At 48.6% G+C, this 128486-nt stretch overlaps 10 protein-coding genes and 1 long non-coding RNA gene across 19 annotated transcripts in view; 4 read left to right on the forward strand and 7 right to left on the reverse strand.

The window, feature by feature from the left end:
* Window positions 1-2234: 2234 nt before the first annotated feature.
* On the forward strand, window positions 2235-28638 carry itga10 (integrin, alpha 10). Of its 2 annotated transcripts, XM_023806190.2 has the most exons (31): window positions 2235-2693; window positions 2975-3130; window positions 6126-6237; window positions 7096-7205; window positions 7645-7733; window positions 9436-9550; window positions 9642-9769; window positions 13400-13548; window positions 15927-16077; window positions 17530-17695; window positions 17998-18071; window positions 18314-18458; window positions 18836-18984; window positions 19487-19630; window positions 19755-19958; window positions 20229-20359; window positions 20451-20617; window positions 21436-21578; window positions 22006-22116; window positions 22225-22310; window positions 22403-22544; window positions 22890-22982; window positions 23074-23150; window positions 24680-24769; window positions 24870-24954; window positions 25062-25175; window positions 25408-25515; window positions 25907-26020; window positions 26170-26265; window positions 26472-26585; window positions 27247-28638. In XM_023806190.2, the coding sequence occupies exons 2-31, from the start codon at window positions 3079-3081 to the stop codon at window positions 27301-27303; spliced, it is 3516 nt and encodes a 1171-aa protein (XP_023661958.1). In that variant the 5' UTR covers window positions 2235-2693; window positions 2975-3078; the 3' UTR covers window positions 27304-28638. The 2 variants fall into 2 exon arrangements, with proteins under 2 accessions (XP_023661958.1, XP_023661957.1); XM_023806189.2 differs by having other exon boundaries at window positions 2235-3130.
* polr3c (polymerase (RNA) III (DNA directed) polypeptide C) lies at window positions 27783-34877 on the reverse strand. 2 transcript variants are annotated; one of them, XM_023806191.1, is made up of 15 exons: window positions 34739-34877; window positions 33927-34073; window positions 33480-33744; window positions 33181-33381; window positions 32933-33021; window positions 32741-32845; window positions 32501-32593; window positions 31728-31808; window positions 31568-31619; window positions 31346-31406; window positions 30012-30162; window positions 29816-29917; window positions 29662-29711; window positions 29391-29540; window positions 27783-28137 (listed from the first exon to the last, which is right to left on the reverse strand). In XM_023806191.1, the coding sequence occupies exons 2-15, from the start codon at window positions 34071-34073 to the stop codon at window positions 28056-28058; spliced, it is 1629 nt and encodes a 542-aa protein (XP_023661959.1). In that variant the 5' UTR covers window positions 34739-34877; the 3' UTR covers window positions 27783-28055. The 2 variants fall into 2 exon arrangements, with proteins under 2 accessions (XP_023661959.1, XP_072572779.1); XM_072716678.1 differs by having other exon boundaries at window positions 32933-33017; window positions 33177-33381.
* On the forward strand, window positions 34810-39692 carry rnf115a (ring finger protein 115a). Its single transcript, XM_023806193.2, has 9 exons — window positions 34810-35033; window positions 36047-36105; window positions 36249-36306; window positions 36476-36720; window positions 37415-37483; window positions 37557-37629; window positions 37760-37853; window positions 38461-38576; window positions 38677-39692. The coding sequence occupies exons 1-9, from the start codon at window positions 34956-34958 to the stop codon at window positions 38794-38796; spliced, it is 912 nt and encodes a 303-aa protein (XP_023661961.1). The 5' UTR covers window positions 34810-34955; the 3' UTR covers window positions 38797-39692.
* Window positions 39693-40009: 317 nt separating this feature from the next.
* On the reverse strand, window positions 40010-46741 carry gba1 (glucosylceramidase beta 1). Its single transcript, XM_023806192.2, has 11 exons — window positions 46542-46741; window positions 46293-46351; window positions 45887-46078; window positions 45491-45637; window positions 43588-43721; window positions 43024-43196; window positions 42680-42917; window positions 42348-42572; window positions 41708-41871; window positions 40893-41009; window positions 40010-40809 (listed from the first exon to the last, which is right to left on the reverse strand). The coding sequence occupies exons 2-11, from the start codon at window positions 46348-46350 to the stop codon at window positions 40704-40706; spliced, it is 1554 nt and encodes a 517-aa protein (XP_023661960.1). The 5' UTR covers window position 46351; window positions 46542-46741; the 3' UTR covers window positions 40010-40703.
* Window positions 46742-48617: 1876 nt separating this feature from the next.
* dap3 (death associated protein 3) lies at window positions 48618-52343 on the reverse strand. The gene is made up of 13 exons (XM_072716679.1): window positions 52155-52343; window positions 51791-51832; window positions 51330-51452; window positions 51144-51245; window positions 50938-51046; window positions 50611-50703; window positions 50364-50494; window positions 50199-50279; window positions 49877-50038; window positions 49726-49785; window positions 49504-49593; window positions 48874-48991; window positions 48618-48797 (listed from the first exon to the last, which is right to left on the reverse strand). Exons 2-13 carry the CDS (start codon window positions 51827-51829, stop codon window positions 48712-48714), a joined length of 1194 nt encoding a protein of 397 aa, XP_072572780.1. The 5' UTR covers window positions 51830-51832; window positions 52155-52343; the 3' UTR covers window positions 48618-48711.
* A 5474-nt stretch (window positions 52344-57817) lies between these two features.
* Window positions 57818-84453, forward strand: LOC111840856 (histone-lysine N-methyltransferase ASH1L). Of its 3 annotated transcripts, XM_023806153.2 has the most exons (27): window positions 57819-58042; window positions 58900-59087; window positions 62849-63625; window positions 67066-71431; window positions 73450-74170; window positions 74307-74492; window positions 74587-74681; window positions 74793-74866; window positions 74982-75027; window positions 75298-75406; window positions 75573-75779; window positions 75936-76082; window positions 76253-76361; window positions 76462-76623; window positions 76769-76839; window positions 76936-77087; window positions 77186-77338; window positions 77611-77665; window positions 78575-78707; window positions 78803-79057; window positions 79274-79360; window positions 79466-79556; window positions 79653-79791; window positions 80348-80520; window positions 80762-80928; window positions 81418-81880; window positions 82017-84453. In XM_023806153.2, exons 3-27 carry the CDS (start codon window positions 63077-63079, stop codon window positions 82106-82108), a joined length of 8802 nt encoding a protein of 2933 aa, XP_023661921.2. In that variant the 5' UTR covers window positions 57819-58042; window positions 58900-59087; window positions 62849-63076; the 3' UTR covers window positions 82109-84453. The 3 variants fall into 3 exon arrangements, with proteins under 3 accessions (XP_072572781.1, XP_023661921.2, XP_023661920.2); XM_023806152.2 differs by having other exon boundaries at window positions 57819-59087; XM_072716680.1 differs by lacking the exon at window positions 79274-79360 and having other exon boundaries at window positions 57818-59087.
* Window positions 84454-85014: 561 nt separating this feature from the next.
* rusc1 (RUN and SH3 domain containing 1) lies at window positions 85015-97167 on the reverse strand. 3 transcript variants are annotated; one of them, XM_023806280.2, is made up of 11 exons: window positions 97037-97167; window positions 92829-95968; window positions 90320-91150; window positions 89544-89660; window positions 89319-89395; window positions 88641-88815; window positions 88427-88532; window positions 88255-88301; window positions 87310-88090; window positions 87038-87184; window positions 85015-86857 (listed from the first exon to the last, which is right to left on the reverse strand). In XM_023806280.2, exons 2-11 carry the CDS (start codon window positions 95845-95847, stop codon window positions 86692-86694), a joined length of 5466 nt encoding a protein of 1821 aa, XP_023662048.2. In that variant the 5' UTR covers window positions 95848-95968; window positions 97037-97167; the 3' UTR covers window positions 85015-86691. The 3 variants fall into 3 exon arrangements, with proteins under 3 accessions (XP_023662048.2, XP_023662046.2, XP_023662049.2); XM_023806278.2 differs by having other exon boundaries at window positions 87038-87217; XM_023806281.2 differs by lacking the exon at window positions 90320-91150 and having other exon boundaries at window positions 87038-87217.
* Window positions 97168-97755: 588 nt separating this feature from the next.
* On the reverse strand, window positions 97756-102237 carry fdps (farnesyl diphosphate synthase (farnesyl pyrophosphate synthetase, dimethylallyltranstransferase, geranyltranstransferase)). Its single transcript, XM_023806165.1, has 10 exons — window positions 102099-102237; window positions 101109-101264; window positions 100684-100824; window positions 100417-100497; window positions 100028-100150; window positions 99356-99444; window positions 99114-99186; window positions 98951-99028; window positions 98726-98860; window positions 97756-98320 (listed from the first exon to the last, which is right to left on the reverse strand). Exons 1-10 carry the CDS (start codon window positions 102099-102101, stop codon window positions 98120-98122), a joined length of 1080 nt encoding a protein of 359 aa, XP_023661933.1. The 5' UTR covers window positions 102102-102237; the 3' UTR covers window positions 97756-98119.
* A 3315-nt stretch (window positions 102238-105552) lies between these two features.
* fam189b (family with sequence similarity 189 member B) lies at window positions 105553-114783 on the reverse strand. Its single transcript, XM_023806154.2, has 14 exons — window positions 114042-114783; window positions 113619-113675; window positions 113317-113424; window positions 112735-112848; window positions 112546-112653; window positions 112203-112363; window positions 111355-111454; window positions 110707-110779; window positions 110143-110437; window positions 109712-110037; window positions 109552-109620; window positions 108490-108659; window positions 108257-108400; window positions 105553-107940 (listed from the first exon to the last, which is right to left on the reverse strand). Exons 1-14 carry the CDS (start codon window positions 114267-114269, stop codon window positions 107704-107706), a joined length of 2190 nt encoding a protein of 729 aa, XP_023661922.1. The 5' UTR covers window positions 114270-114783; the 3' UTR covers window positions 105553-107703.
* A 384-nt stretch (window positions 114784-115167) lies between these two features.
* On the forward strand, window positions 115168-120581 carry LOC111840858 (uncharacterized). The gene is made up of 4 exons (XR_002837531.2): window positions 115168-115299; window positions 116977-117274; window positions 119092-119229; window positions 119552-120581. It is a non-coding gene; the product is annotated as an uncharacterized lncRNA (long non-coding RNA).
* A 5139-nt stretch (window positions 120582-125720) lies between these two features.
* Window positions 125721-128486, reverse strand: part of rab13 (RAB13, member RAS oncogene family) — a 6185-nt gene continuing 3419 nt past the window's right edge. For all 3 annotated transcript variants that reach the window (XM_023806292.2, XM_023806291.1, XM_023806293.2), the window contains exons 5-8: window positions 128027-128116; window positions 127067-127132; window positions 126834-126884; window positions 125721-126600 (exon numbers count right to left, since the gene is read on the reverse strand). In XM_023806292.2, the coding sequence (XP_023662060.1) occupies window positions 126526-126600; window positions 126834-126884; window positions 127067-127132; window positions 128027-128116 (282 nt within the window). In that variant the 3' untranslated portion in view covers window positions 125721-126525. The remainder of the gene's footprint in view (window positions 126601-126833; window positions 126885-127066; window positions 127133-128026; window positions 128117-128486) is intronic.

The following is a 128486-nucleotide window of genomic DNA, read 5'->3' on the forward strand; positions in this document are numbered from 1 at the left end:
GAAAGTTTTTAGATATACACTCAAAAAATAAAAATGAGACCATGATATGCAACGTCAAGTTCACCAGTCGGTTCTCCCTTTTACACACGCTCAGTGGCTATGAAAGATAAACAGCTAGCCGGAATGAAATCTTCCAAATATGACAAACTACAAGATGCCACTGCCTGAGTGCGTTTGTTGAAATGAACTAGAACACCACTAGCTATTGCAGGATAGCGAGTTAATCACAAGTTCTAGAGCACAGCACTGCAGTTTGCTAATCACTCTATTTTCCTTTCCTATACTGACATTTAGTTAGTAATATAGCCTATTAGCAATATAGCCCAGGACCAAGATTTGAGTCTCTGCCTAGGCATAATGTCCCCATAACGTGCTAAATATCTGTTTTTTTTCCCTTATGGGGACCGGTTTCCTGGTCCCCATAAGGGAAAACTCTATTTTATAAAAATTGGTGACTGCTATGAAAAAACTAAAAATGCAAAAACTCTTGTATTTTGTTAGGTTACTTATGGTTATGGTTAAGGCAGGGTAGGGGTTAAGGTTGTCATAGTTAGCATTAGCATTTTTCCCATTGAAATGAATGAGCGGTCCCCATTAGGATATGTTTACCCTACATGTGTGTGGGTGTGTGTTTGTGTGTGTGCGTGTTTGTGTGTGTGTGGTCATGCATATATTACATTGTGGAGACCGAAAGTCCCCAAAATTTGACAAAAACCTGTTACTTTCACCTTTTATGAAGATATTTGAATGCAATCAAAAAAACTGAGAATACCTGAAGTGGTTAAGGTTAGGGCTAGATAGGGGGTAAAGTTGTTATATGTGGGTTAGATGGATGGATGGATGGATGGATGGATGGGTGGATGAATGCAGGGGAGTTTCTAGCTATTGGAAAAAATTGGGGGCTAAGTCAAGTTTACCTGGGGCTTGATTTTTGTATATATATTTTTTGATGGAAAATTTGTATCAGGACTAAAATATTCAGGACTATAGTCCCAGGTGATCAGACCTAACGTCACCCATGGATGGATGGATAGATGGATGGATGGAAAATCATATACAATAAAACCATCTGGGGAGATAATATAAATAATGACAATATGGTTCAAAATGACTAAAAGGTGCCATATGTCACTGTGCAGTACTGGCAATAGGATGGCATAAGGGCAGCAGTAGTATCAAGAGCAGGTAGAGGGAGAGCTGCTGCTTAGAGATTAGACATGCATGGCGGGTTTGTGTCCTTTTAGCTGGCTGCTGTCCAAGCCGCTGAACAACTGAATCACGGTGGGAATAAAGGAATGTATTCACACCCAGGGCAGAGGAGTCTGTGGCTTTGCATCTCTATAGATCCATATGAGGAGATGAACTTCATCATTCAGCATGGATAGCAGCTTGCTGTAAACACTATAGGGCTTGGGTCTCCTCAGGAAGATCAGTTTACTATTCTTCTTCCTGTAGAGTCCGTCTGTGTGGTGGTTCTGGTCCAGTCTGTCATTGGTTTGAGTGTGAGCTCCAATCTACTTATGGCACAAAACCACCATCACAGTCTCCACCTGGATAATGGCAGATGTCAGTGGTTCCCTGGTTTGCCAATTATTGCCTGACTAATTTTAAAGATTTTTGTATCTTTGCTGTTTTACAGAGCCCACAAAGTCCTGAAAACGGTAACTGTTTATCTTGCGTGCACAAGACATTTATCTGGCGATATTTATCTTGTTCACGCAAGATCATGTCTTCGATGGGCTCCATAGTTTTTATATACTTTTAGGGTTTTTTATATTTTAGTACATATTTCATTAACTTGTTTTTATTTTTCCTCCTTCTACCTTGTTTCTTACACGGTCTGAAGTAGCGGAAATTTCATAATTCACTGTTGGCACTCAAGTACCTTCCTTCATAGGACAAATGTAAATCTTCAATCTTGAATCTTGGGTCTTGCTGAAATTAATCACCATTGGTCATCTACCCATTTTCCTTCTGTCACTGGTGTAGTTACTCTCATTTTACTACAAGAGTGTAGAAAAAGAGTGTAGAGTTAGGAGTTGTGTCCTCCTATACAGTGGTAGATGGGGAAAGAGGGTGTAACTATGAAAGAGAACAAAAATTGAAAATGCTAGAATAAAAAAGAAAACAGAAAAAGAGAAGGAGCAAGAGGGAGGAAGAAAGAGAGTGAGAGAGAGAACGAATGTGGTTTGGGATTTAAATGTGAACCAGGCCCTTCCGAGAGGAGAGGGAGAGAGAACTTAAGCGACGCGGGACTCTTAGCTGCTAGAGAATAAAAGCGGGCTTTCATTTGCTGATGTGTATCTTGGAGTGAATTTTGCCTTCCAGGGGAAAACACCGCAAAAGTACAACGAAAGAAATGGATAAATGAAAAAGAAGAACTTCTTGTAAATCGGTCAATTCAAATCAAAAACAACAATTTAAAAAAAAAAACGCGAATGATTTTATCGATGGTGAAATGAGAATATATACAATCTGGACATTGTGGATCTGCGTAACTACCCCAGTCACTGAACAGTAGCCTATTAGTGAAATCAAATAGCGATGTCACAACTGGATGCGTAGCGCTTAACTAGGCGACTTAACAGCCGAAACAGGTGTTGGATTTGCCTTAGTGTTTGGGATGAATGCACACCTGGAATTTAATAAGAAATATTTTAAAATTACAGTAGTCTAGGAATGGATTAAATGAGGTAAGAAGGCATAAACTTGTTTAAATATAAAGCCTGAATACAGATCAGATTACATTATAAAAAATAATCTAATACGGTTAAACGAAATAATCGAACATTTTGAAATTACGTTATGCATTAGGCTATATAAAGAGTTAGCATGAATTACGTTCAGGCTGCAGTGAGAAATCAATTGTTTTTATACAATTAGGAAAACGTATAGTTAAAAAGCCCGGTTCAGCACTACATTTGTTTACAATAACTGCATTTTCTTTTTATTATGTGACCTTGCAACAACTAAGTTAAGTAGTTCGTGTATAGCAATAATGGAATGCCAGTGGAGCTGCAATTAAAGGGAGCCCGAGGTAATTAACGGGACTGGTCAGGATCTATACACGTGCAGAAAATGGAGCCAAGCCGACTCTTCTTCCTCTTGAAGTCCGTAATACTTCTGAAAGGTAAGCGGCGCTGCAATGGATCTTTCATTAATTAAGATAATGTCGTTAATTAGTTCCTTACATGGACGGGAGACTTAATTTGTATTAAGTGATACGACGCTATGATGTCAAACAACCTAACTGTTTTTCCGTATATATGCGTAGCCTATAAAACATAAAAGCAGTATCTGCAGTCCCCATTGAACTGTACAGCTGTTTCCTTAATTTACTTTGTAAGACGATCGAGTCGTGTCATTTTTTGGACCTTTCTGCGCTGGTCTTTCCTACAGAACTTCCTCTCTAAAGGGACACAAGCCACAATTTTAATTTTCAGGGATTAAAAGAATTTTTCTGTATTTTTATCTTACATTTCCATCCTAACGTCTATATTTAATTTGGCCTTTCCCGTTGGTTCCTCAGTAGAGGTATTTTAATGTTATGATTTCTTAGCTTATTGTTGGGTTGTGCGTGTGTTATTTTTGACCATATTCGGAGCAGTATAATTGACTTGTTCTGAGGAACTAGTAAACAGGTCTCTCTATTTTTGAAAAGTGGTTTTGGCTTCGTGTTGTTATTACTGCAACGATGAAGTCCATTTGAAATTCCCAGCATAACTGGTCACGCCGTCAGGCTGTACCCGCTGGGTGTGTACTAACCTGCTATCCTCTGACTATCCGCCGTTCAGCCACGGTTATTCAACAAGTTATTTTGCGCACAGAGGCCCTTACCGCGCACCCCGCCCTATTCTTCAGTCCCTGTGTGGCAGCCTCCTACAAGGCCGTCAGTATGTTTGCTTCGGAGCATATTTTTGTGTTATATGTACACACACGATTATCTCAAGCGTCGGGGACGTAGGTGTAAGAACATGGTGTGGCTATTTTTGCTGCCATTTCTTTGTATACATTTGTACAAAACACCTAGGCCTACTTAACAAATTAAATATATATATATATATATATATATATATATATATATATATATATATATATATATATATATATATATATAGTTTTTATTTTGTTGGGCTGAGATTATTTATTGCCTGCATCTTCGCGTCAGAGACTACAGTGTGTTTGTGTCAGTGGCTACAGTGTGTTTATAGCTGCAGTGTGTATGTGTCAGTGGCTGCAGTGTGTCTGTGTCAATAGCTTAGTTTGTTTGTGTCAGTGATTGCAGTGTGTTTGTGGCTGCAGTGTGTATGTGTCAGTGGCTACAGTGTGTACGTGTCTGGCTGCAGTGTGTTTGTGTCAGTGGCATATAGTGTGTACAGTATGTGTCAGTGGCTACAGTGTATTTGTGTCAGAGGCTGCAGTGTGTTTGTGTCAATGGCTTAGTTTGTTTGTGTCAGTGATTGCAGTGTGTTTGTAGCTGCAGTGTGTATGTGTCAGTGGCTACAGTGTGTACGTGTCAGTGGTTACTGTGTGTTTTTGACATTAATAGCTTTCACAGACCCTTTGCAGCCCTGAGCTGCGCTCCCGAGGTTCTCTTACGCTATACTGAAATGTATAACACAGGTGTGCGTGGGGGGATTGGGAATATTTCTTGCTTTCATTCTCTTCTTTCGCTCTATCCACCCCCCCCATCCCCTGGGAGGTCCAAAAAAAGGAAGCATCCAGTACATGACAGGCAAAACAAGAAAAGGGGAAGTCTTGCAATTTCATTTGGAGCGCAGGCCTCTGATTGGACTGCACACGCTAAGTGAAGCGAGCGCCCAGCTCCATCCCATAGTCGATGAAGAGGAAGATTAAGATTTGTTATGATCGTCTGTTTCTTCGGAGCTCCACTGACGCTGTGTTTGGCCAATCGCATCGCTCACACTTGACTAGTCTTGTCCTAAACACAGAGCCTGAGTTTAGACTCAGTTAAGTTCTCACCCTTAGGTGCTGGCCTCAGTCGTGATAATAATTGGAAAAAGAAAATAGCTTGACACTCCAGTGTTGGGTGGGGCTAGGTCGGGGTGGGCTTGGGGGGGGGGGGGATGGGGCAGAACAATCACCTGCGAATTTAATAGAGGGGCAGGTCAAGCTGTAAAGCATGACACAGAAACACGTGTAGAAGAGGAAACATGAACAAATGCAGCATCTGGTGAAGACATGAAGAGCATGCCTGTGGAGAGGCTGCGGGCAGGGCGAGGCGGACAGACACAGCCGGAGAAACAGGCGCGTCTTACTGCCTGTGCTGCTCTGCAGTCCCCGCTCTCCACCTGACTCTGTTAAACAACTCCGCTGACGTTCAGAGGTGAACAGAATCTCACTTCGGACAATGTGGTCTATTGGCGTAATCGCCCCCGTGAAATGCGATGACCTGGGGAGACAGAGAGGAGCCCAGGAAAACAGATGTGACACTGGATGAGAATTTAAAGAATATTTCCGTTATATACCTCTTATTTTCACTGCTGAATCTGTCATTTCAGAGATCGGATTAAATACTATCCTTTCCGTGTTCTGTAAATGGCCGGTCTGTGTAACTCATACAGGGAGTCTCTGTGCTCATACGGGGCCCCTCCCTCGCATCGCTCCCTGTTTATTCTCCCCTCCTTCTCTCACACACCCCCTTTTCCCCTTCCCATTACCCCACTCCCTCCCCCCAACGTTCGCTTTGTAGTTCTTTGTTTTTTTTACCTGTCTGTGTCCCATTTTGAATGTGTAAAAAAAGAGGCAAGGCCTAGCAATTAGCTGTAAGCAGGGCTGGACTGGGATTAAAAATGGGCCCTGGACTTCAGTGTCCCTCACAATAAATTGTGCCGTGTGTGTAAGGGGGGGTTGGTCCCCATGGTAACTTTTGTAGAGTGATACATTTTCCTGACCGGGGGAAAATTTTGCTGGCCCACATAACCATCGGCCCACTGGGACAATGCCCAGTATACTGGGCAGCCAGTCTAGCTCTGCCTGTAACTGTGCATGCGCAGGTCTGTGTCCTCCGTGCACCGACATAGCTGCAGTTGCAGCAGCGTGTGTCTGCTTGCGGCTTGTGACCGGAGCACTTCGCTCCACTGTCCTCCTGTTCCCGCTGGCAGGCCTGTGCCACTGCTTCAACGTGGATGTGAAGAGGCCCAGGATCTTCAGCGGGCCCGACGGCGCCCTCTTCGGCTCCTCCGTGATGCAGCATGAGGCCGACGGTGAAAAGCTGTGAGCTGGCCACGGTGTCAGACAACACAATGTGATCAAATGGGATGTGACCGGTGACTTGTGTACAAATGGCAGACATTACGGGCAAAGAGAATCCAAATAATAATAAAAAAAGAGGCAGTTAAAAAAAATCACCATAAACACAAATTTTAAAATGGATGAGAAGGACAATAATATAAACCAGGGGTTCTCAATGTTCGGATGCGGACCGAGCTGCAAGCTGATCCGGACACAGCCGGTGCACCTTATGAATCAATATGGTTACTGTCAAATGGCTTAATGTGATTTGAGGTACAAAAATACAGTGTAGAACCACCAAACTTTGCACACACTAGCTGGTCATAAAAGTCATTGTCAATTTGTTCAAAGTTACTGTCAGTTTGTTTTCTTATTGAAAAGCGTTCTGGGCCTCTGACTGTACAAAAATTTTAAAACTGAGAATTCCTGATATAAATAATACTGTTGGCACAAGCAGTACCCTTGCATATAGAGTGCAGGTAAATACTTTTTCTCCTTTACCTCCCACCTATGTCGCTTTTAATAATAGTTTTTCCCTGAAACTCCGCTTTCAATTTTACAGTTTACCAGTGTTTTTCCCATCAGTTTATATAACAGGGGTCCCCAAATAATTTCCCTGAGGTTCAAATTCCATGAGCGACACCATGCCAAGCCAAGGTCTGCTTCTGATTCAGGGGGGGGGGGGAGTGGTGGTCTCCGATGGTATAATTTGCTGAGTTGGATGGGGGGATCGATCACTCGGTCTGGATTTCTGGATTAAATTGTATGCTGGACAAATATGCAGATAATAGTGATATATGGTAGGCCTGTTTTCTGAATGGTCTGTTCCTGTGTTGGAAGGATGTTGGTTGGAGCTCCATGGGATGGGCCATCCAATCACAGGAAAGGGGACATCTACAAATGCATTGTGGGGAATGAGAGGAATTCAAACTGCACAAAACTCAACCTAGGTGAGTGTATCTGAAGGAGCAGCAATTAATTGGAGACTCATCCAAGATATCCCTAGCTCTGTGCTCTATGCCAAAGTTTTCCAATCCGGTCCTCATGGGCCCACAAACAGTCCATGTTTTTGCTCACTCCCACCTCCCAGTAAGTAAAAATACGCACTGGCAGGGAGCAAAAACATGGACCGTCTGGGGGTCCCCAAGGGGGGAACACTGCTCCATGCTGTTTGGGATAGGCTGCAGGCTCCATGTGACTCTGTACTGGATAAGCACTAGAGGGATTGCCTTCTAAACATAACAGAATTGGAACTGAAGCCATCTACAAGGAGAATATTGTTTTGTGTGTGTTTGTATACACTCACTGTAAGGTCTTGTTTGATGAAGTGTAATGGGATCAGATGGGGAGACCTAAGCAAGCCACTGTCTGTGTGTCTCATCTGTCCAGGGGAGGCAGCGCTGCAGAACGTCTCTCGGCACCTGAAGAATGCACACCTGGGCATGACGCTGAGCCCAGACACTCCGGACGGCTTCCTGGTGAGGACACATCCATGCTGATCCCATGCCTGCTCCCGTGGAACCCTGTGATGTGTTTAGTCCGTTTAGCCTGATTTTCTTAGTAGTATCCTCTTCATCATTCTCTCCTCTTCATCATGGTCTCCTCTTCATCATGGGCTCCTCTTCATCACGGTCTCCTCATCATCATGGTGACCTCATCATCACGGTCTCCTTTTCATTGTAGTATCCCCTTCCTAATGGTAGCCTCTTAGCTGTGGTGTCCTCTTCACCATGGTACCCTCTTCATCACAGTCTCCTCTTCCTCATGGTAGCCTTTTAATTGTGGTATCCTCTTCATCGTGAGGTTATTATCATCGTGGTATCCTATTCATCAAGGTAACCTCTTCATTGTATCATCCTCTTCCTCATGATGGCTGCTTATCCTGCTGGTAACAAAATACCAGTGACAGAGAGTGGAAATGTGGCTACAGTGTGCAGCATGTGCTACACTGCGGGTTTGTAGATTATTAAAGGTAGATGTCAGGGCCGGAAATTCTGCAGGCCTGAGGAGGATCATTGATGTTTGTGCTTCAGTCATCTTTTGGTGTGCGGTCCAGAAACTCCCCAGATTAAGGGCCACCTTCCTCCCCACCGCATTTCCTCTGGTCGGACACCCTGTTTACTGCGGTGTGACCCAAGGCCTGAGTCGGCTGGCCGTGTGGGAAGGGAGGCAGATAAGTCAGAGTGGATCAGCCAGCTAACAAACAAGGAACTGAAAAATAAGTGATGCACACGGGGTTGACGTGGCAGCGGAGAGAACTTATGTTGCGGACTCTGACTCAGTCTGTCGCAGAAGGAGTAATCGTGCATGTAGATTAAATCACCGTCCGGCTTTCATCCTTGACCAATCACACCTCTTCCTCCCTTGGGCTCTATCACCCCCTCTTCCTCGCCCTTCCCCATCCACGCCTGCCTTGGAGCCGGATCGCTCTGGTTTCTCGGGAAAGCACGCCCGCTCCGCGGTGGTTTAGCGGAATTGCTAGGTGGCCGCGCCAGCAGTGGTGACCTGTGCTCCGGGTGCGGAGTGACTCGCAGTTCACCACGGGGCCGGCCCGGCGTGCTTCCGTGTCGCTGGGAGTCACCCCTCCCTGAGTGTGTGCATGCCCCAGCGGTCGGGGCTATAAGGGGATCGGAATGCAGCGCTGGCCCTCGGTAATGACAGGCCTGGGAAGGCGGGGCCAGGTCTCCGAGCATCGGGCCCTCGCTGCCCGCCTGTGTGTCCATCACAGCGCTGCTTCGGGCTGCAGTAATGACAGGGCAGCCAGACATGGTGCGCTTTCACCTCCCCCACCTCCTTTCTGTGAATCTTTCCTTTTCCCCTTCATCTTGATGTGGGTTCCACTCTCATAACCCCCCCCCCCCCCCCACCATTCCACTGTTTGGTAGAAAAGTCAAATAAATAGTGGCTTTCAGAATGTAAATTTTTATGTGAGCCCCCTCTCTCGCTCTCCCATTGGTTTTGTGCGCCTTACATTTTATTGGTCTGACTTCTGGCTCTGCGAAAGCACTTATGAAAACTGCCAACATTTGTCAACAATTGTCTCACTCTTTCTGTTTTTCCGCCTCGCATTGGGTCTCCTGCGCACATATTCACTTCATCCAGATTTTTTAATTTGATTACCCACCTGCAGTTTTGCCACCTTGTGGCATCGGTGACCCTCTCTTCTCCCGGCCCTTGCAGGCATGCGCCCCCTTGTGGTCACAGGAGTGCGGGACGTCAGTATTCAGCACAGGAATCTGTGCCTCTGTCAGCGACAGCCTGAAGCCTCGGGAGACCATCGCGCCCACTGCCCAGAGTAAGGCGTAATGAGCCGGACACAGCGCCCCCTGGTGCCACAGCTCTGATCTGGAAAAGACTGTGTTTGTATCTGTGTGTGTTTGTATTAGGATGTTCAACCTTCATGGACATCGTGATCGTGCTGGATGGCTCCAACAGTATTTACCCCTGGTACGAGGTGCAGAACTTCCTCAGCAACATCCTCAGCAAGTTCCACATCAGTCCAGACCAGATGCAGGTTAGTGAGCGTGTCCCGTGTGTGTCCCGTGTGTGTCCTGTGTGTGTCCCGTGTGCGTCCCGTGTGTGTCCCGTGTGCGTCCTGCTATGGGCTGGTGTTCCATCTAGAGTGTGGCTTATTCTGTCCCCCACCCCCACAACCCTGACCATAAGAGGTGGAAAGGAGGATGGATTATCAAACACCCCTGTTTGACTTGTGTCTTTACATTTTTCCTATGTAAAGATTTCACTTAAATGTCATTTTGAACCTCAAAATAAAAATAAATGTTAAGAATGAGTGGTTGGCCTGTGAGGGACTGAACCAAACAAAGACGGCCTCACAGTGGGGAGTGCTACTGGTGTGGGTGGGGCTGGGGGGGGGCGCCTTCGCGTGTTTTGGTTTTGGTGTGGTGAGGAAGGGGAGGAAGGCAAGCGGGGAGGAAGCAAGGAGAAATCCAGTACTTTTGGACAGACCATAATAGTGCTAAAACAGCCTGTTTGAGCAGGAGCTCATGGCACTAAAGATGGTCGTTAACCCCCTCCTGCACAAACGGCCTGATCTCAGAGTCAGATTTCTGCTGCAGTCATGGGAACGAAGCGCTGTTTGCACTCGTTTCACATTTTATTTTAAATGTGTTTATATATTTTTTTATGTTTTTATTTCTTTGATCAAAGCCTTGTACCTTTGCCTTGAACGTGGAGATATGGCAGTGGCAGTATGGGAAACTTGAAAAATACTTGAGGGGCAACTTTTGCCACCACTGTCTAAAAAATAGGGGCATTTACAAAATTTTTGGGACACTTTTTAAATATGGTAATTAATGCATGAGGTTTGTTTTTAATGTGAAATGAGCCCAATTTAGTATGTATATAGTAATCACTAACTCATGCCAACACAAGTAAATAAAAATCAAACTTTTGCTGTTCCAAAGAGAAGTGCAATCATCTGTATGTATATAGAATCTGTATGTGAGTGAAAGCCAGAATCAGATCTATTTAGGCTTTTATTTAGCTCTTAATAGCCTTTGTATATATGTTTAATGCATTAGTTTATAGATGAAGTGAAAACTTCATCACAGTCTTTCAAATGAACTAGTTTACGGTCTTTTTTTAAACATCCTCTTTGGAAACTTGAAGGCCTATTAAAAATATTTGGGAAAATGAAAGGCAAAGTTTTACAGCTTTAAATGCAAACCGGTCCCTTCAACGAAATAAAACAAATATTGCAATTTACGATATTTTTAATATGTGAGGCATTCGGCAGTGTTGCTATCCTTTGCCACCATCAACTACCCCATGACACGCTTACTGAATGGTTTAAAATGTGATATTGGGCAATGCCTGCAATGTCAAGTTAAGGTCTTACCCTCCTCGAAGTTACGGGCTGAATTGATAACTGATGACTCACTGGCCATTTTATTAGGTACACTTGTTCAGCTATTTGTTGAAGCAAATATCTGATGAGTTAATTATATGTCAGCAGCACAGTGTATAAAATCATGCAGATACAGGTCAGGAGCTTGAGTTAATGTTCACATCAAACACCAGAATGGGGAAGAGAGGCTGTGACATGTGACATGGCTGTTGGTGCCAGACGGGCTAGTATAAGTATTTCAGAATAGTGATGAAGTCAAGACCACCTAAACTGAGACCAAGCCATTACCAAGACGAGAGTGTATCGAGACTGAGACAAGACCAAGACCAAGGCAGGGCTATACCAAGTCAAGATCAGAAAGAGAGTATTGTCTACATAACACACAACACACTATAAAATGTGGAGCATGGGCACTATCTTGGGGCTAGGCAGCATGGCCTATAATTTGTATCAGTATAATTTGAACTATGGATGTGTTTCCTTAAAATTTAAAACGTAAAATAAATCTTCTGTACAAAGGTAACATTTTTTTTCAAATAAGATGTACCTTATTGGTTGCATTTGAACTTTGAAGCAAGACAATCACGGTACTGTATTAACCCTTTGAACACTATATATTTTTGAGTGTTTTTTCTATCCCTTTGATTTTTGGCTTATTACATGGTATGTATCTGAGTTACCCACATGTGCTTTATGGTTTTGTTTTCAGGACATTCTGGGCTACACAGATATGTCATTATTTGATGTGATAAATTCTGACACAGTCTTGATACCATCCTTCTTATGAGGAAAAACTACTTGCACCTAATGAAATTCTCAATTTTTAATCTCATATTTCTTAATTCGAACTTTCTATGCCTTAGAATTGTGAAGAAATACATGGTTAGTGCCAGGCGGAAAGGAATATCTTAGATTTTGCATCAGTTTGGTAACTTGTGAAACATTTGAAAGAAAATGAAATAGAAAAGCACTGTTAAGTTTATGATTCACTGGATAAACACAGATATAACAGTACATGGATCACTGTGGAAGTGAACATGTGCTTTGTTTTCCATCTGATGTGAATAATATCAATGTTTTATGGATTATTAGGGGTGGTTTTTAATGGAATATGTTTAAAATATATGCCTCATTGCGCACAGGATTACTCTGGAATATTTTGGATGACCGGATCAGATAAATTCTCTTGATTTCAGTGACATGCGATTCATGTCTGTGCGTTATACCTATCCAAAGTTACAAGCCTGAGGTTAATGGGTGTTTTTGTCAGGTTCTAAGGGTTAACAAGTAGGTGAATATTAAGCCATTGTGATAAATATTGAGGTGTTTTGATGTGTCTTGACTGGTCTTGAAATAAACCCTCGAGTCCACTATGTCCAAGACTGAGACAAGACCAAGACTGTAAAAGACGTGATCTTGAGACTGGTCAAGTACTACAACACTATTTCAGAAACCGCAGATTTACTGGGATTTTCACACCCAATCATTTCCAGGGTTTACAGAAAATGGGTCAAAAAAGGAAACCCATTCAGTGAGAGGCGGTTCTCTGGGCTAAAATGCCTCGTTGATGGCAGAGGTCAGAGAAGAATGGCCAGACTGGTTCAACCTGAAAGAAAGGCAACAGAAAATCAAATAACTACTCGTTAAAACAAAAGGTATGCAGAAGAGCATTTCTGAACGCATGACCTGTCAAATCTTGAAGCAGATGGACTACAGCAGCAGAAGACCACACCGGGTGCTGCTTCTGTCAGCAAAGAACAGTAAACTGAGGCTACAGTGGGCGCAGGCTCACTGAAATTGGACAAAGGCAGATTGGAAAACACTGCCTGGTTACATAAATCTCAGCCCCGACTTTTAGATATAGGGTCAGAATTTGGCATAAATAACATGAAAGCTTGGGTCTATCCTGCCTTGTATCAACAATTCAAGGTGGTGATGGTGTGGAAGATGTTTGCTTGGCACACTTTGGGCCCCTTAGTACCAATTGAGCACCATTTAAATGCCACAGCCTACCTAGTATTGTTGCTGAGCATGTCCATCACTTTATGACCACAGTGTACCCAGCTTCTAATGGCTTCTACCAGCAGGAAAAACCATAAATATCATCTCAGACTGGTTCCTTCAACTTGAACTGTGCTCAAATGGCCTCCACAGTCACCAAATCTCAATCCAATACAGCACCTCACCAGAGTCGTATCATGTAGGTGCAGCTGACAAATCTGCAGCAACTGCGTAATGCTGTCATGTCAATATGGAGCCTAACCCTGCCCCCTGCAGGTGGGGGTGCTGCAGTATGGCGAAGTCACCACGCACGAGTGGTCGCTGAAGGACTACCAGACGACAGAGGAAGTGGTGGAGGCCGCCAAGAACATCAGCCGGCAGGAGGGCCGTGAGACGCGCACGGCGTTCGCCATCCACACCGGATGGTAAGCCCCGCCCCCGTGCATCACCACTGTACCAAGGGGGGGCACAGCTGGTTATGTTTCTAAGGTGCAGAGATCGGACTAGTGATAACCATGCCGTTAGTGCTTTCCTGTAATCTAATTACGGTTTTTATTGCACACACACACAGTATTTTTAGTACCATTTTTAGTATCTGAGATTGCTATCAGTCTGCCAAAATGATCGAAATTTAGATAAACGTGCCTGTATTGCTCTCTGGTATGTTTCAATGTTCCTGTTATTTTTACGCGGTTTGGCCGAAGTTCCTCACCCACCGCCTGCTCGCCCGCCCAGCCACTCGCGCTCGCCTCCTCACCCGCCGCCTAGCATCCCTCCTCGCGTTGCCCTCCGCTCCTGGAAGAATAACACTTTCAGCCCAAGAAGGAAGGAAAGCGGATTGTAAAAACACGTCCATCCGTCAGTCTTTGATGTCAGGAAGAGCTGCTTCAGCAGGGTTGCAGGTGTGGCCCTCCCAGGTCCAGCCTCGCACCCCGCAGCTGAGTCAACACTCTCGCCGGCAGTGGCACACGTGCCCCCAAATGCGCTCACGCTCTCTCAGGCGCTCATGAATGCTCTCTCCGGCTGACTGAATCTAATGATTCCTAACAACCACCCAACAAATATCCAAATGTATGAAGTGTGCGGAGTTGGCATGTTCTCCCCATGCTCGGGGTTCTTCCTCTAGTCCAAAGACACACAGTTAGTGCATGACTGCATGTGCCCTGCCCAGGGCATCCTCAGCCTTATGCGTGCCTTACACTGCCTGCCCTCCTTCTTGTGGTGCTGTACTGGATAATTGGTTGGAACATGGATGGATGGATGGACAGATAGATGAATGGAAGGATGCACTGGTGAATTGATGGACAGATGGATGAATGAATACACTGCATATATTGCATGGCCCACACAAGCTGAAGCAGGAGGGTCCTGAAGTGACTTACCATTGTGCCTTTAAACCCCCCCCCCAGCAACCATATAGACAGGCTATGAATAGATCCAGACCTCACAATTAACACTGCCCCCCCACCCCCTCTCTCCACAGTTCTGTCATCCTTCCTCTCTCCACGCCCCCTCCCTGAGGTGTTCTCTCATTACCCTTTACACCCAATTCACGCTCTATATTCTCCCTTTTCTTTACCCCCATCTCGTCTGCTCCATCTTTCTGCTGTCTAGCCCCTTTCCATGTTTTGCCCTATACTCCTCTTTCTTTTCTTCATGTCTCCCTTTGTCCTTAAATCCCCCCTCCATCCCTTTCTTTCTCTCTGCCCCCCCCCCCCCCCTTCCTGTGTAATTTGCAGGCGAGATGGGGGGAAGACGGTTGTTTTTAACTCGGGCTTTTCTGTGGCCAGCCACGCTGTTATATTTAGGCCCCGACTGGAGGCATGCCCGCAAATGACTGAGCCGCCCGCCTGGCCCTGCCCGCCTCTCAGACCGGCCTGTCTGCGCCGCTCAGAGTGGGGTGAGGCGCGGGTGTGTGTGTTTGTGTGTGTGTATGTGTGTGTGTGAAGGGAGATGAGGCTTGAGAGAGAGGCAGTGTATCCACACTTGTGTCTCACTGTCTGTCTGTCTCACTGACTGCTGTCCTCTAACTGAGGAGACTTCTCTGCCTGCCTACCTGCTTCCTACACATTGTCCGTTTCCCAGCCTCTGACCTGCACGGTCCCCTCTGACAGTCTGGGGGCACCCGCAGCTTCTGCACACTGGCTCTGTCCCGCCGTTCCCGGGCCTGTGTTTGTCTGCTAGTTTCCAAGGCTGCAGCAAAACCACGGTCCTGTTTTTACTGCCCAAGTGCGGTACCCTAACCGTAGTGATCTCAGATAACATATTAGTCATTCCTGCACACATGCTGAGTTCTGGTGAACAGCTATGTGGCCTGACGCTGAGGTTTGGTGCCTGGTTACCACCCGGCGACATGAGGAGAGACCACAGTGGTAAAAAGAAAGGGCCCCCCCGCCTTTGTTAGCTACATATAGGCGGCTCCTGCCTTTATCAGCTATATATAGTACAGAGAGCTGGAGGCTTTTCGTGGGAATGGGAAGAAAGGAAACGGGAGCTAGCTAGGCTCAGATGTTGGTGCAGCAGAGGTGCGACAGTGTCGGGCTTGAGTGTACGCCCGGCCCAGCCCAGAACAGCTGCAGTGTGTGGACGAGTGTGTAAATATGAGCGTTACCATGGCAAACTAACTGCTTGGTGTCATCTAATGAATGAAAAGGTGAGTTTGGGCAGCTGTGGAGGAAGGAGAAGGTGTAAGAGGAGCAGCCGGCCAGGGCTGATGGGGGGTGTCTGGGGGCAGGCCAGCCAGAGGGGAGCGGGGATTGACCCCCTTCCCCTCCTCTCTGATCTCTCCATCTCTCCCTTCCAGCACTGAGGCCTTCAGTCCAGAGCGAGGTGCCAGGGAGGGGGCCACCAAGGTCATGATCGTGGTGACAGACGGGGAGTCACATGACGGCGAGGAGCTTCCGGACGCCCTCGCCGAGTGTGAGAGCCGCAACATCACCCGCTACGCCATTGCTGTGAGTGTGCACGTACCCGGAGTATGCCCTTGCGAGCGTGCCCGTGCGAGCGTGCCCGTGCGAGCGTGGCCTTGCTCATCTCGCCCACATGTCCCCCGTCCCTTTCCCATGGTAGCTAACCCAGCAGCTGCTGCCATTTATAGCTGAGAACTGAACGAACTTCAAGCCACAGAAAATGCATTTTTCTCATAGCCAGAAACAAACGCGTGCTGGTTATGGCATAAACCTCATACTCAATTATCAACTTGCTCTCTGTCCCACTCACTTCCTCGCTCTCCCCTTATGCACCTCCAAAATCCAAACTCTCACTCACATGGGCCCTCCCCACCTGCTGATTCCCGTTTATCCTCCACGCTACACCTACACCTACACCTACGCCTGCCCCCCCCCCCACTCCAAATTAATCTCGTCCTCAAATCTGATCCCCCAACTGCACATGAACCCTGCACCTCCTACCACACCCCGCAAACCTTCCAAAAAACGCCCCTCGCTTCCCAAACCTCCGCCTCCACTGCCCCTCCAGTGGCCCCTGTCCTGTGTTTGGGCAACAGCCGGCAGGAAGTGGTGGTGGAGCTCATGGTGGAGAAAGCAGAACCTCACCAGAGCAGAGGCCCCGACCCAGAGTCAAGAGAGCAGAAGAAATGAAGGGAGGATGACTATGGTAGACTCAGAGGAAGAGACCCCCTGCATGGTACAGAAGGGCGGAAGCTGCCGGAGTCCGTTTCGGGGGTTTGGGTTTGGGGCGTGACTCACTTTTACATCAGACCTTGTCACTCGTGACTGTTGAGAACATTTTAATTAGTTTTCCATGTGGTTCCATGTCTCACGTTCATGCTGCCCTTTCCGTTCTAAAAGGCGCATTTTCCCATCGCTTTGTATGTTTTGGGGGTCCTCTTAATGAGGGAGGGCCTTAAATATGGCCGTACCAGGGGGCGAGATGCCGCCACGGCGCTTTAGCCTAATGCGGGCACATTTTTTTATTTATGCTGGCTCTGTTTTACGTGCATCACGGCCTCGCTCACTTTGAAAAGCCACAAACCCGGATGCCTCGAAAGGCACCTCAGTGAAATAGCTGGACGGTCGCAGGCTTGGCTTCTGATGTAGAGAGTACTTTGAGAGCTAGCTTACCACTCAGGTTTGCCACAAAACTCAGTTTCGCACACAAATGTTGAAGAACTTCTTTTACTTTTTATTCTGCCTTTAAAAATCTAGCCAGTCCTCTCCTCCACACATGGGATCTTTCTTCTGATTTAGCATTTCCGTGTTTTCAGTTACTAGCCCCCTCACTGTTTCTGTATTTTAATGTCAAAGCCAGCTGGGCAGAGCTGGGGTGATTCCCCCCCCACGTCACTGAAGCCGTTTAAGGCAGAGCTCCCCCCGATTAATGGATATGACAGCATCGGGCCTCTGGCTTCTGCCCCTCTGATCCTTCAGAGCAATCTGCCCCCTCAGGTCCTGGGACACTACATCCGCAGGCAGCAGGACCCCGAGACCTTCATCAATGAGATCAAGTACATCGCCAGCGACCCCGACGATAAGTATTTCTTCAACGTGACGGACGAGGCGGCCCTCAACGACATTGTGGATGCTCTTGGGAACCGGATCTTCAGCCTGGAAGGTGAGGGAACGGGGGGCGGGGGAGGGCAGGGTGAGGTGCCAGCTTGCTTTTGGAGGAAGAGAGGAAGGAAGTGGGGGGCATGAGAACAGTGCCATCTGTAGGGAGGTGAGAGGCGAAGGCAGCTGTCATCTTAATTTGGAAGGGAAAGGAGGTGGATGTGACCCAAAGCGGAGCTCAAGGCTGCATGACATCAGAAGTGTATTTTAGCTGTGTTAGTTCAGCCTGTCACTGAGGGATGAGGGGTGATGGCAACATTGTGTTTGGGTTCTCTTGTTTTTAACATCACATCTACTCCATCACAGGGACCCTTGGGTACAACGAGAGCTCCTTTAAGATGGAGATGTCCCAGATTGGATTTTCCACACACGTCCTGGATGTGAGTCTGGCCGGCCTCTCCCGGTGCTGTGCACGCCGTGCTCTCGCTCACGCCCCCGCCTGTCCGTCTGTCTCATTGCGTGTCGCTGTTTCACACGTCCCCTTTCGCTCCTCTCGTCCTTGGCACCGTCGCTGTCTCATCTGTTTTGTGGCTTTCGGAAATTCGATTCCGGACCCATCTTCAGCTCCTCTCCGGAATTTGGCTGACTCCTCGTTTGTGTCCGCCTCCCCGTCTGGCCGTAGGACGGTATCCTGTTCGGGATGGTGGGGGCCTACGACTGGGACGGAGGCGTGCTGAAAGAGGGCAGATGGGGACGAGTCATGCCCCCCCGGGAGGCCTTCGAGAAGGAGTTTCCCATGGAGCTGAAGAACCATGCCGCATATCTAGGTAGCTCCCCATACCTCCCACATCTGCACATCTGTATGGAGGAGCTGGACCTGCACCTTCTGGTTCACTGTGCTCGATTCGCTATTTCTGCTCCATATGTGTTCTCACTCCACGCACCATTACAATTACATTGCCGCTCTTTAATACCAGTCTATTCCAGTTAGTCTGCAGCCTTTCAGCTTGCCTGAGGGAGGCTTCATCTGTGACTCTTTGTGGTTGACACATACCTTGCGTGTACAGTGTAGTCTGTGGTACCAGGCTTCCCAGTCTGCAGGCTGGGATCCAGAGCCTCCTCCTCCACTGATGGGTCTGCTTGGAGACTGCATGGGTCACCTGAGGGTGAGCCATGGCTCATAGCCTGGTCCTGTGCACTGCAGGATACACCGTGTCTTCACTCACTCTGGCGAACGGAAGGAGGTTGTATGTTGCTGGAGCTCCACGGTTCAAACACAAGGGCAAAGTGATCTTGTTTGACCTGAGGCCCAACGGAGATGTGATTATCTCCCAGGCTCTTAACGGAGAGCAGGTTTGTGCCATGAAAATGCCCCGTTTCATCTCTCTCCTGTGTTATCTAATCCGCTCGTGGGAGTTTTACTTACACAAAATTTTTCTGGGGGCAGAAGGAAGAATGATTGGTTCAGAGAGATAATCAGATTGTAGAGGAGGTGGGACCAAGACATCTGATTTGGTTGCTGGTTGGTTCCACCTCCTCTAGTTGCTTGGACCCACCTCCTTTACAATCTGATTGGTTAATTCTATGAAACAGTCATTTTCCTTCTGCCCTCAGAATATTTTTGCGTTAGTAAAACTCCTATGAACATCTAAGCCTCTTTCATTCCCCTGGATAAATGGATTGAGAATGTGTTCCTCTCTTTACAGTGTGTTTCTGTGTCAATGGCATTCTACCTTCCTCCTCTATGGTATAGATCTATACCTCTCTCATTTTTACTGCTATCCTCGTGGCGTCTTACTCACTGGCTGCGGAGTCCTGTCCCCTCTGTAAGCTCCCTCTCTCCCCCGGACCCCAGATTGGCTCTTACTTTGGAAGTGAGGTATGCGGACTGGACGTGGACAAGGATGGATTCACTGATGTTCTGCTGGTGGCTGCCCCCATGTTTCTTGGGGCGGGGAACAAGGAGGCTGGGAGGGTTTACATATACAACCGGAACAGGGTAAGAGGGAGAGAGACACTTTTGGGTTTAGGGGGGAGAGGGGACTGGAACTGTTACTTTCATCTCATATGAGAGGGGTTCTGCTACCGCATCCACACACCTCTATTTCCTACCCATTCATTAGGTTTTGTTTACTGCCAATGGGACCCTCCAGTCTCAGCCCAAAGCCCAGGATGCCAGGTTTGGCTATGCCATGGCAGCGGCCCCTGACCTCAACCATGATGGTCTAACAGACTTGCTGGTGGGCGCACCGCTCGAGGATGGCCACCAGGGGGCACTGTATGTTTACCATGGCCAGGGGAAAACCATCAATCCTCAGTTCAAACAGGTACCTGCGTCTTTAAGGCCTGGTCGTACCGAATCACTGGAGTTTGCATGTTCTCTCCATTTTCAGGGGTTCTGTTCCTGTCTTTAAAGTGGTCATAGTGTATGAGGGAGTGTGTGTGTGTGTGTGTGTGTGTGTGCAGGATGGGTGACTCTCTTGAATGAGCAGCAGTGACACTCAGAGGATGCTGTTCCTCATCTCGGCCGCTTCTCTCTCTCCCACCCTTTCTCCACATCTCATCACCTGTGCCTGTGTCTCTGCCCCTCTCTGCAGCGTATCCCTGGCTCCGCCCTCTCCCCGGGCCTCCAGTACTTTGGGTCCAGCTTGAGTGCCCGGCTGGACCTGGACGGGGACAAGCTGCTGGACCTGGCTGTGGGGGCTCAGGGAAACGCCGTTCTGCTCAGGTACTGGATGTGTGAGGAGCTCCCCCCATTAAATCCTCAGAGTACCCCCCCCCCCGCTTTGTTCCCCTCTCACCATGTGCCCTCCCCCCAGCTCACGCAGCATCGTGCAGATCACCGTCGAGCTGACCTTCTGGCCGTACTCCATCAATGTGATCCACAAGAACTGCCAGAGGGGCAGCCGGGACTCCGCCTGCCTCAACGCCACCGCCTGCTTCCAGACCACCTCCCAGTCACCTGGCTCCCACGGGACACCGTTCGGTACGACTTTACAGCTGCTTATTCTCCCTGTGTGAGTCTCTCTGCTGCCCCCTGTCTGTGTGAGTCTCTGCTTCACCCTGTCTGTGTGAGTCTCTCTGCTGCCCCCTGTCTGTGTGAGTCTCTGCTTCACCCTGTCTGTGTGAGTCTCTCTGCTGCCCCCTGTCTGTGTGAGTCTCTGCTTCACCCTGTCTGTGTGAGTCTCTGCTACCAGGTGTCTGTGTGAGTCTCTCTGTTGCCCCCTGTCTGTGTGAGTCTCTGCTGCCCCCTGTCTGTGTGAGTCTCTGCTACCAGGTGTCTGTGTGAGTCTCTCTGCTGCCCCCTGTCTGTGTGAGTCTCTGCTTCACCCTGTCTGTGTGAGTCTCTGCTACCAGGTGTCTGTGTGAGTCTCTCTGCTGCCCCCTGTCTGTGTGAGTCTCTGCTACCAGGTGTCTGTGTGAGTCTCTCTGTTGCCCCCTGTCTGTGTGAGTCTCTGCTGCCCCCTGTCTGTGTGAGTCTCTGCTACCAGGTGTCTATGTGAGTCTCTCTGCTTCCCCCTGTCTGTGTGAGTCTCTGCTGCCCCCTGTCTGTGTGAGTCTCTGCTATCAGGTGTCTGTGTGAGTCTCTCTGCTGCCCCCTATCTGAGTGAATCTCTCTGCTGCCCTCTGTCTGTGTGAGTCTCTCTGCTTCCCCCTGTCTGTGTGAGTCTCTGCTGCCCCCTGTCTGTGTGAGTCTCCGCTACCCCCTACCGGTATGAGTCTCTCTGTCGCCCCCTGTCTGTTTGACACTCTGAGGTATAGTAGAAAAGCTAACCCCTGGTTCCACCTTGACCGCTTGTGCAGAGCTGGACGTGACTGCCCTGCTGGATGACAGGAAGCTGTCAGCACGCGCCCTTTTCGACAGCAGCTCGCAGCGGCAGATGGCCACGGGGGTGGAAGCCCGTGTTGGGGACTCAGTCTGTCTCACACTGCCCTTCCACGTCTTTGTGAGTGGGAGCACGTCTGGACAATGAACACGCGAGGGGTGTGTGTGCGTGCGCGTGTGCCCTGTGATCAGTGCAACACAGGATGGATTGATGGATGGATGGATGTGAAATAAAGATGTATAATGATGGATAGATTAATGAATGGATGTGATGAGATATGAGAATTTCCTTCTTCTCTCTCTCCCTCATTCTCTCTCTCCATCTCTCCCTACTTTTCTCCCTCTTTTTCTCTCCATCTTTCTCTCTCCTTCTCTCTCTTTCTCCTCTCTCCCTCTTTTTCTCTCCATCTTTCTCTCTCCTTCTCTCTCTTTCTCTCTCTCCTCTCTGTTTGTCTCACTCCCTCCTTTCCTCTCTCTCTCCCTCCTTCTCTTTCCCTCTCTCACTCTCTCGCTCACTGTCACCCTCTCGCTCTCCTTCCTACAAACAGGACACAGCTGACTACATCAGGCCCATCAGCTTTACGCTTCACTTCAAGATCAACGATTCAGAAATCGGCCCGGTCCTGGACGAAGGTTGGCCAACCACAGTCAAGAGCCTGGTGAGTGAGTCCCTCCGGCTGTCCCCCACGGCATCATTATGGAATTAGCATCTGGGCTTAAGTGAGTGTCTCTGTGTACCCCCCCCCCCAACCTCCACCTCCCCACAGATCCCGTTCTTCAAGGACTGCGGTGAGGATGATGTGTGTGTGACGGACCTGGTGCTGCAGGCACGCATGGACATCTCAGGGACAAGGTACAGGGCAGAGATGGTGCCCTACTCACCGCCATCTTACCCGGGGGGTGCAATCAGGGTGATGTCACAACTCTGTCTCCCCTGACCTCCAGGCAGGACCCACACGTGATCCGCAGCCCCCGTCGGCGCTTGGCGGTGGAGGTGACCCTGCAGAACCGTCTAGAAAACGCCTACAACTCCAGCCTGAGGCTACAGTACTCGGCCAACCTGCACTTCTCCACCCTCAGTGTCCGGGTAACGCTGAACAGCTCCTCCGCCTGTGCTGTCTGAAGCATGTGACAGATTTCCAAAACTCGCTTAGTCCATTCCTTGTTGTTTTTGGGATGAAACCTAAGCTGAGAATTAAAGTCAGGCTTCCTCACCACATGCTACAGTGTTCGGAACCAAAACTCACTCCGTTCTCATGTAATACAACAAAGAACTTTGATCTGCTTTTGTCACTAAATTACACATTGTCTTGTCAACTGGGATATGATCAGACCCTTCAGAAACTATTATTTGATTCGTCATCTTAACAGGTGACCCTTACTGAGGAACCCTAAGAGAGCCCAGGTGCCTCCTCCCTCTCTGTCTCCACAGGAAGACTCCCAGTTTAAGACTGAGTGCACGGCCCTCAGAACCGGCAGCCACTCCTGTAACATCAGCTATCCCGTCTTCCGCTCCCAGTCCAAGGTGTGTTGGCTGCTCTCCCGGTTCCTCAGCCTCAGCTGTGCCGCCGCGATCTCTCCCTCTGAGCTGACCACTGTGCTGTCTCTACGTGCAGGTCAGCTTCCTGCTGGAGTTCGAGTTCAGTTGCACATCTCTGCTCAACAAAGTGCAGATAAATCTCACCGCTGTAAGGTAACACCATATTTACACACTCAACACCACCGCTGTCAGGTAACACTGTGTTTACACATTTAACACAGCAGATGTCAGGTAACACCGTGTTTACACACTCTGCACCGTATCTGTCAGGTAACACCGTGTTTACACACTCCGCACCGTATCTGTCAGGTAACACCGTGTTTACACACTCCGCACCGCATCTGTCAGGTAACACCGTGTTTACACACTCCGCACCGTATCTGTCAGGTAACACCGTGTTTACACACTCCGCACCGTATCTGTCAGGTAACACCGTGTTTACACACTCCGCACCGCATCTGTCAGGTAACACCGTGTTTACACACTCCGCACCGTATCTGTCAGGTAACACCGTGTTTACACACTCCGCACCGTATCTGTCAGGTAACACCGTGTTTACACACTCCGCACCACATCTGTCAGGTAACACCGTGTTTACACACTCCGCACCGTATCTGTCAGGTAACACCGTGTTTACACACTCCGCACCGTATCTGTCAGGTAACACCGTGTTTACACACTCCGCACCACATCTGTCAGGTAACACCGTGTTTACACACTCCGCACCACATCTGTCAGGTAACACCGTGTTTACACACTCTGCACCGTATCTGTCAGGTAACACCGTGTTTACACACTCTGCACCGTATCTGTCAGGTAACACCATGTTTACACACTCTGCACCGTATCTGTCAGGTAACACCGTGTTTACACATTCTGCACCGCATCTGTCAGGTAACACCGTGTTTACACACTCCGCACCGCATCTGTCAGGTAACACCGTGTTTACACACTCCGCACCGTATCTGTCAGGTAACACCGTGTTTACACACTCCGCACCGCATCTGTCAGGTAACACCGTGTTTACACACTCCGCACCGCATCTGTCAGGTAACACCGTGTTTACACACTCTGCACCGTATCTGTCAGGTAACACCGTGTTTACACACTCTGCACCGTATCTGTCAGGTAACACCGTGTTTACACACTCCGCACCGCATCTGTCAGGTAACACCGTGTTTACACACTCTGCACCGTATCTGTCAGGTAACACCGTGTTTTCACACCTAGCATCACAGCAACTGCACTGCTAAAAGTAACTTTCAGTGCCCACATTTAACCATCACTATTGGTGATTCTAATTCACTTTTTCTCATTGTGTCTGAATGTATTGGTTGTGGTTTTAAAGTTTACGAGTGACTCCTACATGGACACTGCAAGGTTCGGTCAGGGTTAGGTTTAGAAATAGGGAACAGGGGTGCAGTGGGGTACGGAGTCAGGCTGACTTCACCCCCCCCCCCCCCCCCACCCACCCAGGCCATACACACCACCTGTTCTGTGTAACAGATGCATGTGACATACTGACACAGTTTAATGCTAAATGGCACACCTACATAAAGTGAGGGAACATACTTTGGTGAAATGCAGACTGCATGGTGCTCTATGCGTGCTTTGTGTGTGCTCCGCGCGTTGCTACTTGCGTGCTACATGCGTGCTCACTGCATGCTCCGTGCCTGTTACAGTGACAGCGTTGAGCGCAAGGCCACGCTACACGACAACAGCATCCAACTGCACAGCGTGGTGAAGTACGAGCCGGACCTCTTCCTCACCAGGTTAGTGGCTGTCACAACCACCCCGAAATCTTCACAGATTCTGCACATCCTATTCCGGTGCTGGGGCCTTTAAGATGCTGCCCCCCCTCCCCCTTTACAGCGACTCCAACCTGAACCGCTATGAGGTCCACCCGACCCGCACAGCCTCAGAAGGTTTGGGGCCCAGGTTCCACACCAACTTCAGGGTATGTCATCCTCTGGTCTGCCTGTGAGTCTCCTTGACCATTTTTATTAGTCACACACTGTGACTGGGCGGGGCTATAACTCACCGCTACCTGCTGTCTGCGTCCAGGTGCTGAACCTGGGTTGCTTCTCAGTCCCAAACCTGGAGCTGAAGCTGCGTCTGCCCTCCATCACATCCGGAGACCGTCTCTTCATGTCTGTGATCAACGCAAGCTCCCAAAACGTGAGGCACGCCGCCAGGGGCCATCTGTAGGGCCAGGGGCCTCACTCCATTGTCAGAGAGACAGGTTTACTCAATAGAACCCAGTAGAACTTTATACATTGTTACAACTGCATGGTGTAGTGATTTAGGCAATCTGTGTGTGAGATACGGATGATCGATAATTAGGGTTTAGAGCGAGCGGCCGGGACAAACCTGGATGTGGGGCTGAGACCGGCTGTTTGTGGCCCCCCAGGTGTTGGGGGTCAGCTGCACCATCCAGAGCGACTTGGCCCAGCTGAAGGAGAAGCAGCGAGATGTGCGTCCTTTACACCCCGAGGACATGCAGCAGTCAGAGCAGCTGGTGAGATGGATCCCCTTCACTACCTCATGATCTTCACAGGGGGCTGTCATGCACCTTTTCCTGTCGTGGGTCAATTCCGTATTGTGCCATTCCGTTTGCATCGCCAGCATGGTCCATTAAGCTCTGCTGAGAAAGGCAACTGCCTGACGTTTTTCCATGGATGGTTTGGAGATCTCGGTCCTTGCATAACAAGGTCACATCGCATTTCACCTGGATTAGCTACTGAAGTGGAAACAACTGAAGATCAGGAGTCAAATCAGAACATACTTACAGAGTGTCTGTAGCCAACATTTGTACATCTGACTTCCCCAGGGAATTGGGCTTATTTTTTCACCATCTCTTAGGCTGTGATTATATAAACAGAGAGCTTTTCCCGTGTTTCTTTCCTCAGAACTGCTCCAGGTCATGGTGTGTCATTGTGGTGTGCCAAATCCAGGAGCTCCTGCACGGACAAGCAGCCGTGATCCGGATAACCAGGATGGTGCATGATAGCTTCTTCAGAGAGGTGGGACAGACCGGGATGTACCAGACTGATGCTGTGTTCTGTGTATCTGTGTGTTTTCTTCACTTGTCAGTCAGCAGGAAACTGCTGTGATTCCAATGATGTTTCATTGCTTGACCTTAAACCTAGTGATCAATGACCTTGTCTGTCAGGCCAAGTTCAGAGCAGTTAAGATTGTGAGCACCTACAGCCTTGGGGTTCGGCAGTCCAGCTTCATCACGTTGGGAAACAGCGCCCTCGTGAGGGAGGTAAGAAAACTACGAAGGGCGTCAAAGAACAGGTACGAGTGAATCATTGTTACCATGTAGGAATGTACAATTGCAGGGTTAGTAACTTAGGTCACCAGGGTTAGCTGTGGGCTCCCATTGGTGTGGATCAAGGTGGGCACGGCCCTCTGCCTGGCCCCACCCCTTCGCTTGGCCCCGCCTCTGATTGCTTCCGCTCCCGAACGCAGACAGTGCTGGAGGTGTTAAAGGGCCGCTCCATCCCCATCTCTCTTTGGATCCTCATCGGCAGCATCATCGGGGGCCTCCTGCTGCTGGCCTTGATCATCTTCATCCTGTGGAAGGTGCTGCTGCTCACTATTATCCGGCTAACCCTCATCTTCACCCCCAACTCTCTCCTCACACTTTGGCATCTCTTCCTCACTCATGGGAGTTTAACTTAGACAAAAATGTTCTGAGGGTAGAACAAGAAATTATTGGTTCAGAGAGATAACCAATCAGACTGTTGAGGAGGTGGGTCCAACCAATTACAGGATGCAGGACCAACCAATCAGATGTGGGTCCATCTTCTCAAGTTGTTTGGAACCACCACTTCTACAATCTGATTGGATATATCTCTGAACCATTTTTCATTCTGCCCTCAGAACATTTTTGTTTTAGTAAAACTCCCACAAGCCTCTTCCTCCCCATAAACTCAAGCCCTTTGATCGTTTCCCTAAGAGTACAACAATCACATACTGTAGAGTGGAGGTCTATAATTTATTTTTTCTTACCTAAAGACAAAATTAAACTATATACGATATCCGCTAAACAGCAGATAGATTTGTCAGCCGGGGAGTTGTTCCATGGTGCCTTTCACACTGGGTGGTGACTAAGAAGCTCAGATGCACCATCATTATTGCCCATGATGGCTCCCAGGCTGGCCTCCGTGGGGGGCAAGTCACCAATGGCATGCCCCTTCTGTTTTTTGGTCCAACACTCTCCTCCTTGCCACCCCCCATCCAGCTGGGATTCTTCGCGAGGAAGCAGAGGGCCGAGGAGGATCCCCAAGCACACGACTGAGCCCGAGCCCAGGAGGGAGACTCCACGGTGGTGCAACAACCAAGGTCCAGCTCTAGGGCGGCGCCATGCGCTGTTTCATCCAGCCCAGTCAGGCTGCATTTGGATGGCTCCAGACTGAATTGTACAGTGTGTGTGTGTGTGTGTGTGTGTGTATATATATATATATATATATATATACACATAAAAACTGAAGAAGCGTGAAACATCATTGTGGATAACAGGGTCAAACAGAGCAAGCACATGATATTAATATCAAACTAGACCGACGTTTGGCGTTACTTTCTTGGTCTTTCTTGTGGTTGATTCAGATCCAGTATGAAATTATTGGAACGGTAAATATTATTCATACATTTTATTTTCAGATATCATGACTGTCAGACAGCAAAAAAAAACTGATGCACCTGAATGTAAACCAAATATGCACTAAATTATCCATAGTTATCCCTCAAGATGCAATAAAATAAACTGACAAACATACATACATAATGAAAGTATTTATTATCAAATCATAGAACTTAATACAATAATTCCCTTTGACATTACTACCATTCAAAAGGGCCAAAATGTAGATAGAGTCTTAATTACACTATAATGTCTGCTGAAGATAAGGACCATTAATAAAACTTATGGCTGAGGAAAGATTTACAGCAGCGTCTAGCGTGGCCTGGCGTCGACCGGAGACACGACCCAGGCTTCATGTAGTCGTCGGTGTAGCTGTGTGTGCAGAGCGCCTCCCTGCCGCTTCATCTCGCTCAGCGTGAAGCCATCGTGGAACTGATGTGAGACTCCAGCAGGAAGATGGTCTCATCCACCTGGTTCTCACTGGAATCCAGCCTGCGCACGCAGAGGGGAGCAAAGGAGTGAGGAGGAGAGAGTCTACTAAAGGCTGGTGACAGACGGTGATAATTATCACCCATTACCACTGACCTTGCTCCCTGTGGGGGGCCCGCTGCAGCGCCATTGTACCATATAAGATGGGCCGAATGGCCTCCTCTCGTTTGTAAATTTCTTATGTTCTTATATGTAACATCTACTTTCTTTCAGTTTCGGTTTCCTTTTGGTTTCTGTGTTTTTTTTTTTTACATTGTTTTATTGTTAATTTAATAATTTTTTTAAAAAGCTTTTGTCCTAGCTGAAGTTCACAGCGTCAGCAGCATGCTTTCCGAGTTTCTTACTCATGCCTTTCCTGATATTCTGATTTTGCTGACATTATTTAGAAGGAACAATGCATCACTTATCAAAACCTGCAGTGTTGTAAGTTTTAATATGCAAACGGTGGCACTGAAACAGTGTAAAAGCTGAAAAATGCCATTAAACTGAGCAATGTTTCTACAACTGAATTGTGTCTGAAAGTGGACCCCTCCCTCCCCACCATGCAGTCCTGAAATAACAGGGCTGGGGGCGTTGGGCTTGGTGACCGTCCAGCTGGATCGAGCTGCACACCACTGCCAGCAGTGTTGTATCAAAGAGAGAGACGGGGCCTGATTGCAGAGCCTCGCTCGCCCCCGTTCATTTGCACAGAAGCTGAACCTGCTTTGAGCTGCAGACTATTAATGTTTCTGAAGGAAGTGGGCTGCCCTCATTGCCGAAACCTTAATATAACTCAGGGCTCGATATCAGTCTGCTGTTGTTACGCCACTATGGTGCCACAGTCAGAGTGATGTCACTCGTCAGGGAGTGCCAGTTACTTAACTCTTCGACAGAAGTCAAACTAAAAATGTGACATTTATTGTGAGAAATATGCCTGTTGACAAGGAATTGCCAGAACACCTGTACTGTCAGAATGTGCCTGTATTGCACTTTCAGATGTGAGATTCGCTCTGTTCCGCAGTGCGGGATTGTGTCAGTACTGTACTTGTGCATGCCACGATGCCAGAATGTCTATACCATACATGTCGACACGACAATGTCGGGATGCATTTGTACTGTTTGTGTCAACACGACAATGCTGGTTTGCGTCTATACCTTACATGTTGATACGGCAACGCAGGGATATGTTTGTACCATTCATGTCGACACAGCAATGTTGGGATGCATCTGTACCCTACATGTTGACACGGCAATGCTGGGATGCATCAGTACTGTACTTGTTGACATGGTGACGGAGGGCCTCCAGTTGCTGCCTCTCAGGGGCAGTGATCATCTCCTCCACTTCTGTGAGCTGAGCCGCCTCCGCCCCGCTGGCTTGTAGGGAGGCCAGAATCGCCTCAATGCGCTGGGACTTCTCCAGCAGACGTCTGTCAATCACAACAGTCACATGCTCATCACCAAAAACGAGTGTAGCGAAAAAGCAAATCTGTCCCTACACGGAGCCCCTGGACTTCTGTTTGCTCAGAAGCTCACTTTGAGTTGACTCACTTGTTCTCCTTGGTTTCATTAAGACGCCTCACAATCAGGTTAGCCACTGTCTGCAGAAGGGGGTGAGAGAAAAAGAGAGTGTTGAGGGACCAGAACACCTGATGTTAAGTGGGTTCCCAGACAGCAGAGTCCTCCAGTCCTAGGACAGCCCTACCTTGTAACAATGCTGCAGCAACATCCGTGCAGTGGACAGCGGGTTGACTGTGTACAGATAGAAGGTGCGCGAAGGCGCGTGATCGGGGGTCTTCGGGATTTCCTGAATCAGAATGGAGGCACAGCTACAGTGACAAGCACGAGTGGCAGGGGGGGGTCAGCCAGGACAAAAGGGGGCACTCGCGCGTAGCCACTACCTGCAGCTGGACCAGGTTCTCTGACAGCAGCATGTAGAGCATCTCTTTGGCCTCCTTCGCGGGAATCATGGCAAAATCCTCCACCTGCTTCTGCTCAAGGTGGCGTTTTCGGAGCAACAAGCGAAAGATGCGGGCCGACCGCGAGCCAAACCTGCAAGATGGAAGCCATCGAAGACACAGAACAAGGGTATGTATTATTTTTCAGGTTTCCCCAGATTACTGAAAACAACCAGGAGGCATATGATCAATGTAAGTTTCACAACAGACTCTAACATTAACGTATCAGCATTAATACAAACTGCAATATGACTGAAGCATATCAGCAACTAGCTAACTGCACGATTAGCAACCAGCTAACTGCACGATTAGCAACCAGCTAACTGCACGATTAGCAACCAGCTAACTGCACGATTAGCAACCAGCGAACTACACGATTAGCTAACTGCGGAATGTAGCATCTTAATTTTGGGAAGGGTTAAAATACGCCTACAGGAAAAAATAACACGGTAACATCCCTGGAGATGAAAAAGCAGGCATGCTTTAAGAAATGGATAGTGGCAGGGAAAAAAAAAAAAAAAAAAACACTGAAACATTAAGAAAAGGGAAACTAATAAACTGCTATGAAAGCTGCAGGCCTATGGGCCAGTTCATTCTTCACTAAACAAGGGGACGTGACGTAAATATCTTCATCGGGTTGGCTGCGGACGACTGCAGTGGGTGCACATGTAGCCCAGATTTTTATGTCTAGCAGAAACCAAGCGCACCCACCACACGTGGAAGACAATTGATTGGGTATTCCCAATAGGTAGCTACGTGGTCTTTTACAGATGAGCACTCAACTACAAAAGAGTAGAGGAAGAATAATTGTTGTTGTAGTAGTCGATCTGGTGAGCAGCTGTATGAGGAAGGTCAGAGGGCCCCACATATCTAATTTTACATACTGTCTAGACATTACACCAAGGTATACTATACTTTATAAATCAGCACTATTGTGGCATTTTGAAGGCTTGGCAATAAAATTCACCGAGCAGGTTGGGGGGTTGGGATCCCAGCAAATTTTCTTGTAAGCATTTCAAAATACTGTGATGTGCCTTATTATGTTAATGCCGCCCAAGCCTTAACTAATAACTTTAAAACTTTATAGAAGTTTCACCTGTTTCACTACACTGCTTCTATCTGTGTTCGTTACCATACATCTGCCCTCTGCTGGTCTGGTGGAGTATCGCTGCTGTTTGCATGCACAGCCAAAGGTAGTATAAACACAAGCTGCAGCACAGATGACTGTCCACAGCCCAACAGCACACATGAAAAAGTGACGTATGAACTAGGATTACCTCTCCTGTACTACAGATTCCAGTGTAGCCCTTGCCAGGCTGGTCAGCACTTTGTGTACATCTGACTATCAGTTAAGATTCTACGTTTGAGATTTTTTATTAGTCACATACACAGTTATAGAAATATGACATGTGGTGAGATATATATAGATATATATACATATAGTTAAAGGCCACTGGTGCAGGCTGGGAGACACGGGCCTCCTCACGGTTAAAGGATACAGACGGCATACATGCCACCCCCACTGTCTCCTGTTTTGCTCACAAACTCCATCTGAAATGCATGGAGCCAGTCAGGGAGGGGGGCAGAACGAGACGTTTAGCAGGAAGTTCTGAAACACAACACTTCAGCCTCAGGAGCTGGCGGGGGGGGGTTCCTTACCGGGTCATCCACCAGAAGGGTGAGGTACTGCTCCAAAACTGGCCTGCTGATGCTGTAACTGGGAGGAAGAGCCCGGAAGATCTGAAACCATGGGGACGGGAGTAAGCGAACCAGCAGCAGCAACGGCATTAGGAAATGGGCCCTCTCTCCTTGGGAGGGGCTCAGATTTGGGTCAGCAGAGAAACCCTGATCCCGTCATTTAACGAACCTTCACTATATTTCCAGTAATTTTTTTCCGACAGTTTTGTTGTAATGTGTCTGTCCTGCGCTTCTTGACACAGTTTTGTCAGAATGCCTCTGTTCTGATCTTGTCGACACAGTTTTAACAGAATGTATCTGTACTGCATTTGTTGATACCAGAATGAATCTGTACTGTTCACAGCAGTGCAGTAGGGGCATGGATACCCTGGTAGATTAAGGGGGCCCAGTACTTTACAGGGCCCCTTGAATACGTAAAATCTGGCAGCGGAACCCAAGGTCACATGGTCTTAGGGGCCACATAATTGCTAGCTACACTTTACTTGTCCCCTCTGAGAGCAGTACTCCCTTCTTACAGGATCCCCAAAGCCAACAGGAAGATTTCATATCAGGGCTCAAAAGGGCAGGTCACGAATAAACTCTCCCCACAGTAAAATAAATAATATTATATAATATAATATAAAAAATAATTCAAAAAGCGACACATAAAGTCTGTTTTTTTTTCCATTTACTTGCTAGATCAGAGATGTGGGAAGCAGACACAAAGTCAGGGAGTCCAACACATCAAGACCAACCTCGTTCACGGACAAGGGCTGTGTGTAGGCAGCGGTGGGGGTCGTTGTCACCTCGCTCATCCTCAGCATGGTCCGAACGATCTCGCTGCTGGTCTGTGCGTATGCAGAAACACGGCTCAGCATGCCCCAGGGTGAACGGTGTCGTATAACAGCTTGTCTTACATCTGCTTTAGTTACAATCCAGTACTAGGACATCTCATTAATGGTGTCCTAGTCTAGGTAATGCATTCTGGTGCTGACCTGGTCCAGTTTGCTGGCAACTGCGCCGATGATGGCCTGGTCTCGAAAGTACTGGTGGAACCTCTCAAAGTTCACCTGCCAGTAGATCCCTTCGTCACCTGAGGTCTGACAAAAGCAGGATAGCTGTTAAGGTGAAAGGGATGGTTGCAGCAAGCCTCTGCGGCGTTCGCCACGCTGGGCGGGAAACGTCACCTTAGTGTTGGCATCATCCAGCCTGGCTCGCTTCCCCCTAGCTTGCTCTGCCTCATTATCCTCGTTGGACAACCGCCGTTTACCCCTACCTGAACGTAGGATGCAAACGAAGCAACAACACACAAAAAAAATAAACACACACACAACGCAAGGCTGGTATGGATCACGAGACGCTAGCAGGCAGCTGACAATGCAGCAGCACTTGGTAAAACACCACAGAGACACAGAGCCGCGTGGAGGTGACTTGCCTTTGAGGGTGATAGGGGGCAGGTTGAAGCGCTCTGTCTGACACTCCGACAGGGTGGGCACGGTCGCTGAGGCAGCTGGACCCCCGGAGGACGCCACCGGGAGAGGGCCCTCAGTCACGGAGGGGCAGCGCTGAAGTAAGTGGGTTTCTACCAGTCGGGAGAAAGCTGAGACTACCTCGCTGTACTCCATGCTAGATCCCTCTACGAAGAACAACAGAGGGATGACCATGTGCGGTCAGCCTCACCCTGCGCTTCACTGTATGCCCTCCTAACCCCCACCCCCCTGCCGACGGCCTCACCCTCCATGTTATGGGTCAGCCTGTCAGCCACCGTTTGCACGGCATGGCTCATGGTCATGTGACCCCGCTGCAGCACCTCCTCCACGATGAGCTCCCCCGTGTCCCCGTACAGCGTCTTGGCTGTGTAGATGTATCGCGGATAACGCAGCATGCGCAGGATGCGCTCGCAGCTGGCGCGGTACTCAACCACTCCCCTGGGGCCCTTCTGCGTGCCTTCAAAGGAGCACAGACTGTGTTGCAGCAGCACACACAGGGACTTCTTCACCTGGGCCAAAGAGGGGTGGGGGTGACAGTCTGATCAAACAGCAGCCTTTCACCTCCCAGAGACAGTGTGAATGCGAGAGTGTAAATGCGAGAAAAGTCACCCGTCAGACTCCAAGGAGGCTCATTTTCACATAAACAGCACAAACGATTACAGCAATAGCGAGTGACAATGTGCAGGAGTACCAAGTCGAGCGGGGTGCTGGTCTCGTGAGCGATGGCGCGTAGGCTTAGGGGTCCGATCCTCAGTAGATGCGTGCCCACCTTCTCCACCACCTCACCAAAGTGCTCCTGGAGCAAAAGTCCACACAGGCGCACCTCCTGCGCCGTCATCTGTTGGCACGTGTAATTTCCAACTTTCAGCGAGCTTTAGTACTGCACTGCATGCCACCGTACTTACTAACGACATTACGCATAAACGAAAAACTTCATAGCGGCTACACTTTAAATGTACATATTTCCAGGGTTACACGCGTTAGCCATGACCTCATGTCCTAACGATATAACATACTGAAAACACCACACGCTTCCAGGAACCACTGTCACCAGTTGTAAGGTAAGTTGTAAGCTCAGAGCGCTGCAATACAGAAGTGCAGCTGCTGGTTCATTTCTTATTTAATACAAAGTAATTTCTTGCTTTGCACCCAGCCACAGGTTCTCCCCTACTTCATGTACAACTTCTTACTCATTTAAAATGCATTCCATGTACCCAAGCTAACACATTATTACACGCAGCAATCACGGGACCACATTCATAATTAACATGTAACATGTACGCCTTATCTGTACATGTCACGTTTCTTACTAACTAGGCAGTTATCCGTACAAACACGTTTCCCCAGATCCGTTACCGCTTTTAATTACATTTTTCATCCCACAATCCTGATTAATGTGAACCCCGCACCCTTGACACTGTACTGGGGGGCCTAAGCTCCTTAAGCCAATTAGGATCATGCACGGTGGTGTTTTAAATATCCATAAATATATTCCGTACAAACCTTCGCCTTGCAGTCCCCCGAACCGTCTCACAGAACCTCTCCCCCGGCCGGGACTGTGCGCGAAGCGGCCACTTCCGGGCACCGACTGCCGAAAACAGCGCGCCGGCAGACGGACTGACTGATCCGAGGCGGCCGCGCTGCATGCAGGGCTGGCGACGGACCGCCTCCTTCCGACTGTAGGAGGACCGACGTCAGTGTTTGTGCCAGTCCGGGGAAGATGGCGGAGGCTGCGGCGGTTCCACAGCATCGCTTCTTCTGTCACTGCTGTAAAGGCGAGGTGAACCCCAAGCTGCCGGTCAGTAGCCCGCTCCGCGCCGCCCGCCGACGGCGCTTCTTCCCCGTCCGCTGTCGCCTCGATCCGCAGCCTACCTGCTTCGGGGACCGGGCGCTGGTCTCTACTTCCAGGCCCGATGGCTGAAGCGGTGCCCTTTTATCCAGCCGATTGCTCTCCGGTTGTGTTTTTACACACGGAGAAACAGCCGAGCGGGCGTCTGGCGCACATCACTCGCTTTATGCGGTTATTTCTTTACGGACGCGGCCTGCGGCTTTGCTCCCGACATCGCCGTCCGCTCCGCGTTTCTCGCTGTCGTGTCGATCTCGATCCCCGTCTTATTCGTGAACCCATCGGGACGTTTCCTCCACCGCTCCGGCGCAGCGTTATAAGCCTAGGCCGCCGCATCGGAGCCCGGGTGACCAAGGCGATCCCCGCTTCGGACTGCCGGGCCGCCGTGCTAACAAACTGCCGACGCGTATGCGACCGTTGACGGCCGAATTTCTTGCGTTTTGAGGGTCGAATTATCCCGTATTTCTGTCTGTCCTTCCCCTCCTAGTGATGTCGGTACTGCCGAACCGGTGCGATTCGGACCGTCCATGGCAAAGACTTTGTGTGGCCGCGCATGTGTGTGGTGTACATTACTGTAAAGTTATGTATATGTACACGTTACCTGAAATACAAGCTTTGGCAGCGGACTGTAGCTCAGTGTTTTAATGGGTAAGGCACCAGTGGGCTGGGGTACCGGGCCTCTCCCTGTCCGGAGGCACATTTCCAGGCTGACACTGATGTAACGCAATGCTGATAATTCATCGTGCCATACAGAAGTGCTGCATAAAGTCACCATGGCTTCTTTCCCCTTCTTCTCTGAGCTGACTCTTCCATCCGCCGTTTTACTGGTCTAGTGTCAGCTTGATGCATTGGAAGTGAGGAAAGGGTCACTCTTTCCCAGTCCCGCTTTCCATAATGACCAGCTCTTGGTCAGCCGCTTATAGTTGCGCCCTAGATAGGCATTTAACTGTGCCTCTTGCTTGCAGGAGTATATATGTCCCAGATGTGAGTCGGGCTTCATAGAGGAAGTGACCGAAGACTCCAGGTGATTTAAAAACAGTTGTTCCTTTTGTTTTGCTGTACAACACACAGCCATTATGCTCAGTGTGTATAGTGGGTGGTAAATACGGTGTTTGTGCCTTTGCAACTTGAAGAATGGTGATTGTATTTGCAATGCTTTTCTCCCAGTCTCCTGGAGGGCGGCGCTAACGGGATCACCGATGACACAGCTACACAGTTTGCAGAGGTAGCACTCTCTCCACCCCTGTTTCCTGCTCCGTTTTTGGAGGTGTCTGCTCTATGCTATGTAAAGTAACCAAAATAAACCGTAGACATCCTATGTGTAAAAGGCGTGGGAGATCATTTTTGAGAAGAGTGATGACCGGCCAGTTCTGCCCTCTTCCTTTCCCCCTCAGTTATGGCACCTGCTCTTCGTGGAGCGGCCATTCACGGTGGATTCCAGCTCCTCTGACTCTGATTCCCGGGGCCCCGGCATGATGGGAGGGGGCTCTCTTGGTGGCTCAGGGTTTGGGGGGCTTCTGGGGCCCCCGCTTGGAGGTGGCGATCACTGGGGGCCCGGCCGCCCCTCTCGCCTGCACAGTCAGCGGAGGTACCGGTCCCGGGGCAGCAGTCGACCAGACCGCTCGCCTGCCGTGGAAGGGTGAGTCGTCCTCCCTGTCCCTGCATCTTCTCCAGGCAGATGGGCATGTGTCCTGCTGTCTCGCTGAGCTGTGGCTCTCCCCAGTAGAGAACATGGCATATTTCAGTCATATCATTCAGTGTTTTAGCATCTGTAACGAATATAGTGTTACCAAAAAGAAAGTGAAAGCTGTAAATGGGAGGAAGACTTCCTGAAACAGGTTTTGTGGATTTTACTGACCCAGGACAGTGGCGTTCAGCTGATCTGTTTGTCCTGTCTAGCTCTTAGAGCACAGCACTGTCAGAGAATAGGGTGTTCGGCAGCTGTGTGTGATGTTTAAAGTGTAAACACTGTGTAGCCTTCCCTTGATATACGTCACTTTGTTCCTGAAGAACTGCCATAAACAGAAAAAAAGACATATACCAAAAACTAAAAATCCTTATTTTTTTTTCAAATATTAATGTAACAGTGAACATTTTTTAGTAAGTTCTTGTTTGAAAAAGATCATGTGGAGGATATCAGTCTTTAAATGAAAATCCTGGTAAGAAATTATCTTTTAGGGAGGAGAAAATATACAGACAGTTAAGGTAAATCGGAGGGTGGCTGCAGTGTGAATATTAGCTTACCCAGTGTCCTCTCAGTAACCGCGATTCCCTTAATATTCCTACTATAGTCTCACATGACTCCCTCTCTTTCTTTCTCTTTCTTTTATTAGAATAGTACAGCAGTTTCTGGCTGGACTCTTTGCTAACTCTGGAGCCCCAGGCACCACCCCTCTGTCATGGTAAGTCGTGCGCTGTCACTCGCTTGCCCTGTGTTGACAACTGATGGCCTTCCTCCTCTCCTCTTCCTCACAGGACGGGCATGCTGCACTCGAACCCGGGGGACTATGCGTGGGGGCAGGGCGGGCTGGATGCCGTCATCACACAGGTCAGCTGGGGCTTTGCATGTCACTGACCCTGGCTGGGGGGGGGGTCTCTCTGGCTGGTCCTATTGATGGACCATCCCCCCCACCACCACCGGGGGCTTACTGTCCTTGATCCTCTTTTCTTCTCTTAAGTTGCTGGGTCAGTTTGAGAACACCGGCCCCCCACCCGCAGAGAAAGAGAAGATCAGCTCCCTCCCCACAGTCGTCATCTCTCAGGAACAAGCAGGTTAGTCACCTTTCCGGCTCCTTCCATGGTTGTTCCATGCAGCTGGTCACACTTCCTCATGTGTTTTTTACATGCCGTGCAACCAGTCTCTACATGTCAGGGCTCAGTGTCTTTCTGTTTTGGCTTTGTGTTGCTCTGCCTTGGGGGTGGGGGCAGGGGGGTGTGGCTCAGGGACAGTGAACATGCACTGTGAGTTCCTCTGTTTCCTTTTCCAAGTCATGATAAGACTGTTCTCTCCCTTTAGTGAATGTGCCCTGACACCTAGTTGTGTGTGTGTGTGTCTGTCTGTCTGTGTCTGTCTGTGTCTGTGTGTGTGTGTGTGTGTGTGTGTGTGTGTGTCTCTGTGTGTGTCTCTGTGTGTGTGTGTGTGTGTGTGCGTGCGCGCATTGTCCTCCTGCTGAAACGTATCCTTGACTCCCCTCCCCAAATCTGTTAAATGTCTCCCATCCCAAAATAAAGTCCCTTCCCTTCTGTCCATTGCTGTGTCGCATGTCTATACTGTCACACGCATTTTGTTCTACACGTCTATAGCTTTGGACATTCTCTGCTGCCCCTCACTGGCCGCCCCTCACTGGCCGCCCCTCACTGGCCGCCCCTCTCTCCGCAGACTCCAACATGGAGTGCCCCGTCTGTAAGGAGGACTATGCCGCCGGTGAACCCGTGCGCCAGCTCCCCTGTAACCACTTCTTCCACAGCGACTGCATAGTTCCGTGGCTGGAGCTGGTAAGTGTGCTGTGCCCCTGCGGGGGGGTGGGTACAGATAGGGGGGGCTTTCTGAAGGGCACTGTGGATGGATGCGTGACCTCTGACCCCCCGCCCGCAGCACGACACGTGTCCGGTGTGCCGGAAGAGCCTGAACGGCGAGGACAGCAGCGCCCAGGCCTCCCCAGAGCCGTCGGCCCTCAGCAGCGACCCGCGCACACAAGAGAGATGGTCTTTCTGAGAGATGCTTCCCACCTCCTTTGGCCCCCCGCCCTCACACACGTGCAGGGAGCTGCTTTTTGTCATAATCTCCCCACCACAACGACAACTCCTAGACCTCTTTTTTTTTTTTTTTTTCCTTCTCCATCTGTCCTACCCTCTCTTTCCCTGTCCCCCTTTCTCTCATCCCTTCTCTCTCTGTCCTGTTTGCGGCACCTATGAGAGTTATTTTTTCCTGTCGCCCCCCCCCCCTTTTTTTTTTTTCTTTTTTTTTTTAAACTCTGGCCCACTGACAAAGTGATTGTCCCCGTGACGCCCCCTGCAGTCTACCACTGACCTTGTTGGGCTGTACTCCACCTGCTTATGTAGGGTGCTGTTGCTGTTCCAGCCCATGAGATCACCAATAGCAATAAAACTGCCCCCACATAACCAGGACTGGTTACTTGACCAGCATCCTCCCCCAACACAACACAAACACACACACAGTAAGTGCAACTCCCACAGAACCATGTTTTTCAAATCCGGTTGGGCTGCGCTCCTCTATCCTACCTCTTCGCCTCCTCTTTCCATCGTTACTCTGGTCTTACAAGAAGCACGTGTCTCCCCCCCCTCCCCATCTGTCTGCATTCCCCCGTCATTCTCTTGCCTATGTGTATATAGTACAACAACAAATCTCTAGACGTTTATTTCCCCTCGGTTGACGAATTTGTCTTTCGTTCTCATTTCTATCACTCTATTTTTTTAATGTAAATACTTTTAGTCCAACAAGTTCTGATTAAAAAAAAAAAAAAAAAAGATAAAGCATATTGATAATAAAAGATGGTGGATCTCTAAATATTGCAAAGTGCGTGAAAACTATACATATTAGACTGTGTATGAGAATGTATTAATATAAAAAATAAAAACATTAACATCCCACAGCAAGCAAGTTACTTAGGAGAAAGTGTACTTCCTGCTTAAGGCATTATCTTCTGATAAGTTTCACACAGATGTAATGGAGTAAGGGACTTCAGCAAACAGATACTGACTCAATTATACACAAAGGTGTCAGCGGAAGAGGAAATGTACACCCAATAGGAAGTGAGTATGACTGCTTCTCTGGATTGGATAGTAATGGTCAGCTGTTTGTGGGAGCGAATGCTTAAGGTCTGAGGCGATGCGATATGGACACTGATACCATTATGCGTGGTTTTTTTGCAATTGATATTTGGAAAGCTGGTCCTCACAAACCCACATTTTATAAGCAGTTATAGATTTATTTATTTAACACACTATTGTACGAAGTGTCATTCAAGTGAGGATCACAGAGCAGGGTCATCCCACGTCCCGGGTGCAACTTGGGTTAAGGCCCAACAGTGATATCAATCTGCCAGCCACAAGATTTGAACCAGTGACCTTCCCGATCCCTGGCACGCAGTCATCACCCATAGAGCCACTCACCATCCTTAATACCCATTTTTAGTTAGAAGGAATATCCATAAGCCTACAGCATAGTTACCATGAATGTTACGTTTGTAATGACGGCTTACATTAATGACATCCGCAAAACACTGGTATGTTAGCATGTTTTCAGCAGTGTGATTTTGGAAACTAGACATTCTCAGGAGGTAGAGATATAGTTTGTATCTGTAGCCAGAGCTAACCTTCTCCTCGCAGAGTACAACCTGCTCTAATCTTTCATTTATCTGAATCTGCAATAACTAAACATTTGAAATGTCATTCTGTACATTACCACATGTGGTACAGTGAAATTTGTACAAATTCATACTGTTAATGGAGAGTAATGAGTCAGGAACTCGTGCAAATCACTGAGTGTAGGCATGGTTCATATCAGATCAATCATCCAGGTGAGTGTTTCATCCTTTGATTGGGGGCTGCCAAGCCTCTTTGGGGCATGTCTGTCCGTGGGCTGGCTGGCTAGCAGGTGCGTCACCGTGTGACCCACACCAGGGTGAGCACGGACCGCGCCGGGGAGACAGCCGGGATGTAGCCGACGCTCGGGTCCCACACTTCAAACGGCACATCCTTGCTGGACCTGGAGCAGAGTGACAGCGGCTACTTAGACAAGGGGACGCTAAGAAAATGCAGAGGAAAGCCTGTCAGACGAGCAGGTCTCACCTGTTCAGAACCACCAGCACCGTGGACCCATCCAGTCTGATGAATGCACAGCTCTCCAAATCAGAGTGTGTGTTGAAGGACACGCCCACTCTCTGTGACTCTGCCCACAGGAATTTACTGGGGGGGGGGGGGGGCACACCATATTAGCCATATGCTGGGTCGTAAGCTATGGACAAACGTGCTGAAAGGCTATATACAAAAAATTGATGGTTATATGTAGTTTTTCTACACAAAATAATATGGCATTACGACAACAGAGACAGAGAGGAGATCAAAAAACAGTCATTCTTTGAATTGTAGTTAATGGTCCACTGCTGCCTTCCAGGGTTGGGGGTTCGAATCCCACCCTTGCTCTGTGTATGGAGTTTGTTCATCCTCCTTGTGTCAGAGAGGATTCCGCTCTCTGTTCACAGGTGTGCAGTTAGTGCAGTTGGTGTGCCCTGTGCTGATCCTGGTTGTGCCCTGTGCTGATCCTGGGTGTGCCCTGTGCTGATCCTGGTTGTGCCCTGTGCTGATCCTGGGTGTGCCCTGTGCTGATCCTGGGTGTGCCCTGTGCTGATCCTGGGTGTGCCCTGTGCTGATCCTGGTTGTGCCCTGTGCTGATCCTGGGTGTGCCCTGTGCTGATCCTGGGTGTGCCCTGTGCTGATCCTGGGTGTGCCCTGTGCTGATCCTGGGTGTGCCCTGTGCTGATCCTGGTTGTGCCCTCGCCCTGAACAGCTGCTGATCAGCTCTAGGTCCCCATGACCCTGACTGGCTAAAAGCAGATGGGAGAAGAATGGACAGATTACAGGCGGGTTCCATAGGGTCAGCTCACCTGAAGTGGACCAAGATATAAAAGGTAGGCTGTTTGTAGAAAACGTCGCTGGTCTTGTTCACGATGATGGGGCTGTCCACGAAGTTCTTCACCCAGTTGGGCCCTCCTTCCAAGTCTAGAACCAGGTTCCAGTCGGTCCAGCCTGTCACATAATGGTTCAGGTCCTGAATGGAAAGGAGAGGGAGAATAGGATTTTGATTTCAAAATAAAGAAGCGTTACATATAAAATTTAAAATAACCATGCTGTCATATTGCTGCATGCGTGGAATAGCATCCTTTCTGCACGCAGGATGAAAATTAGATACTAAGATTTCAGGCCGTACAGCTGAGTAGCTCCCATTTTCATAGTTATCCGTGTTAATTAGGATTTAATACCAAATGACACTGGGGAAATAGGCAGGGGTGTATATAGAGGTGGGGCCACTGGCCCGAGCTAAAAGCTGATTGGCCCCCTGCCATGTCATTCATCAAAGTTAAAATGTATCATTGGTCAATGATAAGGTCAGCCCCTCTGTGTGAATTTTGTCCCACTTATGCCCCTCACCTTAAAATATCCTAGAATTGCCCCTAGAAATAGGCTATGGAGGTGACCCTATGAAGGAGAGCGGTAATCCTGCGCCTTCCCGTGCACAGTTCTTACCTCAATGATGTCATGGGCGTACCTCTCCGCCCTGTCCCAGCAGCCCAGCTTCACACCGTGATGCCCGGGACTAAATCCTGCACAGGCTTCTGTGCCGAACAGGTAGTACCCTGGGAAGAGGTGGTGTGTGGTGGACAGGGAAATCTCTGCTGGGATGGCGGGGTCCCAGTACCAGTGAACCCCGATGCCATGGATGTAACGGGAGGCCTGGATGTCACTCAGCACCTGATGAAAAGTCACGGCCAATCGATCGCAAGGTTCCCTCGTTAAGCCAAGCCCAGCTTCTCCCCTGCCCCCCCCCCCCCCACTCAGCCCCTGGTCTCTCCTCTCACCACTTTGGCCCAGTGTGGTAACAGAGCCCTCTGGTCGTCGAGAATGAGGATGTTGATTTTGGCATGCTGAGATCGGGCGATGGCCGGCCCCAGGTCACGGGCCACCCAGTCTCGCTGCATCTCCGCGGTGAAGCCAAGAGCCTGGAAGCTGTAGTTGGTTATAAGGCCAGCTGTGGGCTCGTTCCCAGTGGTCACTGCCCAGAAGGTCAGGTTATGCTTCTTGTATTCGTCCAGGAATCTAACCAAGAAGATTGAGGTCGTCTCAGAACAAACAGCGTCCACCCAGGCCTGGTGCCCAAGGCATCATGCTGCTTCTGTACCTACCTCACATGTCTCCTGCATACCTGACATAGTAGTTAGCCCAGGTCTCGTGCTCCTTTCCCCCCGCCTCGCCCTTCAGGGTGCCCTTGCCGATGAGCGCGCCGTTGGTTTTCAGCCAGGCGGGGGAGCTCCATGCACTAGCCAGCAGAGACAGGGGTCTGGGGGACATGGCCTGGGCACGCTGCAGCAGAGGAATCTGAGGTGGTGGGAAATGGGGGCAGTGAATAAAACCCAGCAGAGGATCTGTTGGTGATCCAGATGGGTATGAAGAGTGTAGCAGAGACTACACAACTTACATACCTAAACTCAGCGTAACCACGGAAACCACACCAGCAGTTGGCCTTGGACTATAGCAGCATTTCCCAATACGGTCCTCGGGGACACACAGTCGGTCCATGTCGGTCCCCTCCCAGCCCCCTGCCAGACGGCCCACATTTTTGCTACAGGGAGCTGGGAGGGAGCAAAAACTTGGACCGACTGTGGGACTCTGAGGACTATAGAACAGAGGATTTCTCTCCCATTTTCATCCCAGTTCTGTGTCCTTCACTGGTCCCTCCCACCTATTTATCAATGAGGAGCAGGCCGACCTTCATCTTCAGGTCCTCGGGGGCCAGACTGAAGTTGAGCAGCTGGAAGTCTCCAGGTGTGTCAGCGTAGGTGTAGAGGCGACTGGAGAAGTCGCAGCTGGCCATGGGCACACGGACTACGCTGTACTCTGCACCTGGGCAGCGAGGAAGGATGGGCGTCATGCCACGGCAATGGCTCCTGGCAGAGGGGATGAAGTGACCCCAGACCACAGGGCAGGCTTCACCAATTCCGGTCCTGGAGGGCCAGTCTGTGACACAGTCTGCAGATTTCCCTGCTCAAACACACCTACTGTATCTGGGAATTAGCTGGTGAGCTGAATAAGGTCTATTTGAGCAGGGAAACCTGCAAACTCTTTGCAGACTGACTCTCCAGGACCAGAATTGTGGATCCCTGCCATAGGGACACATTTATTAGGTACAACTAGCTATTACCAAGCACGACCCACTTTTGCCTCCAGAACCTCTTTAATGGTAGATGAGTTGTGTTTCAAAGAATCCTGTTATAGTAACCTGTTTCTGGATATTTTTTTTGTTCTTCATTAAATTGTAAAATTGGGGTCTCCAACTAATTTTCCCCGACCTCCAAATTACACCAGCAGTGCAAAGTCAAGGTCCGTTGCATTGGAACTGGGGGGAGGGGCAGTGCAGATCCCCTTGTGATAAAATAAAATTATGGAATTTTCCAACCAGGAAATTTTCTGAGCAGTCCAGACCCCGATGTGCTTCCGCCAGTTGGTGACCACTGCCGAAGATGCTACAGTGTGCAATTCTGAGATGCTGTAACCAACAGCTCAGGCACCGGCAATAAAACTGAGTTTAAAAACTGCTTAGATCAGGCTTCTTAACAGCTGCTGTGCTTTGTCAAGCAGTAAATGATTCTCTTGACCTTATCTGTGTGATTGTTTATGTGTTCCATTGCAGTCACATGATTCACCACTGGGAGGTACAATAAATTGGTCTCTGAATATATTTAATATCCATTATAAAAATTATTATAGTTGTAATTTTCTCCTGGGGGGGGGGTGCTGCCTGGAGCCCTCAATCTATCAAGATGTCCAGCACACCTGCTACATGTGACGTCGCCTCTACCAATGACGTCCGTGCATCCAGCTCGCCTGCCTTCTGGTTGCCTGGCGACTGGAGGGAGCGTTGGCACCAGCTTGCCATCTCCCCCCTGCTCCCTGTTTGTGTCTCAAAATTTACTGTATTTGACTCTCCCTGCCGGCCCCTGGGGGATGGGCTCCCCCTTGAGTCTGGTTAGGGTTAGGGTTCCCTCTGCTGCCCCCTGGAGGATGGGCTCCCCCTTGGAGTCTGGTCCCTCCCAAGGTTTCGTCCTTCTAGGGAGTTTTTCATTGCCACTGTCGCCTATGGCTTACTCACTGGGGGCTTTGGGTGGGGATGCTGTAAAGCGCTTTGAGACGATGTAATGTTGTGATAATGCGCTATACAAAAATAAATTTGTTGTTGTTTGTTAATTATTCTAATTGTTTTGGAGGCCATCTAACTTCAATCAGCACCAATGTCCAGGACCCAGATACCCACCCAATAGCAGCTTTTATCAGGTGATGAGGAGATTAGACCCAGTGCTATTCCGTGAGACACGCTGCCTGAGAGGGGAGGCGAATATAGTGCCCCATAATACCGGGGCTAGATCCTCCCACACCTCTGATCAAGCACACCAAGGTGATGATTGCAAGCGAGGATTTCAGTCAAACACCTTCTCTGAAGGATGTTAGTCTGAAGATACAGTGTGCCGTTTACAGTATGCACCTCACTGTTCCGGTGGAGAGTGACCCATCACATACTAAACATCTTCCAGCCAGGTACCAAGCAAACCCAGGTCTACTAAACTTCTGAGGTCCAGAAAAAGTCCTGTCCTGTCTGTCAGCCATTCCCCAGTTACCCTCGGGAGAGAAGTACTGCTTCAGCAGGCTATCCTGGGCTCCAGGAGACAGGGAGAGGATGTTCATGGCTGCTGCATCCGTCATGGCCCCCCCGAAGCCTTTGATCTTTTGATACTTCTGGCTGCTGTCGATACTGAGTCTGAGAGCTGAGGGAGAAAGACAGAACGGAATTGGGGAAGTAATAATGTAAGGTGAAAGGAAAACGAGAAAGGAAACTGTCAAATAAGCAAGGTGAGCAAAACAGTTATCAGGAACCACTCCACTAAAACCCCCAAAATAAACCTAACAGTTTAAGCAATCAGATATTAATGTTATCAAATCTATGAAATTGTGCTTGAAGGGGACAAGGAAAAACATCCACCAATCAAGACAGTGAAATAAAGTTGCCCACTCACCTGCACCAGTGGTGGCATTCTGTACCTGCTCCAACAATTTTTCAAACCTCTTCCCTGCTTTGTTGGTGGTGAAGGACCAAAATTGCCCCGCGGGGGGCAATTTAATCACCCCCGGCAAATCACAGTAAGTAGAGTTGCATTCGCACACCACTGACCCCTGACCAAAGTCCCGCGGCACACACCCATCGCCACCTGAATGACACACATCACTGTTTTTATTACATATGCGAAAAGATAATTAGCAATGCAAACAGTAAATGACAAGACATGCGACAAAACTCCGTTTAAAACTCCCAGAAGGTGGCGGCATTCGTAAAAGAGGAAGACGTAAACATATAATGGACCGTATTTATTTACTTTCATTTGAAATGTGGTGCACTGGATATTCTGTTACAAACATACTGACCTCCGTATCCAGTAGCTGCCAGAGTAAGAAGTAGGCAGGCGAGTGGTAGCCGTATCATTCTGTGTGCAGAAATGGGACGTAAGTATAATTTACGCCATTTGAAGAAAAAAAAACTAAACAAACATGTTGATACAATGCACATGCCGTAGGTGTTAAAAAACCTACATCACCTGACACTACTACAGAGTCAACAAGTCAAAAGCGGCAAATCATTCGTATTACGCAAACATCATGTAATATATAAATTACATTTCGTCCAGACTTATGAACTGTCCAGTCCTTCCCACTTGAAAACAGACCAAGGATCCTTTATGGTTTTTGCTAGTTTATTTAAACTTCAGGAATGACATTTCACTGTCCGACCATCGCTTTCGGCATCTGTCCGATCACTCTTATATCCGCGTTTAATGTTTATGGACCCCAACTGTCATGTGCCTCCTGCAGCGCCATCGTCATGTGACTTATGCAGCACTGCGGTCACGTGACCTCGTAGCAGCGTCCATACATCGTTCTGCCGCTGGGTGTCAGAAACGAAGCACTGCGTACTAAAGGCAACGAAATAAAAGAATAACTGTCTAATTTTGCACCTGCGATAACCTGTAAAAGTACAACGATAATCCAGTTATATTTCATTAGTTAGTTATGAGGTTAGACATGAACGGGGTTTACCATTGCCTTTTTCTGGGCAGTCTGAAGCAGTGTCATTGCCGTTGTCACCACTGTGTTCGTCCTGTACCAATAGTCCTGTATCACCGCTGACCTATATTAGTTTCCATTTCAGATGGGAGAGTTATTGAATAGGGTGAAAAATGGACTGTCTCTGGAACAGCAGCAATAGAGTATCCAGCACTCAAGAAAAAATGTGATGTGATGAAGGACCTAAAGAAAATTTGTTCTAATGTAAGAAATACACAATATAGACAAAAGTATTGGGACACCTGGCCATTACATCTACAGGAACTTTTATGACATCCCATTCTAAATCCATAACCATCAATATAGAGTTGGATGTACATTTTATGTGCTGGGGTTATAGCCAGAGGAAGTTTAGATCTCTGCAGTTATTGAGTCAACAGAGCATTGGTGACTTTTACATACTATGCATCTCAGAACCTGGTGACTTTGTTCTGTTACTTTACGCTGTCTGCCACTTCGTGACTGAGTTTCTGTTGTTCCTAAATGCCTCCACTTTGCACTTACACTACTAACAGTTGACTGTGGAATATCCAGCAGGGAAGAAATTTCACAACTGATTTATTGCAATGACAGTACCATGCTTGAATTCACTGAGCTTTTCAGAACAACCAATGGTTTCACAAATGTTTGCAAGCCGGACTGCATGCCTAGGTGCTTGATTTTACATACCTGTGGCAATGGATCTGAATGAAACACCTGATTTGAATGACTAAGATGTGTACCCCAATACTTTTGTCCATACAGCATATCAGAAATGTTCAGAATACAGCATTTTAGGGAGAGGATCAGTGCCTATGAACTTTGGTACTGCTTACGACATTTAAGAATGCCCTGGACTTTCACCATAAGCACAAATGATGAGATTAAAGACAGCAGTGTCTCGCATAGCCAGGGTTGGGGGGTTGAATCCCACCTGCACCTTGTAGATGTGCAATTTGCCAGTAATCCCCATGGTATACAGGTAACCTCCATGGATGAGTTTCCCCGAAGCCTCCTTAATGCTACATCTTTGTAAATCCTACCTTTTAACATTATGAACGACACAGCATCACGAGGGGTTTGGGAAGCACACCCCAGCAGGCTAGAGATGTGCGTTTGGGTGAAGCAGCGTCTCTAAATTGCTCGTACTGTGTGTCCTGCGATGGACTGCCATTCCGCCCAGAGCACCCCTGCCTCGGCCTGGGATAGGTGTCAGGACCACCCCATGCACCTGCACCCCTTAAGCAGCTGAAGAACAGACTGGTTTTGAGGAGGCCCGAGAAGATCATGATACTTGGAAAACGTTAGATGATGATAGGCAGCAAGATGGAGGGACTGAATGCCATCCGCATGCCTGCGGACTCAAGGAGAAGACATTCTGGAGTAAGGCTATCAGTGTAGCTGCCATGAGCCAATGACTGCTATTTATAGCAGTGATTAAAGTACTCAAAGCAGAAAAGTTACTGACAATTATAATTTCCATAAATAATTTCTAACCGTTAACATACACAAGTTCATTATGCCTGAGAATATTTATTACAACCTTGACGTGAGATAATATCTCCCAACAGCATCTACGCAAATTAGGTCATTTTGTATGATGACCTAGCCACCCCCCCAAGTCCACTGGAAAACACTGAACACACAACCGGCATGTGAAACGTTTTATTTCAGAGTATTTTGGGCAGGAAGCGGCGTAGAATGTCACAGGAGGTGTCGTTTTCAGGTGGATGAAGACGTCCCTTCACAGGGACGCACAGAGGCGTTCGAAAATGGCGGGGTTCCTGTTGCAGAGGAATATCAGTTCTTTCTTTCCCTCCTCGGTGTGACCTATAGGGGGCACACTCATCAGCAGACAGCAGTAGCACGTGGCCCGGTGGCTCGGCTCATACTGCCCGCCACTCACCGTACGGATGCTGCAACCAGTTGCGTTCCACGTAGTACTGGTAGCAGCTTTCGAACTCCTTCTCGTCATACGGTGGCACCGGGACGGGAATGAAGGGCTCGAGGCTTTCGAAGCCCTCCTGAAGAATGAGGAAAAGGTGCATGCGAGACGTCAGCACTTCTCACCATACAGAATATTTATATTTAGTTATCAACCTTCTGCTTTTATGCAAAGTGACTTACAACAGGAGGAACAGTTACAAGTGACATGTGCTCTCTGGAATTTGAACCTACAGTCTCTGTATTGTCAGCACAATTCTCTACTTGTTGAGCTACAAGATGCACCATAAAATACATAGTGACAGTATTGCACTCTGGTAAAAGGTAACGTGAAGCTGCTAAACAGCTCCTACAGTATTTGATGGTTGGTTGAGTAATGCTGGCTTCTGCCAGAGCAGAAACATTGTCAGGCATAATATGCAAAATGTGTTTGCTTTTTCCATTTTTAACCACTTCTCCTGAGACTTCGATGACTCAGAACAACAATGTTAAGCAACGATACCTATTTTAAACTCCATCAGCACCAACACCACTTGAGGTGCTAATGAACTAAACCTGTCTTTCCCACCAACGTGCAGAGCGACGGCGTTACCTTTCCCAGAAGGCTGTGGGGCAGGTAAGCAGTGCGCGGGGTGAAGAGGGAACCTGTCTGGGACAGAGTCGCAATGATGGCACCTCCACACTGCGAAAGGGGAGGGGGCAGGTTAGCAGGAAAGTGAGAGCACTGAGGACTGAGGCCAAAGAAGGGAAGCCAGGAAAATCGTAAGGGGTGGAGCTAAGGAAACATCATAAGCCCCACCCCCATTTTGCTTACCCAGTCGTTCTTTAGCATTTTCCTCAGGTTGTGAACCACAGTCAGCTCCTCAGCCAAGACCTGATGGAGTCAGAGACAGATAGCGTGAGGCAGGCAGTCGCACGGCGGTCCGTACTGGGCCATGGTGGCTTTCCCAGTGTCGCCGACTCACCTCGCTCTTGTCCTCCTTCCGCAGCGTCGTCCTGCCCCAAAGCGCGTTCACCCCATCCACGGCCACTGCCAGCCTCGGACCGCCGGGGCCCCCGCACTGCGTCCGCAGCTCTCGCATCAGCGCCCCCATCACGTCGCTGCTGCTCTTCACCCTGGTCAAGCCCTGGGGGAACAGGCAGGTGTGAGGATCAGAGGGTGCAATACCCTTGACAAACACCAGCTCTGAAGGGGGCACCATTCGAAGAGTATTAGAGTGGGAATGGGAGGCTGTAAGGAGGAAGACAACGTTAAATACAAGCTGAGGGAAAAGTAAATGGCACTACCTTCTCCACCAGCTCCCCTAGAGGGCGCCCCTCCTCAGTGCTCTCCCGTTTAGTCCACACGTAGCTCTTTGTTGTCTTTATCTAGGAAAATGACACACAGACAGAGCAATTAGGGCCAATGGTCTACCATCGAGGCCAAAGCCCACAAGCCTGGTCCCGCTGCACCTCAGAGAGGAAATGTTTGTTGGTGACACCAAAGTTCTTCAGCCACTGTGAGGCCAGGACTGGCTGGTCCAGGCGCGCAGGTTTATACGACGATGGGAGGAGCTCCTTGCAGTTCTTGATCCACAGGTGAGCTGAGAGGACAGACAGGGCATGTCGTTAGAGAGATGGATTCCACGAGAGGAGATTTGGCATCGGGGGCAAACGGTCAGCAGAAGAGTAAGATAGGGCAGACTGGGCATGGCCTCACCATCAGGTATGTGAAGGACCAGCCAGCCCTGGCTGAAGCAGTAGTGCACAGCATGGCACAAGGCCATGGTCTTCCCGCTGCCTGTTATCCCATCTACAGCACCAGTCAAGGTCAAGGGTTCTGCAAAGGAGCACCCCTCACTGTGTAAACCCAGCATGGAAATGCGCGCGACCCATAGACGCTGACAGAAAGCTCTTAGATGCCGGCCAAAATGAGGGTTCTATATGTAGGAGCTTTCAGGAATGACTACTCATAGATATGTGGGTGAGGGTGCTGGTGAGTGTCACGGGGGGGGGGTACAATGGGGCAGGGGGCTGGTGAGGATACACAGTAGGTATCGCAGGGCTGGCTGTCTGTAGTCGGCCCTCTTCAGGTGTGACATGACCTCGAGGGCAGGCTGGCGCACCATCACGCAGGACTCATTGAAGGTCTTCATCTACACGGGGCAGAGCAGGATCAGAAACTCAGCAACCTAAATAGACAACCCCCCCCCCCACCCACCCCCACAATGAACACAGTGGTTTCCCAATTACCTGCTGCTGGAAACGGCGGGGCAGCCCGTGGGGGAAGGCGGAGCGCAGCTGGTCAGGAGGCAGCGTGTAGTACTGACCCACATCCTGTTGTGAATGGTTGGCCTGAAGCATGGATCAGAGGAGTAAAGGAACCGTGTCATTCAAGGCAAAAACAGAGCAGCCATAAGCGAGGGGGGCGGCACTCACCGGATTTTGCTCGGGAGTCCGGAAGATGGCTCTCTCAATTTTTACTGGCGTTTCGGGTTCAGCAGAAGCCGTGACGAGTTGCTGACTCTGTCCTGATAGATGAAGGGGGTGCGTCTGACAGACCTGGAAATCATGTATTGTTATTCCATTAATACATGAGAGGATTAATGGAATAACAATATAAACACAGGGATTTGCAATCTACTTTGTGTACCTTTAAAAAAATAATTCAACCAATCATGTTAAATTACAGCCAGAAGCACATTTCCATCTTATACTACTGGATTTTTGACATGCATTTAATATACCAGAAACTAGTCAATGACATGCATTTAATGTGCAAAGAAGTTGTCAATACGATGTCATTGAATAAGAAAACTTGTTACTACACGTAAGTTTAAAATCCTGGCGGAATAAGTAATTAAAATGTAAATAAATCCTAATAATAGAATACCACTTACCGTGCGACAAAACCTCGTGGGTACTCTCTGTAAAGCCATAATCTGAAACACAAATATCTGGATTGGCTACATAACGATGAAAGTCACGCATAAAAATATTCACAAACAAAATCAAAACGTATTAGCATACAGAATCCAAGGTTGTTGGCAACAAGTCTATTAGTATTAGTATCAGTACTTTATTTTTACTGCGATCTCACATGCTAATCTTAAGTGTTAAAATGGTAGCCATGGACAACTAAAATGTAAGTAAATACCTAAATAAACAAATGGACTTTTATCATCTCTGTATTTATCCTAATCCACTCATTTGAACAATTATAATGACATTCTACGATGTATGACTTCCAGCAAGCTAACTTACCCATACACCTTCCGTAAAATTTCGCTACCAGAAATTCCAATTAAGGTCACATATACCCCGTCTACTCTATATCGTACTGCTTAACACACACTATAATATAACCAATTTTCCTAGGTCGTTCTGTCACGAGAAGACCTCTGTGGGCGCCGCCATTTTTGTTTAGGGCATGGCGTCAGCGACCGGAAGCGGATGTTATAAACACGCGGATGCAACGCAGCATCCCGGAGACGTGGTTCGTGCCAGAAGCGCGGCAGATGCCATCGTTCATGGGATATAATATGTTATGTGCAACGTGTTTGTATATCCCCCTCTTGGACAACATGCGCAACCTGGAGAAGTCAGATGATAACTGGTAATCTAATCAAGAACTGTTCTGTTTCTCAATTTCTCAAAATTATTGTTTTAATAAAAATTATTCCACTGCCCCACAAAGGTTGATAATTTCCCTTACTGCTTTCAATGCAAAGGTTTAATATCCTCCTGAGACCCCACCCATTCATGTCCATTGCAGTGGGCATTTTATTTTTGCATGTCTCTTTTCACTGATGTTAGGAAACGTATTTATTCCTGTTGTACACTAAAGAGGACATGCTGTGAAATTAAAAATAAAAATAAATTTGAAAAAAATCTAAATTGTAAGATGTCTTATTTCCTCCAAAGACAAATAACCTAAAATTGAAGGACACTTTTTCACTTGGGTCTCAGGAGGCTATTCCTAGTTTTTTTTTTCTTTGAAATTATTTTTTTTAGGTTTTATTTGTATAGATAGCAGGCAGTGTCATAGTTATGGAACTGGCATGTGTAAATTGTGAGTTTGTTAAATAGTGCTTACTTGCCTCCATCAGCTCCAGTAGGCTGGAATTACACAGCCTAATAGCAGAGCAGCTTTAACATTCACAAAGTAATACAGTGCAATTACCCACTAAAACACAATTTAATACTTTTTGTGGTTCCCCCACTACTGTCAATCCAACCAGTCAAAACTCAGAGAAATACATTCAGTCATCCCACTATAACAAATGAACACTTAAGACCACAAAAATACAATGCACACAAATTCCAGAATCACAGTAATTAAGGAGACTTAATAATCAATAAAATTAACTTTTAAATCATTCTACAACTTTAAAACCTGCAGGTGTACTATCACAATACAGCTACTGATTGTTACACAAATTAAACATCCTGTTATTTTACTGTCAGTCTTATTGTTTTCTGGCCATATTTCTAGTTTTGTTGATTATTAACTAAGAGCATCTTCCAAAAACAGCATGTATTTCAATAAGATGTACTGTGTGATTCATACTGATAAGAGGAGGAGGATATGGTGCCCCCAGTAATGTCAGATATTATTTCTTGTTGGTGCAAAATAAGTTGCACAGTGTAAACCAGTTTCCCAACATCCTATATTTCTCAACCACTTGTCCAGTAAAGGGACTCCAGATCGAAGAACACCCTGGATGGGATGCCAGTCCACTTCAGGATATACATCCACACTTTAAATGTCATTTTAGCTAACCATATATTGGCATTCTGTTAGAACTTACTTAATCACATCGTGACATCAGCAATATTGTAGACAGCATTTGCACTGCGGGGATATTACATTGATGTCATGTTGATTTTTTTTTGGAATGGCTAAATGAGCTAAACAATGCATAATTAAATAACAAACAACCAATAGATTTAAATAATTTTCTTTGCTGATTATTGCCATTTCTATTTCCTATTTCTTTTTTGTATATTAGATTTGTACTCAGGGGAAAAAAACTGAATTAATAAAACCCCACACAAAAAAGGAAGAGAATTCAAATGTCCTAGCAAAAGACAGAGGTGGAGATTTCAGGTCCAGAAAGTACAAATCCAGACCAAGATTTTGTTTCAACCAACCAGTTGAGTATGAAGCGTCACAGTCAGAGAGTTCTCAACTGGTTGGTTGAAACACAATCCTGGTCTAGATTTGTACTCTCTGGACCTGAAATCTCCACCTCTGCAAACAGATACTGTGCTGGATTCAGATCCCACCTGCATATAGGTATGAATTGACACTGGTGTTGTCTTTGAGAACTGTGAAGCCAATGTATGGTTTGCTCTGGACATTATTTCATATGTTTCTCTACTATGAAAATCTAACCCAGCTTAAATCTACGTAAAGTTTCTTAGTGGTTTCTATGGCTGTACCTATCATGATTTTGAAACAGTTACAAAATACTCAGTATTATAAGACAGATTCCACAAATGATGACATGATCATATATACTTAAACAGACTGTTACACAGGTGATCTTGATCCCTGTTATATTTTACAGCCACAAAAGCTAGGCAAGTAAACACAATTCAATTCGAATTCACATAGACTCCAAAATCATTAATGCAATTAAAGATAAGAATAAGTCTCAATACTGAAACCACAGAAGTTCATTTGCTTTGAAGCCCACTTTGTATTATGTCTATCAATGGGCCTGATCTCACTATTACCAGCAGATTCAGCCTAGTGCTACAAGCCCTACAAGCCCTACAAGCCCTTTTCATGCCAGCTGGTGTGCAGATTCCCCAGTAATTTCACACAGCTGTTTCCCAGTTTTTGTGTCTTCATCCACTTAATGACGACCCAAGCAAAAATGTGACGCTCATTTATTATCTGAGTGGCTCAGCAGGTAGTGTTGCTGTCTCATAGCTCCAAGACCAGGCAGCGCCTTCTGAATTCAGGCCTGGCCACTCACAGCTTCAATGTATCTAAGTTGTTTCTACCCACACTGGCAAAATATGCCATTCAGGTGAATTGGTTCCTCTAAATGACCACTAATGTGCAAATGCCATGAGACTGATGATCCAATACTTACAAATGCAGGAGAATACAGGAGAGAGTCAAGATAGTTGTGATCCTTGTCCAAGTAACTCATATTATTTCCTAGTACAAATACCATGTCCTGACTCCTGGCCCAGTTCCAAATCTGTAACTATCAACCAGGGACAAATTAAAATGTCAATATACCCAACAAAAAGGGTCCAGCTCCAAGAAATCAATAGTCTGTTCTGCTCATGGTTTTTTTGGGATTTTATTCTGTATTTTGTGAACTTCCAAACAGCTAGCATTAAGGCGCCCAACTGATTGAGTTTCACAAGCTCAATGCTGGAAAAAGTGATAGGAAAGAGTGTGTTTGTGGTGCTCAGGTTTTTTAGGGACTTCTGTGGCTTTGCATATTTCTAGGTGTGATGTTTAATGATAATAATAAATTATGGGGGCATTGGGCAGGGACAATGTAATATTAAGTCAATCTACACACAAATCCATGAAATTTTTACTGTTTGTAGCATGGCAGCTCAGTGGATAATGACCAGGCCTCACATGCCCAGAGTAGCAGGTTTGAATCCTGCTTCTGCTCTGTGTGTGAAGGTAACACAAGCTTCTTCCTGCATGCCAAAAACTGTGCTGGCTGGGCCCTTGGAGAGTCTGTTCAGACATGGTGGAAAAGAGTAAGGATGGATAATCTGTATTCATAGATCTTATGCATTTTATATATTATAAAATGATGCACAAATACCTTGATCTACAATAAAACCACTGACTGACAGATGAACTGAATAACATTGATTATCTCGTTACATTGGCCCCTGTCGAGGGTTAAATTATATATATTCAGCACGTGTACAGTCAGTGCTTGAAGTTAATGTGTTGGAAGCAGGAAAAATGCGCAAGTATAAGGATCTGAGTGACTCTGACAAGGCCCAAATTGTGATGACTAGACAACTGGGTAAGAGCATCTCCAAAAAGACAGGTTTTATGGGGCGTTCCCAATATGCACTGGGCAGTACCCACCAAAGGCCAACCGGTGAACTGGCGACAGGGTCATGGGCGCCCAAGGCTTACTGATGCACATGGGGAACGAAGGCTAGCCTGTCTGGTCCGACCCCACAGGAGAGCTACTGTAGCAGGAATTACTGACAAAGTTAATGCTGGCTGTGATAGAAAGGTGTCAGAACACACAGCTTGCTGCATAGGGGGCTGCGTAGCTGCAGACCGGTCAGAGTGTCCATGCTGACCCCTGTCCACCTCCGAAAGCGCCTACAATGGGCACATGAACATCAGAACTGGACCATTGAGCAATGGAAGAAAGCGGCCTGGTCTGATGAGTCACGTTTTCTGTTACATCGTGTGGACAGCCGGGTATGTGTGTGTCATTTACCTGGGGGAGAGATGGCACCAGGATGCACTGTGGGAAGAAGGCAAGTCGGCAGAGGCAGAGTGATGCTCTGGGCAATGTTCTACTGGGAAACCTTGGGCACTGGCATTCATGTGGATGTTACTTTGACATGTACCACCTACCTAAACGTTGCTGCAGACCAAGTGCACCCCTTCATGACAAAAGTATTCCCTGGTGGCAGTGGCCTCTTTCAGCAGGATAATTTGCCCTGCCACACTGCAAAAGTTGTTCAAGTATGGTCTGTGGAACATGAACACGAGTTCAAGAGCTCCAAACTCCACATATCTCAATCTGACTGAGCATCTGTGGAATGTGCTGGACAAACACATCCAATCCACGGAGGCCCCACCTCACAGTATGAGCCACTTATCACTATAATCTAATTTCTCCAAAAATACACTTCCAATCACTCAGATCCACTTGTTGATGTCAGCTGCTTGTGACATTGCATTCATAGACAATATTGCCAGTTTCAGTCATTTTAAACCAACTATATAAGCTCAATATTGTTCACTTTGCAACAGCCAAACTATAAATATAAAACATTATAAATAAGAACAGGTTTTGGCAGATTTGCTTTTATAAAAATTAAATAAACATAGAATAAAATACTTCTTTAACACGTGCAAATATAGTTATTTTTGTTTAAAACAAAAACAGCTGTGTATTTAGGACATTTTATCCTTATGTTTTCGATTTGGCCCCATTTTAAAAATTAGGATAACTACCAATTTTTAACACGTCTAGTCACGTCTAATGTACTGAATGTACATTACAGTTATATGTGGAAGTCAAAAAGTAATGTTTTCAGTGTACAACGCAGATAGATAATCGACTGCACATACGGCATTGTGCTGTTGGTCAGTCTCTGGATGAAGGATGGCTGCGCTACTATCACGAAGCACGGGGGAAATGTGAAAGACGATCCCGATGGAAAATTACCGCTTTTACTGCGGCCAAGATAAACAGCAGCGGCGGTAAAGTAAGCATCCCCGTGTGTTTTAAACGCCATATAACCTTCTTGTACCTTTGACACTTGGCATGTTCCGGCTTATCGTGGCCAAGACCAATTAAAGTGCAAATATAACCGTGGGAGAGTCAATTAAGAGAAGAGCGACACTGCTCGCGGAATCTCTTCAATTTGTAAAGTGCCTTTTCTGCGTAGGGCTTTGACGGGGCAGTAAACCCCTGAGTTGGGGCAGTTATCGTGCACAGTAAAAAAGCAAAAAAAAAAAAAAAAAAAAACATTGTGGAAATAATAAAAATGACACTAGTTGAAAAATAAACATGTAAACTTTTCTCGCTGTTTTTTCATTTGTTTATTTTTTTAAACAGCCCAACAGTAATGGGAGCCTTTAAAATAGCGCGTTTGGTTTTAAAACGATGAAAAAAGAGGGAACGGAGGAGAAGGAACCGCGTGCCTCCCCGGCCCTCTCCCTCCCTCCCTCCTCCTCTCCTCCCTCTCTCCGTCTCTCCCCCTCTCCCGTGTTTTACTGACAGAATCGATACGGGCTCCGCTGACATGGAGGCCCGGTTTTTGTGAATGAGGCCCAGTCCGACCGGACCCAGCTCGGCTCCGATATCCAAAGCCCGGGAGGAGACAGCGCTCGGCGGCGGGAGAGACGCGGGGGCACCGAGAGAGGAGGAAAAAAAAGAGAGGGAGCCTGCGAAAGAGAGAGAGAGGTCCATTTCGGAGCTCGGTCGATTCAACGACGTCGCCGCCATTTTGTTGTCACTTTGTGTATTTTAATATTGCTATATTTTTATCATATGATTATGTTCAGTACTATATTTTTTGACCGCACCGGTGAAATCGTGAGCGGTTAGCGCTCGTCAGCTCGCCGCCCTGCCGCTTGCTGGTTTTACTCGTCCGGCCCGTTTCGGGCTTCACACGCCGCGTATTACACTTTAGGCAGCCGGATAGTCACTGGCCGCCGACGGAGGCGTAGCTGTCGGCAGCGACTACAAGATAACCGGAGTCCATCTACTTCCACCACTCGGCCGGCCGGAGGAGCAGGCGGGGGCCGAGCCGGCCGCCGAGTGACACGCTGAAGTGGCGTGTCGGCCCGGGGCGGAGGGCTTCCCGGATCTCAGTGACTGCCAGAGGGATAAACATGATCGGCGCGGCCGGCAGGCTGAGCGCCCGGCCGTGCGGGCTCAGTGACCCGGAGGACTGCTCCGATCGCGGCGCCGTGTAGCCGACGCGACCCGCCGCTTGTTTTACTTGTCGTCTCCGTGAATGTCACGCTTTTCACTGTCGTGATAACTTGGTCATTAAGAAGGGGGTGGGGGGCACGGGACGCCCAGGCATCCCGGGCACTGATCGTGTGCGCGGCCGAGGCTCCTGCTGCTCTGAGCCGCCACGGTGGTCGTGCGGGGGCGGTGGCGCCCATCGATTAGTTTTTGTGTTTTGTTTTGGGTCGCTAGCTGTCACTTGCCGTTTATTTATAAGCACTCACTCCCACGCCGCTTCGCGATTGGGCTTTTTTCCTTTTTTGTTGGAAACATCATCGTTTACCTGCTTTTTCCTTCTTCTTCAGGTGGCGCCTGTTTTTGTTTTTGTTTTTTTTTTTGGACATTTTGTACGTGTGCGATACTGATAAAACAACAACAACAACAAAAAGAAAACAGGAAACAACACACACACCATCCAGCATGTCTGCCCGTCCGCATGGAGAACGCGTTTCAGCCTGGATGATGTGAGCGCCGTTTCTTCCTTTACTCCCTGGTAAGTCCTCGTTTCTGAAGCCCAGTGTCACTTTCCTGATTACTAAACCTGGATCCGAGTCCTCACTCACGTTTATTCTCTGTAGCTTGTAGCTGGCCGTGCAGCAAAACACTTATCATTAGCATCCTGCATGATTTACAAATGTGGTTGATCGGTCTTTCACGGGCAGGAGGGGAACTTGAAGCAGTGATCCTGCTTTATTTTTGACGTTTTTTGTTGTTGTTTAATGTGGTTTATTTATGTTTGTGTTGGTGGATCGAGGTCCAACTTTCCAGGATAGTGGTGCGTTCTGTCCTCGCTGTTTTGGGCAGCTGACCAAAGGGTGTCATGCAAAAAGGGTAACAGCGCAGTTAACAATAACACGACCTGCCTGCGTGTCGGTAATCATGCAAAGCTTTGTGCCAGGAGACCGTCTCTCTCCTGCGCGCTGTATTTGAGTAATGCGCTGTAATGTTTACACGTGTACGTACAGCGTGGGCTCCGTGGACCAGATCCCTGCTCATATTCGCGTTTTGTGAGAAATTGCCAGTCCGCTTGAGTAAATGAAGAGCAGCACGGCGGCTTTAAATCGGATGGTACACAATGTACGACCACGCTTCCCAAGTAAAACAACTGCGCCAGCAGCGCACGGTATGGCAGCGTGCTGCGTTACAATTACTGTTACAGTGCTGCGGCGCACATCACAGGCCGGAGGGAAAAGGGGGATCGCCCGTTTTAGTCCCGGGGATGTGTTTGATGGCTTTAGATTTTGATACAGATACGCGATAAGAGCTGGATTACATCAACATTGTAAGACCCGTCTCACATAACCTTGTTCTGGCACGGCTCGTTAGGCATAAAGCAAACCTGAGGATCGGGGCAATTTGGGAAACGAAGGGCGTCTCAGAATTCGGGCGAAAACCAGTGATCGCAACGCGGTGTAGGATGTACATTAACAACACCGTTGTGATAACCGCAGCATCGATGTGCTGCCGAGGCCGGCCGTAATGCAGACGTCCCCGGGCAAAGACAGCATCGTTAAGCGTAACTCTGCCCAAAGAGACCGCTAGGAGCATGTTTAACGTCGCGAGCATCCGATCGGGCCGATAGGGGATGGCGGAGGTCGTGTGATCGCCGCCGATCAAAGCTGGGTTAGATGGCGTGCAGCTGAGAGGCCTTTTGTGGCGTAGGTGGATTTACTAGTGTGTGCGCGAAAGAGGAGGGATGGGGAGGGGACGGGAGGGGAGGGGAGGGCTGCACTTACTTGTTTACTATTTCCCCTCTGATCGGTATTCTCACAATCTGTCACTCGGCTTCCTCCCTCCCACTGTCGAGCTGTTCCGATTCTGTCTGCGCCTCTTTTTTAACCGATGGCTTTTGACTGGCTACCTGAAGTGATTTTGCACGTTTCACTGTATATTGTATATTAGAATTATCTTGGGTTTCTTTCTGTTTATTTCTCACTCCTTTATTCGGGTTTTATTTGTTGGTGTCCCCCTTTTTCCTGCCGCTCACTCTATTTCTTTTTCTTTGCCTGCAAATCTGGGCCAATCACATTCGCTGGTCAGTATAGACCGCTTGCTTGTGTCTGAGTCCGTCACTGCCGTTTGGATGATCGTCAATAGGTTTGTCAACATTGCAGTCCTCCTCCTCGCTCCCCCCCCCCCATTTCGGTTTTGTGCCAGGCGTCAGTAATGTCCGTATTTATTTCAGTAAACATGTCGCCCGTTAACATTTCCGCTTGCCCGCTGAATATGTCATTTAGCGGGGAGCTCAGTAGACAGCACCACTGAGACGGGTGTCAGTCAGTTGTCTGAGGCATCCTGGAGTGGATGCCCTGTGGCAGCATTACCAGTCACGCTGTCTGTCAGTAACTTTCTGTGTTCGTTCCTTCCTCAGTCAGCCTGTCCTAGGCTTACACATGTAGCCTTTTCACATTTAATTTATTTTTTTTCTTCATTTGAAAGTGAACATCATTTGGATTCACATTAATGGTCCGGAAGCCTGGCAGGGAACGTCACTGACGTCTGTCTCTTTGGGCTTGCCTGCGATTTTTATTTCACTTTCACCTTCTCTGTGTCTTCACACCAGCTAATTTGAAGAGTCATTTTGTTTTTGTTTTTTTTTGTGGTGCTCTATATATCCTGTCTCCTCGTGGTCAGTACTTATTAACACTGCTGTAGTTGAATTCAGCCCTAGTTTTGAGAGGCAGCAGAGCACAGGACGAGAGGCGTGAAAGGAGTTGGGGTTAGTCATTGCATGGGAGAAAATTCCGGATCTTTGGGATTCGGAGTCTCCAGGAATGGAAGGATTGAAAATGCATGGAAAGATGATTGAACAAAGCGTACGGCACTGGTGTCTCAGGAGAAAAGGAAAGAATGAGAGACAGAGGGTGTGTTTTGTTGAAAAGAGAGAGGGGGAAGAGAGGGTGTTTATTTTGGCAGAGCTGCGTTCTGGTCAGCACTTAGAGGGAAAGACTTGCGAGAGAATGTGAGTGAGAGTTATTCAAAGCAGCGCTGCGAGTGACTGTTTTCACTGGGATGTGTTACCGTCATAATGACATGGTAATGCGATTTTGACGTTGGCTATGATGGAAACCTTATTGCACACAGAGACAATTTTAGCACCTTTGGCACCTCCTTGCTGGCAATAGGTGATTTGTATTTTTTTTGGGGGGGTGGGTGGGTTACACATTTACCTCTGTTTGGTAATGGGAGGTAGAAAGCGCCAAAGAAACGAGAGAAGCAGCATAAGGAAAAGCGACAGCTGGAAATGTGGTTTGGATTAAGAGAAAGATGGTGGCTCTGTTTTGACTGTTGTTAAATTTAGTTTGCAGTAACTGAGGGGGGGGGGATGAATACGGTAAACACAGAGAGGTTTGGGGTGGGGGACAGCCGATGGAGGGAGGGAGGGAGTGAGTGAGTAGGAGGGAGGTGGGACCAGAGTGGGGTATTTGAGGAGTGGAGGGGGAGGGAATGTGTAACTGTAGTAAACACTGAAATGTAGGCGGAGGATACAGGGAAAATATGCCAGATCTCATTCAGCTTTCACAACGAGTCTTGTCTGCGTGGCCACATCTGCGCCCCTCGTCCCCCCCCCAACACTGGTCCTTGCACCCCAGTATCTGGTAACCTTTTCTAGTGGCTTGGAGAGAGTGGCGTGTGGCACGCGTCCTCCAGGGGCCAGAGGCACTGAAATCACCGTCCAGAATTATCTCCGAATGACTTTGCAGCAGGCCCCACGCCAAGGTCTCGTGGAGCCCACGGCGTTCCACCCCCCCCCCCCCCCTTTTTAATGGCTGTCATTTCCAGGCTGGTTCAAGAATCGAGGAGGGATTCCGTCATGAAGTCTCATTGCCTTTTAATGCGCTGCTGTAGGATTTTGCCATCTCACTGCATATGTGTGGGTTGTAGTATGATTTTCTTTCTAGTTCTTTATGGTTTACTCAGCAGGGGAGTGAAACATCTGTTGCTTTCATACTGTGCTCTGTTGATGGACGTGACTGATCATCGCTAAATGCTACCCTACGCTCCCACTGTAACTTCATGTCGATTTGCTTCTTCTGAAACTGTGCCGAGCAGCTTCATCTGTATCATTCACACTGAAGTAGGTCAGGTTAAGTACCTTACTCAAGGGTACAAAAGGAAGCTCCTTCGGGAACTTGAACCGGGAATCTTTAGGTCATAATTTCAGGTCTTTGTCCCTTTTGAGAAGTGCTCTTGTCGGCGTGTGTCCTGCGATAAAAAGGATTAATCTCGTCTTTCTCCTTTCTCTCGATGCAGCCCGAAAGAAGGAAACGGGAGACCAGGCAGATTGAAAAGGGCAAGCAGGCGGACACTTGACCAGGATTGCATTTCGTACTCTGACCGCCCCCTACCCCCCCCCCCCCTCGGTCCCTCCTCCTTCCCCCACAGTTGTTCACCTCTTCCTAAAAACAGCGGCAGGTGACAATACCGCCACCCCTAGCCTAAACGCCTTCCCCCCTCCCCCTCCCCCCCCCAAAATCTCTGATGGATCAGAGAATACAGGGGGGGCCAAGTACTTCGCCCCCCCTCCCCCCAACGGCTTCCTCCACAGGGGGGTCAGATAAGGAGGGAGGGGGTGGGAAGAGTGAGGAGGAGAAGAGGGAGAAAGAGAGGGAACGGGTCTCAGCGGAGGCGCCGGATGCTGCCAGTGGAGAGCAGCAGCGTCAGTTCTCCATCAAAGAGACCAGCTTCTCGGAAGGCAATGTCAAGCTCAAGATCGGGCTGCAGGCCAAACGCATGAAGAAACCCCCCAAGATTTTGGAAAATTACGTCTGCCGGCCACCCATCAGGACCTCCCTGCGGCAGGGACGTGGAGGGGGGCGGAGTAGCCGCGGGGGCGGAGCTGGCAGCTGCATGGCTGGGAACGTGGACAGTGGCGTCACCGAGGCCTCCCCGCACGACAGAGCCAGGGAGCAAAGCCCAGCTGGCACAAACCCGTCCCTTTCGCCATCTTCATCAGCAGCTGCACCTCCTCCTCCGACCCCTCCATGTGTCCTGTCGACCTCCATTGTGGGAAATGCTCCTGGGAAGAGGGTAAGCCAAATCTGTGTTGTCCATTTCATTGCCTGTTATTCCCAGTTCACTTTGGCCGTTAAAAGCTCTCTGGTCAGCCATTCCCAGTAATATATTGCATTTGAGATGAAAAATGACTTTGATGGATTAAAAATCGCACCATCTTTAAAGTGTAGACAAGCAGTGTTTCATATTTCACGCACTGGTCTGTGACACCTTCTAATGCTGGTATTACGTCTGGTCCATCGGGCTTCGCTGTGCCTTTTCTGTCTTCCGATACGCTTCACCGCGGTAAATTCATCGAGGACGCACTCTTCAGTGAGTGGATGGCCTCATCTTCTGTTTGATCTTCACGCTGTGACCTGGCAGAGAAGGGAAATTCCCTTGGGCTCACTTTAAAAAATGTGCCATTATGTCCAGGAACTAATTTCACTAATAATTGTATAGGGGGCTTTTTTGGGGAATCCTAATTCTAAGATTGAGGTTGCCAGATAATGGGTAAGCAGCCTGCTCTGCGCCACCCTGTGCTGAGCCCACGACCTCTTTGAATTATGGTTGTTTTTACTTTCAGTTTTGCCTGCATCTTATTCTCCATGTTTTGTTGGTGACTACTGTAATGATGGTTTTGTAGGTTGATTAATAATAGCAATGCATGGAAGATGTCCCTTAAAAACTTACTCTTGGCTTGTGCTCGAATGTAAACCATTGGTGTGTGGTAATAGCCAGACGGTCCCTTGTGAATTACTCGAATGTCGGTGATGGCACTTCTCTGGGTTGTGGTGCCAGTTTACTAAGGAAGTGCATCGCATGCCATTTTTAAAAGCTATTGGCTCGTTCTTGTGAGGATCAAATGGACCTGAAATATGCAGTGACCTTGAATGTGGCTGCTTGTACATCCTCCAAAAGTTTTTGATGGTACAACAGAGCCCACATTTGACCCTCTGTTGCTAAACTTTTCTTTTAAACTTGTTCAGGATCTAAGCAGTGATGATTAATGAATGAATCAATTAAGCTTGATTTATAGTATAATTAACTAAGTAATTACATAAGTAATCTTCCTTTTTAAGCAACATGATCACGGCATTATAGAAACTCCTGCCCCATTATCTGTAGGAAGCCAGCCCCAGATTGACATATGTTGAGGTCCCTGACAGCACTGCTGTCTGGGGTCAGTTGACAGGTTGGATAACAAGAGGGTCTCCCGGAATGAAATCCAAGCTCTGTCTCCGAGTAGCAGGGTTGTAAAACTCATGGCCTCCCTCTTGCTCCCGGCCGACCCTTCGGGGAAATGAGTTACTGGGCTAATCTCTGAACTTGGCAGGCTAGGGAGCGACCATAACACAGCATGAACCTGCAGCACGACCTGCACGTGTGGCATGGGTCCAGTTCTGCCGTCCGCCTGTGGATCCCTGGCTTCCCCGGTGATTCCCCGATAACACTCTGGTGGCATGCGCTGATTTTTTTTTTTTAATTTAGTGTCTCTATCGAATCACAGAAATTGCAATGAAGCCACATTTAATTAAATCCAGTACATATATGATATGGGTTTACGGCATCAAAAGTTGCTAGAGGCTTGTCTGTAAGGTGTTCCTGCATTGTATGCCTTTTGACACCATACCAGAGATGTGTGTTGCCTCTTAAGATGTGTTGTGCCGTGTTCTTTTAGTTCCGAAAGCCACACACGGCCCATGTTACAGTAGTGTGGAGTTTGACCTATTAATAGCTAAGGTGAATTTATTGCTGTTCTTTAAATAACGCAGAAATTCCAATTGTTAGAAGCTTGGCTTCTAAGGTTACAATCAGACAGAGATATATGTGGGCGCAATGATTTCGAAGCAAATTATATTTTTAGTTTGATGTTTTCCCGACAACCCACATCAAACACAGATGCATGAGCCAGAAACGCACATCCTACCCACAAGTTAGGCAATCAAGGCACAATGTAAAAGAAGGAAGTGAAATCTATGGCACATGGCACCAAGTCGGTAGTCCTGACAGATGGAAACATGCAGAAAATGCATGCAGTAGCAAATAATTAAAATGAAAAAACATTTATGTTTTGTGCTCTATATGATATTCTGTAAAGAGAAATAAGTATTACAAGCTTATGGGGTTGAACACAGGGTTGGCGTCTCTGCTTTCAGTGCTAAGTGAAGGCCAGGATGCTGTTTTGTCGAGAATGTCTCCTTTATTATTTTTCCGGTGACGTAGATTCCTTGCAGGCGAGAGTGCGGCATTCCCCTGGAATGTTTTCTGTCTGGGTCCTAAGACTTCCGGGTGGCATATTCAGAAAAAGCCCTTGCTTTCTGTTGAAATGAAATATTTTCCTAATGTGGTCAGCTGTATGAGATTTGGAGCCGTGAATAATGGCAAGCTGGCCGCACCGGGTGCATGAAATAACGCGGCATTGCAGCTCTGCTTTTTGCCTGCCATCTGGTAGGTGATTAGTGATTATAACGTTACACCACAAAGCGTTTTAAGATAGTTTTAGGTTCGTTAACCAAGAGGAAGGCTGTGGGCTGGCTGGCTCCCTCGCTCGGTCATGGCGCATTCGGTGGGCGGCCGGGCGGGCATCCTCGGAGGAATGGAGATGCCGTTGCTCCGGGTTCTGCCGCAGTTGGCATGTCACTGGGGAGGCACTGCATGCCGCCAGGGGAGCAGGACACCAAAAGGATTTTTTCCACCCTGCTAAAATTCCTGTTTTCCCCTATGGTTTCTTTTTTGTGTTGCTAAAATTCAGGGGAAATGTGGGTATTTCGTGCCCTATTTATATCAGCCAATAGGAGTGGCTCATTCTCCCTGCTGTTCTATTTTTAACTTCTCTATGCTCTACCTGTACTCATTTATCTCCCCCCCTTTTCATTTCCCTCTTTTGCATGCCAACACCATCTGTATCTCTATTACCTCACCCTTTTCTGTTTTCTTCCCCGTCTCCTCTGTTACTATGTCACAGTGTCCTCTCCCTCTTCTTCTTTTTTTTTTTTCTTTCTTCCCGCCCCCCCCTTCCTTCTCGGACTGTCCTTTCTTTGACCCTGATAATGCTGTGGACTGCTGTGGTAAGAGAGGTCCCGTTTCCCTTCATGCCTTTCATTCACCCTTAGGCTAGTTATTGGGTTCACATTGAGCAGAGAACTATAGATACAAAAGCGTTCCTTATTTCTGACTGGCACTATTGCACTACAGACTTGACCTTAAGCTGTCTGTAGGCTTGTGGAGCAACAATGTTGGTGAACGGTAGTCTAGCCGATATGAGAGGGTTTAGGTCCACAATTGATGTTTCTGGTATTGCACAATTCTGTGTCAGAGCAAGGCATATTTTTATTATATTTTAAATATTAACAGCACAACGTTAATATTGGCTTCTGGGTCGAGCTGTCCTATTCCCTAGCATACAGGCATTTAGGCGAATTGATATTGCTGTGAGTTGAACTGAGCGAATGATGCACTCTGCCTCTCCTCAGGGTCCACCGAAGCTGGCTCGCAAGTCGGAGATGAAGTCAGACCCATCATTGGAAAGACAGGGGAACCTTCACCACCCTGAAGTGGATGGCGTACTGCCCCACCCTGGGAAGAAGAGCCCTGCCCCCCAGACTAATCACCATCCCTCGACGCTGACCCTCCTAGGCCCTGGAGTACATGAAGCCAGGAATGAAGGGGGTTCCAAAACCTCACCCATTAGAGAGCCTCATAAGGAGAAGGGTCTACTTAATGGTGGCATGCCAACAGTCACAGAAAAGTTGGCCCAACTTATTGCCACGTGTCCACCCACAAAATCTACCAAGGGAAAGATCCGCAAACTGCCGTCGGCTACTGTCCCAGCCAGTGCTCCCGTTCCTGCTCCCATATCGTCTCCCAGCCCCCCCCAGCCTGACACAGCTGTGCTGAACAGAGGGACAGGCGCTATTCCACCAACCGTGTTGCAGTCGCCTCTTCCTCCTCCAGTGTCTCGTCCCTCAGGGCGTCCTCCAACTGCACGGCACAGAGACAGTGTTTTGGAGAAGTTTTCTGCCCCATCTAGGAAAGAAGAGGCTAATGGAGAGAGCAAAGGGAGCCACAGCAGCAGCAACAATAACAACAACAATGGCAGCGCTGCAAGCGGGATTTGCAGCAGCTTGATAACCACAGTGGCTGGTGGCAGCCAGCAGCATCCACATGTGACTGGACCTCCTGCATCCTCCACATTGCCTCCCCTCTCTTCAGATCAAAGTCTAGGAGGGCTGGCAGATGTCCGACGTGCCCCTACTACTTCTTTCAGCACACTTCCTCGAGGAGGTTCTACACAGATGTCAGATGGCTATGAGAAAGAGCAAGAGCGGGAAAGAGACAAGGACAGTCCCAGGGATTTGACTATGAGCAAATTTCCCACTCTCTTGGGATCAGGGAGGCTTGACAGCAACAGCAAGGCAGCTGTTTGGTCCCCCAGCAGCCAGTGCAGGGCAAACGCCGCCCCTACTAAACCCAGTCCAAACCGGGACAGGTGTACTAATGGTCCAGGTGCAGCTGCAGAATCCCCAAGGAGGACCTCTTCTCCCTCAAGTCCTTCTCCTGCTAGTCTTCCCACCACTCGGATAAGCGATCAGAGCAGCACGCCACCTGGCTCTCCCTCTGAACGGGACTGCAAGCCATTGAAGAAACGCAAGGGGAGGCGCCCACGTTGGACACGGGTGGTAAATCGGGCACAACGGCAACCCCCAGACAAGGAATCTCTTCCTGCAGTGGAAGATCTTGCTGACCAGCAGATTCCTAAGCCACACAAGCCTTTAACTCCGTCAGCTCTTCTGACAGCCCCTCATAAACCCAGAACAGTAGGGCGACCCCCAAACTCCAGCAGAGTCCACCCTGTGGCCTCTCAGGTCCTCGTTGCTGCACCCCGGAAGAGGGGTCGCCCAAAATCCAAGATGCCACGACTGGATGCACCCTCTCCAGGACATTCTGTCAAGCTGTCAAGCTCAAAGGTGTACTCCCTTCTCAAATCCAAAGAGGAGCCAGATCCACCCGTGTTACATCCAGAGGTTGAATTGGATCCTCCTAAACCAATGCCCCGGAAACGCGGGAGACCTAAGCGCCTACCTCCCACTCTACCCCAGGAAGCCCCACTCCCAACGCTGGCCCCTGAAGTTAGGCCCGGAGGTGGTCTGATCATCACAGATGACTTGGAGTCAGACAAGCATTTCCGTAAGAAGGGCAATGGGCAACTGATGATGAAGACCATTATTCGCAAAATCAACAAGATGAAGACCAAAAAGAGGAACCGACTGCTCAATCAGATATTGCTGGGTCCTGGGGATGGGGGTGGGGCCTTCAGAGCAGAGGCGGAGCCCTCAAAAGCGGGTGATGTTGGGACGGTAGGGTCGGTCATGACTGCAACAAACTCTCTGTCCTCCTTGGCTGCCTCCTTTGGTGGCAAACTGGGTCCCCAGATTAATGTCAGTAAGAAGGGAACAATTTACATGGGCAAGAGGAGAGGACGCAAACCGAAGGCTGTGTCCGCCTCTGGGAATCCCCCAGCGGGCCCCTTAGAACCCTTCCGTTCACCGAGCTGTGCGTCACCCCACCACCTTCACCATTCCCTGTCTCTCCATCCACAGCAGCAGCAGCTTCCTGGTTCTCCCGATGCCTTTTCTTCCCCTCTCCTGTCCCAGTCCAGTGGTGCCCAGAGTCCCATCAGTGATGGTGGGTTTGTTGAGCCGGGAGCCGTGCACTTCTTGTCCCACCAGCACTGTGGTCACGCATACCACTCCCACCACCCTTTTCCTCTGCCCCCACCATCCTCTCCGGCTCCCTCCCCTCGTCCCCTCGGTACCTTGGGCTCACCCTCTGGTGTGGCCCCAGTCCTGAAAAAGTCCTCATGCCGGGCACACCACCACCACTACCGGCACCAGTACCACTACCGTAAGCTCTCGCCTCCCCCGCCCCTGCTGCCCACCTCCCCGGCACACTTGAGTGAGCTGAAGGAAGCCACACCTTCACCTGTCAGTGAGTCTCACAGTGACGAGACAGTGCCCAGTGATAGTGGCATAGGAACGGACAATAACAGCACCTCTGACCGGGGGGAGAAGGCAGGGGGTGGAGGTGGAGCAGGAATCACTCAAGGATTGGCGCCCGGGATACTGACGCCAGGGGTGGTGGGCTCAGTGGGCGGGGTCTCGGTGGGTGTTGGCTCTAGGAGTCGGAGGAGGCACACGTCTGTACTGCTGGATCACCCGTCCCCGGCCCCATCCCCACTGGGTCCTGGTGTGTCCCAAGACACTTGCAGGGCTCATGCAGCACCCCCACCTGCCGTATTACTGGGCCACAAGGAGAAGCACAAGCACAAGTGCAAGCGACGGGGACACAACTGCCCCGGGTACGAGAAGCTGAAGAGACAGAAACGCAAAAGGAAGAAGAAGTACCTGCAGCTTCGGTCTCGACGGCAAGACCCTGACTTCCTCGCGGAGCTGGAGGATACCATCGTCAGGCTGAGCGAGATCCGGATAGCGCACCGCAGTTCCCGCTTGGGGCCAGGCGGGGCCTTGGGCTTAGGTGCTGGTGCTGGTGCTGGTGCTGGTGCTGGTGCTGGTGGTGGTGGTGGTGGTGGTGGTACTGGTATAGGGAGTGGAGGCCACCCCCCGACTCACCACTACCTCCCCAGAGACCTCCTGCCCACCATCTTCAGGATCAACTTCAGCGGCTTCTACTCCCCCCACCCAGCATACCCATGCGACTCCCTTCACTACGTCCGCAAGCCGGACATGAAAAAGAAGCGCGGGCGGCCACCTAAGCTGCGGGAGGCAATGGCAGAGGTGCCGTTCGTTCATGGACTTGGGTTTCCCTTGTCGGGAACTGGCTTCTACCACCCATCCTATGGAGTACCCTACTCTTCCACCCCTCTCGGGCTAAGCTACTACAGGGGCTACCCTCCTGCTGCAGCCCTTTATCCACACTCATCCCACCCGCCCCCGTCCCACCATTCCCCCTCATTCCCTCCCACATCTTACTTGCACCATCACCCACCCCACCTCTTGCTTAACCCAGCCAAGTTCCACAAGAAGAAACACAAGCTTCTGAGGCAGGAGTTCCTGGGTGGGGGTCCCTCGCCTGTGCTGTATCCCGCTGTGCCCCCGGAGTTGTCCTACAGCTGGCTCCATGAGCACAAACACAAACACCGGCACAAGCACCGTGAGCGGCGTGGGGAGGAGGGCGGGGCTGATCCGGTGGCCATGGGAGCGGCTGGGGGCGGGCCCTCTGCTACCAGAGGCATGGGAATGGGAGGCGGATCTGCGGTGATGGAGTCGCTACGGCGCTACAGGTACGGGAAGGATGCCGCATCCTCCGCCCCTGCTGCCAGTCCAGCTGCCACGGCTTCTGCCAACTCCCCTTCCTCCTCCTCCTCCTCCTCAGCAGAGAGGTACAAACACAAGGACGTGCCCCTGTCCTGCACGGTGCCTTATCTCTCACCAGCAGGGGGCACAAGGATGCGTTCTTATCTAGAGCCCTGGTTGAGGAGGGGGAGCCCTGATTCTGACTATGCCAGCCTGCCTCAGAACTGCAACCCTGGCCAAGACTCCTTCTCTGGAGGCCAAGCCGCTGACCCCATGGGTGCCTCAGAAAGTGAGGAGGAGGAGGACGACGAAGAAGAGGAGGGGGCCTGCACAGCCCCCCAGACGTCGGCACGCTCTCACACTCCTCCACACCATACAAACTTGTTCACAACTGCCCTCAGCCAGGCTGTGAGCACCGGGGGTCGTGGCAGGAGGGCCGGCATTCCGGCTGGAGCCGGAGGCTTTGTGGGATTTGACCGGGCTCTCCAGAAGGACCGGGCCCTCCCAGCCGAGAGCCGAGAGACAGGTGATGATGCTGTTGGGTTAATCCCTGCCATTTATCGTTGAATGTGACATTGCATTAAGTTGTTCTACAATGTATATGTACTTGTTCAGCAAAGTGTATTAGATACTTTGTAGGAATAGTCCAGTTGGAAGCTACTGTCGAATGTGTTTCTGTCTGTCTCTGTGGTTGACTGCCCATCCAGTGTGATGTGGTGTGTTCAGTCTCGTGCTCAGGCCATCAAGGGAACAGCCAACCCAACACGCCCCTCATCTATAAGGACCTATTCTACCAGTCAATGGGTCAATAGGGGGATTACAGCTAAGGATTATGGTTAAGGATACGGGGTCAGCCCCCAGTCACAGAAAGAGGGGAAAGAAAGGTTGTGAAGGGCTTTGATGGTCGTGTGTGCCTATGTGTATGCGGTGCGGTCTGTGTGTGCGCTTGTGTTTGCTTTCACAGGGAGATGAATGGTGAGGTGTCGTGTTAAGTCCGCTTAGTCAGCTAATGCTTTCCTGACTCGGGGTTTATTGCCCTGCACAAGTTAATTGCGCACTGACTCTATAGGTGTTTGTCTCTTCTGACCCCTAAGATTTGCTTGTCTGCAGAGTTTTGTTCTACTGTAGGGTGTTTATAGCTTAGTGTTTTTAAGTGTTGTTTGTGGTGTTGTATTGCTGTAACTCGCTAGGTGTTTTAGCAGTAAATATGTCAATGTTTTTCACCTCACTGCATATTCACTGCTGCTCTCATCTCCTCTTCCTACACACATTTTCACTTGCTTGCTCACATGCCATGGGGTTATGGATAAGGTTGGGGGGGGGGGGCAACAGGTAGGCAGTAGAGGGGCAAAGGGAAGACTGAAAGTAAGGCGTTGGCTGGGAGAAGAGGGGAGGAGAGGCAAGGAGATGGGTGGAGAGTGTTGTTTTCGTGAAGAAGTGTGTTTGGCAGGGATCTGCTAACTAACTAGATACATATGTGCCCCAAAACTGCCCCCCCATTTCCCCCCCACACTTCCTCTCTCAGTCCTACAGTGTTTTTTTTTTTTTTGCTATGAGTGTTTTGGAGATGACTTGTCTTTCTCGTAAGTTTCTAGAATCATTTATGACTGGAGTAGTTTATGACTAGCTCATGGGCCTTTTTCGGTAGTGGCTGACCATCTTTATATCATAATTTATCAAGAATTAGTTGAATCATACTGTTTGTCACTCCGGGCTTATTTTATGCTGCAGAGGACCTGAAGCTCTAATAATAGACCCACACAGTGTGGTGTTAAATCATTTTGCCATGAAAATACCTCAGCTTACTTGGTCATGTAGATGTGACAGCTTATTTAAGATAAGGAATGCTGCTGTAAGTTGTGCATTACTGCCCGGTCTCTCGGTTTGTAGCCTGTGTTAGACCAGCAGCCTTGATTCAGCTGACTTTGGCTGATTTAAATCACTGGGTCTTTATTTGTGGATGGAACGCAGAAAGTGCCTGCTGGAGTTCATAGAGAGATATTAGGCTGTGTTTGTGTTCTGATGTGGGTATCCTGCCAGATGTGTTTCCTGCATGCATTGAGTGTGTGTGTCTGTGTTTGTGTGTGTAAGGCTGTTAGTATATGGGGGAAATGCCCATGTGTGTTAAATATAAAACACTGTCGAGTGGAAGTGTCTGTGTGTGGGGGCATATTAGTGATTCCCAGAAACAGACGCATCTTTTAGAAGAAGCTCGGGGCACCTCTGACTCATTTAAATGTTTCTACATCTGCCAGTCAGTCTGCTGTTCTGTCCAGGGCAGCCAAGGAGGTCAGTCATGACTGCACAGTCTGGTTTCATTCTCTGTGCTTTCTTGAAACGGCTGCTTGTGACTTATTTGTAATTTATGGTGTGAATGTCTCTGTACTGTGGTATTTAAAAGGAAATGCAGTGTTGGTGCTAGTGTGTCTATGTTCTTGGGATCTAACTGGAAAGAGTGCCATTTTACTCAGTTTTGCCTACTGTGGTAATGTCCTGTAGTAAGACTCTATCCTTTACCCCCCCCCCCCCCCTTTCCTTGTGCAGGAATGACGCTGGGTGTCCAGACCCGAGGCTCGCGGTCCGGTGCCCCCGAGTGTCCAGAGGGGGCACTACACCATCACCACCACCATTACATGCAGCACAGCCCTCAGCTGAGCCAGCAGCACTATCTCACTCGGCATCTGCACTGCAGCCATGAAGCCCCCGCGGGGGGGGCACTGGGGCCTGGACGGCCCCCCAGCCGGGAGCGGGTGAGCAGCGGGAGCCGGCAGGCCAGTCCTTCGGCGCGCACCTCCCAGGCCTCCCCACCTCGGCACGCACGCCCCCAGGGCCTGGATCGCCTGCTCTGCACCAAGCGCAGCCTGGAGCACGTCAACAAGATCCTGAAGGCCAAGAAGCTGCAGCGGCAGGCGCGCACCGGCAATAACGTAGTGAAGAGGCGGCCCGGCCGGCCCAGAAAGCACCCCCTGCCCTCCCCCCCGGCCTCCCCTGCCCCCCAGCAGCGCAGCTCACCTGGAGACACCGTGACCGATGTCATTGAGTCCGTTGTGCAGGGCCAGCGTAGGCAGGGGCACAAGAGGAAGCGCTGGGGTGAGGAAGAAGAGGAAGACGAGGAGGAGGAGGCTGAGGAGCAAGAGAGGGAGGTTGAGGGGCATGACGAAGAGGAGGAGGGTGCAACGGTGACGGAGGGAAGCAGAGGAGGGGGATCACGGGGGGGAGACCGCAAAGGATGGCTCACGGAGGAGGAGCTACACTGTTTCCGCAGGTGAGAATCCGCCAGTGTTTAACACACAGTGGAGGAGGGATTCGAACCCCTAACCCTGCTGCCGAATAACGCCAGTTAGAGCCAAACGGACGCAGTAGGTGGAGTCCATGCTGAGGAGCGTGCTCTGTCTCCCTAGTGCCCTGGAGGGTAAACCCAAAGATCACGTCTCTGCCGAGCCGACTTTGACGTCACCGCTGGAACAGGCTCCGCCCCTGGGTCCGCCCCTGACCCCAGCCACCCAGCGGGAGAAGCGAGCAGCCAGGCCCCCCAAGAAGAAGTTCCAGAGGGCCGGCCTCTACTCCGACGTCTACAAGACCGCAGAGTAAGTTCCATGTCCGTGTCCCCAGGGTCTGCCTGTTCTTGGCTGTTTTTCTGGATCCTCCCGCTCATCCTGCCTCTTCCCTGCGCCTGCGCAGTCCCCGCAGCCAGCTGCTGCAGCTGAAGAAAGAGAAGCTGGAGTACATCCCGGGGGAACACGAGTATGGCCTGTTTCCTGCCCCCATTCATGTCGGTGAGTCTCCCGCTGCATGTTGGCTCGAAGGTGGCTTCCTCAGTCCCCTGTGTCCATGTGGCTTTCATTGTGTGACTGACAAACCTCCCCGTCCCGTGTCTTGCAACCCAGGGAAGTACCTCAGACAGCGGCGCATTGACTTCCAGCTGCCATACGACATCCTCTGGCAGTGGAAGCACAACCAGGTATTTGTCAGTGGGTGGGGCTGAGTGAGACCATGACGAGCTCCGCCCTCTGTGCGCTTTCATTCACTCATGGTTAACAGACGCACACAGTTGATGGTATTTCTCCACATTCCAGCTCTACAAGAAGCCTGACGTCCCGCTGTACAAGAAGATCCGATCTAGTAAGTCTGAGCAGCTTCTCGTTTCTATGTTCTGATACTGTGCCTCTGGCCATTGCTGCTTTTTATTATTATTGCTACTGCTGTTGTTACCCTGACTGACTGAGTTAGCTATCCAGAGTGATGTTGACTGTGGGAAAGTACCACGTTAGCGCTTTGGCTAAAATTAGAGCCAGGCTGTCTCTGCCTGATTCTGCCCAAGACGTTTCCACGCCCCGGAGCACTGTGCCTTTAGAGTCGCCTCCATGTTAATGGTGCCCTTTCCCCATTCAGATGTCTACGTAGACGTCAAGCCACTGTCAGGTTATGAAGCCACCACCTGTAATTGCAGAAAGCCGGAAAACCTCACAGACAAGGGCTGCATCGACGACTGTCTCAACAGGTATCTTCATGCACATTCCCCTGTCCACCATTAGGAGGCGCTCCAGCTCCACTTTCAGCACAGTTTTGGGGGGCGGATTTACAGATGGCACATCAATGCAGGTGTGTCTATTTGGATGTGCAGACTGTATGTCTCCACCTGAGCCGTGTCCTCCACCCCAAAACAGAATGATCTTTGCCGAGTGCTCCCCCAACACCTGCCCCTGCAGAGAGCACTGCGACAACCAGCACATTCAGCGGCACGAGTGGGTGCAGTGTCTGGAGCGCTTCCGTGCCGATGGCAAGGGCTGGGGCATCCGCATCAAGGAGCCACTACGGGCCGGCCAGTTCATCATCGAGTACCTGGGCGAGGTGGTCAGTGAGCAGGAATTCCGGTGGGTCCCACTGCCTGCTCTGTGGCCGGTCTCCGGCGCCTCTCGCAGTGTCTGAGGCATCGCTCCAGTGCTCCTGGTCCTTGTGAGACTGTCTATGGCTCTAGTTCTTCCAGGTTGACAGCGATTCTGATTCACCCCCCCCCCCCCCGCCCACAGGAACCGCATGATTGAGCAGTACTACACCCACAATGACCACTACTGCCTGAACCTGGACAGCGGCATGGTGATCGACAGCTACCGCATGGGCAACGAGGCCCGCTTCATCAACCACAGCTGCGAGCCCAACTGCGAGATGCAGAAGTGGTAAGCGGACTTGGGGGAGGTGGGGGTTCGGGGACCACCGGAGATGATCGTAGGTGACGATCTCCATGAAGTGTGGTACCGCGAGGTAACCAGAATCGCGTGCTGATGGGATCTGCGGTAGGGTGAGACTGCCGGGCTCTCAGTCATGCTCTCTGATGCCCCCCCCGTAGGTCAGTGAATGGCGTTTACCGCATCGGCCTGTTTGCCCTGAAGGACATGGAGAGTGGCACGGAGCTCACCTACGACTATAACTTCCATTCCTTTAACACGGAGAAGCAGGTGCGCTGGCCCTCACCCTGTCACTGCCGTCCTTGTCGAGGTCTTTTTCTTCTTTTTCTGAACACCCCCCCCCACCACCACCACCACTCTATCCACACAGCAAGTGTGCAGGTGTGGCTCACAGAGTTGCCGGGGCATCATCGGGGGAAAGAGTCAGCGGCTGAACGGGTTGCCCGGGAAGGGGGGCGGATGCGGGGGTGGGAGCCGCAGGCCAGGCCGGCTGAAGGAGAAGAGCAAGTCCAAACACCAGCTGAAGAAGCGGGTGAGGGCGCCGCTCCCGGGGCTGTAACTTATCCTGTGATTGGCTGATGGGGACTGACTAAAACGAGGTGGGGGCAGGCTCGTACCCAGGTGCCTGCAGCTGTCTTGACACTATCTTCCCTCTGCCTCCCTTCTCTGCCGGACAGGAGGTGGAATCCAGTGACAGTGGGAAGTTCTCCCCACACCTACACATGAAGCCCATGTCCAACAGGGAGAGGTGAGTTCCCTGGACGTGTGTGTGTAGGGTTGCGGGCTATCTGGGCATGTCCTCAGCAGATTGGGGGCAGTGATCTTGGCCCTTATCCCTCGCTAGGAACTTCGTCCTGAAGCACAGGGTCTTCCTGGTGCGTAACTGGGAGAGAGTGAAAGAGAAGCAGGAGCTATTGAAGAGGGAGGGCGAAGTGGGCCTCTCGCAGTGCAGCCGCTGGGGCAGCGTCATGCGTGATGATGGCAACATCAAATCAGGTGCATTTGTGCATCTCCGTCTTCACCTGTGTGCACGTACTTGCCTGGGTTGCATGTTTCTTACATGCTGACTCTGCCTCCCTATGCCTTTCTCGCAGACGTGTTCCTGACGCAGTTCTCGGCGCTGCAGACGTCGCGGTCGGTGCGCACGCGGAGGCTGGCGGCTGCCGAGGAGAATACGGAGGTCACTCGCACGGCGCGCCTTGCCCACATCTTCAAGGAGATCTGCGACATGATCATCAGCTACAAGGGTTCGTGAGGGGTCCTCCCCCACATCAACATTAGCACTGCTCTGCCCTCAGGGGTCAGACAGGTTCTCAAACAGCCAGGGTTTGCCAAGATTAAACTTGGGGTTCAGACTGCCAGTCATGGTTCAGACTACCCCTGTTAGGGTTCAGACTACCAGTGGTAAGGTTCAGACTACCAGTGTGGTTAAATGCACCCTCTGGGGAAGGTCTGAGCTCTCAGGTCTCTGCATAGTGAGACTTGGCTGCCCATGACGTAAGTCTCTGTGTGTCTGCAGATTCCTCCAATCAGCTGCTGGCCGCGCCCCTGCTCACACTGCCCTCCCGGAAAAGGTGAGTGGCATACTGTGCCTGACTGCGCCCCCTCTGGGCATTTTGCCCAGTGCTGTGTCATCAGAGAGAGGTGTGAGCGAGTGAGCAGGCGAGCTGTATACTGGGCTGGGTGTCTCTACAGCCTGCTGCTGCAGTCTTTCCTGGGGGCTGTGTTGGCGTCTGTGTGATGTGGTATCTGTTGTGCCAGGTAGCTGTATACTGTAGGGGATGCATCCGCTGTATGAAAGTGTGCACTGACGTGTGTGCTGTAAGGAATGCATACACTGTATGGGAATATGTACTGGTGTGTGTACTATAGGGAATGCATCCACTGTACGAGAGTGTGCAGTGGTGTGTGCACTGGCGTATGTAGCGGCATGTGCAGGAGTGTGCGCTGGCGTGTGCGGGAGTGTGGCCTGGTGTGTGCAGTGGTGTGTGCAGGAGTGGGTGCTGGCGTGTGTAGTGGCATGTGCAGGAATGTGCACTGGTGTGTGCAGTGGTGTGTGCAGGAGTGGGCGCTGGCGTGTGTACTGTAAGGAATGAATCCGCTATATGAGACTGGGTACTGCTGTGTGTGTGTGTGTGTGTGTGCGTGTGTGTGTGTGTGTGTGTACTGTAGGGAATGCATACACTGTACGAGAGCGTGTACTTGTGTGTATACTGGTGTGTGTACTGTAAGGAATGCATCCGCTATATGAGAGTGGGTACTGCTGTGTTTGTGGGTACTGCTGTGTTTGTGGGTACTGCTGTGTGTGTGTGTCTGTACTGTAGGGAACGCATACACTGTACGAGAGCATGTACTTGCGTGTATACTGGCGTGTATGCAGGAGTGTGTACTGTCATGAGCCTTGGGGTATGTTTTGGTGCCAAGCCTGCCACACAGTGCTGCCATGTGGCCCTGAATCAGTGCGCTCCCCGTTTGCCTTACAGAAACACACAGTATTACGAGACAGTGTCCGACCCGCTGGACCTCAGCACCATCGAGAAGCAGATCCTCACTGGACACTACAAGACCGTGGAGGCGTTTGACACCGACATGCTCAAGGTGTTCCGTAATGCAGAGGTTGGTCCAGACCTGTCCTGCCGTCCCGCTGATTGCAACGGCGGAGAACACTGCCATTCACCCACCTGCCCGCTGTCCTCCCCTCTCTCCTGCAGAAGTATTATGGACGCAAGTCCTCCGTGGGCCGTAACGTGTGCCGCCTGCGCAAGGCCTACTACGGGGCGCGGCATGAAGCTGCCGTGCAGATCGACGAGATCGTGGGCGAGACAGCCAGCGAGGCGGACAGCTCGGACTCGCTGGAGCGCGACGGCGCCCATCAGGGGACACACGACAAGGACGATGACGTCATCCGCTGCATCTGCGGCATGTACAAGGACGAGGGCCTGATGATTCAGTGCGAGAAGTGCATGGTGAGCAGCAGCGGCGGGGAATAGCGCCCCCTTCTGTCGAGGCTGTGGTGGTTCTCGCTGGCTCGATAAGAAACATGTTGATTTTTAAGGATGTGGCTAGCACTGTCTGTAACATATTGTGCTCTTTTTGGTTGTAGTTTGCATGTGTTTGGCTTTCCCTTGTCATGGCGACAGGCCCGTTAACGTGTCCCTCCCACACTTCCGTGCCTTGGCCAGGTGTGGCAGCACTGTGACTGCATGCGTCTTAAGGCGGAGGTGGAACATTACCTGTGCGAGCAGTGTGATCCCCGGCCAATCGACAGGGTGAGCTGGGTGTGAGGGGGCAGCTTCAAGCGTCTTGCTGGGGACTCCCCACAGGGAGGCGCTGTGACACATCCTTAACGGTGGCCTGTCGTCGGTGCTTTGCAGGAGGTGCCCATGCAGCCGCAGCCCAGCTATGCGCAGTCAGGCTCCGTTTACTACATCTGCCTGCTGCGTGATGACCTGCTGCTGCACCAGGGTGAGTGAGGCCACTGGCGACGGTGTGGTCTGCCGACTGCTGAGCTTTCTGTATAAACACAGCTTGTTGATGCACCTGCTTGTCCTGCTTCTGCAGGGGACTGCGTGTACCTGATGCGGGACAGCCGGCGCACCCCCGACGGTCAGCCAGTCCGGCAGTCCTACCGCCTGCTCTCCCATGTCAACAGGGACAAGCTGGACATTTTCCGTATCGAGAAGCTGTGGAAGAATGATAAGTAAGATGAGGGGGCGGGGCTTATGCAGGGACGTCTGGGTGTGTCTGTGATCATGTATATAGAACTTTGGGCGGACCATACGTCCCCACAATGTGACTAAAAACATGTTATTTTTACCTTGTGGAGACCATTTTAGGGGAAACTCGGTTTTATAAAAATCTGTGACTGCAGTCAAAAAACTAAAAATGGCAAAAGACATTTTTAAAATGGCAAAAGATGTTTGGTTACTTATGGTTAAGGTCGGCATGTGGGGATTAGATTTTTTTCCCATAGAAATGAATGGAGAGTCCCCACAAAGATATAATTACAAAAGTGTGTCTTTTCAAGATTAAACACCTCAGCCGTTTCCAAAATTATTACAGGAATGATTAGAATTAATAAGAATGAAACCTCCATCTGCAGGATTGGAATTTTAACTCCTGATAGACTGAAAACGAACTCTTGTTTTGAGTGATTGTGGTCCTATCAGATGACTCAGAGGATTTAAAGGGACAGTCCGCGGTTTGTCTGAATGGTTACCACGGTTACAATTGTGCTGGCCTCTGTCGCCCCACAGAGGCGAGCGCTTCGCCTTCGGACATCATTACTTCCGGCCTCACGAGACGCACCACTCGCCATCTCGGCGCTTCTACCACAACGAGCTCTTCCGGGTGCCGCTGTATGAGATCATCCCGCTGGAGGCGGTGGTGGGCACCTGCTGCGTGCTCGACCTCTACACCTACTGCAAGGGTGAGGACCTACACACACGCGCAGACGCACACGCGCAGACAGATCTGCCAACAAATAAATATGGTCATGCTTGCGCAGAAGCAGACTGACCGGTGGTCTGCATTTCTGTCTGTATCGGTTCCAGCCATTGATTCTGTAGCTGCTTGAGTAGTAAGAAAGCAAAGCCTCTGTGTTCTCTGAATCCGCTTGGAAAATGACACCCGTGTGAGCATGTGACCCTGACTGGCTCCTTCCACCGCAGGGCGGCCCAAAGGCATCAAGGAGCAGGATGTCTACATCTGTGACTATCGACTGGACAAGTCGGCTCACCTCTTCTACAAGATCCACCGTAACCGCTACCCTGTGTGCACCAAGTCCTTTGCCTTCAACCACTTCCCCAAGCGGCTGGCACCCAAGAGGGACTTCTCCGTAAGGGCGGGGGCGCGGGGCGACGCTTGGGGATCCCGGAGAACATGTCTGCATGTTCCTGTGCCGTTTCAACATGCCATCTGTAAAACCCAAGACGTGTCAGTCACTCTGATAGGCGATTAAACTCCCATTAAGACATGACCAATACCCAGCCCTAGAACACTGATACTGTAACTGTGCTTGTTATCAAACAGCCTTTAGCAGTGCCTGTGCTAATGTGGGCTTTAATTAACGTTAATGGGATTATGCCACTTTCATCAGCAGACTGACTTATGGTTAGGCTTTGGGTTAGGGTTAGGGTTAGCAGTGGAGGTCAGACCACTTATACCGGTCTTACACCGGGTTATGGTCTTCAGTTTTCAGGAGTGGGTTAATTATACTTAATTAACTCAGTTTCAACTTTAACGTTATTAATATGCTGTGATAATGTGGTAACTCTCAGTGAGTAGTGGCGAGTGATTGGTCGGCCTGTCTTCCCTCCTCCCCCAGCCGCACTATGTCCCAGACAACTACAAGAGGAATGGGGGTCGCTCATCCTGGAAGAGCGAGCGACCCAAGCTGTCCTGTAAGGAGCAGCCAGTGGCGGGTGACGAGGGGGAGTCGTCGCCAGCTGATCCCCGGCTTAGCGAGGGTCACGCTCTGACTCCCCTGGTGGATGCTGAGGAGGGGCTGACGGAGCGAGATGCGGACGTGGGGCCGGCTGGGCCTTCGCAATTCCTCCCCATGGGGCCCCAAGGTCTACCCCCGCAGGGGCCACAGGACCGGTCCGTCGAGGAGCAGCCCGAGGAGGAGGCGGAGGCTGACGTGGAGACACGCTCTGCAGAGCAGCAGGAGGTGCTGGAGCTACCTTCCTCCGCCCAAAATCCCTCGGAAGCGAGCAGGAGGGAGGCGCAGAGGGATCGGCTGAACAAGATCCTGCTCAACCTGCTCCATCAAACGGCCAGCAAGACCGGTGAGTGGAGTTAGGGGCAGGTGGGGGGTGCAGGAGAGATGAGGTGAGGCCAGGCGTAAGAAACAGCCCAGACAGGGAAAAGGCCCCTTCAGGAGGTGTGTACTGTCACTGATGTAACTGCTTCTGTCACCTGCAGTCATAGATGTGACGTATCTCCTCGAGGAGGGATCTGGGCGCCGGTTGCGGCGAAGGACATTGGGGATGAGTGACTTGGGTAGCAGGAAGTGATGTCACCAGCCGCACCTGGCAGGCCCCACCAGCACTTCCCTCTGCTTCTGCAGTGAGTGAGAGGATTGGGGCACAACGCAGAGGAGGACACGGTCAGCGCAGAGAAGGATTGCACGGGAATTTCCCTTCTCGCCTCTCTGACAGAGCCCCACCCTCTAACCCCTACCCCCTTACTTTTGTCTTTCTGTCTGGGTACGTGAAGGTGGAGCTGATAGCCACGGCACTAGGGGGCAGTGAGGGTTGAACCGGGGTGGTGGTGGGGGGGGGGGGACAGTGGTGGACTAATGGAGAGAGAGACACACACAGATGCACTCGCGTGTGACACATGCCAGACAAAGAGGCCCAGCCTCAGGCCGACCTGTTCACCAGCGACGAGGAGCGACACACTAAAGACAGTGGAGGAGCCCACGCTATGCAAGACGGCAAAGGAAGGGTCGAGGTGCATCCGGGAGTGGGTGGGCGGTCGCCACAGAGACAGCGTGATGGAAGTGGGGGGTCCGTTAAGTCTGGACTTTTCATCAGCCCAGTCAGAAGGGGACGTCGGGGCTTAGAGCGCTTTACTGCATTGTTCAGGTGGGGTGGGCCTGCTTTGTTCTTACTGACGGTACTTCAATCTGGAGAGTTGGGGCACACCTCAGATGTAGATCAGAAACCCAACTTTATTCCCCTGAAACAGGAGGGAATGAAACTGTCACGCTTGGAGCGGGAACATCTGGGGGCTAAATCGTAAGGGCTTCTCTGCAATTACATTTGTCATTAATGGTTAGCGAGATTTTTTTTTTTTGTAAGCTGAAAAGCACTTATGTAAATGACACAAGGAATTTAGTTTTTTCCTTTGTGTCGGGGGTGGGGGGTGTCATTTTTGGGGTACTTGTTCATTTAACCTCTTCAGTTTGAATGTCCATTTACCATTTGTCTGGCTGCCTTGGCAAATGTTTTTAATTTTTTCCCCCGAGACTTGTGATGACATTTTTGACGTGATTTTGACCCGAGAGCCTTGGCCAGCTGTTCTGACTGAACCGATGCTTCTGCTGCACCTGGACAGACTGAGGGATGGGTGGGGGTGGGGGTTGGGGTGGCCGGGGGGAGGTTTTGGGATTTGTAGGGGGGTGTCAGGCCAAGAAACTGACGAGAACTAGTTGTAAAGTGCCAAGCTGTACATAGACAGGAATTTACGGTGAGCTCAGCCTCTTAAAGCAATATCTCAAATATGAATTTTGTTTATATTGTATTGTACAGGATCCAACCTGTGGAGCTCTACATGTATTAAAATACAATTGTTATTATTATTACTATTATTTTTATTGTCCCTAAGTATGTATCTGAGGAAGTGTGAGGGCAGAGCTTGTCATGTATGCAAACCTGCGCTGTCTGCAGCCAGCAGAATGCAGATACAAAGCCGCGTGCTCTTGCATATACTGAAGCTGTGCTTATGGGGACTGGGGCAGTGGCAGAACGGCACAGTGCCGCTGACGGTCCTCAGTGTAGTTAGCATTATCACGCCCGCTAACGGCAGAGAGCGATCCTCTATTGTGCTGCGAGGTGTCGAACACTAATGAGCGAGTCCCTGAACGGCGGCAGACAGCAGTGGGGAGACTTTCGGCTCCAACTCTATTCCTAATGAAAAGTCATTTCATCATTAAATTTTAAGAAGTTCCAGTTTTTGTGACCACAGTTCTTTGTATTTTGGCGTGTTTTATGACTTTTTATTTAATTTTTTTATTTTTGGTTAGACAATCGCAAAAAGAAAAAAAAAAAGTTGGCAATTGTAAATGGACAGACGCTGTGTGTGGTCACACCTCTTCTCCGGTTCAGAGTTTGTAATTATGATTCTAACGTCACAAAAATGCTGTGTTTTTTTTTTTTTGTATGTTTATTAGTTTGTTTTTGGTTTTTTTTTTTTTTATAAAAAAGCACTACATTATTGCAAATAGATGATTATCATGATTATTATCATTGCAAATATGATTATGGTTATTAGGGTTATTTATCTAGTTTGCATGAAAGCAATGTGTCTGACTTTTGCTACACAAATGCTGCTAATAATTTACTTTTAGGAAAATAAATAAAAAGCGAAAAAAAAGAATAATTTATCGCCCAACAATGTGGTTTTGAATTTTGAACTTTGTTTAAAAAAAGAAAAAAAATACAATAAATAAAAATGATTTAAAACGTGACTTATTCCAGATTTCACCTTTGATGCAATATGTAACATTGCTAATTATTGTCATTATCTTATTTTATTACAGAACTGAATAAGTGAGATCGAAATGGATCTTTTCTGCTTTTCTCCATGGTAACCTTGTAGAATATTATTAAACTGAATACAGTTGTTGTTTTTTGAAGAGTTTAATGGATGTTTTATTTGAGTCAGTGTTTGTTGTTAGCGCTCAGACAACACACACACACACACACACACTCACTCACTCTTACTCTCAAACACTATGTTTGTGGGCAGTGTGTGGCCCTGCAGGTTAGGTATCTGTGTTCGTGATCAGAAGTTTCCTATTTCAAATGTCATACTTGGTGGAGTGATGTCACCATTGGGTCCATGAGCCAGGCCTTTAACCCCAGTTGCCCCAGGTACTGGCCAACCCTTTATGAACTGGAAAAAAGCAAAAATAAATAAAAATCAAACAACACATTAAAGGGGGGAGATGTATAGCTATGGAAACAAAGTAAATTTTCTGTGTAAGTCTTGTCCTTCCTTTCCACAATCTGGAATCTTAAAACATGTTTTATACCATAATCCCAATGGACTGAAACCTGCTTTTAAGCATGGATTCTACCCCCCCAGGAACCCCAGCTTTAAATGGTTGACAGGCCAGTAAATGCTGAAAAAATTAAGTACAATTGTATTTTGTTGCAGTGGTATCTGAATGAACAGAGTGAGACAGGCACTTGCCTTGGTGTGGGACATTTAGTTTATTAATTATATACAGCTAAGCACATGCAAGAGCAACTGGATAGAAGCTGATGGCATGAGTGCATAAGATAGTGCTCTCAGCACGGGACGGTCAGGATAAAATGCACTCTCACAGAACCCACATCGACAAAGGAAAGGTGGAAACGGCCTTCGTGAAACCCCGCAACAGCGAAGAACACGTATACATTCGCAAGACAACAACGGAAATGCCCAAAACATAATGTCCAAAAAAAAGTACAAAAATAAAATATCAACAACAATTCCAACAATTTATTACAAGTCTTATAGCAGATGATATCTCAGAAATGTGTGTTCCTGAGATTTGTTGGTTTGTTTTCCGTTGTTAGTGTCACACAGGCCCAAGGCCCAGACCGTCGGGGTCCCGTTGGGTGACAGAGCCAACAGGAACAGTTTCTGAACACCTCTGCCAAAGTCAGCTTTCCCAGGCTCCTATTTCGAGGTCATTTCCCGGTGATGAGAGGTCACTTCAGCTGGGGTCACAATGGACGGCTAGGGACCAGGGGGCTGTGCTGGTCTGCACCTCAGGCAGCATATCTACCCCCCCACCCCCACACGGGTACAGGGGATGTGTGTGTAGCGCACAGCATATGCATAGTTATCATCCAGAAATTCAAAATGTGGACAGTCATAACATGAACGAAACCAGAATCTAGTTATAAATGTGTTATGCCTTTTATTCAGAAGACTACAATAAAGTATTACTGATGATGATAATGCTATGTGTTGGTTCGGTACAGTTACTTGTCAGCCTAGCCCTCTAGTACTCCAGTCCTGGAGTAACAACCCATAACGTGATTTTAAAAGCCGGGCAAAACGCAATACCACAGCAGACGATAAATGCGTACGGATCCATCTACCATGAAAGAAAGGGCTATTTACGTGTGCCTAAAAGCGCAGGGCGTGCAGAAACGCTCCACGCCAGAATTGCTCGACCTTTGTGGGAACCGCTGCGATTATAGCTAATCCCGAGAGGACGTCCCCCCGACGTGCAGGGAGGCCGGCATGAGCGAGGATCCCGGCGGCACGGCCAGGTGAGCGTGTGCTACGGCGGGTCACTGAGCATTCCCACTACATCGTATGTTAGGGCTACAATAAATAGCTGAATCTTTTGAGTTGTGCTACAGATACATACATATATTAGCTTGATCCAAACACACTGGACACACCTCTGGATGCTCAAACTACCAAGACGACACAGGATTCTCTCCCAATACTCTACTAATATCAGTGAGAGGGTTGCAGATCAATGCTACAAGTGAGATATATATGTATATAACAATAATATCATGTGCTGACTGATATCTAATGGTAATTCAATACAATTTTTTTTTTTTTTTCAATTTTCTGGGTGCCGTTATTTCTGGCTTATTTTAGATATGTCGTTTTTTTTTGTGTTTTGTGCTAGCTCAATACAGATATTGATGATATGTATATATTCCTAGATATGTATATTTATACATTTAGATTTATCATGAACTGAATAATATTGGTAAGAGAACCATTTTAAACACAAATCTGGCAAGAACAAGGAGAACAGCAGACACTGAGCACAGCCACTGATCACTATATCAATATGCCTCTTCAGTTATGCGGTTTCATTTTTAGACCACTGTCCAGTCAAAAATCCAGGTGGCAGTCACATGATCAGGGAGGTATAGCCAATAGGAACAAGCCCCTCCATGTCGCCCCGACGACAGCGAACCCAGTCGTGGTCGACAGTGCCTAGCACCACGAGCTCCTCCCCCTTCTGGAAGCTCAGCTCAGCCCCTGTACCTGAATGGTCACAGAGAGTTCGCACTGACCTAAATGTTCACAGGGAGAGAGAAAGGGGACAAAAATTCAACCAGGAACTCAGAGCACAATATACAATACAATATAGCCATCCATCTATCCCATAATTTTTTATCTAGTACAAGGTCACCGAGGTAACCACAGTGTAGTTGAACACACACACATGTATGGAGTTACAGTGGAAATGAGACCTGTAGGCTCTCGGATTTCCCTCCTCCCCGTCCGTCTCCTTCGTCCCCTCGGACACGTCCCCTCTGTCTTCAGGCACCGGGTTTAGCGTGGGGCTCACCATGCGGCTCAGCGTTGACACTCCTGGGGCCAACCAGTGGGATGGACGTCTTCGAGATAGGGCGGGGAGGACAGGGGACACACTGAACAACATAAGATGACATCACCTCAGCAGGAGCCCTGACCTCATAATCGGTTCGCATGCATATAAGACACGCGGCTGCGGCCTGCTCACCTGGTGGACGACGTGTGCGTCTGAGCACTTCGGGGATCCCTGGAGGCTCCAAAAAGCCTACCCAAGCCCCAGGGAACGGCCGGGGTCCTGTCAAATGGATGGTCTCCATGTGTCTGATGACTGATGATGTCCGGCTGGGTGACGCTGCCAGGGGATTCGCCCAGCCAGACATTCTGGGCGAGAGCTTGGGGGTCAGTCCCCCCTGAGGTCACTTGCGAGGATGTGTTAAAACTGCCCCAGTTCTGCCCCAGCCTCTCCCCCCAACGCAGCACAGCCCCCCAGCCCTGCTGGATGACTTGGGTGGCCTGCTTGGACAGGCTGGCCTGACCTGGGGGCAGAAGCTCTTTCTCCTGCACCCACAGCAGCTGGCTGGTGGCCCCCACCTTCACTCTCGGGGTGGGGCTCTGGCAGGCCTGCTCCTCCTCCCGACTACCACCAGCCCTCTTACCCTCGGAGGTGCCGGAGCTCGCTCCCCAGCTGTCCGCAGCCTCCTCCAGCTCCCCGTAATCATGCTCTGAGACACTCTCAAGACGAGCCCTGTTACCGAAGACCAATGCTTTGGGGGAGACATGGAAAGTGCTGCCCACGTCTGGGCTGCGGGGGGATGGGGAGGGCGTCGGGGACGAAGGATCTAGGTGGTGGTGCTGGAAAAGGAGGTCGAGGTTGAAGGTGAGAAGCGACAGGGGCTGCAGGAGCAGCAGGAGCTCCTCGAAGAGGGGCTGACAGAGGGAGTGGGAGAGGCGCATGAAGGAGGTGGGCAGATAGTAAGTGGCCAGGACATCTGGGAAGAAAAGGAAGGAAAACAAGGGAAGAGAAGGAGAACAGCCATAACTTTTAGATACACCTCAGTGAAAAACTCTGAATAAGGCTATTACAGGTATTCAGGACAAAGAGGGGATGACACTATGCAAAGTAATAATTGCATGCGTCTGATGATCACCGTACCCTCACAAGTCTGCAGGTGGGCCAGCCAGTAATCAAGCAGTTTCACACTGCAAGAAAAATGGCCAGAATTAGCACGTTGTCTGAAACACTCTAGGGCGGGAACCTATGAGAAACCTGTACTGAGGAAATCACCGGTGAGAGACCCAGCAGGCCGAGCTGAAGTGGTGCTTACTTGAGCAGGCCGAGCAGGAAGGCGTTGAAGCGATGACGGGCGTGTCTGAGCTGGGGCAGTTCAGCAATTCGACCCTGGAGAGCGTACAGGGCCTGGGTGTTGGGGCCTGCAGCAGGGAGAGGGCAGCACAGACAGACAGAAGAAAAGAATGAGAGAAAAGACAGTGGGCTGAATTCAGGCTCCATTTCACACTCTGACAGGCTGGATGGCGTACCTGGCTGTGTGGAGGCCTGCACCAGGCCCCAGGGAGAATTTGGCCGCCTGCCTGTGATCAGGTCACTCTGGTGGGGCTTGAGGCCATCCGAAAGCAGGGCCCGGAGGGCAGGGCACAGGCACTGCAGTACCAGGCGACCTAGGGCTGGGTTGATGGTGCTGTCCCCCGACTGGGCCTGGGGAGGACAGGAGGAGCAAAGAAGGAGTGGAGAGAAGAGAGGAGACAACAGGGGCGAGAGCAGAAGAAAAGGAGGAGCAGGAGGCAGAAGGAGAGAAGGACAAAACAGGACAGTGAAGGAATGTGGAGAGAGAGGGATGGAAAGGGTTAGAGAAGATGAAAGGAATGAGTGAACAGAGAGGGAAAACGAAAGGTGGTAAAAGGGAAGCAGAAACAGAATGGGAGGGAGAAGAAGGTGGGATAGAAGGAGAAGGTGGACAGAAAGAGGAGGAGAGATAAAATAAAGGTGGGAGCGTAATGAAGAGAAGGGACAGGGCTGGTTAATACACAGGATGGTTTCGGCTGATGTTTTAAAAACACTGTTAAACTTTTTCATTGGAAGGAGACTGAGGGAGAAACGGAGAAGGAGAGAGAGGAGCAGGGCAGCGAGGAAAGGAGATACAGGCGGTTATTTTCAGACATGGCTCCCTGAAGACTAGCCTGCAGAGCAGAGAGACTGACCTTCTGGACCAGGGTTCGAGAGGAGCTGAACTGAGCGAGGACGGCCTCCACTGCCACGCTGACGGCGCTGACAAGAGCTACGGGGCAAGGCAGCACATGGTTAAACCTGACTGGGCACCCTGAACACCCCCCAACATAAAGAACGGGAACATTATTAGAAACGCAGAATAAGCAGGCAGCAAAGTACGGGAACTGCTGTAAAGCAGGATCAGGGCTGCTCCATACCTCTCTTTTCCTCCAGGCACAGAGAGGATAGCTTCTGACCTCGGAGGGGGTTCTTCGAAGCATCTTCCATCCAGGAGCTGCCCCTCTGAGCCGAGCCGGCGAAGGACAGGCTGCGGACTGCCGGGGGCAGGTGGGGGAACACGATGATGAGGCAGCAGTTTACGATTTTCTCAAATGCAACTTTATACGACGGTAGAATATTTTAAAAATGCTTTGCAAGTGTGGTTGTAGTGTAATAGATAGGAGGGGGGCGGGGGTCAGAGAGAGAGCGGGTGTGGGGTGACAGAGAGAGAGAGAGAGAGAGAGAGAGAGAGAAAACAGGTCCAGAGTGAGGGGGAATAGAGAGAGGAGGGAACAGGGGAGGACAAAGAGAGAAGGAGGGGCAGAGGGAGAGAGGAACAGAGAAGGGACAGAGAGAAATAGAGAGAGAGGAGACAGATGGCGGGGCGGGGGGGAAAGAGAGAGAGATGAACAGGAAGAGGAGAGGAGAAAGGAGGAAGAGGCAGAGAAAGAGACAGAGAGAGAAATGAATGGAGGCCAGAGAGAGAGTGCGAGAAACAGGCAAAGGAAATGGAACAGAGTGAGAGACAGAGAGAGAGACAGACAGACATACAGAGAGGGAGGGAAAGAGAGTAGGAGAGAGAGACAGAGAGAGACAGACAGATAGAGGGAGAAGGAGGGGGAGAGAGACAGACAGACAGAGAGAGAGACAGACAGACAGGGAGAGGGAGAGACAGAGAGAGACAGACAGAGGGAGAGAGAGAGAGAGCTCTTACTCAGGGTGTATAGCTGTGTCTGCTTGGTGAGAATTGGGGCTTGGGGCTCCTTCATAGGGGCAATAGCTGAAGTGGGGTGGTGGAGAAAAGGGCAATAAAGTGGAGCAGAGAGGGCAGGAAGGGTACGACTGCGAGGGAAGAGAGGGGAGTGCAAGCGTGACACGTCTGCCCCGGGGGATGGCAGCCCCCACCTCTGTGGGGGGGAAATCGCCCCGATGGGAGAGAGGCGCAGGGAAGCTCCTTGGTGCAGGGGGCAGCTTTTGGGGCTATAAAAGTACCAAGCAGGTGGGTCTGGGCAGGGCCCTTTTACTACTGGACACAGTACCAACTGATTACAGTTTTCATCCACATCAGTGGTTTGGTGATCGTCTAGCCTGGCCTGCCTCCTGCACGTTTCAGTCTGTCTCTTTGTCTTACTGTAAATAATGGCCTCTATATTTCGGTATGGGGTTGTACAGCCCTCAGTGTCAGTGCAGCCCTCTCCGTCGGCACTGTAACTGCACAGGAGTGTCTTTCTGTCGAGGTCCCCTGAGGGCACTACATCTACATTACTGTTCCCGTCAGTGCAGTACAATGAGTCCACATTACTGTTCTCATCAGTGCAGTACAAGGAATCTATAGGACTCTCTGGATCTGCACAGTACAGCGAGTCAATCTGGCTCAGGGAAATCGGACCAGTGGACGCCACACCCTGGCTGTTCTGGCCAGTGCCGCGGGTCGGAGCCCTGTAGGCACCGGCCTGGTACAGCGGGGGTATCTGGGGTTCGGGGTGCAGGAAGTAGGGAAAGGATTGTGGACTGGGCAGGGCGAGGGACAATGGGGGTGAGGACACTGCCCAGGCGAGCAGGGATGGGAGCAGGGGAGGAGCAGAGGAGGGAGCAGCCAGCAAAAGAGTGGTTCAGGCCAAAGCGGGAAAGTGATGTCAGAAGAGGAGGAACAAAAAAGAAAGATAGCAAACAAAGAGGAGAGAAAGACGGACAGAATGTTAGTGTCTGCTGAGGGAGAAGACAGCCCAGAATAGGCCAGCAACTGACACTGGGCATAAAACTGACCTGAAAACAAAACCCAACAAATACACTTAAGAGAAATGGGTCTTTAAGAGAAATGTGTTCTCTGAGAAACTCGCGCCGTGCTCAAACACGCCAGCTGGAGCTGACACGGGAGCGGCTTCCTGTTACCGCCTCTGCCACTCGCTGGTGTTGGCTGAGATCTAAGCCCACTCTGTGTAATGGATACATGGAATTCGTCAGACCTGAGGAGCACTTTCACAGAAGCATTTTTACCGCATTAGAGAGCTCCCCAGTTACTTATCTCTGTCAATTGTGTTTGACAGTTTGCTGTTGGAGCAAAATCTCGGTATTCAAACAAGTCCATATGGAACTGTCAGGGAAACTGCCCGTTTCAGTAACATTTTGTGCGCTATTTTCTTCATTGCAAATTCAGGGAAGAAGAAAGGACATTATATCGATCAACATACCCAGTGTGGCTGTCTGAAAGTCAACCTGACACAGCTTTTCCTGTCAGCCTGCTAGTGCTTCGCTCCTATTGGTCGACAGAATAAGCCACCTCCTTCCTGTTCTTAAAGGCATATGCACCGCTGTTGCTTACTCTGGGAAATGTAATGGCACTCTCAATCTCAATCTCAAAAATGATGCTGACAAACTGACAAACACACACACAGGCATACAATCACAGACAAAAACAAACAAACAGGTGCAATTCCCCTCAATCTATTTTTAACATGAAGCAAGAAAAGACACCAAAAGACTGAGCACCTCTGGGTGTGCCATCATCTCGCATATAGCAAATATAAATATCAAACAAATACCAAATCAATTTAAAATACCAACTTACAACGGCTCATTAGTCATTTAATAATTAATGATCATCGACAGATTCAGAGGAGAGAAATGGCAACTGCAAAAACATACAGGAGCAAGGACCTAAAGGGGATTTAAAAAGGGACCTTTTGGTTCCCAGAAAGAGGCTTGCAATAAAGAAAGAATTGTGAGAAAGAAACAGAAGAGAACAGAGAGAGAAAGGGGTTAATCTGAAGCTTTGCATAGGAGAGGTGAGAGAGAGAGAGAGAGAGAGAGAGAGAGCAGAAGGCAGGATGAGTGGACAGTGGTGAGGATCCATGAGGATCGCCGAGGCTCGATGAAGTCTGCAGAGCAGATGAATAATTTAATGAGGCAGTGATGACTTCCCCGGGGAATGACATCGCCCTAGGATCTCCGCTGAAACCTCCCCATCGCGCATTTCCACCCTTCCCATCCGACTGCCTGCTAAGCAGGCACACACTGCCGGTCTCCCCTGAATCTCTTTCCTCTCTTTATGTTTCAACATGAATATAACCGGTAGCTATTCTGCACTCTCCCTGTGATTGCTGCACAGAGTCAATGTAACTAGCCTGTCAATGACACTGTGAGACCAGCAGAGATAAGGTCCCTCACAGAGCCCTTTCCAGCACTATGGCTGCCACATGCTTTCTGCTAACTCTGGGACTTACCTGTTGTCCCTGACTCCCATTTTCTGCCCCCGTCAGCTCTTCCTCTCACCGCCCCTTCATCCTCCTCTTTTTTCCTCCAGCTCTCATCCTGTCCTGTGGCCCCGCTGCTCCACAGGTCGCTGTCGCTGGCCGAACATCCTATGCGTTGCGAGGGGCAGGACTGTGACTGGCCCCCAGCGTCGCTCACCGGCAGCACCTCCCTTTTCTCCGGCAGCGGTGGAGGCAGTTGGTGCTGAAGGAAGATGGACTGGACCTGTGGGAGGTACTCCCACTGGCTGCCATCCCCGTCAGCCTTCTCCTTTCTCCACTTCAGGTTGTACAAAACATCTGGATCAGGTGTTATCACTGTCGGGTCGGGTTCTGGCTGGACCACAAGTGGCTGTGGGTTCTGCCTGCTCCGAAATCTCAGTTCTTTGAAAGTGGTGACTTTCGAGCCCACTTTCGCCTTCTGCGGACTGACCTCCGGTGTCCTGTCGGCTCCAAACGGAGGTGTCTCTGTGTCTGGAGAAAAGGCTATCAGCCAATCAGAGCGATCCGGGCGAGCTTTATTTGCAGAGAGGGTACTCAATGACAGAGAGGGGAGGGGAGGGGGCTGGGGCAGTTTCGGAGGGCAAGGCGGTAAGGGCCGAGGAGGTGGAGGTGGGGGCGGAGATGAGGCCATTGTAATGGTGTAATCGTAAGTGTTGTGAGAACTAATGTCATGGTTGCTTGCGATGACACTGGTGCTCGTCGTGCTGTAGTAAGCGTCCGGGTTTGAGTGGTTATCCAGGCCATATGTGCAGCTGCAATTGGAAATGACGTTGTTGCGCCTGCGCCTCCTTGCCATCTCGGTGAATGAAGTTGTCTGGAAGGCCTCCCTGCTCTCTTCCTGCACTGCTCCCTCTCTCAGCACATCCTGCTCATGCTCTCCAACAGTGCTTTCTCTTCTCACTCCCTTCATTTCACCTCCTTCATCCTTCTTGCCCTCTCCACACTCCTCCTCCGGTACCTGTTTCCTGTCATGTTTTTGGCCCATCTCTTCTGTACTGACTTCTCTTATTTGTGGCCTTACCACTTCAGAGAGCTCCCCATCGCCTTCCTCCAGCACCCCTGTGACACACACTCCCAACTCGGGGCTCAGTTTTAGGAGCTCGGCCTGCGTGAGTCCAGCCAGGACAAGCAGCTTGCGGATCTCAGCATCCAGGGCATGAAAGGAGGGAGGAGGTGGAAGAGTTGGGGGAGGGGGGATGGCGGGTGGAGATGGAGCAGCCGGGGGAGGAGGAAGAGGAGGTGGACGGGAAGTGGGAGGGGGGAGCGACAGAGGGGTCGATTCGTCCTGGAGATTGGCAAACTTTTGTGCTTCCAGTCGTGCCTTATGGCGTCTCCGCGGAGGGGGGATGGGAGGTGGGGGTGAAGCAAGAGTGGGGGGGGACGAATAGAAGGTGAAATATGGAATTGGCTGAGATGGAGCAAGAGGAAGAGGTGGAGGTGCTGGAATGGTCTTTTCTGGCATACTGGAGGACAAGGACGGAGATACAGTCTGGAAGCTGGTCATGGCGGAGGATGCAGTTGATGCTGGAATGTTGTTGTTTATATTAACATATGTGTGTGACTCGGAGTTTCGCAAAGTTGGCTTAGGCGGCCTAGGGGGTGGCTGCAGGGGAGAGGGTGCCAGCGAGTCTGGTTGGAGGGGCTCATCTAAGTCTGAGGGGGCACTCAAGTCAACCCCCGCATCAGAGAACTCCTGAGACTCACAGATACTGTCCCCTCTGTAAAGCCTCCAGGTAACCTCCATGTTTCCGGTCCCATCCAGGCTATCAGACAGGTCTTCTTCATCCAAATCTAAACCTGAATCTCGAATCCTTTCCAAATAAGTTATCTTCACTTGCTTGTTCACCAGTGTGAGCTTCTCCAGGTGACTAAGTCGATCTTGCAATGCAATGTCACCCTCCATTCCCCATTGAGCAACTTCAACAACTTTACTCCAGTAGTCCATTTTGCTAAGTTCGCTCGAGGAATTCAAGTAGGTTAGCAGATTCACTTTTGAAGTTTCTTGCCCTAATGATGCTTTATGCTCGATGTAATCTGAAGAAGGTGAGGACCGAGCTGACGGGTAGCCTTCATCTGGGGAATAAGGAGGCAAAGGTTGAGGTACAGTGTGGTTGGCACCCATTGGGATGATTTGGGGCTGGGAGGTCGGGGAACCATTTAGGAGGTTTTTCTCTGAGGACATCTCTAGGAAGGAGGAAGTGTTGATGTCCGGGCAATCTGACTCAAAATCTGAGCAGCTACTGATGGAGGTGGATGAAGACGAGGTAGAGGAGGAAAGGGAAAATTCTAGGAGTGAGGGGGGGCAGTCGTGGCAAGAAGGTACCAGGGTATCTTCGTCTTCATCATCATCATTATTATCGAAGTCTTCTCCCTCATCAAGTTCATTGATTTCCTGTTCTTCATTCTGTTCCGATTTTCCTCGCTGTTGGGTGTCTAGGCCATTGTGCGATGGTGATACTGCACTTCTGGGATTCTGCTGTGTGTCCCCAGCCTTTTGATGAGCACCTACCCCAGTGTGCGGCTGTGCCGGCTGTAGGTGAAGATGTTGCCTGATGGCAGTCGTATTATTGTTGTTATAATTGTGGTTGTAGAGGCTGTTGCTATCGTGAGGTGAATGCCCATCGCAGCACAGGCACGGCAAACTTGGCTCATTACAATTCGGGTCAAGAACAGAACTCGGACCAGGTGCTATATGTGCTACTTTTGGTTTGAGTTTTGACGTCGCTGGAATGTTTTTGCCCTGGGCCACCCTGGTCTGGCCGGCAGTAGATCGGCCAAGGTGACTACCCCTAGGTTTGTGATGTTCAGCAGATACCTTACTGCCTCGACTCACTGAAGAGGAATTTGCTGAATTTGATGTGATCTTGGTGCTTTTCTCTTCCCTCCGGTGGCCCTGACTGGTAGACTTGGGCTCTACCACATTATTACGTCTGTGGCCATCTAAGTACCGCGGCCGGGGAGGAACAGAGGGACGCGCAGATGAAAGCATTGTGAAAAATGGATGGTATGATTTATTTTAGGTGTTTTGAAAAGCAGAGTCTCATTTATTATCTAGAACCAGACATCCAGACTCAGGTCGGATGTGTTTACATCTTGATGCCACTCAAACCCTGAAACAGTAAAAGACACAAAGTCATTGCATTGCAAACCTTCTGCAAGTTTGTAAATAGATATTGTTTGAAAACGCAATACCATACAACATTCGATTATTCTCTATACCTAAATTTTTATAGAATAAAATAAAACGTAAAACCATCCAGCTGAAGGTATAAATTTGGTAACTAGGAAATTAAGGATTTATTTAGAATTCCACCAGCCAACCACTCCTCTAATCCAGATTTACAGTAGAGTACACTTTAATATGCTGTCTATTTCAGAACGCGAATTTTTTTATCCATTGAGAAATACCGCTCAGCTTAACGCCAACGATAGTACCCGACCAATACAGCTGGCGGAAAATCAAGTTACTGACATTTTTTCTCCCCCAAGTCCATCGCCCTGTGACAAATGAGAGGGCCACGGACCTAAGGCAAATAAAGCATACTTGTTTTTCTCACATAAACAGACATAATTTAGCACGCAGGGATACGTACACTGCAGATTTTCAAAGGCCTCGTTGCAAATACCCGTATTCCTTCCTTGACGAGCCCTCATCCAAAGAATAAGGAGAATATGGAGCAAAAAAATGAACGCAATGTGAACGCTGTTCGATACAACTGAGTGTCCTTGGACGATGCGCTCTCCAATCTAAATATTAACAAGAACAACGCACGCATCCTTGTTATTTATAATAATTTAACCGTGTCTAACAATATAAAGAGCACGAAGATGAGCTCATAAGCTGTAAATTCCTGGTTTCTGCCGGCAGATGCATCGATCGAACGGGCCGTCGACGGCAAGGGAGGGGGGCAGTCTCCGCCGCATCGCCCCGCTTATCTCCCCCGCAACATCGGCGAAATATGCAGGGTACATCATACCTTACATCACTTTAAAAATGTTTCGTTTTATGGCTGACGTCAAACTCCGAAGTATTAGCATGAAAGTGACGAATAAACGGCGATGAACGGGTTTCAGTATAAAAACAGTGGATCCAGAATTATAAAAGGTAAAATACCGATAGCAGATGGCGAGAGTATTAATTAATGACGGGGAGAAGAGAGACATTTAATATCACTCACCGGAGATGAAGAGAAGGATGTAGATGGAGGCAGAAGACTGCGGATGCAGATGTTTGCCACCGCGGCTCCCTCCCTCCCTCCTCTCCTCCACTCTCTCTCTCTCTCTCTCTCTCCTGCTCCCTCTCTCCACGGCCACCTCCTTATCTGTCGTCATCCACCCCTGCGCCCCCCCCCCCCCCCCCCCCCAAGTCGCTTCTATCTCTGTTTATGTCCGTCTCATTGTGTTCTCTGCATTCTGCTCTATAATATATGAATTTTAAATCATTACTTTTCATTATATTGTTATTCATTCTTTCACATATACTGTGAAAAACATAGGCCTATTACCCACAAGGCCCAAAACACCATGATATTTAACATCACCAATGGCTGGAAACAACGGCTAAAACCGCGGATAAATATACGTTTGTGAGTATGCGCGCGCTTCCAGCATACCTCGTGACGTAAATAATTATGTACTACATGTTAATATATGGATAAGCAGCTATTAATAGTAACAGGAACTACCCAGCAACGGGTTAGGAAGAAGTATACCTAAGGTATACTATACCTAACGATTTTCACGTAATAACTGTTATATTTTTTAACAATATTCCGTGGCATTTTTACATTTGCGAGGATGTTTAAGTTGCAGAAAATGGATGGAATTGAGGTAGAGAAAATGGGACCTATATCACATTAATATACAGGGTAATAAAAGAAATGCACACTAACACTCATTTACATAGTAAATTCAGTTTATTAATACAGTGTATCACTTGAATACCAGCCCCTTTTGTGTATCTCAAATTAACGTGATAGATCCAGGCTTCCTATATAAATTAATCAAGAATCATTATTCACTACTGTAGACTATCAAGTAAATATCTTTACTACTATTACACAAATTGACTACAGAAAAGCCAGAAACCGTATGACCCAAAGAGCTCCAAAAAGCCATTTATCAGGCAAAAACCAGGATTATGTCCTTTGTTCATAGACATTGTGCCTGCAGCCGACTGCTGAGATTCCGAGTGCTTTGCAGACCATCACTCGCTAGGTCCCCCTGTCAGCTTGGTATGTCCCCAGACCAGTTTTATTTCTTTACTTGTTTCTCCGGTAAATTTTCCTTGCGAAGTTCAGGAAGACAGCATGGGGGAGGTTGTCAGCGTGACTTTCGATGAGTTTCAACAGGCGCTGGTAGCTCTCATCCTCGTGTTGCCGGTAATGGCCGGGCATGTCCAGAGTGGCATACAAGGCCTTGACACGCTCTACTCTCTCCTCGTCACTGTGCCCATAGGAGGACTGCGTGTGCACAGGGGAGAAATATCACCTGAAGCAGCCATACTGTTGGCTTGACCATCATTCCCGTGACCAAGACCCTAAGGACAAACTCAATGACCAGATAATTATAGCTGTGAATTCTGAGTGGGACGTGACGAAAATGTAAAGTGCAGCCGTGTTTACTGTGTGAGAACCCTTTTGGGAAAGGGAACATGACAAAGGCTAGAGGGCTGTATGAGGTGTTGACTGACGGTTTTTATGTTAGTAAATAACACAAAAGACCCTCCAAATCTCAATGGGAGGATTTTGACTCAAGTGTTCACTAGATTAATGAGCCAACGCAGAACATCAATTGATAGAGTGGGATCTCATTACAGAAAGGAAGTAGGATCTCCAAGTATGATGCAAACTTCAATTCCTCCTCACCTGCAGTTCCTCTCTCTGCTCAGGGGTCACAAGCTTCAGCGCGGTCACTACCAGCCAGCTACACTTATTGTCCTGGATGTCTGTACCAATCTTGCCTGTTACTTTGGGGTCACCATAGCAATCCAAGTAGTCATCCTGGAGGCAGGAGTGAGATACATCAGCATCGCAAACTCATCTTTGTCTCCACCCATTCTTTTGAGGGTCACTGCCAAAATGCATGAATACCTGTATCTGGAAGAATTCGCCCATCTCCAGTAAGATGCTTTTGGCATTGTGGTGCTCCCTTTCAGAGTCAATCCCCGCCTAAACCACACGCCACATAACATCAGTACAAGGATCTGGGATTTTATAGTGCCCGTCATCCTTTCCATAAGCATCACACACTCACCATGTACATTGCTGCAGCCACAGGGAGGTAGAATGAGTAGAAGGCAGTTTTGTACTTAACTATGGCCTTATACCTGAGAAAGAGTGAAAGACAGAAGGACTAAGACCATATGGTGTGGGCCACATTACCCCGGTAAAATCCACACCCTTCTTCATTGAAGTTAAATTGTAACTTGTCTGCCATCGCATACGGGGTCCCAAACACCCTGGTGCTGAAGCGTCTGCCCCTCTCTCCCATCTTACCTCTCCTCAGTGAAACGGTTCAGGTCGATCTTGTTGGGAGGCGCCGTCATCAGGTCTAGAGCCTGACCCAGTTCTGTCTGGAATGAGGTCTATAAAAATCAGGGGTTTTGGAATGGGGTGGGAGGGGGGGGGGGAAGAGAGAGCACTGATGTAACGAGTTAAAGTACATACAGACCCAGGGTAAGGGGGTGGAAGAAAGATAGATGGATGGTTTGCTAATATATCAGGCTGAATACCCAGCCCTAGCTCTGAGATTCAGGCTGGGCTACAGCATTCCCTGGGGGGCTGGGGGGGTTATGGTGTAACTCTTCAAAAAAGATGGCTTGTTTCCTTCCTCCGAAGAATTCTGTGACCAACTGGCATTTGGTTTGGTTCGAGCTTCATGTTTTAATCTAATCTACTTCAGCTCGGAGACACTGATCTATCCAAAAGCTGACCAAGTCTGGAGGACACCCCCCCACACACACAACTTACTGGCCGAATGCTGTATTCAGCCCCTGAAAGCCTTTCCCCTTAACAGCATATTGAGAGGTGTGGGTAGACGGTAATGGTTCAGTGTAATGTTCCACTCCTGGTCTGAACAGCTCCAGCAAGTCATGTTCTCCTGCCCTGTGATGCCAGTATTTATGGGTTTTTATGTGCATTTTTATTGCATATCTCTGTGGCCACCACCTCTGTGAAGAGCTCCAGTAGGTGTGTGTAGTAGGACTGCCCCCTGCAGTGCCTCCGAAGCAGCCGGTAGATCGAGCCCTCCAAAAGAAATGCGTCGTTGATGGCATCCAGACCAACTCCCTCCTGGAAGAGAAGAAGCTTTCGTTTTAAAAAGCAGAAATGTGACGGTCTCAGGAAACAGCCTTACAGCTGAACCTGACCACGGGCAGTCTACACAATGTCTACAGAAACGTATTTTACTCATGATATTAGTTTTAAAAAATATATATATATATACCTATTTCACCATGGTTAAATCAACCATAAAGTCAGCTTACTGCTGCTGAAAGGAGAGAGAACCCATATTCTGACTTGTCATGGTAACGGTAATGAGGTTTCTTGGATCGTACCTTCTTGTACCAGCAGAGCTGTCCTCTCCGAGTCACAGATGCATCCATGATGTCGTCTGCTACCAGGAAAAAGGCCTGAAGCTGTCAAGACAGGGACAGAGAGAGAGAGAGAGAGAGAGTGAGTGTGAGAGGTCTATAGTGTTGGATGGCTCCTGATACCATCACTCACAGCTCCAGAATGTCTACAGTTCGTTGAGCACTGATGACCCCTTCTTCAGGGCAGCTGCTCCCTCGCCCACCCTCTCAGGTCCCACTTATCCTTCTCACCAGTTCAATACACCAGCCAACCAGTAGGGCACGCCTGACGTCATCAGGAGAGAGCTGAGAGGGCGGTACCAGCTCCCTCAGCGAGCCAATCACAGACAGGCCACGGTTCCTCTTGCCACCTGGCGCATTGTACCGCAACACCTGCAAGATGCACCTGAAAGAGTTAGAAGCTGTGATCTTTCCCTCACTCATGCACTTATCCTGACTATGCCTGGTCTCAGTGATAATGTCTGTGAGACATATTACAGCTAACCAGTAAACCAAACTCACAGGTGGCCACCTCCTGTAAAACTGGACACAAACTGCTTTTGACAGTATATTATTGACTTTATTTGTAAAAATACCACAAAACAACACTGAGTAAAAGTACACGCTGCAGTGTATCTGCAATATTGTCTTTTTATAGCTCTGCAGAAGTTCAGTACCTCTGCCAGCCTGCTCAGGGCATCTGCGAGGGCGGGGTCTGTTAAGTCTCTTTGGGTAAGTTCAGACACCAGCTCTTCAAAATGAACGTCGAAGAGCTCAGCATCCGTCATGTCTGACCTCTGCTGCTGGGCACCATTACTGCAGCTGTTGTCAGTCTAAGACAGACCGTGTGTCCAAAGCGCAGCCAGAGATTGGAGGTGCAGGCGAAGAATGACGGCAAATTCCGGATGCAGATAAGAAACATGTAACCGGGAGAGAGATATACATACTGGTATACAGGTAGTGGAATGAAACAATCGCTATACACATGCATACAAACACACACAACTTTGGTCAGCTGGCTGGCGTGAGAATTTCAAATCGATACAAGTCTGCACACGCATTTACGTGTATGTAAGCGTTTAATAACCTTGTAAATACTTTGTAGGGTATGCAAACTACCCCGACGTTTTTGATGTGGCTAATAACTGGTTTATATAGTGGAATTATACAGATTTGCCGTAAGATTTCTCGCGTGAGAGTCTGAGCATGAGTGTCATGCCTGATGCGTTTGAGTTGGCAACCCTGTATTACCTATATGCACAAATGACACAGTACAGCCACCAGTAACACCAACAGCTAGGAGCAGTACTGAGTGAGCGAACCCAGTAACAACTACAAGGATGCATAATGTGTTAGAGATGCTCTTGATAGCAACAGCAGTCCTTAGTAGATACACCGCAACAGAATCGTTATGCAACAGCGAGTGCGGCTTAAAATTTCATCTACGTCAATAATCATGCTCTAATTATAGAAGATAAATTCCTATTTTTAACTCGGCAAGTTACCGCCTGTAAGTGAATATCAACACTGAACAGCAGTGAGCTCACAATTCGGTCGTTGTATGTATTCCTGTGCAAATGACTAGCACAGTAACAGTCTATCTGACATTACGTGCAAATAAAAAGCAGAAAGTTTCCGTATAAGAAAGTACACAATTACTGTCTTACCATGTCTTTCCAAAGTTCTTTCCAAATGACACTAGCTTTGCTACATTTGCTTTGCTATCTGACTGGTACCGCAACTACCGACAAAAATGCTTTATGGACAATGTAGTCTTTCACTGTAACTCCCCTGGTAGAACAGAAAAAAGGCAGCACCTCAAATCCCATGATTCATGGCGAGCGCGTTTAAAAGGCGAGGTTTCGGAGGCTTCATATGACATCGACGTGTATTATTTGTTGGCGCTATCGAACGAAGATGGGCTTGAGTTGTGCTGGCGAATGAGGAGGCTGCAGAGGACGGAACTAGCGTAGTGGACCCATCTGACGATGAGGCGGCGTTACTGTGGAAACAGCCGAACGTCGCCGTTATTATTTAAGAACATGTAATAATAGATATTACAGAAATGACTAATGAAATCTAAATGTGTATTTTAGTAATAGAAGTATTTCGATTTTTAAAGACGGTCATACTGTCATATTTTAGCACATTTTATGTATTTTGAGTGAAGTAATTATATTTTTCTTATTGAAAGTAAAATCCTGTAAATGTGGTCTTGACAATTCACAGCATACAATATTTTGCGATCTTAATTGATATTCTCTGCTTTGGCTCCCTGATATATTGTGCAAACTGCAGGTTTATTGGTGAATGGAGTTTAATGACCTACAGCTTTTTTTTTTGTTGAATACATACATCCATTTTCTGTACCTGCTTGTCCTAATTAGGATTAAGGGGGGTCTGGAACCTATCCCATGGGTGCAAGGACAGGGTGGCAGCCTACTGCAGGGCGCGCACGCACGCACACACACACACACACACACACACACACACACACACACACACACACACACACACACACACACACACACACACACACACACACACACACACACACACAGGTTTGTAATTATATCTTTGTGGGGACTCTCATTTCTATGGGGAAAACTCTAATCCCAACATGACGACCGTAACCCCTACCCAGCCCTAACCTTACCCATAGCTTACCAAACAAAATATGAGACTGTATAGGCATTTTTAGTTTTTAGATTGTATTCACAGACCTTTGTGGGGACCTGAAAAAATATGAAAATAACAGGTTTTTTTATAACATTGTGGGGTCCACAATGTAATATAAACCTAATTCACACGCACACACACACATCATTCACACCTACAGACAATTTGATAACTCCAATTAATGGAGGAATCCTCATGATGACACAGGGAGATGCAAAATCTACACACATGGAGCTGGGGCGGAACCTTGAACCCTGATCTCAGGGCTTACTCTTTGCTGAATACAAAGTAATTTAAAAAGCTGCACAATTATTTTTTTCCACATATTTATCTATAATGAAGAAAAACAAAGGCATGCACCTGAATTTCAAGATATGAGGAAAGATTTCATACATTAGAACTACAGAGAATGCAAATAGCTTAATATGCTCTCCCTGACTAAATTCACAGGGCCAAACTGCTGACCCAATGGCATGTCAGGCATTAGAGGTAGCCAGCAGACCTACTGCCTTTGAAATGCATATTACTCAAAGAAGTCAGACCCTCAGTGGAGTTGCTGGCTGTGGTGAGCTATGACAGGAGCAGTGAGCCTATAGTCTACACAGGAGTAAGGAGTTGGCAGTAGGAAGTAGGGGGTAGGGAGTAAGAGGTAGGGGGTAGAGAGTAGGGGGTAGGGAGGAGGGGATAGGGAGAAAGCAGTAAGGAGTAGGGGGTAGGGAGTAGGCAGTAGGGAGTAGGCAATAGGGAGTAGGGGGTAGGGAGTAGGCAGTAAGGAGTAGGGGGTAGGGAATAAGGAGTAGGGAGTAGGCAGTAAGGAGTAGGGGGTAGGGAGTAGGCAGTAAAGAGTAGGGGGTAGGAAGTAGGCAGTAAGGAGTAGGGGGTAGGGAATAAGGAGTAGGTAGTAAGGAGTAGGGGGTAGTGAATAAGGAGTAGAGGGTAGAGAGTAGGCAATAAGAAGTAGGGGGTAGGGAATAAGGAGTAGAGGGTAGGGAGTAGACAGTAAGGAGTAGGGGGTAGGGAATAAGGAGTAGGGGGTAGGAATAAGAAGTAGGGGGCATGGAGTAGGTGGTAGAGTGTAAGAGGAAGAGGCTAGGTCTCCTTTCACATTAGCAACAGCATCCCACACAGACCCACAAGTGCTTGGCTCATGTGGTACAGCAGCTGTGTTGCTATGAAGAAAAGCCAGCCACCAAACAGGGTCAGCAACCAGTGGTGGCCTAAGCTGTCAACCTCTCCTCCTGACCCAGTCCATACTGACAGCAGACATACAGAATATCCTGTCTTCGGGCTGTGTCTTCAGTTTCCTAGAGGCATGTTATTTGTTAGGATGATTGAATCCATGTCACTTATCTTCTCATTATATATCCAAAATAACTCATCTCAGGCAGACACACTGAAATTAATTAAACATTTCGGGCTGATGTGTCTCTTCCAGGGATCCTTCAGAATTTTTATAACTATGTTGTTGGTTTAACTTCAGTGTCACAAAAACTATTGAGTCAGCCAGCATTTGTGCATAGAAGCAACTTTTCCTAGAGGAAACTGCTCTCCAGATCTGTGTAATACACATTCAGGTCAGAAATACACATTTTACTCTTTTAAACTGTGTACTGTGTAAATTTGTTTCTATTACTTGTACTGTCTTTGTAGCGTGTCTGTTTTGCACTAAATGTATGTACCCTATGTATACGCAAGAATTTCCCTCTAGGATCAATACAGCTCATTTAATCTAATCTAAAAGTAGGAACAAAAATTCTTGGCTTATGTTCCACTAATGTCTATGCTTGTGAGAAAGTCAATTCTGACGTGAATTTTAAGAATTATTAGGACTTGTATAATAATTCATAGCTCCTCTCAAGATGTATTTTAATTAATTCAAGTTAGTAATTACACATGATACAGTCTCTCCAGTCCATTTTGCTTATGCTAGTTTTCCACAATCTCTATACCTTAGCGGTTTTAGTCCTTTCAGACAGTTGGCTGTCCCCCCCTTGCCATATGGTGACTTATTGTAGAACCTAATGGCCAAGGGTAGAAACTACCTTAAATATGCTCCTTGGAGCAGCACAGCTGTCAGTCGGTTGCTGAAGCTGCTCCTCTACTTGGCCAAGATGACCTGAGGAGAGTGGGGGTCATTCTCCAGTATAGCCAGTAGTTTCCTAAGGGTCTTCTGTTCCACCACAGTCTGTAGTGAGTCCAGAGTGACTCCCAGAACTGAGCCAGCTTTTTTGATTAGTTTGTTGACTTTTTTGGCATCATCGGTACTGATTCCATTGCCCCAACACACCAGCACATAAAAGACTGCACTGGCAACAACAGACTGGCAAGAGACATGTAGGACTGACCTGCATATTTGAACCTCAATTGTCAAACAGGAAAGTGGATGGAAACTCACAAAACACACAAAAGACCACACAACACTCCAACTTCATATTCCTGATATTTATAGGTGTTGGTATGTGTTTATATATACACTGTGTGTATATACATAATTTGCTTTCAAATTTCTTGAAATAGAACCATTTTAAATAATTTTTATGCATCATATTTCTGAGAGCGAATCCAGGGCCTACCATGAATAGCCATACTATTTAAAATTTCTCTTCAGTGTGCAAGACAGGAGGTAGAAACTAAAGGTCCATTTTAACTCTCCCAAGTTCAACCTGATTAAACCTGCAATCGTGCCTGTTCATGTTACTGAGAGCTGCTGCATGTTCAGTGACCACCAGCAGATGGCACTGTGTCCAAGAAGGAAGACCAGGTGTAGATTCACCGAAATCCAACGGTGACCCTTATCAAACAAAACGTCATTTTGTTGTACTCTTTGGATATTCATACTGACAACAAAAAAACCCTGCTCCTTCACAATGTAGTCCTGAAAATAATTACAGTCCAGTTGTGTTAGTATCCACATCCTGAAAACAGAGACCTTTCGCTGTCTGCTGTGGACTCCCTAAAGTCTACTTACATTTGTAAATACTTACTGCCACAGCCTTTGACTTCTGAGCAGACGTGCATTATGACACAAGGTGCCGCGCTATTAAGACAACAACAGACCTTTCCTCTACATAGCAACAGGACAACACATTTTCCTTTGATCGAGTGCTAGTAGAAAATATATATATATAAATATAAAACGTCACAACACATGCAGAATCATTCTAAACATAATGCAGTCCAACAGCAAACTGACTGGTACCAGGAAAACCAGAAATGGAGCATAGGATCAGGACTTCCATTGCATGGGTCCTCTTCAGATTTACAAAGCATGCATTCATAAAAGGAATTCAAGATATTTTATGTTCCAGACAGCCACATTTTAAAGTCATTCCCAAGGTGCAGATAGTAAACTGAGGTGTAAACTTTGCAGTTTGCGTTTCATTTTTTTTTTGGATTGTTGCTGAAGACTACCAAGACGCTACTTTTTCCTAATCTCCTTAGTAAATACCCAGGTGTATGACTGGTTGTAGGTTAAAGGCCAGCCGGGTGAACAGTTAATGTAATCTACAGCGGAGTGACCAGACCTGATGTGCAATGGGAGTCTTGTTACAGAAACTTACTCTTTGAGTAACATCAAACCATTCTCAGTACCCTACAATGAGAGTAGGGTCTCACCTGAAGAACCTTTAATTATAGGGGTACAACCTCAGCCACAAGGAAGCAACTGAACGACCAAGCCTCTTTGGCTTGGACTGATTAAAGTTTATGAAGTCATTTTAAATGATTAAAATGAATCTGAATATATAATAAATAGAAATAAAACATTTAAAAACAGAGAAAAAAACAAACTCTTTTACTCTAAAAAGAGTGACTTTCACCCCTGAAGCAGCTGAATAGGGATCCGTGGAAGTTAAAACCCCCAACAAATCATAAATACATCACTATAATAGGTTTAGTGGCTTATAGACACAGTTCACACAATATGCTGCAATTTTTCTTTGAATAAATGCTTCCTTGCATCCAGCGTGTCCACGCTGGAAGAATCCTACAGCTCCCTTTCGCCACTTAGGATAAAGGAGCATCCGTCACACGTGGAAGACGATGGTATTTGCGTCTGAGTGAGGGAATGACCCAGTCAGTTACAAAGCAGAAGTGCGTGGACAGCTTGGTTTCGTGTGCAACACAAGCTCCTGGTAGCCTGTCAGGTTTGAGGAGGAGGGGCAGAGGGCGTGGACACGGGCTGAGGTCAGGACAAGAAAGAGCACCACAGTAACTGGGAGAGGCCTAGTACATTCTCAAAGTCTGCAAGGATGACTGTCCGTTTTAGGCCTGCTCCCTGCTAATGAGTACTGTTAGAGAGTCGGTCTTCTTCTCCACTGAATGTCTTTTTCAAATGTCTTTGCCAGTGATTCATCCATCACTTCCATCAGCATAGCCTTGGCTACACGTCTTGCTCCCTCGACATCCCTGTCTCGTTCTCCAAGCCACTCTCTGTCTTTCCTAGTTTTTTGGCCAAGGTAAACATTGAGGGTGTGACATCCACACTGTCGCTTAAACACTTCCTCTGTCTGTCACCCCGTCGTTGTACCGCCTCGGCCCCTCTTGCCTGCCTCAAACCACCCTCCCCACTCCCGGGTCCTGAGGGCACGCCCCTCAAAGTGCAGACTCCACGTACAGTGTTCCTGAGGAGCTGTGTGGCCTAGAGAGTAGCCTGCGCAGGGAGGCTGCTGAGGACGAGCTCAGATCACCGCAGCTGCGCAGATGGATGCCCTCCAGCTGTGCCGGGTTGTTACGGCGACGATTGTGACGGCTGTCGCTATGGGAATGGTGGCCACGGTGATGCTGATGATACTGCTGACCCCTGCTGGACCCCCATGAGGTGCGCAGGACCTACGCAGCAGTGTGGAAACACCAATGTCACAAAGAGAACGGGGCTGTTATCCTCACCATCTATATCCTTCTACATACACGTGCTAATTTACCATTTTACATACATGCGCCTAATTTATTTCAATGACAGAAATTGTTTTAATTATTTAAATTTTTCCTGCTTTGTTCTACTGCAGTACACATTAATACATGAATTACACAAAGACAGTCTGCTTTTCCAACATCTGGAACCACATACGGGAAGCATGCTCACACTACACACATTTATCTTGCCACGTTAATTAAACCTTTATTCAGGCGAGAACCAGAAGCTCACCTGCTCGAACGGGTGACCTGCTACGCTGGCATCTCCGGGAGGCTTGCACTTCATTGCCTGTCCACCATTCCCAGCTTGATCACTAGGGGGTGCCAAATTGCGTTTGGAACGCTGAAGGAATCTGGCTACTAAGACCCTGGTCACCTGGCCGGAAAGAGAGGGGCAGCTGGGTGAGATTCCGGGCCGGACGGAGACGGGAGGCACAGTGGGCGTGTGCCGTTCTGAGCCCTGACCTTGAGGTCCCCGAGAGAGCGGGCGCAATCTTTGGGCAGCCGGAGGGACGTGGCGGGGGGCAGCTTGGAGGGCAGAGGCCCGTCTGTCGCTTTCATGCTCCCTTTCCTGGGGAGGGCACTGAAGATTGCCACTGAGGGCCTGGGCAGCAAGCAGGCCTCTGAAGATGGACCTAAGCGATGGGAGGCAGAGAAAGGCGAGAAAATGGAATGCGGGGAGGGGCATCTGGTACAGGAGTAACAGCAGGAATAAGGACCAAATTCGTCAGGCCGGTCCACTCACTTAACGGAGAGATGCACCGGAATACACGAATCCCATTAGAAACAGGCACATAATCAAATCAAACCATAATGACTGTGATGCCAGTCGACCAATCGGAAAAGAGGAGGGATGTGACCTCAGTAGCCTGCTCAGATGCACCTACCCAGAGAATGGTCACAGAAGCTCAAATGTGCCTCAGGACCACAGACAGATGCGTGTGACATTACACGCCCCCTGCACATCTGTAGCGATCTGCTCAAACACTGATTACGATGGACATCTGGGCATAAGCCACAGATCAGAACACAGCCGCTACAGCTGAAATATTCAATAAGCCACATGGGGCAGCGAGGTGCCGTAGCGGTTGGCACTGCTGTCTCACACCTCTAGCACTAAGCTGATGATGATTCGATTCTCCACCCCGGCTGCGTGTGTGTTGAGTTTGCATGTTCTCCCCGTGTCACTGTGGGGTTTCCTCTAGGTGCTCTGGATCCCCCTCACAGTCCAAAGACATGCTGAGGCTAATTGGAGTTGCTAAATTGCCCATAGCTGTGTTTGGTGTGTGACTGTGCCCGGCGATGGGTTGGTGCCCCATCCTGGGTTGTTCCTTGCCTCGCGCCCATAGCTTCTGGGATAGGCTCCGCCCCCCCCTACAACTCTGAACAGGATAATTGAGTATGGAATATGGAAGGATGGATAAATAAGCCAATAAGCAGTAGGCACTATAGGCCCTTAGAATTTCTGCCTCATTTGGCCTTGGGGGTCTAGTCACATGGTCTGCAAGGGTTATGTCTTGAGCCTACCAGTCTCAGAGGAGGTCTGTGACACCTCATCACTCACGCCTTTGCTGCCTGTCGAGCCGCTGAGGTCACCTGTGTGCGGGAAGAGAGGCAGTTGGGCGGAGCTCGTACTTCATGACATGCATGACGGCGGCAGATAGCTAGGGGGCGCTCTCTCTCGTACCCGTGTCAGTTGACGAGTTCAGGCCCGGTTCGCTGTGGGACCTCACCAGCGGACTGAGTGAGTCCCGGTCCCGGCGATTGCGGGCGGCCACACCGCGGCGGGGGGGCGGGGGCAGGAGTAGCGCCGGGGGGCCGTTGGCGTGGTCGGCCGTGGAGGTAGCGGAAGTGCCCATGGGCACGGAGGACGAGTCGGAGCTGTGACGGCTTGGCGTGCAGGGCCGCACGCGGATCTCCGGAATGGAGGAACGAGGGGAGCCGGAGACAGCCAGGAGCTCCAGCTGGGAGCAGCTACTGGCCAGAATGGCCTGGTGACGGAGGACAGGGGACCTGGGGGGGCAGGGACAGGGGTGGAGCAAAGAGGAGGAGAGCCTGGATCAACCCCACAACTGACAAAGCACAATGCCCATGGCAAAGGCAGTAACAGAGTCCAACCTGTAGGGGGCGTCAGCCGAGCTGCTGGGAGACGAGCAGGAGTTGGAGCGCTCGCCTCTGGAGAAGCGGTGGGGCGGCAGACAGACAATGGGGCTCTCGGGGAGCTGCTGCCCTTGGGGGGGGCAGTGGAAGCTGACGTACTCGCCACCATCTCCCCCAGCCCCGCCTCCGGCCCCGCCCACACGTGTCCTCATGGCCACTCCCACCTCCAGCAGGCAGGAATCCTCTGACGGGGAGCTGTCGTCGGGTATGTCCACAATCTCCGACATGAGGAGTGAGCCGCTGTCCATGGATACTGGGGGGGTGGGGGGGCAGGCTGGGGTCACAAAAGCAGGGCGGCCACCCTGCTTTCACTTTACCCCCCCCGCATGCAAATTAATCAGATTAATTAAAATTTAACCGAACGGATTCAACCTAAAATGAAAAAAATACAGAACAAACCAACCAAAACGAAACAAGAGATTAAAAAGCATCTACGTTACACAATGTTTTTAAAGATGCCATATTATGGATACGCAGGCTGAGTGATACTTCCCACCACAGACGAAAAACACAATCACTCACCCTCACCGCTGAACGCCGTTGATGTCCCCCTCTCGCCTGACAGCTCGGTCACATGGGTGTCGTACACCGTTGCCTAGCCAACCACAATTTAGTAAACCAATTACAGGACACCCAACTGATGACCAACCAAGGTTAAGATTATACTGTTTGTTATTAATGTATATTACAGCTGTCTAGCCTTGAAAGTGTTATAAATGCAGTGCTTTACATTATGTTAAAGCCTATGTACATGCTGCTCATGAATGTACTATGAAGGCATTATGAAGGCATTAATTCATGTAAACCATTACCGTAGCTTTAAATGTGAGGGAACTGGCATAAACAAGGCAGAAGGGACTTCAGAGGGCATTTCAAAGCAGAACCAATGGAAGAAAAGTGGGGAGATCATGTGACCAGTTCACATGGGATCTAAGGTAGGGGTGTGGGACCCAACCTGAGCCTGACTGGCCCTGACAGAGTTGGCTTTCAGGCCAGGTACGGGCCAGTTTGTTATGTATAGCTTTGGCTTTGGGTTGGGTTCAAAATTGTTGCTTTTAACGCTTGCTGGGTCCTTTACTCGTTTGCACTTTCCACCCAACTCTGAGGAGGGAGCCTGGGAATACAGACAGCAGGCGGTGGGGGGGATGGGGGCCTGCATGAGAAGCTCACCTGGCTGCCTGCCCGCTGCCCCATGACAGCCTCGTAGGGAGGGGGGCAATCAGTGGGATACAGCGGCACAGGACTCTCCATGGAGCCATTGTATGTGATACTGCAGGGGGAGACACACACACACACACAGGTTTGTAATTATATCTTTGTGGGGACTCTAATCCCAACATGACGACCTTAACCCCTACCCAGCCCTAACCTTACACATAAGTAACCAAACAAAATATGAGGCATTTAAAAATTTTTGATTGCATTCACAGATCTGTGTGGGGACCTGAAAAAAGGTCCCCACAACATCAAAATAACAGGTTATTATCTCCTTGCAGGGAACATTTGGTCCTCACAATGTAATATAAACATAATCCCCCCCCCAACAAAAAACTGCTTTCACTGAGCACAGTGTCAAAGGTGGGGCGGTGTTATCAAATGGGCCGCTAAGGGACCGTCTCGGTCAGCACACGGCAGGATGGGCCGCATGGCGGGCCTCTGCCTCTGGCTATCAGTTTACCAGAGCATCTCTGCCAAGCTGCTACCAGGTCCGTTCTGCAGTGCTGGCCCAAAAACCGCAGCCTGCGAGCAGGACAGCCCCCAGTGCGTCTGCCTCTGTGTGTGTGTATGAGAGGGTCTGTGTTCCAGTCTATGTGTGTGCGTCTGTGTGTGTGCGTGTGCGTTTTTGTAAGGATTACATTGTGAGGACCAGATTTCCCAACAATATGATAAAAATCTGCAACTTTTTACCTTGCAGGGACATTTTTTCAGTCTGTGTGTATGTGCATATATATGTGTATCTGTGTGTGTGTGTGTGTGTGTGTGTGCGCGCGCGCGCACACGCGCGTGCATGGGACCACCTCTGTGCGTCCGTCTCTGAGCTGCAGGTATACTCCGGGGGGTAATAAGGGGGGGGTGGAATCGGGGGCACAAACTCCTCAAAGTCCACAACGTTGGCGAGGAAGGCGTCTTGCGGGGTGGAGCACTCGGGATTCACCGAGCGAGAGCGGTGAGGCACCAGCTGAGCAGAGGGAGAGCAGCGTGAAGGAAAGGAACGACAGAGAGAGGAGAAGAGAACCACAGTGTCACCAAAAAAAAAACGGACAGCTCACGGTGCCTTACAGCGCCATGCTGACGGTGTTCTGAGCGAGTGTAAGCGTGCGTAGCTGTGCCCGGGCACACGGCTGGCGGATCCGGGCTCACCAAGTGCAGCAGGTCCAGCGAGAAGATGTGTATGCTGCAGGTAACCGTGGAGAGCGTGCAGATGATGGTGGACAGGATGCTGAGGCTGCAAGCGCTGAACAGCAGGTCCTAAGCGAGCACAGAGACCTCAGCTCGACCACTGAGCAGCTGAGCAATGAACGGCTGGCATCGCACGGGCGCTACGCACACCTTCAACTGGTGACGGACAGAGTGGCATTCGGCGTGCTGGTATAGGACCAAAGGGTCCGCCGTCATGGAGCAGGTGCCCCCCGTCTGGCAGCACCAGCATAAGCCTTTCTCCACCTGCAGAACGAGACCAAGCACGATTCAGGGCTCAAGAAGGACAGGCTGGGTGTGGAACGGAGAACCAAAGCAGACACATCTGTCTACATCAGTGTTTCCCAATCTGGCCCTTGGGAACCTGCAGAAACTCCACGTTTTTGCTCCCTCCTAGCTCCTGATAAGCACCCGACCACAGTAAATGTGTTCGATAGCAAATCCTAAACCGTCATGGCAGATGCTGCCTGTCTATGATGGCGTGATTCTCGTTATCTTTTGTTATTTCTTGTACTCATTTGGTCAGAGGGAAGCACACAATTAAGAATCTCATTTTATTGTAGTATGTACACATAAAAGTGATCTATAGAAACATATCTAGGTAAGAGGTTTTCAATTTCACAAGTGCAGTGTTTCCCGGGGTCAATAAAACACTTGTGCAAGTGCGTGTCTTCCTGTATGTGTGTCTGTCTGGCCGTGATGGGGAAACTGTACCTGGCAGGCTTGCAGGGACTTGACCATTTGTGCATTTTGGCAGGAGAGCATGGAACCCGCAAGGCTGAGGATGACACACACGGCCGACAGGAGCATGAACAGCGACACCTGCAGGACCGTGGAGGAAGAGCATGTGATGCTGCCAGAAGAAACACGGCCGATCTAAAAATAGAATGGTATTTATTCAGGTAACAGGGCTCCTGACAGCTCGTGCCAGGCGTGACTATGCAAACTAACGCACTTCCAACAGACGGAAAGAAGGATGGATTAAAGACTGACATCTAGATGAGCATGACACAAACCACAAGAGTTAGTGGTCTTCTCCAGGACACCACACCGACCAGTCCTGAGGCCACCACCTGGGTACAGACATTAAATGGGGGGAGGGGGGACATATAGACCAAGAGGTGAAGAAATATGGCGAGAGGAAAAAGGAAAAAGAAAGCACCACTGGGGTAAACATCATCATGTGACAGACACTTAACAGAGGGAAAATTTACAAGCCAGGGTCAGCTAAATTTAGCCTCACATGGAGTATTTTGACAGTGAATATTCTACATTATTAGGCTAAAGTGAGTGTCTTAAATGTATGGTTCAATACACTGGGAGTGAAACTTCACTTTTCTTGTAGTCTTACTCACTGTAAGAACATAAGAAGATTTGTTTTTTAATTTAGATTGAGAATACAGGGTATGACACCTAGTACCCGGATGATGTATACTCACGAAGAAGCCGGCCCAGAATGGGCAGGACTGCCGTACGCGTGGCGAGGACGTGAAGGCCAGGCTGGTGAAGCTGAACGCCAGGACCATGGCACCCAGGCCCAGGTGACACAAGCCCAGGTAGAGGAGGAGACGCGCCCCACCCCGGCCAGAGATTCCCCTGCGGCTCCCCGACACGGCCCTGGACCCCGAGGCTGAGGCCACGCTACTGGACTCGGACAAGGAGGGCATCCCGGCCCAGTTAGATCACTATGCAATGACTAGTCTAAGTGCAAAGGCTCTTAAAAGAGGAAATGCAGTGCAAGGAAGAATGACTTGAAAACCGGACAGCAGATCAAGACTTAACGAAGTGCACAAGTTAAGCTGACAGAGGAGCAGGAGAGCACGCCTGTAGCTGTAAATGATGCAGAAGCAGACTCCCAACATGAAGATATAGGCGCAGACAAAAACCTTCACGTACTTTCTGAACTCATCATTGACGTTTCTGGCTTTTATAACACAACTGCCACAGATAACCGGGACACCCGGAGTGAGCCGTAAGTACATGCAGGCGCGCACACGCACGCGCACACACTATTTCTGCTATATTCTAACGCAGGTTAGTTAAAACACATTATGATCAAGACAGAGTTCCGCTGTCGAGTTTACGACCATTATCCGCAGTGTCCGCTCACACTTACTACAGTGCATATTTACGTGACTATCCAGCCTGTATTTGTGACTGTCCTTCCCTCCTAGCACCTTAGCACTGCGGTACCGGGAGCAGCGCCCGGCCGTGTCAGCGGTGCTCAGACTCACGGCGGACGCGTTAGGCCTCCGGGTGGGCTGCCTTTTCTCCTCCGCGTCCCGGCATTTCAGCGCGTTAAAATTACGAAGCGATCACGCCGCCTCCGCCTATGAGATCCCGACCGCAACTTGGCGTGGGACGGCCCTGAGAGAAGGCGGAGGAGCGAGCCTGGGCATGTGGACAAAGTACGAAGGTTGTCTTCATTTAGATCCGACCCCTGAGCATCCCCGTTGTCTTCTTAAAAAGGGGGTGGTGTAAAATAATTAAACTGAGGTTTTACGTCCGGACATGTTGGATTTTAAGTTGCAATTGATTGAGAGAAAAAAATCTTCATGTGGTGAATTCAGATGTCTTAATATCGGATGATTTTCTGCTGATACATTGCTTTTGGATGTGTCTTTCCCCTGTTTCCTCCGTGGGAGTTTGGCGGAGGACTGCACACTCCCCCCTCCCCTCCCTGCAGCTGCCGCGCAGGTACTCGTCCTACCCTCTCTCGTGCATACATCCCCGACATGCACCTTACTGCGCCGTCCCCTACGTCATCATGGGGTTAGAGCATCGTGTTCGCACAAGCTCCGTGCATCCACATCAACGCCCTCCCCGCCTTTACTCACGCTCCCTCACTTTCCGCTGTATCTGCAGCACTTGCGCTTTCTACGCGTGCGCAGGCTGATGTACATTAAGATAAGTGGGTAAAAGGGATTCAAAATTGGAAACTGGCTGTAAGTGTAAAATGCCACGGGGGACGTGAGAGCCGCTCACCCCTCTCGCGCCATGCGGCTCAGGATGCGGCAGTCTTTTTTTCATCCGTGTTAGGTGCTGATGCTGCAAGGGAGGGGGTTGCCTGGTAACTGACTCCAAGGGCAACGAGAGACAGCCAATCAGACAGGATTTTAGATATGCACCTACAGGAAGTTCATAGTGGCTTGTTGTTGTTGTAGTTCATAAAATACAAATTAAATTTTTTGATATATTCAATTAAAATCATCACTAATCAGTTTAATATATTTTCTTTATGATTTTATTAATCCTATCACCTCCAATACAATGGAGTTAGCTCTGTAAGGAGAAGATATGGAACAAAACACTGTAATACCTGCTTCGAGTCAGCAGTCAATGCAACCGCACCTAGCCACACCATGCGCTGCCTCACAAGAAAACTAGTGGCACCTGTTGTCCATTTCTTAATTAATTAAAGGACGAAATAAGGACCATTTGTGTCCTTATTGCAGAGAAGCTGGATATCTGTATGCAAGTTGTCTGATCTGCTGATGTCACACCTGCTCCTGGTTCCCTAATCTGGTTCTTGAGCCTTCTCTGGGCTGGGTTCAGTTAGACCCCAGCCTTATTTTAGCAGAGCAGTGAGCAGCTTGTGGCATAGGCATCATTGCTGCTCTTGGAGCACAGGGCTCAGCCGGTTCTTGGTCAGAGGTTTGTTGTATGGAGTTGGTCTTTTTCCTTTGTGCTTGTCAGCTGCCAGCAGGCATTGGCTTGGGGGTCACGGTTCTTGTTGACTTACACCTTGTTTTGGGCTTCGTGACCAGTGCATACAAGGTGCGGAAAAGGTACACTCAGAAAAAACCAGCTTTGGTTTGGGGGTTTAACACACTGCAATGCTGGTTCGCTCAAGATGGGGAAGACTGGTAGAGTGTTTTATTTTAAACCTGATGTTTATTACAATCTTAACAGGATATCTCATATCAGTTGTGTTTTCAAAGTTTTCCAACAGCAGACATTCCAGAACTGACGAGCTGTGCTGCTGGTGTCCTGTTTTTGAGTGCTTTCCCCTTTTAGGTTCCTAGTTCTGGTCTTCAGCCATTTGCATCTGCCTTCTGCTTCACCTTATCTTGCTGCTGTTCAGCCAGTCAGTGGCCAAAATCCTCCTGGTTCACTGTTTCCAATGCTGGCACTGTTTTGTGAATGTTTCTGAACATTTTAACCTGTAATCTTGCATTCGGAGTTGTGATGGTTGGGGACATAGAGAGAAACTCCCTTTGCATAACGGGGCCCTGCATAGAAATACTATTAGTGTGAGGGTTTTTAATTGGGCAGTTTGCCCATTACTGATAGTATCATGGCGCAAGGGAGAACTAATTGTCTGGCGTAAATGTAAATGTAAAGCTAAATGTGCAACTTTCCTTTGTTGTTCAGTCTTCAGGAAAACCCCCCACTGTGACAGTCCTGGTGAAGTTCCAGGAATTCCTGGTTGAAGTCTGTGGACAAGGTTGCCGCTCTACCTCCTGTGATGCAACAACCCACCAGGGATCCGCCAATCAGCACCACAAAGGGAGCCAGTAACTGATTTCCTCGATCGGCCCCAAAGCTCCCTGTGAGGAATGCTAACGGCTCACAGCCGGCAGTTAATAATTGCCCCAAACGGTGGGCAGGACTGCCCTGCTCTGGGAAAGCTTAAGGCAGCACTGGAGAGAACGTCAGGGGAAAAAGTAAAGTGAGTATGTTACTTGTGCCTTTTTCTGTGCCTGCGGTTGGGTTGATATCTGAATTTATATCGCAGATTTAATGCTGCAAAAAAGATCAAGATTATCGATAATATCTAGATGCGTGATCATGAAGAACGTTTATATAGCTTATTTTGCAAGCAATGCATAGGTAATGTCATTTGTTAAAATTGCCCTTGAAACACTATCATAGCAGTGCACTTCACATCAATGTTTCCCAATCCTTTTGAAGGTCACTTAAGGTCATCCTCTGATTTATGAGGCACTGCCCGGATAAGTTGACAGTCATCTCTGACATTAGAAAGCTGCTTCTGCCCTCTGCCTGACTGGCTTTTGGTCATTGCCAGTGTCTCCTGCTTCACCTTGTTCTTGTGTACTGCTGTCTTAGAAACTTTGAGTCTGGAAGCAGGCTGCCTTTCAGTGTAGCCATCTGCCTGCAGAACCAGGATTATATGAGGATTTAAAAATGCAGATTTAAAAAAAATAGTGGTCTCTTAATTTTATTGGTTAAATAATCTTGCCTCTGCAGGGACAGTTGCCTGCACTGCCATGTCCCATGTCACCAAACTGGTGGAGGACATGAGTAGGAGGTGACAAAGATCCCTGCTGAGGATGACACTGAGGTATACCTCACTGCGTTAAAGCTGAACTGGACCCAAATCCTGGCTCCCTGCCTAACAAGGGGGGGGGCACGAGCTGTATGCCGCTTACTACCCTGGCTGGTGTCTGAAGATTATGATGCCCTGAAGACCTGAGATCGTGCTCAAATTGTGCTACATAACACCAGCCTGACCCCCCCCTGCCTCGGGGGGGGGGGGTCCCATGGAGGGCTCCCTACCCCTCGCCAGCGTACACGGAATGTGAGGATGACCTCTGCCGTTGTGTAAATCACAGTCCGGGTCTTCCCCAGCCTACCAGTGCCCCCACTACAGGGGTGAAACTGGCACGGCTGCACGGCCCCCCGAGAGACATGCCTGCAGTGCTGCTAAGGGGAATCACCCAAAAAAATGGTGACTACCCCTTACCCCACGGCAGCTGGCAATTATAGTTCAAATAGGCGATGAAGAGGTTAACAGGTAGGATGAGAACCCCCCCCCACCACTCCCACCATTGTCAGTAAGCCCTATTCAGACTTTTTCCAGCAGGGGTTCTTTGCAAATGAGTGACCACAGAACAATCACCTCAAACACTGCTGAGGAAAAGGTCAAAGGGAAGAAAAGGACGCCTGGTTGACTCCTGGACCATTACTTCCTGATTCACAGAGGCCTGCTGTATTACTCTAATTAGTCCTCCAGGGAGGAGCACCTTCAGCACAGGTCTACGTTGGGAGGAGGTCTACACAAAGAGAACCTCAACCCAGCCAGGACCCATGGGAGGTAGTTGACAGCTAGTGGGATGTGTACAGCAACTTCCCAGGCTTCAGCCATTTCATTCAATGCCACACTGTACTGCCCCCCGACTTGTCATATGGCAAAAGCCCAATTAGATCCTGGAGGCACAGGAACATGAAGTCAAGGTAGAGGGATTCATTTGAAGGTCTACAGTTAACACTAGAAGTTCCAGACTTTTCTAACCCTCCTTTAGCCAAGAGGTTGCTAACTGGCTACTCTTTTGGCTATCATTAGCATCAATTCATGTGTAAATGTGGTCATTACCTGAGCAATCTGCAGGGGAGGGGGGGGGGGGGGGGAGAGCTGCTAAAAGCAGAGAACTTCCTTTTGTGCCGAGGTGGATAAAATCTCACTGCACATAGCCTACTACTTCAGTGCCCTCAAGAATTCTGTGGTGTACGAACCTCCTCTCCAAGGAAAGAAAATGCAGAAAAGACTCACCACTCAGCAGGCCTTGGAAATGATCCTGAGTGAAGCAAACCCTTGTGACTCGGATGGAGAAGACATAGAACTTCAGCCGGATTCGGACTCAGAGCTGTCTGATCAGTCTTCAGGTTAAGTTTTATTTCATATTATTTCCCATTTCATTTCAAACAAGTAAGTGGAAAATACTAAAAAAGCAGAGCGGAGTGACAGAAATATCTACTCTGCCTTTTTTTTTATATTTTCCACTTTTTTGTTTGTGCACCTTAGCAGACATTCACTGCCATCTGAAGTGCAAGACATTTTTCTGCTTTAGTTGTATCTTTTTATTTAGGAAGATATTTCAGACATTATTCCGATACAGAGGAGGAATTATTATTAGTATCTATGCATGCATTTGTGATATCATTTGACTTTCCCATTGCTCACAATTTGAATTTGTTCACACTGCAGATGAGGAGACTGCTTCTCAACCTAAAAAGAGAGCTCGTTTGGGGACTGACCTGACAGAGACAGCGAAAGATGGCACAGTGTGCCGTGAAGAACAGGTGGGGACGCGTCTCCCTTTCACCCCAATAGAAGCGTACGCCGCAGATGGAGAGCCAACGGCTAAGGCCAGGAAAAGTATCTCGAGTCGCCTTCAGAGCTTCCTGTGTTTCATCACTCTTGACATGCTTCATAGCATTCAAGAATGGACTATTCAACATGCACAGCAAACAGAGCATGTTCATTGGTTCATGGCCCTCCCTGAACTAATGGCATTTATTGCAATTCATCTTGCGGGGGCTTACCAAGGTTCCATCACTACGTGACTGCTGGTCAGCAAACCTGGGAAACCCACAGATCATTGGAACTATGCCGCGAAACCGCTTCCAAGACATCATGCGACACCTTCGCTTTGATGACAGGTCCACCCGCAGTGATCGAGCAAAGACTAATAAGTTCGCTGCAATTTCCAGTGTGTGGGGATCATTTGTCACCAACTGCATCATGTCCTACAACCCTGGTCTACATATCACCGTTGATGTGGAGTACACTGTCCGCACAGGAACACGGCGCTGGCCAGTTGCCATGTTCTATAATATGACTGAGATGGCAGCAATGAATGCACATGTACTGTATCAAGCATGCACCGGGACGCGGGAAAGACGGGTGGACTTCCTGGTGGAGCTTGCAAGAGAGTTGGCTAGCTCTCATATGGCTGCGAAGAAGGCAAGAGGAGAACAATTGCTTCGGACACAACCCTCCACGCCCAGCCCTGGAAAAAGAGCCATGTGCCAGGTCAAACACCAATGCAAGAACAATCATGCCACTCTGCGAAGTGTTCACTGCTACAGATACACATGTGGTAAATGCAGACGGGAGATACCATGGCAGTGCCAGGATTGTGAGTGATTGCTGAAATGTACACACTCACTTTTTATTATTATTTGTAAATATGTGTACAAATGGTTGGTTATTTTGTACTGTTTTTATCAATAAATCTCAGCAACAAAGGAAAAAAACCCATGTGTGTTGATTTCTCCCTAAGATGGCAAAGTGAAACAAGTTTCCTTGAAGAGTCTCAGCATGGCCCCACCTTGTTTACATAACAAAAGCATCTGTTCACAGGTGATTAAGGATATTAGCTAAAAGCCTTCCAGCCCATCGGCTGTCCTGTGGGTTTTATAGGTAGAAAAGCCAAATGGCTGCTCTCTGGGACTGCTGCATCTAATTTTTTTCTTGGTAGAGAGGGGGGATGGAGGCCTGTGTCCCCGAATGGACTATTGAGTCAGATGCCCACTCCCAAAGATCCCTGATCTAAAAGTATTCAAGGCTACTCCATCCAAACGACGAATAGACAATGACATTTATTGCCACAAGGAGGCACTGTGAGTATTTGGTAATGCCTTTCGGGATCATGAACACACCTTCAGTTTTTCAATCATTCAAGAATCTTGGGACATGGTAAACCAGTCTTTTCATTCTGTATAGATGGCTTATCTGGCTGGTTGTTCTGAGCATGGTCTCCACATATGATTGGGTGACCAGATAATCCATGTCAGGGAGGACACTGAGCTAGGACAGGAATTATAAATTACCATTTTAATTAAACGGACCTGGATTTCACTTGAGCACTGAGCTCTTGCTGTGTGCCGATTGGTCAGTCTCCTAAAATCATGCATGTGTCACTAATGCTAATATGAAACGGCTGGATGAGTCTTTCAGTCAAGGAAACAAACCAATCAAAGCACAAGAAGAGCTGAACTATTTAGCTGAGCACAGGAGCCTTTCAATTTGAAAGTAGTTTGTAAAATCCGAAGTAGCTCAAAGTGTCCTCCCTGACATGGATTGTCTGGTCACCCTAACATATGAAGAGCAAATTTCCAAAACTCACTCGGTCCATTTTTTATTTTTATTTTTTTATAGTTTTTGAGATGAGACCGCCAACTGACCTAAAGTAAGGCTTCCTCATCGTTAGTCACTGTATCAGGAACCAAAACTCAATCCTCATGGAATCCAACCAAGAACTTTTCTTAAAATTTGCAAAATTTGAAAAAGTATGCAGATTTTTTCTCTAAAACATATGCTATGGACTGAGTGAGTTTTGAAAATTTGCTCTGCATACATCAAGTATCATAGCACCTTCCGGATAAACAGCTGTAGGTCAAGGCGGATGTTTATTGAATCGGACTGCTGATTCATACCATTAAGGACCAGACGGAGGGAGTGGTTCACCCACTTGTGGTCTTCAATGGAAGTGATGGGTGTTGGAGTTTGTTTCTGGCACACAGGCATCTCATCCATTTTTCCACCATAGACAGAGTGTGGTTCTTGATTCAAGACATTCAGCTTGAGAGTTACACCTGACTCTGTGATGACAATAAGATACTCGGACCAAAACATGTGCGCAAATGTTAACCTCACCCAGCCAGGTTTGGACAAGCCCAGATTGTTAACCATGCCCGTGTAACCATGGTTTCTTCTATAGTGCTGCAATCAAGTCATATTGAAAGCTGACAAGCAACATCCTGCAAACAGAAAGAGCCAGTCTAACAGGTCAGAAACGGTTGGAGACTAAATTGCAGTAGTAGCCCCATACATAATCACAAACTCCCAAGATAGTCAGAGCATATTAATGTTCCCATTATCATGAAGTAGGACTATTTGGGTAAATACACTTAATATAGAATTGGAGAATAATAGAATTGGATTTCTTTACATTAAAGTCAGAATTCAAATACAGTGGTACCTCAGAACTCGAACTTAATCCGTTCAGAACTCCGGATCGAATCCTAAAAAGTTCGAGTTCTGATCGAATTTTCCCCATAAGAAATAATGGAAAACCAATTAATTGGTTCCCGGCCCCAAAAAATTACACCTAAATATGTTTTTTTTTAGCATTTATACACAAAATGAACAGGATAAAACAAGAAGAGCATATACTGTACTAAACACATCTAAGCACATTTATCAAAACAGTAATTTGTAACAGTAAGAAAATAAATGTATCCAAACAATGTGTAAAGTAAAAAAAAAAAACCAATGTGTTCTACTCGTCCGCTCCTTCCGTGTGCCACGCCCCCTCGTTAACTCCGTGTGGAATCCCTGTGTGATCAGCTGTTTCTGGTTGTTGTCATTAGTCCCCTGTATTTAGTCCGCGTTTCAGTTTGTTTCCCCAGTCCGGTCATTGTATTGTCCGATTGCGTTTTGCCTGCCTTACCTGTAATTAAACCCCGTATTCCCCGATACCCTGACGTCTGCGCCTTTGTCTCCGTTCTGTCCCCACTCGGCACGACAACTTTATTATAATTAAATGTATTAATGGTTTATTATTAATATTAAAATAATTAGAAATCTATTTTTAAATGTATTTTATTATATAATAATAATTACTGTTACTGTCTATCATTGTCAATGTATTTTTACTGTCTAAATATATGTATTCAGCTAGTGTAAACATGCACAATGCTATCACAGCGACTGAGACTGAAGCGTTACCCTTTGTTTCCGCTGAGAGACGTGCGGTGTGACTCATTTCCCCACACGTACAAGTTATTTTAGGTCGGCGTTTACGGTTCGACTTCTGAGATTCAGATCGAGTTCTAGGTAAAAAAAAATTTCGAACTCGCTGGTTCAAAATTCGAGTTCTAATGAGTTTGAGAACTGAGGTACCACTAATATTTTCATGGTGGCCCTAATCCTCTTCTGTAGATTTCTTAGTCCCCCTTGAAATTTTTTTGACCAGTTTCAGCTGATGTCTTCTGTTTTTTTGGCTGGTCCCATTTTAACAGTAATAAAGTGGCATCTGTGTAAGTTTGCATCAATTAAACTATAGACCAGTGGATGTAAAATCTGTCCTGTGTGGCACAGGTACAGTTCTGTTTAGTAAAAAAAAAAAACAAGACCTTTCATAATACATCATAAGTCAGTGAGAACAAGGCACCCCCACAGCATCACTGCAAGGGGAGAGGGGCGAGGTCACGGGCCCCTCTGAGGACCTCTGAGGACAGTGGGGCCCGAGGGCAGAGACCTCTGAGGACAGAGGAGTGGAGATTGTGTAGCACGGCACCTCAGAGCCTTCAGGGGAGTCACACCCATAACCTCTACAGCCACTTGTGTGTACTACTGTCCTTGTGTGGCATAATTGGCCAGGCTGGGACCTGTATCAATAAATTGATTTAAATGGTAGCTTACCACCAACCTGCTCTTCAGAGACACTGCTGATACACACTTTCAGAAACAAAAGTACCAGTTTGTACTTATAGGGGTAAAATTACATATATATCATTGGTGCAGTACTCTCAAAGGTCTGTGAATTGTACCATAGTGTAAGTGAATTTACCTTTTAAGGTACAGAAATGGACTCAAACATATTTGTGTACCGTTGGGGGTACATTCATGTTTTTTGTACCTTGGGGAACAAAACTGTACCAAGGAGGAACCTTTTGTTCTGACCGTGTAACAGATTAGCCACACTGCTGGATGTATTTGTAGTTAGTCTTTTTAAAAGGGAAAAAAAAAAAAAAAGTCAATCCATATTTCAACCACACTGGGTAGAGTGTGAGTCTGAGGCCTTTCTTGGCCAGGGAACACCCTGGATGGAATGCCAGTCCATCGCAGGGCACATACGCACACCAGCAAACACTATGGGCAATTCAGAGATGGCAGTTCACCTAATCGCATATTTTTGGACAACAAGAGGGTAGCAGAACAGAACTGGAGCCCCCCCCCCCCCATCCCCCTATATGGAGGGAACACGCAAAGTCCAAAGACAGAGAGAGGGCGGGATCCAAACAGCACTACCTACTGAGCCACAGCCTTTAAACGCAGTTGATATATGGAAATAACCATAAGCAAAGCTTTATAGTTATAGTTTAAGCAACAGGTATTCAAAATGTAGTTTAAAAACCAAAGCAACAACAAAAGGGCCCCTTGTATATATTTTGGGGTTTTTAGAATAGCATTTTTGTTAGATGGAAAATCTTGATTCTCTTATCTTTTCAGATGCTTGAAAATACAACCCCTTGAAAATGAGTGACACTAGCTACCGTGAGTCTGCCTGCAGTCGTCTCACGTTACATTGGCACATGTCATTTTAAGAGGGCACTGACTGTCTGGCATACCCCCCCAACCTCCCATGAGGTAAAATCCAAAGTCCAGGGCCGAATTTTAATCCCACTCCAGCCCTGAGTCACTGCAACTGCTCTCAAATGCAAACACAGCTAATGTGCAACATAAAATATATAATATAGATCTTAGCAGTATGCAAGAAACAGCCCTCAGAGACTCCTGGATCAATAGTGCCACTGAAGCCCCTGGTGGCCAATGTCACAACTGCAGTTTGGGGTCAGAACTGCTGCAGAGGGCAACAATCACAAGCAAGGTACCAAATACAAAAAAACATCTTAGAGGAGCTGAGAATCCATCTTTTATCCAATGTGCCTATTTTGTAGCGACGGAAATGACACCTGCAGAAACAGCCTCCAAATACTGAATAAAATGATACCACTCGTCCTGTCCACAAAAGCATACATTCAGCGGGACCGTGAACAAAAACAGAGGAAAAGTATTTCTGCAAAAATAAAACATCCCTCAGAAGAAAAGCCCTGAAACATGACAACTTCCACGCTATGGTTGAAAAAAAAAACCCCATAAAAACAGGAAGAGGTGCCCTGAAGGACTTCATGCCGTGAAGGTCGCAGGTTTCACTCATGGTTTAAGGAGAAGTCGCTGTGGTCCCCAACAGGAAGGTGCGTTCCCTGAATAACTGCCCTAAAGCACCATCTATACACGCAGGTGTATTATTTTGCTGAGCAAGTGTCAAGTAATCAACAAAACGGATACATGCAAAAATATCCCGTTAATGCATAGGCAGCACAGTGACTTGGACGTGGCGGAGATGTCACACGCCTCCGGACTTGTGGCTGCGATTCTACTCCCCAAACCGTGCGTCCGTGTGCGAGTCTTCGTGCTTCTTTCCCCACAATCCAAAACCATATAGTTAGTTCTTCCTATAAACTGCCATCACTGAGTGACTGCGTGCCCTGCACGAGATTGGCATCCTGTGCAGGGTGGCCCCTGCCTCACACCCCGTGTGAGAATGACTGGCATACAAAAAATAAAGACATTGGCAGCGCCATCAGATACACCCGCTTTTCTTGATTTTTTTTTATTATTATTATTGCATTTCAATTTTTACACTCTCATATATTTAAGCAGTTCATACATAATATGGCAGAAACATCTGTGAACTATATAAGGTTACAGGTGATATTTAATATGCGAAAGAGGTTTACAGAGTGAAAGACGAGACTGACAGTGATGAGAGCCAAACAGACGGGCCGAGTGTGAAAAGCCGTGTGCAGCACGAACGGAGCGACACTGAACTAGCAGCGGAGGAGTTCCCCACCCGCGCATCTGCCCGTCACCCACCTATAAACCGCTCCTCTCTCCCTCCTGCTTCTTTTTTATCCCTCTCCATCTCTCACGTAACTCTGTCCCACTCTCACATGCTCTACCCATTTGCTACCCCAGAGAAGTGACCCTTTTTACATCTTAAAACATTCTCAAAGCCAAAAGTTCAACATTTCATTGGCTTGGATGAATTTAAATCATTCTGAAAGGCTCTCTGAAGGAACCCCCACCAGTGTGTTCGGCTCTGGCCCGTGACGGTGCCTCTTTTTCGAGGTCAGGGTGCAACCCCGTGTGAGTGAGTGTGTAAGTGTGTGAGTCGGTGTGTTTACATGTGTGACTTGACTGACCATGCAGGTATTGTGATACAGTACCGTGCGGTACGACCCCAGTCCCCCCACCGTATTTTATCTTGGTCTATCCCCCTCCCATGTATCCAGCTCCACTGTGTTACCCTATCGTATTTTACAGCCCACCTCCTCACCCCCCGCCCCCGTAATACTGCTCCTTAGGCCCCCCATCCCTCAGCCAGCTCACAGCAGAACACATTTCGATGCCGCCTTCTTCTTCTCAGTGGAGGTCAGTTTGACTTCTCGACCCGCGGGACCCTACGAGGCAGAGGGAGCACAATCTGAGGCCTGGCACGAGCGGCTCAGCCCGACACAAAGCTGTACACGCGTGAAGCGCTTCTGAGGGGCTCGGACACCAGCACGCTCCTGGGGTACGGTGTCCCAGGACGCCCGGGATGGGCGAATCACAGCAAGATTGTCGCTGTGTGTGATGGAAAAGTGAGGGACTGTGTGTAGTTACATATGTTTAGAGGCATAGAGCAAGATCTCACCGATTTCTTGCTTGTCCTCAGCAGGATGTCTCGAGCCAAACCGATAAAAGACTGGGAACAGGAAGAACTCACTGAGCAACTCAAGGATTTGGCAAACATACATGGAAGGTTCAATCTGAGGCTCATGTCTATAAACACAGGAATGGGCACATTCTCCCATTACAGGCACAACGTTAACATGTAATGTCGCCGATGAATAGCTTGTGCAAACTCCACTCTCATCATTCACTCACCTCCTCTACATTAATGCTGGACTTTGCACTTGTCTCGAAGAATCGAATTCCATGATCCTTCGCGAGCTGTCAGGGCAATGACATCAGAATGATTACCGCCATCGTGAAAACATCGTGCCGCCATCGTACTGTCAAGAATGCTATCCTCAGATGACTGACACGTACAGCAATCGCTCATGAGGCAAACGTCTCACTCACCATGATGACAGGATAAGCTACAACCATGAAAGCTAAATTGCAGTTCTCTGTTAATTATAATTCCAGCATAACTTTAACTACTCTGGTGAGACGGATGAGTTGACAGACCTACAAAAAGAACCACAGAAAGCTTCGTGTTTGGATAAATCAGCCTTTGCTTTTGGGCCAGACATTTCCATATAGAACAACAAATTTTCTCATTTAATCTGCTTAATGTGAAGGAACCCCTCTGAATAAAGTAAACGTACTGAAGGTCAGAACTATTTTTCAGTACCAGTTATTGTTTAGAAATAAATCAACAAATGTTGTCAATTTTAATGACATTTAAATACTGAATTTCTCATTCATCTCTTTTCTCCAGGATAGTCCTTCAGTTAGATACAGACTAAAGTAAACAGATTAATCGACGCAAACACGGCTGGCAGCTCTGACTGGTCACATTCTGCTTTTATGTTTATTTACTGGACACTTTTGTCCAAAGTGACATGCAAGTGAGGATATAATAGCAGGGACAGCCAATCCCTGGAGCAATTGGGGTTAAGGGTCTTGTCAAGGGCCCAATGGTGACATCAGCCAGCCAATGGATTTGAACCAGTGACCTTCTGATACCTGGCATAGAGTCCTAACCCACAGAGTCACACACTTTGGCAGAAAAAGAATATAATTCTCAAAGTGAGTCCCAGGCTGAAGCTGAGGTCCATCAATGCCAAAGCTTAGACCTCCAGCACCAGGAAGCCCACAAGATCACAGGTCTTGCCTCACCTTCTCTCCTGCTTCCTTGGACACCTTTCTCTTGGCTTCGATGTCACACTTGTTGCCAAGCAACATCTGGTTGACTCCCGATGATGCATTCTGTAAAATATGGGGCTTCTCAATTACTCTCATCCAAGGCTACACAAACTCATCTACTTATCTAGTTTCATTTAGTAAATATGGTAGAATCTGGCTCAGAAATGCGATCAATGACATAATTGGTTTATTTAATCAAAGGTGATGTAGAAAATCACACAAGTTAAAATCTTTAAACAGAAATGGGTGCATAATCTTGTATGATACTGAAACTATGCTGGTTATAGGGCTGGGACGATTATTTGACGTAATCGACGATGTCGATTATAAAAATGCGTTGACGTGGAATTTTATTGTCGACGCGTTGTGTAAAACTACGTAAATGTTTTGCAACTGTAATGCACTAGTGATTAACTGAATGTATTGTAAGGGA

The sequence above is a fragment of the Paramormyrops kingsleyae genome, chromosome 9 (assembly GCF_048594095.1).
Source record: "Paramormyrops kingsleyae isolate MSU_618 chromosome 9, PKINGS_0.4, whole genome shotgun sequence".
Taxonomy (NCBI): Eukaryota; Metazoa; Chordata; class Actinopteri; order Osteoglossiformes; family Mormyridae; genus Paramormyrops; species Paramormyrops kingsleyae.

Bases quoted from the DNA above. Each gene is read 5' to 3' on its own strand.
- itga10 (XM_023806189.2), top strand. From the start codon at position 3,079: ATGGAGCCAAGCCGACTCTTCTTCCTCTTGAAGTCCGTAATACTTCTG. The intron at 6,238-7,095 runs GTGAGCTGGCCA...CTGTGTTGGAAG, and splicing joins GAGGCCGACGGTGAAAAGCT to GATGTTGGTTGGAGCTCCAT. The intron at 24,955-25,061 runs GTATGTCATCCT...GTCTGCGTCCAG, and splicing joins GGTTCCACACCAACTTCAGG to GTGCTGAACCTGGGTTGCTT.
- polr3c (XM_023806191.1), bottom strand. From the start codon at position 34,073: ATGACGGCGCAGGAGGTGCGCCTGTGTGGACTTTTGCTCCAGGAGCAC. The intron at 33,022-33,180 runs GCAAGTCACCTC...TCCTACGTTCAG, and splicing joins GCCCCCTATCACCCTCAAAG to GTAGGGGTAAACGGCGGTTG. The intron at 32,846-32,932 runs GTGACGTTTCCC...TGCTTTTGTCAG, and splicing joins TGGATGATGCCAACACTAAG to ACCTCAGGTGACGAAGGGAT.
- rnf115a (XM_023806193.2), top strand. From the start codon at position 34,956: ATGGCGGAGGCTGCGGCGGTTCCACAGCATCGCTTCTTCTGTCACTGC. The intron at 36,106-36,248 runs GTGATTTAAAAA...CTTTTCTCCCAG, and splicing joins GAAGTGACCGAAGACTCCAG to TCTCCTGGAGGGCGGCGCTA. The intron at 36,721-37,414 runs GTGAGTCGTCCT...TTCTTTTATTAG, and splicing joins CGCTCGCCTGCCGTGGAAGG to AATAGTACAGCAGTTTCTGG.
- gba1 (XM_023806192.2), bottom strand. From the start codon at position 46,350: ATGATACGGCTACCACTCGCCTGCCTACTTCTTACTCTGGCAGCTACT. The intron at 45,638-45,886 runs GTGAGTGGGCAA...TTTCTCCCTCAG, and splicing joins GAATGCCACCACTGGTGCAG to CTCTCAGACTCAGTATCGAC. The intron at 42,573-42,679 runs GTGAGAGGAGAG...ACTTTTCATCAG, and splicing joins TACCACACTGGGCCAAAGTG to GTGCTGAGTGACATCCAGGC.
- dap3 (XM_072716679.1), bottom strand. From the start codon at position 51,829: ATGGCTTTACAGAGAGTACCCACGAGGTTTTGTCGCACG. The intron at 49,786-49,876 runs GTGAGTCGGCGA...TGACTCCATCAG, and splicing joins GGAAGGAGGACAAGAGCGAG to GTCTTGGCTGAGGAGCTGAC. The intron at 48,992-49,503 runs GTAACGCCGTCG...CTCATTCTTCAG, and splicing joins CCCACAGCCTTCTGGGAAAG to GAGGGCTTCGAAAGCCTCGA.
- LOC111840856 (XM_023806152.2), top strand. From the start codon at position 63,077: ATGGATCAGAGAATACAGGGGGGGCCAAGTACTTCGCCCCCCCTCCCC. The intron at 75,780-75,935 runs GTGGGTCCCACT...CCCCGCCCACAG, and splicing joins GTCAGTGAGCAGGAATTCCG to GAACCGCATGATTGAGCAGT. The intron at 81,881-82,016 runs GTGAGTGGAGTT...TGTCACCTGCAG, and splicing joins TCAAACGGCCAGCAAGACCG to TCATAGATGTGACGTATCTC.
- rusc1 (XM_023806278.2), bottom strand. From the start codon at position 95,847: ATGCTTTCATCTGCGCGTCCCTCTGTTCCTCCCCGGCCGCGGTACTTA. The intron at 89,661-90,319 runs GTAAGAGCTCTC...TGCCCCCGGCAG, and splicing joins GACACAGCTATACACCCTGA to TCCGCAGCCTGTCCTTCGCC. The intron at 88,816-89,318 runs GTCAGTCTCTCT...TGTCCTCCCCAG, and splicing joins CTCGAACCCTGGTCCAGAAG to GCCCAGTCGGGGGACAGCAC.
- fdps (XM_023806165.1), bottom strand. The intron at 99,187-99,355 runs GTAAGATGGGAG...ACTCTTTCTCAG, and splicing joins AACCGTTTCACTGAGGAGAG to GTATAAGGCCATAGTTAAGT. The intron at 98,861-98,950 runs GTATTCATGCAT...TCCTGCCTCCAG, and splicing joins GCGAATTCTTCCAGATACAG to GATGACTACTTGGATTGCTA.
- fam189b (XM_023806154.2), bottom strand. From the start codon at position 114,269: ATGCCCTCCTTGTCCGAGTCCAGTAGCGTGGCCTCAGCCTCGGGGTCC. The intron at 113,676-114,041 runs GTGAGTATACAT...GTCTGTACCCAG, and splicing joins CATTCTGGGCCGGCTTCTTC to GTGGTGGCCTCAGGACTGGT. The intron at 108,401-108,489 runs GTCAGGGCTCAG...CTTTCCGGCCAG, and splicing joins GCTCTCTCGGGGACCTCAAG to GTGACCAGGGTCTTAGTAGC.